The sequence below is a fragment of the Peromyscus eremicus genome, chromosome 3 (assembly GCF_949786415.1).
Source record: "Peromyscus eremicus chromosome 3, PerEre_H2_v1, whole genome shotgun sequence".
NCBI lineage: Eukaryota > Metazoa > Chordata > Mammalia > Rodentia > Cricetidae > Peromyscus > Peromyscus eremicus.
Window position 1 is genome coordinate 132,370,383 of NC_081418.1, and position 143,865 is coordinate 132,514,247.

At 50.4% G+C, this 143,865-nt stretch overlaps 1 protein-coding gene across 2 annotated transcripts; it reads right to left on the minus strand.

Moving 5' to 3' along the window:
• Window positions 1-3,430: 3,430 nt before the first annotated feature.
• Window positions 3,431-119,517, minus strand: Mical3 (microtubule associated monooxygenase, calponin and LIM domain containing 3). Of its 2 annotated transcripts, XM_059258518.1 has the most exons (31): window positions 119,184-119,517; window positions 116,434-116,641; window positions 114,530-114,646; window positions 114,052-114,153; window positions 113,505-113,660; window positions 112,506-112,606; window positions 109,890-110,147; window positions 109,573-109,688; window positions 106,019-106,145; window positions 104,188-104,284; window positions 101,057-101,204; window positions 98,753-98,949; window positions 96,532-96,644; window positions 96,375-96,437; window positions 95,488-95,661; window positions 83,221-83,407; window positions 76,377-76,465; window positions 75,389-75,476; window positions 51,958-52,153; window positions 44,381-44,631; window positions 40,847-40,984; window positions 36,151-36,261; window positions 34,949-35,095; window positions 34,337-34,419; window positions 31,537-33,328; window positions 31,044-31,138; window positions 25,402-25,512; window positions 24,296-24,389; window positions 7,108-7,207; window positions 6,902-6,975; window positions 3,431-6,817 (listed from the first exon to the last, which is right to left on the minus strand). In XM_059258518.1, exons 1-31 carry the CDS (start codon window positions 119,445-119,447, stop codon window positions 6,633-6,635), a joined length of 5,982 nt encoding a protein of 1,993 aa, XP_059114501.1. In that variant the 5' UTR covers window positions 119,448-119,517; the 3' UTR covers window positions 3,431-6,632. The 2 variants fall into 2 exon arrangements, with proteins under 2 accessions (XP_059114501.1, XP_059114502.1); XM_059258519.1 differs by lacking the exons at window positions 3,431-6,817; window positions 6,902-6,975; window positions 7,108-7,207; ... (8 more) ...; window positions 44,381-44,631; window positions 51,958-52,153 and adding exons at window positions 83,971-84,078; window positions 86,321-86,428; window positions 88,983-89,039; window positions 90,821-90,919 and having other exon boundaries at window positions 71,238-75,476.
• Between the last annotated feature and the right edge of the window lie 24,348 nt (window positions 119,518-143,865).

Genomic DNA, 143,865 nt, shown 5'->3' on the forward strand with positions numbered 1-143,865 from the left:
GAATTTCTACATATGTAAAGACTTGTGGAACTTGGGGCCGGGGAGATGGTTCTGTGGTTAAGAACACACACTGCCCTTACACAGGACCCAAATGAAGTTCCCGGCACCCAGGTCAGGCAGCTCACAATTGCCTGTAACTCCAACTCCAGACAGCTCTGACGCCTCTGGCCGCTGCTGGCACCTGTACTCACATTCACATACCCACACACAGACACACACAGACACAAAACTAGAAAGAAAATAAACCATAAAGAACTGTGGAATCTATACTTTGGGTCAACAGCTTTTCTCTCTTCCCTGTATCTGTGTTCCCCTCATTTCTCGACCTCTGTAGGCCATTAGATAGCTGGATTGGGTGGTAAGGTGTCCACACCAGGGGCTGTCTCATTACTGGGAGGTGCTTGGCTACTTACCAATGATTAGGAAACAGTCTTTCTCTATAATATAGCCACAATGCAGTCTGGGAGACCAGAGGTGGCCTGAAAATAGATCTTTGAATCATGACTAATACCTCGTAGTTAAATCTGTTTCCCTAAGAGGGAGAAGAATGGAATGGAATTCCCTCTGAGTATTTCTGAGCCTTCTGTCGGGAGGCCTCCATAGGGAAACACCTGTCTGGAGTTTGTCTTCCAAAGGACGGTGACTTGCTCTTCCTTCCCCTGGATCAGGAGGGAGGTGGCCCCCACGGCTCTCAGGCTTCTGCGGCTGCCAGAAGAGATGCCTCCAATACATGCTCTCCAGCCCCCTTGCCTGAAGGCTTCTCTGGAGCCTCTACACCTAACACCTTCCCCTGAACCTTGCCTCTCCAGCAAGGTATAAGTGGAGAGGGGAGCGCAGTTTGCATGGATGTACATTTTACCACCTCTGACTTGTTCAGCTGGAAGGCACATACCCAAGGTCTGCGGCAGACCCAGGTGGATGCTATCCTTACCGCTTACCTTCTTAGGAAGGAACAGCTTTTGTAATCAAATGTTTTTTCAGTTACAAATATCAAAGAGACCATAATCCAGATTCTCTGTGTGGTAGCCATCTTTACGTGGCTTATTTTGTATATTACCTTGAGCCTATTGCTTTAAACTGCAGCCTTTTAAGCCTGCTGGCTCCGCCCACTTCAGCTTCCAAACATGGCGGTGGTACGTTTTCCGCCAGCTCTGGGAGCCATCAATTCTCAGAAATAGTGGGTCTATGCTTCTATCAAAGCAGCGTGTAGCCCAGAAACCTCTTTTTTTGTTTTGTAATAGCAAAGGCTAAATCCACCATGCAGCTTAATGTGCCACTTGCAGAGGCCTCATTCCCACCATACTGCAGGTCGAGGGCGCACACCAGGAACTCGCCCTAGTAGCTCAAACATGCAGGCTGCCACTAGCTTGAAAGAGACAACTAGGAACTGTTTTTAGCTCCATTTTAGAATCTTTTTACTCAGGTTTTAGGTGGAAACTCTTGCCAACACGTTGGGCGCCATTTGTAGCTAGAGTTTTCCTGCCTGGCCCACAGTCAGGACAAATCTCTGTCACTCGCCAGTCCCACAGCCACTCAGACCCAACCAAGTAAACACAGAGACTTATATTGCTTACAAACTGTATGGCCATGGCAGGGCTTCTTGCTAACTGTTCTTATAGTTTAAATTAATCCATTTCCATAAATCTATAGCTTGCCATGTGACTCGTGGCTTACCGGCATCTTCACATGCTGTTTGTCATGGTGGCGGCTGGCAGTGACTCCCTCCGCCTTCCTGTTTTCTCTGTTCTCCTCTCTGTTAGTCATGCCTATACTTCCTGCCTGGCCATTGGCCAATCAGTGTTTTATTTATTGACCAATCAGAACAATTTGACATACAGCCCATCCCACAGCAGAGATCTGCTCTCCTCTCCCCTCTTCTGACAGGAGTCAGTTGTGCTGGCGGAATGGCGGTTTCTTGAGAGGAACATCTTTCTGGCTGGCTGCCTGCCTAAAACTACCATTTCCTGCCACCTGGGGTTGTTGTAAAGTGTGGCCATGTCCCACCTGTTTCTCAATCTTATTATGTAAAAGCCTCTGGGGTAAAAAAGATGGCTGGACCCAGGTGCCCACGAAGCTCTGGTTCTCCTTTCAACAGAGAAAAAGCCATGCTCTCCCTTTCCTTGGGAGTATGTCCCTCCTGAGCTGGAGTCTGGGGTCACAGTATGTCCTTCCTGAGCTGGAGTCTGGGGTGGCAATATGTCCCTCCTGAGCTGGAGTCTGGGGTGGCAGTATGTCCCTCCTGAGCTGGAGTCTGGGGTGGCAGTATGTCTCTCCTGAGCTGGAGTCTGGGGTGGCAGTATGTCCCTCCTGAGCTGGAGTCTGGGGTGGCAGTATGTCCCTCCTGAGCTGGAGTCTGGGGTGGCAGTATGTCCCTCCTGAGCTGGAGTCTGGGGTGGCAGTATGTCCCTCTTGAGTTGGAGTCTGGGGTATGTCCCTCCTGAGCTGGCTGTCCTTATTCCTCTTCTTTTCACCTCCCATTATACACAGGCCCTGGGCAGCAGCCTTCTCTCTGAAATAACTGGTAACCCAGCCATTGTGACTGTCCTCTGGTAACTGCCATCTTGCAGAGTTCAGTCTCACCCCCTTGCAAAAGCTCCTCCCAGCTAGGTTTGTTGATGGGTCATGCCCTCTTGGACGGTTAGGAAGAGTCACATGACCCTCACCTGGGTACCTAGTTCTTGCTTACTAGACCTTTGTACACAACTGTCTTACCTGCATGTAGCCCGGGGGAGGGACTAGCTACACAGGTGGGGGGGTCTAGGGAAGGGGAACTCCATCTAGGTGGCTACAAGGAAGTCCTCCCCTCTGCTGGGTGGAGGCTTTCCAGGTGCAGTGTTTTGGGTTTTTTTGGGAGGGGGCATCCCCCCCCATAAGTAACCTAAGTTCTGTAATGAAGCTCAATGAACACATTGCTTTCCCACAGTAACTTTGGTAGAATCCTGCCTTAGGTTGACATTGGAACCTTAAGAATTTTAGCAACACTAGTCTTTTTTTTTTTTTTTTTTAAGACTCTCTCTGAGTAGTCCTCGAACTTGCTCTGTAGCCCAGGCTCACAGAGCTCCACCTACCTCTGCCTCCGAGTGCTGGGATAAAGGCCTGTGCCACCGTGCCCTGCTGTAACAGCAGTCCTAAGGGGCTGGCTCCGGCTTCCTTGGCATTACTCAGCGCTTCTTATTTATTTTTTTTTAAAGATGTATTTATTTATTATGTATACAGTGTTCCGTCTGCATGTATGCCTGCAGGCCAGAAGAGGGCACCAGATCTCATTATAGATGGTTGTGAGCCATCATGTGGTTGCTGGGAATTGAACTCAGGACCTTTGGAAGAGCAACCAGCAGCCAGTGCTCTTAACCTCTGAGCCACCTCTCCAGCCCCTCAGCGCTTCTTATTAAGCAGGGTGCTGCAGAGAATTTCTTAAGTGCTAGCTGCTGGTGGCTGAGTCAGAATAACACAGAGGGCTCAGAATCACAAACCAAATGAAAAGCCATATTCTTTGAGCAACCCTGTCTGTATACACTCACCTATAAGCTGGCCAAATGATTGGCGTAGAGTTAAGGAACTGTGTCTTGGCTCAATGCCGAGAAGAAAAAAGGGCTTCAGAAATAGTCTTTATTTCTTTTTTAAAAAACTTTATTGCGCATAAAACAGACCATTTCCTCTGTGGGTCATGTTACCATCTCTCAAAAAAAGCTTTTTTTTTTTTTTTTTAATGTGGTACTGGGGATTGAACCGTGGGCCTTATGCATGCTAAGCACACATTCTACCACTGGGCTATATTCCAGGCCCTGATACTTGTTGCTCCTGGTTCAACTCGTTTCCTCTCCTGTCCCAGTGAAAAATGTCTTAGCTTTTAAAGTCTACAGTTGCTGGTCAAAATTATCTTAAGGATGGCTGCTGGGGGGAAATGCCCAAAGATATCAACTGAGCTGGGTTAGAACCTGGGGTTCTGGCCCGGCTCTTATTGGGGAGCAGGGGGCTACCTTCTGCTTGCCCTTCAGGGGCAGAGCCTGGTGCCTCAATGCACTGACTGTACTTAGCTTACTCAAATGCGCTCTAGCATCTTATGCATGTATGAAGTGTGTATATATCCCTCTCTTCCCTGCCTTCACGTGAAGACATAGTCCCTGGGAAGAACATCTGACTAGACCTGCATGCATTTCCAGAGGTGGAGAACACATGTCCCCGGACCACTGAAATCAACTGCAAACTAGTGGTTAAAAACTGGGAGCCAGAAAAAAAGTGCTCTACGAAAACCCCACGTCCTCATGCTGTCACGGCTGGAGAGCTGGGGGATGTCTCCCAGGCTGGTGGATTTCTGCCCCCCTTCTGGTGACTGCAGGAAGCAGCGTGTGCTTTGGAAAGATCAACAAGGTCCTGGCTGACCAGGACAGAGGTGGGAGGGAACACCTGGTGCTCTGTGAGGCCACTGGAGGCGCAGTGTGCCCCTGGGTCCTTCTTGAAGTCACTCTGGAAATGGTTTCCTTCTTCTGGGTTAGCAGGAATGACAGGGCTGGCCTTCCCGGGATTGCCGCTGGCACCGGGGAGGCGGACAGGGTTAAGGAGAAGGCCACACAGGCCATAAAGGTCCTGTTCAAAGTCCAGTCTGATTGGCAGATTGTGGTTGAACACTGGAATCCAGAACATCCTCCTCTCCCCGTTTCAGACAGAGAATAAAGATAGCAGTACTGCCGTGGCAGAGACCAGGAGGTGATGACATCAGCGCTGTGGTGGTTGCTAGCAGCACATCTGTATTTCCACAGGAGGGATGGCAGCTTCTGCACAGGTGAAGAGTGAGCTAGCGGCTTGCTCCTCTGGAGTTAGATGGATGTTCAAGTTGAGGCACACTGTGGTTCCCACAGGAAGTCCAGGGTGAGTGTGGGCCCTTGGCTGTGTCGTCCTTAGGAGCCTTGAAGGCTGCCAGAGAGGACTCGTTTTCTGCACCAGCCCCTCCCACCAGGCCCAGCTGGCAGGCCCTTTTCCAGACTGGTGTGGCATCACTGCACTGGTCCATGTGCTGCTGTTTTGAAGGAGAAGCACCCTGGCCCCCATCACCGGTCTCTGGGTGAACCACGAGAAATGAACGGCTTGGCTTATGGAGCTGGTTACATGGTGCTTATTGGCTCTTGCCAGGCCAAGAAGATCCTAGTACAGGCAGGGAGACTGGAGTGGCCAGTGTGTTGAGGGGAGACCAGCACACACACTGCAGTCTAGCTGGACCAGGGCACTGTCATCTGCCAGTCCGAGGACAAGGTCACACTCGACTTGGTCCCAGCAAGAGTGAGGAGGGGCTACCCTCAACCGTTAACGTATGTACAGGAGGTAAAACCTGGGCAGCAAAACTGGACAAAGTGGGTTCCACAGTGCCACGATCCGAATAATAGAGCCCACAGCAGCCTGTCTGTCTTCAGGCCTGGCCACCTGGTGCCGAAATGCATCCTCATAGAAAGGCAGTTCTCTTGTAGAAGTCCAGTGCCAGCAGGGATAGGGTGCTGGGTGGAGGAGGGGACAGAAAAGCTGTGAGCAAGGGCCCACAGGGCTTTGAGCTGCTCCCTGGTGCCGACCAGGTCAGTAACACTATTAAGAAGGCTAATAAATAGATGCATGTAACAAGAATCAGGTCAGCTTTGCATCAGGCTGCATGGGATATACAAAGACCTCCCAGTCACTCCTACACACAGGTGACAGGCAATCAGTGTCTTTAGTAAAGGTATAAAAATGAAGTTGCTTACTTTCAAGTATTATAAAAATAAGTTAATTGACAAAAAGGGTCCGAAGTGGCCGAGTGTCTGGCCAGGTTGTCAGTCTTGTCTCAATGTGCAAACACAGGAAAATGCCAGGGGGGGCCATCCCCTGTACTGATGTGGGTGCTGACCAGGGATGGCGCCTGCCTGTCAGTGGGGGGAGGGGAGGTTGGCATGTAGGGCTTCCCTCAGCTCTCTCCCAAAGTCAATACTTTCCAGTGTCAAAATGGTTGTGAACTAAAAGCAAAACACAGCAATCCATGGGCCTCAGGCCACAGCCCATGCGAGAGGCCTGGGGCACTTGGCCACTGGGAATCCAGTGTGTGGTGGGGCTGGGGACAGACCCCTCCTGCGCCCTCCTAACTTGCATAATGAACCTGCCTACTGTCTGGCTTCCCCTGCAATGGCAGGGTAGGCATCACCCCCATGGGTGTCACTCCCTGCTGATCTCCATCCACAGCCCTTTCCGTAGATGCTGCTGGACTTTCTTTGGTGGTGCTTCGGGGAGCATGAGGACAATGGCTGCTCTGCTCTGCAGGTGCTCTGTGGTGGCTGTGGTTCTGAAGAGGAGCCACTTCCTTCTCTTACCAGCAGAAGGAAGGGAGAGGGGCCAGGCAGCAAGCCCTCAGGGACCCGCAGGAGTTTTCCCGCGGGGCACACCTCAAACACACCCATCTCCTCCCTCCTGAATGGGAAGTCCGGGCGTGGCCTTTCCCAGGTGATGGAGTCACCTCGGATGATAACCCTCACCTGGGGTTTCCCCCCCACACAGCACAGGTGTCTGTGTGCGGCCTTCCAGGGATGCCAGGCCTCTTCTGAACCTGGATCCGGTGGTTTGGGAGAACGCAGCCGGGTCAGGTGAGTGCCAATCAACGAACACGGTAGCCAGGCTCAGGACCAGTCCAGGCTGAAGCCCTTGCACAGCATGGCGGCCTCCAGGTCCTTGTCCTCCTCTTTCTCCCGTAACCGCTGCTCTTCCAGCAGGACCACCAGCGAGTCTCTCTGCTCCACCACCTCCAGCATCTCGTTCAGGATCTTCTTCTCCTCGGACAGCTCCTCCTCGGTCTTCAGGTGATCTGCCGAGTGGCTGAAGGCATCAGGCGTGTGGCCTGGGAGAGTGGCCCATTTCACCTTCCCACTCGCGTGCCCTCCACACTTACCTTCCACGGCCATACGCTCCCGTAACTCCTGCTGCAGCCGGCTCTGGCGGTCTTCCAGCTCCAGCTCCCGGGCACTGAGACGGAGACAGCAACAGTGACTTGGGGACCTACTGTCTCACCCTGCCAAGCCAGGTCAGCTGTGCCTGCTGGGATGCACCAAATGCTGGCACCCCCTGTAGCTGGTTCTTAAAGCTCAGTTTACTCACAAAATCATCAGCTCCGACTCGTAGCGCACCATGGCGTTTTTCTCCTGCACCAGCTTGAACCACTCCTGCATCAGCTTGGGGTCATCCTTTTTGCCCATGCCTGTGTGAGAGACCGAGGGTCAGACAAGGGGACGGTCTCTGTTTGCCCAGCCCAGAAGGATTGTCACACTGGGGCAAATGTGCAAAGAGCCAAGCAAGATGCTGCTGGAACAGTCCCAAGCCAGGTCCAAAGTTTGCCTACAGCCCTGACGGGGAGAAGGGGACAGAACGACAGGCCACTGCATCGTGTCCACCCCAGGGCCTGACAGACCTAGACTTTCCATCAGTCCTGCTCAGGCTTTGTTCTAGGTGCTATTCCTTCCGACAAGCTTAACACTCCTCTGTTCAGTGACACAGGTGTGCGTGCATGCGTATGAAATGACTTGCTCTCTCCTCCCTACGAGGTCTCTTTGGAGGAAAAGTCTAATAAACAGGAGAAGTAGAATATTTACAAACTACACCTGGCCTTTAAGATAGGTTTCATATAACCCAAGCTGGTCTCGAACTCCTGATCATCCTGTCTCCATCCTCGCACATTCTGAGATTGCAGGGACGTGCGCCAACCATGCCTCGTTCTACACCTTGCTCTTCAGTTACTTTCTTTTAATGCTGTTTCTTCCTAGGCAGCTGGCTCTTTCAGGGGCCCGGGACACTTCACCTCTGCTTCCTAATCTGACTGGGAAGATACCACTTCTTTGTTTCGTTGTGCATTCACCTAGACACACCGGGCGAGTGCTCTACCACTGTGCTACATCCCCTGCCCTCACATAGCCCTTCTTAGCATGCTGCCCAACAAACACTGCAGCAAAATCTGCGCGGTAGACTCGAAGCACAAGGGTGGCTGTCACCAGCAGACCCCAGAGCTGAGGAGGGCAGCTGTTCCTACTCTGGCCACCTGCTGACTTGAGCTGTCCTGAATCAACATCTGACTGACACTGAGTCTCCTTCAGGAGTAGTCACCCCCCCAAGGCTTAAATGCAGCAGGAGCATGGAGGAAGGACTCCCTAAGGAATCAAACCACCCAGGAAATAACAAAGTCCTCTGTTTAGTGTACAGAGCTGCTCATGTGACCTTGCCTTGGAAACACACTGTATCAGTGGCTCTTTGCCCACGTGGACATAAACCTTTAGTATTAATTGTTGAGTGCTGGGGATGGAACACAGAACCTCATATGTGCTAGGCCATACCCCACCACTGAGCTACACTCCCATCCCAACATCCAGTAATTTTATACAGAATTCAGGGTGTTCCAAGGGCTTCCCGAAGTTCATTCACAGACCTCAAGTTAAGAGGTGTCAGACTGGAACCCTCTAAGTGCCTCCACTAACTTGGTTGGATGGTCCAGCCCTGAGCAGTGCCCTAGCACAAGAATATGGATAGCATCCTCAGGTAGGTGCTGATCTTGTGTCATAGCCGGCTTCTTCCCGACTCTTTCACGCTAGTCAAAGGCCAAGCTCTTTCACTCCATGCTGGACACATGTCAGGCCTAAGTCTAAGCCTTTAGCCAGTGACCACACTTCAGAGACAGAACTGACGCACGCAAGGGTTAGTATCAGACCGTGCCAAGCACACATGCACCCTTGCTCCTGATGTGGGGGGTCCTGGCCCTGAGCTCTACTCTCAAAGATAGACACCTCCATCCCGGCCTGTCGAGCCTGTCTGCAGGTCTGGGGGCCCAAGCTCTCCTTCCCCGCTCCAATAGACTTGGGTCTTTGGCTTTAAAGCAGCCTAGAGCCCAGTTCCATGCATTCCTTCCGGAGCGTCTCTGCACAGTGTGCCCATGTGGCCATGGAGATGAAGCCCTGAGGCATGCAAGCTGTCCAGAGTGGCAAGTCCGTCCCTCCTTCCCACCTCCCAGTATGTAAAGACCCCAAATTCCACAGGGGGGGGCGGGCGGGGAGACACTGGGACATTACTCATGAGCCATGTTGGAGCTCAGTCATAGCCAATGAGCAAGGGGATGTGGTGGGGTAGGTGGTCAGATGTGAGAACCATGGAGAGCAGAGAAGAGGTTAGCAGGGGTTAGTCATGGCCACACTCCCCTTCCCCTGCCCACATGCCTTGCCAATGACAATCTTATCACCACAACAGACTTCAAATCAGACAAACTTAAAACAAAACAAGACACACTCAGCACGACACAAGGTAGAGAAGTTTGTTTTTAGTGGTTGCTCTGGAGGAAAACAACAAAACTCGGGGGGGGGGGGGGGGGCTTTTGTGTAGACCAGTCTTTGTAAGGACAGTATTCCTTGACTCTGCCAATACAAACTGCTGCCACAGGGGGTTCCCGCCCCGTTCCTGGCCCTCTGGATGCTGGCCTTGAGCTTACCGGCCCCACGGCCCCACGGCCCCACGACCCCAAGCACCAATGGTAGGCAGAGCCACAGGAGAACTGCAGCCTGCAGACGCTGGAACCCGCAGGCTCTATGGCTTCCCTTGGTCCCCATCCTCCCTTAGATAGTCAAAGGGATACTGTGCCTTGTAAGAAACTGCCACATACTCATGACATTCTGAAGTCAGAGAGAGGAGCAACTGCTGGGCTTGGCTCCCTGTTGGACTACGGTGGCTGCGGCCCCTCAGAGGCAGTGGGGATGAGTGGGCGAGGTTACGTTACCTTCCTGGACACAGCAAGGGCAGAAGGAGAGAGGTCTACGCCGTGGAGTCCCGCCACTGGGCTCAACTTCAAAAGGACCAAACAAGGAAGAGGAGACAGAGAGAGACAAAAAGAGGAAGAGGGAGGGAGAGGAGGAGTTTGGAGGTGGAGAGGGACCGGGAGAGGGTGAAATAAAAACAAGCAGAGGACAAAAACAGAAAAGGTGAGAAAGGAACAACAGGAAGAAAAGGAAAAAAAATCCACAAGAATGGAGAAGCAGAAACAGGGAAACAAAGTCTACGAATGAATTAAGTCCTTTGTTCAAGCACAGAAATCGAACAAGAGCGGGCCCGGGCTGCAGGCAGCAGTGGCTGGTGAGGGCGTGTAGGGACATCGGAACATTGTCATGGTGGCCCTGGGCTCCTTCCTAAGGAGCACCCACAAGCCTTGGGTAGACCTGCCTCCCTCCATTCAACAGACTGTAAATATGCAGCCAACGCTGCTTCTGGGTGTGCAGGAGGTGACTGAGGTGACCAACAAAATCTACATAAAACGGATTCAGATGTCACCACGGGCACGTGTGCTTGAAGAGGTTCAGCTAGCTTTTCCATAACTCTAAGGGGCACCACAGAAAGGAACTGAGTCTGCACAATCGACATCTTACCCTAGTCATGGTCCTGCAGGGCTGGAGATACACTGCTTTGCATTCTGAACCAGCGGAGTTAGGGTGGAACTATGAACACCCAGAAATGACCTCTAATTGCCTGGAGCATCCCTCCCATGGGCTAGGGAAAACCAACCACCACCTTTTCTTTTGGTTCTCCCACAGCTGAGGGACGGTGTCACACTGTGGATTGTGAGACCGAAAGGGGGTGAGCTGACAGGGCAGTCCACGACTCAGCAACGCTACTGTTAGAATGGTGATGGGCAACCGAGAGGAGACGGTGTGCAGAGGCGTCTACAGACCCTGGGGAGACCTGAGCACCAAAGAAGAGGGAGAGGAGCTGATCAAGGGACCATCACAGAACCACAGGAGCACACAAGGACACAGGAAGCCCCAGGAAGGTAAGGCCTTCAGGCCCCGGGAGAACTGGGAGGGAGGTGGCCACGATGATAACAGGGCTCAGGCTGAAACATCAAGCTCCCGCTGGACTGGCCATTCTATACTGCAGTGGGATAAATGTAGGGACCACAATTGCTTTTTCCTTTCAAGCCTTGTCCTACTATGCACTTTGTGCACAGTAAACCTGGTACTTGGGTACAACCTCCACACCAAAGGCACAGACAGAGTGTGTGAAGTGCTTTTACCCCATTTCAACAGGTGCGGCCATGAGGAGCTAATGCCCATGTCTTTTCCAAGCACGTGCTCTGACATAGCTAACCTACTCAAGCCTGCTTGGCTGCGAAGCATAAAGTCTGTGCAGCTCAGATACCTGGATGAATCCCGTGAGTATCCCATCAACTCTCTCTGCTGCTTCCTGGGACTCTAATGACACCAGTAGGTAGCGATGTTGCTAGAATGGTGTAGTGGCATCCATGCTCCTTAGCAAGGGACAGTGACACACTATGTAAGCAATGCACATCCCAAATCAGGCAGGTGCCTGCACACACACACACACACACACACACACACACACACACACACGCTGTGGAATAATCCTTCTGTACACTGTGAAAATGTGTTGCACTCATTGATAAAAAAAAGTGACTGGCTGATAGCTAGGCAGGATTTTCAGGACAGAGAGAATGCTGGGAAGAAGAAGGGCAGAGTCTGAGGAGTCTCAAGCTGAAGAAACAACATGGGGAGTTCATAGATGAAGTATATGAGCCTTGGGGCAGCACACAGATGAATAGAAATAGGTTAATTTAAGTTGTAAGAGCTGGCTGGAGAAAAGCCAAAGCTATAGGCCGAGCATTTATAATTAATAATAATTCTCTCTGTGTGTGGTTATTTGGGACTGACTGCCAAGACACAGAAAATCTACACACACACACACACACACACACACACACACACACACACACACACACCAAAAAAAAAAAATACATACACAGACCTAAATATAAACACTAGTTTCTGGACATCACACAATAGATCCTAGGTTCTTTTATCTTGATCACATTCCTCGTATAATGAGATAACAATATTGAGAACAGAAGTTAAAAAATAAAATTAGAAAGCATCGGGTGAAGCAGGTATTTAAAACAAAGGAGAAAAAGTGATTGCCATAACAACAGGCGAACGGAAGGATGTGTTCAGATGGGTCTGATCCACATGACTTGGTTTGTAGCCTCCAACATGTCCATGATGAATACCTATCACTCATAATTAGAAAAAATAAAACAAAGCAAAAAAACCACCTACTAGGTTCTATTTTAAAAAGAAGAAATGGAACAGAAGAACTAATCAATGGGGAATTCCATACCAAATCAGACTCTGAACGGAGCGTGCGGGCAAAGCACAGGGGCAATGGTTTTGATAGCTTTTTTTTTTTTGGCTGTTTATGGACATGTGAGAAACAGATGTCTTGGTTTGCTGGATCTTTTCTCTCCTCCCCGCCTTTTTCTGTGGTGCTGGGGATGAGCCTAGGGCCTCAAGCATGCTAGGCAAGTGCTCCACCACTGAGCTGCCAACCTGCAAGACACTGAGCTTAGGCGCTCAATGACACTTAGATGAAATACACTTTAGTCCTTTTACTGCTCAAAATACTGAGAGCTCTCAGTGCAAGGCTGAGACAGAGAACGGGCTAGTGTTGCCTTTACATGAAAGGAAGTGCTCATCATGGAGAAGCTCAGACAGAGATCTGGTCTACTCATAGCTGGGACCCCTCAGGGGCAGCACGGGCTGTCAGGGGAGATGGCGTAAGGCTCCCCATCTCCAATCCAGCCACTCAGTCCTGCCTGGCTACATTTAACTAACTCCCCTTCTACAACGCTGCTAATACCAGAAGGAACTAGACATACCTAAAAGGACCATGGGCTTATTTTAAGGGCAAGAATGACTGAGAATGATTCACAGGAGAAATGACCATCTGGACATGGCGGCACACAGTAACTCAACACCTGGAGGTACAGGCAGGAGGATCAAAAGTTAAGGGCATCCTTGACTACACAGTGAGCATGAGGCCAGCCTGGGCTACATGACAACTTCTCTCAAAACAAATGAAACAAAACTCCAAAGAAATATCTATGAAGTACCTCTCCTGTGCCTAGCACTGTGCTGGTTACTATTTACCCTATTTTCTTTAAAATCCAAAGCAGGAAAGCATTTTTCTTTCTTTTCTCCCGCCCCCCCCCTCTCTCTCTGTCTGTCTCTCTGTCTCTCTCTCTTTTTGTGACAGGGTTTCTCTGTGTAGCCCTGGCTGTCCTGGAACTCACTCGGGTAGACCAGGCTGGCCTCGAACTCAAGAGATCCACCTGTCTCTGCCTCCTGAGTGCTGGGATTATAGATGTGCCTCCCCTCCCTTCCTTGGCAGGAAAGCATTCCTGATTGGACAAAAAGAAAGGGATCATCAGGAAGCTGGTTTGGAGCTGAGAGAAAATCTGGGGGGCAGGCCTCACCTCTCTATCCATCTTGGACATCCCCTAGGCTCCTGTGCCCGAGACAAAGGAGCACTACCATAGGCTTAAAACTGGAGAGCCCTTGACAGTCAGACCCCAAAGTCCCAGCCTGTCACATTTCAGACACACCAGCTCCATACTGTCCAGAGATACTGTGAGGAAAAGGGGCTTTTTATGAGCCAAGCACTGTCCAAGTGAGAGTGTGCAGTCTAAATAAGCAGCCTGCCGATGTCAATCACGGTCCTTCTGTAGGGTAGGCGTGGCTCCACACCTTCCCTTCCAGATGTACTGCAGCAACTTTCATCCACAAAGTCAAAGATGCCCAGGGATAGAGTACTCCTTTCCAGCTAAGCTTCCAGGGAGCCCTCTCTGTACCACGAGACACTTCTGGTGGCCTCTGAAGGTGTCAGAGACAGCGAGAAGTATGCTTCTTTCTCAGCTGCGCTTCGTCACCAGGACTCCAGCCTGCTCTGTGCAGCTGCTGCCTATTCTGGCTACTCACTTGTTTCAAAGCAATGTGATATATTTACCGCCAAGCGACCCAGCATGGACTCAATGCCTACTTAATTGATTATCCAAGGAGAGTCTCATGTGGAGCTTACTATGCAGCCAAGAACGATCCTGAACTTTTGATCTTTCCGCTTCCACCTCCCAAGTGCTGAGATTGTGGGCGCACTGCGTCACCACAATCTATTCATGCAGAGCTGGGGACCAAACCCAGAGTTCTGTGCATGCCAGGCAAGCATCCTAACAACTGACTTACATCTCCAGCCTCCTTTTCTCTCTCCCCTCTTTCAAGACAGGGTCTTATGTAGCCCAGGTTGGCCTTAAACTCCAAAGCTCTGGCATTACAGGCATGTGCCTGGCCTCTTTTTATTCTTGTTGCTGGGGATAGAACTCAGGGCCTTGATGCCAGTGGTCTGCACTGAGTAACATCTTCCTAGGAGTGAAGAATTTCTTGGTGTACGAAGAATGGTTCTTGTTTATGTTCAATTCCGTCTTGTATAAAACTGGTAAAATCTTTGTTGACTGAGATTATGCTCAACTGTTCTTACTCCCCAACCTCAGGTCTATTTGGTCAGTACCAATGCCTTCCAGCACCATGCATAAGCAAGGCTTTGCAGGGCAAGCTGGGGTTCCTCCCCAACCACTGCAATTATGAGCCCCGAGGCCCTGGTCAGGGATCCAGGTGGCTGATGCCATGCTTCAGTGTGTAAGCATCAGCCAGGGTGAGGCTGCTGGCATGCAGGCACAGGTGACATGCACGTGACAGGCCGGGAGACGCCTTGTGCTAAAGAGCTCAGTGCAGAATGAACCTCTGGACTGGAGAACTGCTGGTGAGGTGCATAAACACACGTGAGAATTGAGATCCACGGGTGTGTGTGTGCACCCGAGTTCACACACACACACACACACACACACACACACACACACACACACACTTCAAAGTATCAAGTAAAAACTGAGCCAGGCTAAATGTTCAGCTTGACCAGAAAGGCAGGAACCTATCAATGTCCAATGAAAGGGAATACATGGGAGAAAGTCACTTAGGAGGGGACCAACAGGTCTTAGCAGATCTCTCTCCAACTCACTGGTGACCACAGGATCTTTCCAGATCTCATGACACATTTCTAAGTCTTTCATTTCCCCCTGAGACAGACTGACAAGTAAGAGTCTATAATATAAGAAGTTACACATGTGCTTTTGGTTTTGTTTTCCTGAGACAGGATTTCTCTAGGTAGCTCTGGCTGTCTTGGAACTCGCTCTGTAGACCAGACTAGCCTCGAACACACGGAGATCTGCCTGCATCTGCCTCCTGACAGCTGGGATTAAAGGCCTGCGCCAGCACACCTGGCTCACGTGTATTTTTAATCTATGCTTTTCAGAAGACTTGGTTGTCTCTAGATTTCCAGTCCCCTTGCTCTAGTGCAACAAGACCCGGTGGGCTGTGCTGCGCCTGTAACATGTCCAGGGGAAGACAGGAAGGGCTCTGCATGTGAGGACCCTTCCTCTCGGGCTCACATTAACGACTTCTTTTCAAATTACAAGGTCCAGCTAGTCAAGGAAGTCAATTGTTATACTTCTTTGGCTATAAGAGACCTTTTCTTTTTCATTTGGCATTGTGCATTGGACTCTGGGCCTCTGAGCCATATTCCCAACCCCAAAATTGGCTTAGAGAACAAACAAACAGCCGGGCGGCGGTGGTGCACGCCTTTAATCCCAGCACTCGGGAGGCAGAGCCAGGCGGATCTCTGTGAGTTCGAGGCCAGCCTGGTCTACAGAGTGAGATCCAGGACAGGCACCAAAACTACACAGAGAAACCCTGTCTCAAAAAAAAAACAAAAAACAAAAAACAAAAAAACAAAAACAAAAACAAACAAACATAAAGAAACAAAAACCCAAAGTCTCTTTTTAGTTCAGGTGGGGCTTTAATTTGCAATTGCCCCGCTTCTGCCTTTTGAGTGCTGGGATAACCTGTGTGCCTGGCAAAGAGCCTTTATGTGGCAGGCTAAGAGCTACGATGGACTCCAGTGAGGTACTGTGGTGAGCAGGTCCAGCACAGGGCAGGAATCCGGGTCTGGAAGTCTCAGGTGAGGAACGGAGTTCCCAACACTCCAAATGCTGCTCAAAGCTGTTTCCAGTAAGCCTGATGCTGTGGTCCCCAAATGACATTTCTGTGTGGCCTTTTAGGGAAGCAGAGGTAAAGGGCCAGCCAGCTTCTCTATCTACTTCAAGACCCAGACTTCAAAAGGTCAATTACTTCTCAAATAATGAATATTAAAGCATGTGCCTGAAGAGAAAACCCCAGCAGACTCTGAATAGGGTCAATTGTGGCACCTATGTCTTCCTCTCTGGAGAGGGCCTGGTGACCCTTGCTCTTTGCTGGAGCACACAAGTGCCTCTCTCCAGAGAGGAGTGCATCGTCCTTCATTGGGCAGTAGTGTCTGCCTACATGTGAGCAGAAGCCACGAGGGGCCGGTGCCGTGGGCAAATCAGAATGGTTGACGAGAAGCAATGAGGGTCTGGAATGGGGAGCACAGGCAGACGGTGTCTGACTCGGTGAGAGGGGTTTAAAGAGTCTTTTTTCTGCTCATTCCGTTTCACCCCAGAATCCCCTGGCACACTAAATCCAGGGTTAGAGCTCGGGGTCTGGGGCCACAGACAACGGTCCACTGCATTTCCTTACCTGAGCAGTAGTGGGTTAAGGACAACATTCAAGACATAACACAGACAGTCTCTGCTGCAAAAGCCAGTCTCTCAAGCAGGAGGGGTGGGTTATGTGGCGGGAAGTGGGTCTGGACCACTCCCTCCACAATGTCCTGAACGTAAGTTATGTTTTCACATGTGGAGATGACCTCAGAACCGACACGGACATTCCTTAGGGAACTGTTAGGAGTAGGCGAGGAAGGGAGACGGGTATTAGACAAGACGGGGTCTGTTAACTGGGGTGCAAGCGTCAGCCCTTTTTCAGCATCAATGACCATGGGTGGGAGCCCCCCAAAACCCCAGAAGCTGGAGACACTGAAAGGGGCCTGTGGCCAAGTAGACTCCTGGACGTATAAGACTAGGGACAAAGCGAGCAGAGGCCGACTCCTGCCCCCTACACAGGAGCCCAGGGTCCTACCTTCTGGGCACGTGCTGAACAAGTACCCTACCTGGCTCTGGGTTCACTTTACTCACGTTTGTGTACATGTTGCATATGTGTACACATGTACACCCCCAGGCCTGGCTTTTATTTTACTCACTTGTGTGTGTGTGGTATACGTGTAGGTGACTGTGGGAGTGTGGAGGAAAGAGGTCGGCAGGAGCTGTTTTCCTCAGTCACTGACCACATTATTTAAATGATGTTTTTATTATTACATTTATTTTTCTTTTTAAAATTTTATTTACTTTTATTTATGTGTACGTGTGCCTGTCTGTGCATACGTGTACAGGTGCCCACGGAGGCCAGAAGAGAGTGTCAGATCCCCTACAGCTGGAGCCACAGGTGGTTGTGAGATGCCTTTCATGGATGCTGGAATTGAACCCGGGTCCTCTGGATGAGCAGCAAGCGCTCTAATCCAGTGTGCCATCTCTGCAGCCTGTTGTTATTATATTAATTAATTTACTGTGTGAGGTGGTATGAACATGCCACGGCAAAAGTGGACAACTTGCAGGAGTTGGTTCTTTCTATCACGTGGGTTCGGACACTTAACCCACAGCATCAGGCTCAGCAGCAAGTACCTTCAACCAAGGACCGGCCCACCACCTGAGTTTCTGAGACAGGGTCTTTTACTGAACCTGGAGCTCAGACTAGCTGGACAGCCAGCTACAGGAACCCTTCTGTCTCTGCTTCTCGAGCACTGGGATTACGAGTGTACATCAATCACCATGCCTGTATGCCTGGCTTTTTTTTTTTTTTTTTTTTTTTAAATGTGGGTACTGGGGAATGGAAGTCAAGTTCTCATGCTCACATGACAGGCATTGACTGAGATGACTGATTCATCTCCCAGCTCTGGTTTTTATTTCTATATATTTTTGTTTTGGGGATTTTTTTTTTTTTTTGAGACAGTCTCATATTAGTTTAGGCTAATTTCAAACTCCTGTCAATCCTCCTGCCTTAGGCTTCCCACTGCTAAGACTGCAGGCATGACCTACTGCACACAGGGTCTCACTATGTAGCTATGGCAGCCTGGAACTCATCATGTAGACCAGGCTGGCTTTTAACTCATAGAGCTCTACCTGCCTCTGCCTCTTGAGTTCTGGGATTAAAGGTGTGCGCCACTAAACTTAGCTTGGCCTGACTTTTAAAAACAATGCATTTATTTTGTTTGTGTGTGTTGTTGAAGGACATGTATGTCATGGCAAGGGTGTGGATGCCAGAGGACAACTTGTCAGAGCTGGTTCTTTTGCACCATGGGTCTTGGGAATTGAACCCAGGTTGTCCGGCTTGGAAACAGACACCTATGCCCGAGAAGCCATGTTGATGGCTTGACTATGGCTTTTAAATGAGTAGGCCAGAAAGTGTCTCTCTCATGGGGAAGGGGGGGAAAATTTATCTTCCCCTGCAGTTCTGTTTTCAGGAGGCACGGAGGCCCCGGGGGCAGGTGAAGAGATCAGAACACCTGACCAGGAAGAGGAGAGCCGCCACTGCCCTGCTACACCAGACAACTCGGGGCTGGACACTCGCTCTTCTGGAAACACAGCAGCTCAGAGTCTAGAAGCATGATTCCAGACCGGCCATTTCTCTGCTGAGCTTTGTTCAGGAGGACAGCAAATACTCAGCCCCACGTGGCCAGGGCTCCCCTGCTTTAGAGGCATCAGAATCAGCTGGGAAGTCTGTAAGACTAGGCACGCAGGCCTCCTCTGTGGAGTTTCTGACTCAGAAGGTGTGGGCTGCTGTCTGAGAATCCGCATGTCTAGTAAGTCCCAAGTGATCAGTGGATCAATGCAAAGTGAGCCTCAGGGCATGGGGAGGAAGGGACATTATGGACGGAACTAAGTGCTAAGTCTTGTGACTCTGGGCAGAGACGGCGTACTCCAGCCTTTCTCGTGCTCTAGGGACTGACTACGTGACACTCCCAAGCGAAAAGGATGGAAGCTGAGTTCATTATTTTACAATTTTTAAAACATATTTCATCTCTAGCTGCTGCGGACGGACTCCTAGGCGTGCTAGGCAAGCGCTCTCTCGCTGACTCCTGCTCCCACGCTTGCACTGTAAGTGCCGCGGGCGGTGAGCATCCCAGAGGATGTGAAACCTGCACACGGTAAGGGCTGAGATTCAGGATGGAAGTCTGGACTTGCGTGTGAACGAGCCGCTGCCCAGCAGCAGCAGAACACGAAGGGGACTGGGGTGCAGATGCAGGGCGGGTGGAGCAGGGGGCGTAGGTTTTGTTTGTTTTAGATAAAAATTTAGAAAAACATCAAGCAGCAGGAGCCATCCTAAATCTCCCTCCGTGGCACACACGGAAGAAAGGACCTGACAGCCGCTGCTGCTTTTCGGTTGTGCCGAGGTTGGAGCCCAGGGCTTCTGGCGCACTCTAGGCAAGTGTTCTGACACTGAGCCTGGAAAAGGGTTTGTGCTTTGCCATTTGGTTATCAGGCTGTTTTTTTTCTCACTGTTGTGAGCAAGGACTGGGATGGAGAACAAGAGGGAAGGGCGTCTCGGGGTTAGTGCCAGCAGTGGATGACGCTATACATACCACCCAGGTGCAAGTCGATGAGGCCACTGTAATTAGACTCTCCCCAATAGTCTACAACAAGGAAGTGGTGAAGACAGAGTTATTGGATAAGATGACCCTGCTGCCACCCCGACCCAAAAGCTATCAAACGCATGACACATAGAAAACATGAGAGCCCAGTGGAGCAGCTGGCAAAGCGTGCATGTCTGGAAAGCATGGCATGCACACACACAGGCCATCTCTGCATCTCGTGGTACTGTGTGTGTGTGTGTGTGTGTGTGTGTGTGTGTGTGAACCAATCACCACTATGAATGGAGTTGCTGGCCAACATCAGGGAGATTCCTGTTCGCACCTCGACTCAGCAAGGATGGGGCTTGGCTTTACTGTGACCGCCAACCGTGCTGGAAGGCAACGTTACCCGTGATTTAAGAAAGTTTTAAGGGCAGACCAGGGGCTGTTCTTACTTAGTTTCTGAATATTAAAGGCTCCAAGCTAAGGCTTTCAAGATGTGGATGTTAAGGGAGAAAAAAGAAAGCTCTGGAAACCAAGGAACTTGCAAGTGACTCCATTAGTGGTGAGCATGCTTTCCTTCGCTGAATGGGCTTGAGATGAAGGCCCCCATCTTTGGAGAGCCTTTTATTTCAAGGTAAGAAATGAGCTGGGACATTGGCAGAACTTCCACCCTAGATGCCGAGGCTGCTGGCCACAGGCCTTTCTGGCTTTCCAGCTCCTGGAGCTGTCCAGCAGTGTCTTGTCTTAATGTGCCTATGGTGCGAAGAGGGGACTGGCGGCAGGTGGGTCCCGAGCTGGCAGTTTCTAGGGCCCAGAATCATAAAGGGGCCCGGAGCACACCAAAATGTCTGTCTTTCTCTAACTTCACAATCTGGATGCTGATCCCAGCAACCACAACCTTCTCTTTTAAGGATGAATATGTCTGAAAGCTGAGTTCCCTCCAGCGGCTTTCCAGCTCGTGTTCAAGCTAGTCCAGTGGTTCTAAGCTTGAGTCAGAGTTCTAGAAACAGAGACGCTCCCCTCAGATTCCAGGACAAGAAGCCCACAAGTCTCAGCCTTGCCCTGGTCTCCAGGGCTCTGGAGCCAATCCGTGCAGCCTGTATATACAGAAGTCTTTGACAAATACAGGTTACCTGATGGCAACTCCAGACCAGATCTCTTCTATGAAGGGCATCCTGGCTAACAAAGAGGGACCCCTTTGACAGCAATGGAGGCTTGAGACCACCACATGACACAGGACGGCAGGTTCTGGCCAGCTTGCTAGAGCTCAGGGAGGGAGTTGAGTTGTGCTGCTAGAAGCCGTAAGTGAGAAGGCCAAGTGGAATGGGATGAGAAACAAGAGAAAGGTGCTGGTACCATGTACGTTCAGCCTCCAAGGCGCTCTCTGCCAGGAAGGGACAAGGCCACTGGGAACTGACACTAGACCAGCCCTGGGCATGGAGTGTTAAGTGTCAGAAAAGGAAAAGAATGTATTTGGAAATACAAATGCATCACAGGCGGATGTGTACGTTCGGAGGCAGTTTCACCTTCTGGTCCAGGGGGTTGTGCAAAGATCTGCTTATAGTCAGGAGCTGGACTAGAACACGTCTGTTGAGCCCTAGGGCTCTTCAAGAGAGGTTCCAGGGGTCCACAGTGACTCTGAACTTTTGAAGACCAGTGCACACCATGCTCAAGTACTTCACATGACCACTTTTGACACACTCGAGACCTCCAGTAAGGCTGCTTTTGTGGGCTCTCAGGTCTAAGATTCTTTTGCTTCGTGTCCAAGAATTTTGCACTTCTCATAAATATATTAGTAAGAAGGTAATTCAAGTCCCGCTGGCAATGACAGAGATCATGTACTGATGTACAGGGATCTGAGAGAAGGCTTAGAAGATGATGACTTCAGAGCACACTGCTGGTACAGTCCTTCAGACGGCTGACATATCACGCCAGCATATAGTAGCACATTTGGGGTTTCTCTTTATGTTTGGGAGCTTCTTGTTTATAATCTTTTTAAAGACTTATTTTGATTTTATGTGTATGGGTGTTTTGCCTGCATGTACTTGTACCACATGCATGCCTGGTGTCTGCGGAGGGTGTTGGATCCCCTGGGACTGAAGTTACAGATGGCTGTGAGCCGTCATGGGTGCTGGGAACAAAACTCAGGTCCCCTGCAAGGCCACCACGCACTCTGAAGTGCTGAGCCATCTCTCCAGCCCCTGTGCTTGGTTTTGTTGTATAAAGAATATGAATTGTTGTCAGTGAGCCAACTGCTCTGTCTGTGAGCATCCATCATATCTGCAGACACCGTGGGTTTCCTGGTGAGCCGCTAAAAAGAAAAGGCTCTATTTAGAGCAACCACATGTTCCTGCGGGGGTGCCCTCAGCACCGCTTGAGGAGAAACTGAGGCTTCCGGATGTCTGCAGTTCTCACTGGGACATGGGCTTTCCAGTTTGTGTGTGCGTGGTTTTCCAATTTTTAAAAGACACTGAAAATAATTTTTTTGGGTTTTAGGCCTCAACTATCCATTGTGTACAATGGGCTCTCCTGCCAAAGCAGGTTGAAAACAACTAAGTTAGAAGAAATTTGGGGTGTGTGTGTGTGTGTGTGTGTGTGTGTGTGTGTGTGTGTGTAAATGTGAATACCTATGTCTGTGGAGTCCAGAGGAGAGAGACAGCTCCCCTGGAGCTGGAGTTACAGACTGTTGTGAGCTGACTGGTGGGTGGGTGCTGGGAACCGAACTCTGGTCCTCTGTAAGAGCAGTATGTGATCTCACATGCTGAGCCATGTCTCTGGCCTCTCCGTCCATCTATAATGGCATCATTTTCCGGCCTCTCCGTCCATTTATAATGGTATCATTTTCCGGCCTCTCCGTCCATCTATAATGGTATCGTTTTCCGGCCTCTCCGTCCATTTATAATGGTATCGTTTTCCGGCCTCTCCGTCCATTTATAATGGTATCGTTTTCTGGCCTCTCCGTCCATTTATAATGGTATCGTTTTCTGGCCTCTCCATCCATTTATAATGGTATCGTTTTCTGGCCTCTCCGTCCATTTATAATGGTATCGTTTTCTGGCCCACTGGTGGCAACAGGAATGACAGTTTTTACAGAAGTGGTGAGGAAGAGGAACAGACTCCAGCTGACTGGAACCTTAAGCACTTTCCAGAAACCTTCAACCGAACCGGCTATCTCCCTGAGCCTCTGAACCCTGTGAGTGGGGAGAACCAGCGCGCTTTTGGGAAACTATGAACATGAGCTCATGCACCTAGACAGGATTGCCAGCTACTGTTGAGGGACATGGCTGCCCCTCAGTTGAAGTAATGTGGAGAAAGGTGAGAGGCACGCTGCAGGTCCCCTTCGGGACTTTTGTGCATGGAGAGAGTAGTGGAGAGGACAGGGCTTTACAGCTCTGTAGCCAGGGATCTCCAGAGGGAGGGCTAACCCACGCCAGTGCTCAGGCCGCACTGAGGAGATCAGTCAGAGGAAGTGCGGCAGGGGAAGCCTGCAGGCTGGCGGAGACACAGGCTCATTGGGAAGCCAAGAAAATGTGTGGGTGAATCTCTTCTTCACTGCTTGACGTGGGAACCAGTCTTCTTAACTTGCTGGATACAACGTGACTTAAGCTTTTGGACTCCCTTTAGTAGCATGGGCTTCAAGCGTTAGGTCCAGCATCCGGTGAGGCACAAACCCCAAAACAGCCCCATCCTCCTCCTTCTCTCTCAGGACACATCTTCACCTGAGGGTCATCACTGAGCTGACACACGTCTTCACCTGAGGGTCATCTGAAGGAAGGTTTGCTTCTGTGCCAGCCCTGACTCCTCAATTGGGAACTCCAGTTACAAATTGGATGGCTGACACCAGGCCCACACCCGAGGCTAGACCACGTGGTCTATGAGGCAATGGCTGGCCCTGCCTGACCTCCTGCTGGTTCTTTAGCTTGCCTGCCCAGGAGGTGTACCAGCTTGCTTTCCTGTGTCTAGAAGGAAAAAACAAGAGGCCCTGCCCTTCCTTCTACGTCGCCTCACAGAATGAATGCTGAACCCGTAGGCCAGATAAGAGGGTCCCCATCCAGGGACTGGATCTTGGGGAAGCAGAGGTCAGTCATTCCATGCCTGAGGCTGGGCTGACCTTGGACCCAGGGACAGCTCAGATACCTCATCTTCTCTGTACCCACCTGTGCCAAGCCAGGCAGGCTCCAACCACATAGCCCTTGTAACAGCTTCCCATGCCTATGCCACAAGAGCTTATCACAGGCCCAAATCTCTGCGACACCGCTCTTAGTGACCGGCCTTTGGTGGACACAAGCCTGGGCTCACCCAGGGAAACTGGAGTGCAAGGGCAGCCAGAAACCCCACACAGGCGAGGATGCAGGCTCTGTGGCTGTGCAGCTTAGGCTGGAGGGAGCCCAGGGAATCAAGGACAGGAGGAGGACTTGGGATAGCAGGCTGAGGCCTGTTCAGTGCAGTTCTGTGATGGTTCCTTGAGGGACAATCTCTCTCATTCCCTGATAGTTTCTTTTAGAGAAAATGGTAGGGAGAAGGAGGAAGAGGAGGGAGAGGAAGAGGAAAGCCAGGGCTTGCCACCAACAGGTGACAGGGCCTGGGATTTTGTTCTGCAGGGCAACAGCAAGCTGAGAAATGGGCTGGGGAGCAGGCCTGGGTGTCTGGGCTGCCCGAACATAGGTAAGCACTGGACCTTGATGATGTCAAGAACTCAGAAAACCCTGATAGAGAAGGAGCTGAATTCCAGAAGACGTGACGCCCAACTGGCTCAGCCCCGGAAGGAAGGTAGGCTCTCTCCTTGAGAACAAGCCTCCTCACAGAGGAGGCGAGACAGTACCTGCTTCTCCTCGCAGAGCCTTCTCCACGGCGACACCCCTCTCCTCCAGCTGCCTCTGCTTCTCCTCCACCTGCTCCAGTTGCCGCTGGATGATCTACCGAGAGACAGAGCGTAAGCTCCCAGCCTTTCCTCACCTCCCGTTCCCAGGAGGAGAACCAAGCCGCAGACCCACGGCGGGAGAAAGAGAAGCATTGTTAAGACACTGAAAGGGGCATTACAGTCAGTGCGGTGTGCCAGTGCATGCAGCTGGGTCCTGGGGCTTGCTACCTTTCCCCGGAATAGTTCAAAAGCATTTCAAAATGGTTTCATTAAACCTTTACAGTAAGAAGACTTAAAACACTGGATGGAGTGATTAGAAGTCCCGTTTCGATAAGTTAGAAGAGTCTAGAACAGTCTAGGACAGTGGTTCTGAACCTTCCTAATGCTGCGACCCTTTAAGACAGCGCCTCATGTGGTGACTCCCAACCATAACATTATTTCACTGTTACGTCATAACTGTAATTTCTCTACTGTTATGAATCATACTGTAAATATCTGTTTTCCGATGGTCTTAGGCTACCCTTATGAAGAGGTCATGACCCCAAGGTTGAGAGCCACTGGTTTAGGCTGTGAAGCCTGAGGATGGAAACTGACAACCAGAGGTCCTTTTGAGCTTTCCCTGTAAAGTCGCAGACTGACCCCTGACACTTCGGTTACAAGTGAACTTGCCAATTCTACATCCACTCTAGACTAAGGCTTCCAGGAAACTCAGAGACGGGGCCTCTGTAGAGCATGAAGCTGGAGTACTTGGAGGTTGTCGTCTTGGAAGCCATGAATGCCGTCTCTGCTTCTGCCCTGGTGTCTACACCTTCCTTGATGTAGATGAGGCCCTGTGGGGGGCACCGGATGATGCCACTTCACTTCCACCCCATGTGGTGCCCCCCGGCCGGTGTGTACCTGGGTTGTAGATGGGGCCCCGTGGGGGCACGGGATGATGCCGCCTCACTTCTGCCCCATGTGGTGCCCCCCAGCCGGTGTGTACCTGGGTTGTAGATGGGGCCCCGTGGGGGCACGGGATGATGCCGCCTCACTTCTGCCCCATGTGGTGCCCCCCAGCCGGTGTGTACCTGGGCTCTGTGCAATCGCTTCAGCTCCTCCTGCTTGGCCTGCCTCCGGGCTGCCTTCTGCACACGCCGGGTCAGCTTGGCACTCAGCTCCTCCTCTGTGTAGGTTCTGGGCTAGAGAGGGCGAGAGAGAGCTCCTGAGCCGGCGGCATGCAGGTGGAGGCTGGTTTGGGCGGCAAGCTGGCAAGGGTATGGGGACTGTCCCCTATGTGGGAGCTGCTCCCTGACGGCCAGCGGGGCATGGCAGGTGCAGACGCCCTCTCCTGAGGCGAGGCTAGAGACCTCAACGTGAGACACTTCGCCTCTGTGACAGGGACAAGAGGCTTAATGTGGAATGAGTGTTAGCAGATTAAACCTCAGACAGACACACCCCTTTGGCACTGAGGTCGTCATTGCCATATAAGCGTGTGTGTGGTTTGTGTTTATTTGTTTGTTTTTGTTTTTGTTTTTTTTAAAGACAGGGTTTCTCTGTGTAGTTTTGGTTCCTGTCCTGGAACTCACTCTGTAGACCAGGCTGGCCTCGAACTCACAGAGGACCGCTGCCTCTGTCTCCTGAGTGCTGGGATCAAAGGCGTGAGACACCACTACTTGGTGTGTCTGGTTGTTTTAAGGCACTGTGATAATAAAAACAAAAACACCACAGTAAAATGTTCCCCTAGGCCTCCTATTTCTGAGGCAGACAGGAACAAGACAAGGTCTGGAAAGTGGGTGCTCTTTCTCCCCCTTGTTTGGGGTTACTTTCTCCAGGTGAGAGGGCTCACAGGGTCTAAGTAGCTAACATCTGCAGGGGAGAGGACATGGATGCCTCCATCTGACATCTCAGTGAATCCAGACTAACACAGTTGTAAAAGGAACAGTGGCAGTGAATTCTTGGGTGTGCAGAGGCAGCGGTTGTCATGGAGACTAAGGATGGAAATGACCGGGCAGGGTAGCTGGGGTGGAGCCTGTGAACTTGGAGGAGGCCCCTGGACAAGTCCCATGTAGACAGTGACGGATGTCCCAGGAACCTGTACACATGGTCCACCACACTCCCAAGCATTCAGTGACAGGACACACTGGGCAGCCACTGAGAAGCGTGAGTGGGGGATTGTCGTCTTTTGTGAGACCCTCCTTATTTCCTCTAAAATACCAAGAGACCTTCTTGTCTGTGAGGGAGACGTCTACATTCAACCTGGGTCCAGACTTATCATCTCTCCTCAATGATAGTAGTAGGTCAAGTGAGCAGGCGGAAGGTGGTCTGTAAGGAGCATCCCAGCATCCCAGTGCCCTGATGGTTCAGAGTGGAGGTGATGACCACCCCTTGCTGGGCTACCCAGACCCGCAGGGGCAGCTCTGCCCTGACCCACGATGACATGCACTCCGGCCAAGGGAAGAGTGACTGTCTCCTCCTCTTTCTGTGACACAACGGAAGAAGGTTTGACGGTGACAGCTGCATGCACGTGTGACAGTTAGTGAGGACGTGGCTGCAGGGCCCAGCAGGGCGGTCCAAGTGGTTAATCACAGACAGGCATGCAACGAGGACCAGCCAGTGGGAACGAGACACTACCTTTGACGAGTAGGCTCTCCTGAATGCCAAGGCGTGTGGTACATAAATCGACTTTTAAGGGGATGGCAACGGAAAACAAAACAGAACAGCAATGATAATGATGATTAAAATATGAAAACAGAATACAGAAATGGAACAAAATCAGTTAGAGGTTTAAAACAAACACAAGCCTCAATCACATGATCATTTCTCACAATGTCACACAAGACTGCACAAGAAGGAACCTGGGTGTACAGACCCTATCGGCTGAGTCTCGCTGAACCCCACTGTTAAATAAAGCTGGGGTTCACTTTTCTATTCACAGAACAGCGTGCCCTGCCTCCTTTGTGTCTGTCTCTTGTTGAGCCCCACTTTGTTGAAATGTGTGCTGACTGGCCCTCTTCACCCACAGCAGCCCTCCCTTCCTTCCCTTTCCTGCCACTGAACACTTAGCAAGAACGGAAGCTGGAGGCGGGAAGTGGGCGCTGACCCTGCACACTCTTTTGACAGGTTCTCCAGCCTGGCAGTGTTCTCCAGCCTGGCAGTGTTCTCCAGCAGGGCCCTATAGGTCACAGTGTGATATCCAGCCATCCTGGGACTAGTCAAATTGGCTCTTTCAGAATTAGACTCTGTGAAGAGAACCAACGTGTCAAACCACCGTGATGCAGAGAAAGTACCAGTGTTCAGGCGGCCGTGGAAACCTTTTCACTTCACACACTGACCAGAACAGCTCTAGGCCTTGCCCAGTAGCCTTTGCTTCTGTGGTCTTCTCATGGGTCGGGGATGAAGTGCCTAAAGGGTCCCTGTGGGTCCAGGCATGGAGGCAATTGGAATTTGGTGGTGTGCAAGACAGAGGGATGCTGAGGGGGGCCCGGTGGGGGGACCCACACAGGATTCCACGAGCATGCTGGCTGGGGAACGGATTTGCTGCTTTTAGCTCCGAGCACAGGCATCCTCTCCTGTGATGTGAGTGAAGTCCTCATGCAGAACAGCGCAGTTTAAAAAGGAAGAGTACAGGCGAGGCCCCGGGGGCCTACACAGACACACTTCGAGAGCGGCGCCGCCACCTGCATCCATCTGTGGCTGCTGCCCACGCAAGGAGCCACAGCAGCCTCCTTTATTAACTTACCCACTGCTGGCACTGGTACCAACTGGGCAGTGGCAGTGACGTGGAGGTGAATCACGACACACTTGGGTAAACTGGGGAGAGGGGGCTGAGGGCATGGCTAGCTGGCTGGGGCGGGGGTACAGAGCAGGATGAGGGGCTGGTCGAGTGCCGGCCAGGCCCTGGTGTCCTCGGTGACAAAGAAGCAGCTGGTCAGGCTGCACTTAAGAGTCGCAGGGAAGCAGGGAAGGGGCCATCAAGAGTTAGCTCTTGTTGGCGGGGCTTTAGGTGGCTAGAAAAACCTGGATTGGCTGGGGAGATACATCTGTTAGTAACGTACTTGTTTTGTAGGGTTTGAGCTATAAACCCTGCATAAAAAGCCTGGCTTGGTGGGGGTGTGCTTGTAACCTCAGAGCCGGGAGGTGGAGGCAGGTGGATCCTGTCCCTCGGGATCTGCCGTCCAGCCAGTCCAGCCTACACGGTAAACTCTGCCACACATGCACACACTAGAAAGTAGACAAGACACCAGAGGAGTGATGCTCAAGGTTGTTCTCTAGCTTTTCACACGCCTGTTACATACATGTGCTTGCACACGTACGAATAGAAACACACAAACCCTGAACGATTTATTTTTGGATAACAGACATTTAGGGAAAACAAGGTTTTGGTTTTATGTGCTTGTGCATCACCACGGCAACCAAACCTGACTCAGGGTTTGGGTCTGCGCGACAGGAAGGACTGGCTTCCACCTACACTGCCCTGTGGCTGGAGGCTTCCTTTTCCGGGCGAGCAAAAGCCCATTTTCAATCTCGGTCCCCTTGATCCTGACACTTGTGAAAAGAATCTCAAACCCAGAAACACAGAAGGAGGAAGTCAACGATGCTGGAACACCCTTCACCCCGACTCCCAGATGGTAGCACGGCCCCATGCTTCAGGGTGTGGGGTTTACACAGCCTGTTTTTAGACATCAGAGACCCAGTCCCTAAAAGCTTCGGGATGTACTTCTTCCTCAGAAGAGACACATCTGCCCAACAATGCCCATAATGCCACCTGCTAGGATCCTGACATCAACTTGATGATGGATGGCATTTTTTAAAGTTACACATTACATTTGCCGTTCACCATCAATGCCACAACAGTTTCGAGGTGTCCTTTGTACTCTTAGGGTTGTTTTGCTCCAGTTTGTCCTCCACTGTAGGTTCCGTATGTGTGTGTCCCCCCCCCACACCTTTGGTGATAAGACAGGATCTTGCTATGTATCTCTGGGTGCCCCAGAGGATTTGTGCAATCCTGCCTCAGCCTCCTGAGCGTTAGGGTTGCATGGAATCGCCATGCCCAGTGGGTTCCATATTTTAAGAACTACTGTGCCCTGCCCTCACTCGGTGAGATGCAATGTCATCCTAAGAGCCATGTTTGCTACTGCCTGGGCCCTGCTTGTCCTCATCATTCCCTGTGTGACCATCAGAGAATGACCTTGTCCCTGTGGAGTCCACCCGGTACACAAGGTGTCCAAGGCCCTGCTGTTCTAGGAATCTGTGAATGGCGGCTGTCAGTTGTTCACATAACTACGGAAATGAGTTCCTGGGCTCTTCATAGTTGTGGTCACTGGGTGGCTATACCAAGATGATGGATTTGGCACAGCCAGTGGGGGAACCTGGTGCTCCCCACTGTGGCAAGATGTTTCATTAACTCGAGGAGAAGCGGTATGACCTTGACCACAGTGGCGGCCAGAGATGGAAGATCTGACCAATGTGACAGACACCAAGTGTCTCAACATGAGCACACTCACCATGGAGGCCAAGGGGACTTTGGGCCACATTCTCTTCTGCTCAGGCTCCTTCAGGACTCCTAGGACAGCACCTGCCCCCAGTGCTGGGATGAAACACACCCCCATCCCCACCCCCCATACTACATTCAGACTCATGGTGTGCAAGAAATGAGGCCTGGCTACAGGACACAGAGACGGAAGAGGTCTGTGCTTCTTGGTGACTAGGACAGTAGAGAAAGAGCCACCTTCACGCCCAGGGAGAGAATACAGAATGAGATGAAAATGCATATGAATGCAGAAGGAGGTTAAGAATAAACTGACTTTTTCCAGTCTGCTGAATTATTCAAAGAGGAACTGAGACAGGCTGGAGGATGGACCTGCGACGGGGGATACCAGCTCCATGAACAGACACATGTGGGGTGCAGAGCGACCCCAGCCTGCCCTGGCTGGCCTACAGCTCAAGGCCGTTGACAGAGGGGGCAACTTAAGTCCAAGCCTTGAGACGCCACATCAGAAAGGTACGAGGGGTGGCCACTGGTGGGTGCCCATGCCCCAGTGGGTGACTCGGCACCAACACTTTCAATCAGTGCTGCTTCAGGGTCAATTCTCAAAACAGAAAAAGTCCTCTACCTAACAAATGCACCAGGCAGTTAGCTTGGCCAGGCCTATTCCTGAGAGATTCCTGAGGGAGCCACCCGGTCTACCTCCTTTCCAGGCCTGGTGCCCAGTCCAGGCTTGTGTGACTCCAAGCAGTATCTCAGCTCTTCTCCCATCGTCTGGCCCTGGCAGACACTGCTCACAGTGTAATGGCAGGCCGCTCACCGACAGAGTACCCTGGTCTCTTCAGACTGAGGCAATATCCTCAGCTGCGTACTTCAAAGGCCTGAGAGACCACTCTGTGGTGTTTGCTGTTGGCTGGTACAGCACTCCAATGTCTATCTGCTAGGAGACCAGAGCAGGCATTGGCTCTGCACCGCAGCTTTGGACTGGCTTTCACGGTCTGCTTCTCTACCAGAGACTAAATTGATACGTTGGGGGCTGGAGAGATGGCTCAGGAGTTAGGAGCACTGGCTGCTCTTCCAGAGGACCTGGGTTCAATTCCCAGCAACCACCTGGCAGCTCACAACTGTCTATAACTCCCGTGCCAGGAGATCTGACACCTTCACACAAACGCACATAAAGTAAAATTAAATAAATTGATGTGTTCATCAGCTCTCTGAAGCGCTTCAGGGACTGGGCGTACCCACCTCTCGCTTGGACTTCTGGGAAGACCTTTCAAGGATGTCATCACTGGACAGGTCTGAGTCCTCTGAGAAACTCAGCTGGCGCCGGAGCTGAAGCTCTGTAGGGTGAGAAGAGGTCAAGTGAAGAAATCATGCTGCAGGAAGTCAGATTCCCCTTCTACACAAGGAGACACGGGCTTGTCCCCAAAGGCGATGGGCCAACACCAAACAGATGTCACTCTAGACACCTGTTCAAGACCCCTTGGCAAGACTCGGCTCCACACAAAATCAGGCCCATGTTTGGAAGGAAGGGTACCAACAGCAATCTACCCTATCTAGTTTTCACACTGGCATTAACATTATTCCGTGCAGTGGATCAGGCTGAGGTGCGAACGGCTTGTTCTCCTTCTTAAGAACCCTTGCAGGAGCAGCACAGGAAAGCGGATCTTTTGTAAACTGAATGACTGGGGAGGTACTCCCCCTGCCTGTCCTGTGTGCATCCCTTGGCCATGCATACCTGTCCTCACGATCGGAGACGCCCTGCGCTGGCCGGAGTCCACTGTGGCACCGCTGGACGGGGTACTGGAGCAGGACTTATCTTCACCCTTCTTCTTCTTGTCCTTCTTGTATCCAGAAAAGACTGACTTCCAGAGGGACTTGGGCTTAGCAGCCCCTTCCTCCGGGAGGCCCGGGCTGGGTTTCTCTGGGGGTCGGCCTTCTCCTTTGGATTTCTTCTCTTTCTTGTTCCTGCGTGGGGAGAAGAGGGATGACCTCTTTTTGCTCTTCCCGCTGGAGCCCTCAGACGAGGTGACAGAGCCATCAGGGCCTCCAGAGTCTGACGGAGGGGAGAGGATCTCCTCACTAGTAGCTTCGTGCTTCAGCGTGGGCTCCTGGGAGGTTCGGAGGCCTGAGCGCTTGGTGGCCTCTAGTTCCCTGCCCTGGGATGGCGCTGTGCGGGACCTGGAGGCTGCCATCTCCATGGCCTGCATCCTGCTCAGCTGTTTGGCCATGGCATCTCGAAGTGCTTGGCTCTTCACAGACTTCTCCCGGGCTCGCATGCGCTCCTCAGCCAGCTCCTTGGCTTCTGCGGAGACCAGAGGCAGCCCCCTTTTCTGTGGCTGCACATCGCGATCCAGGGGAGGGAGCCGCCCATTCTCCTTGGCCAGGAGCTTCTCTGACCGGGACCAGCAGGAAGGGGGCGTGAAGAACTTCTCCTGCAGACTCGAGTCCTCAGTCTTATCATCGTAGGTGTCCTCCACATCGTCAGCAAAGGGGATCTCATCCACGCTCTCCACAAAGGACTTCCGAACCTCCTCTCTGGGGGGCTGCGTTGGCTCCCTTGGGGGCCGCATGAATGGGGCAGGAGGGGGAGGGGGGATAATCGAGGCCTCCCTGTGCTCAAAAGTCTGATGGGGTTTCCTTCGAAGGGTGGCAGGCTCCTCGTTGGGAGGTGGGGGTGGGGGTGGGCTAGAAGGCGGAGTGAGCATGGTGGAGTCCGAGGTGTTGAAGCTCTGGCTGCCCAAGGTCTTCATGTTGGAGGAGCTGCCATGGAGGCCCAGGCCTGAGCTGCTGGACAGGTCCCTGCGCTCCTCCTGGTTGCTCCTCAGCTCCCTGTCAGAGGGCGACTTTGGGGTCAGCAGTGGGGGCTGGTCACCAGCTGACTTTGGCAGGCCCAACCTTTTCGGAACAGGTGGAGGTTTCAGAAGGCAGAGACCCTCTTCCTGAGGGGACTTGTCAACTGAGTAGGACTTTAGGGATATTGGCTTAAAGGCAGGGGCGGGGAGGCTGGGCTCTGACCCCTTGCTCCGGTCCACAGGGGTGAGGCCCAGGCTGCGGCGGATCTCGGCGCTCTTCATCCAGAACTCCTCCACCAGATCACTCCGCTTCAGGGCCTCCTCCACAGCCAGAGGGCCACTCAGTCTGTCTTTGGGGTCTCCTTGGCTCTTCACAGGGAGTGGGGTCAGGGGTGTGGAGGTTTTGGCTGGCACCGGCTGGAAGCGTATGGGGGACTCGGTGGGCGATGGTATGGAGGCATCTGAGGAAGGCTGAGGTTGGGAACAGATGGGGAGCTGGGCGGAGGGAGGCGTGGGAGGGGCCAGCAGAGACTCTGGCTGTAAGCTGGTGGGTGAGGTAGGCGTCCTGGCTTCCGGCAGGGCCACAGGCTGTGATCGGATGGGCGAGTGTGCGGTTTTCTGATCTGTGGGGGCTTCAGCTTTGGGCTTTTCTCTGGGGAGCAGAGGCGCAGGGAGGAGGGGCTCCTCGGGGGACTTTGTCTTGGTGGCGACAGAGACAAGAGGGGCCTGGGCCCCCTACACAGAAAGAAGAGAACAGCGGTCAGCACCTGCCCTCAGGGAGCCTCTCTCAAGGGGCCTACACTGACTGAGGTAAAATCCGCCCCATCCTTTCGGCTAGTGTTCAAAGAACTGCAGGAGGAGCTTCCTCATTTTCTGTGCCACTTGTTAACATTTCCAAACCTCTCCACTTAGCTTGGACAACCTGAGCTTTCAGGGTTGGCTCATCTCACACATAACCTTGGTTCTTGGTCCACTCACACGAACACTGGCCAAGGACACTAATGAATTTGGCTTTCATCACAACCCACAATAACCAGAGCTTGGAGTCCCCGAGGGATAACACGGGGCTAATGTATGAGAGGACTTAAGTCACTCTCTCCAGCCACACTGTCCCTCTGAGGAACTGTGGAGATGCACACGGACTCTCTCCAGCCACACTGTCCCCCCAGGGGAACCGTGGAGATGCACACAGACCCTTACAATACCCAAACCAGTGCTTCTCATTTCTCAGGTCCATTACTGGACTGCGCCATGTTGCCTGGAGCCCCAGAGATCAAGGCCTGGGCTTTGATTCCTTCCTGGTCTGCCCTGCACACGGTACTTCCCAGACTAAGAACCTCAGACATTAGCATGACACATTCATGCGTCATTCTCTAAAGTGGTTCTGACGATCTAGAGGCATGTTTTTCATTTAAACAATTACACATTTATTTTAACATAAAGAAAAAACATACCCGTTATAAACCTCTATCGATGCATAAATATCATTGCATCAACTTAAAAAATAAACTTGCCAAATATTAAAAAAAACAAAACACCTGCCCATCTACAAGGTCTGAGGTAGCACCTGAAGTCTGTACCTCGTCAACAGCCCTACCTAGCAATTACATATTTAGAAGTTCACAAAACGAGGTGGCTACAGGGCTGCTTTACCTCTCTTTGTGGGGCTCACACCTAGGACGGAGCCATGTCTCCTCAAGGTCTCAAGGTCTCACTGGCCGCCCTGTCCCCAGCGCTACTTACCTCTGCCCCAGGGCTGTGGGCTGGGGAGAACAGAACATCTTGTTTCTGAGGTGACTGGCTGGGGCTGGAGACTTGGGAAGGACCTGGAAAGGAGGGACATGGGTGTTTATAATAGGAATGAAGTCCCTTCCACTCCACATATACGAGGAGTAGGGAGCAGCCAGATCCATGGAGGGTCTCACACTACAGCCAGCCCCTTGCTGAGGCAGGAGAGCAGGGACTCAGACAGGCTAACACACACTGTGTTCCTGGGTCTGCCCTCAGGTTATTCCAAAAGAAAACAAAAAAATCAAGGGAAGGGACTCAAGGAAGGCGCTGCCTGTCCCCTGCATGCTCCATTATAGCTGGCACTCTGGTCATTATGTGAGGTGGCTACGAGCTGTAATGTCTTTATTCTTCCCATGCTCCCAAACAACCCAAGGAAAGGGACCACTGGCTGTGGCTGTCTGTAGAGATCTGTGGTCTCAGACAGGCAAGGACCAGAACAGGGATGGGGGGCTCCTGGCCACCACAGGGCTAGGCACAACCGGCTCTACTCTGAAGGCCTCAGGTGGGATTACCAGCATGCCCCTGCGGTCTCTGGCATCCTGGGAGTCGTTCCTCCCGCCCTACCTCTCTCCTCTGGCTTTGGTGTAGCAGGCGGCTTCTCCTCCTCGGTCTCGGACACTCTCAGCTCCAGCTCGGCTTTCACCTTGGCCTGACGCTGTAAGCGGAGTTCTGTTTCGGCGTCGGAAGGGATGTCGTCGGACCAGTGCTGATCTGGGGGAGGTAGGTGAGATACAAACTGTTACACATTTTGAGCCCTGGCCCTGCTCCTTTTCTGTGTCCTGATTTCCTTAGAGAACTGCTCCACGGGGTGTTCCACTGTGGCATGAGGTCTAAAACCAGACGCGGCAGCCCCTGAAAACGGAGCCTCTTACCTGAGACAAATCTGACGCAAAGCATCCATCCTGCCTTCTGAGTGTGGGGTTTGTGGAAACCTGTGGTGCTTTTGTTGTGTATGGGGTGTGTGTGTGCGCGTGTGTGTGTGTGTGTGTGTGTGTGTATGGGGTGTGTGTGTGTGCGTGTGTGTGTGTGTGTATGGTGTGTGTGTGTGTGTGCGCCTGTCCTCACCCGTGTGAAGGCCAGGGGTTGACACTGGGTGGCTCCCATTGCTCTTCACCTCATCTTTTTGAGACAAGGCTGCATTAAACCTGGAGCTTGCCTTTCAGCTTAACTGACGGGCCAGTGAGCCCCTGAAGTCGGCCTTCTCTGTCTCCACCCTCCTCCCTGCCGGGGCGTGTGTTTACCATGGTGTTAGGGAGCTGAACCAGGCCGTCCTGTCTGTGCGGCAGGCAGCCTGTGGAGCCATCTCCCCAATCCATCTGTCTACTTGTAAAACACAGTGACCCGGACACCAGAGGCTGCGACAGAAGGCAAACAACAACCACCGAAACCCTTCTGGGGGTTCCCCGGGGGCTCATTTCCCCTTTTCCTTTTTCCAAAATTTATTTATTATGTATACAGTGTTCTGTCTGCATGTATGCCTGCAGGCCAGAAGAGGGCACCAGATTTCATTACAGATGGTTGAGAGCCACCATGTGGTGGCTGGGAATTGAACTCAGGACCTCTGGAGGAGCAGCCAGTGCTCTTAACCTCTGAGCCATCTCTCCAGCCCCCATTTCCCCTTTTCTTTCTCCAGAGTTGCCCCCCAACCCAGCTGCCCCCCTAAACTTTTGCTGTGAAGTATCTTCTGTGAGCGCCACCCAGCTGGTCCTGTTCCCCATGTGTAACGGGGTCACACAGTGGTACAGAAGGGAGGCTGGGCCCCGTACCATCCAGTTCAGCACCAGTGTCTCCAGGGTCTCCATCCTCTGCAGCCTCCCCTTCCGTCTCGGCGGGCTCAGAGTCCGCGTCCTCTTCTAGGTCATTCTCATCCGGAGGGGCTGGAAAGCAGAGACATTCACGGACAGGAAGAAAAGGGCGGACAGACAAATAACTGTGCAGGGCGCAGGACGGCAGTGATGCGCAGGCCACGTGGAGAAGGGAGGCCCCTGGACAGATATGGAGTGTGCTCTATAAGCAGCGTGGGTACCATGGCCACTTCTCCACTCTAGTAGGGCCAAGTGGAAGCAGAAGGCAGCTGCTGGCCTGGAGGCATCACCTTTTCCTCCAAGGTTGCTGCTACGAGACCCTCAAGTCAGTCGTAATCAAGGGATGCTATGGGGCCCCAGGCAGCTTTTAATAGTACTTCTAGAACAGGCCCAGTGCTGGCCACTTCATGTGTCATGAGGTAGTGACTCCTCATTTTGGGGGCAGCCAGAGGGTCCTGTTCCTCATGGCCACCTCTGAGTGACAAAGCTTAGGTCTGAGTGTCAAGTGACGCACAGCGGGCACTGCCCTTCAGTTCCACTGGCACAGGTACAGGTGGATGCTTTTCCTGAGCTAACTTAGAAGAGTTTGTTAAAGCAAGACGGTGGACCTAAGGGGATATGTAAAGCTCCCTTTCTGGACTCAAGAATGGCTCTGCAGGGCTGCAAAACTAAGTAAGGCTCTCCTCCACTTCCTCTACCGAGGCAGAGAGCCTCTGAGCTTTACAGCACCTAGCCTGTGCCCGCAGAGGATCTGCAGCCGGCGCAGGCGAGAGTGGGCAGAGGACAGAGGCTCCGCCTGGGGATGCTGTCAGCCTGAGGGCAATGCTTTTGACTGACACAGAGCAAGGCATCAGAGCACATCTGGATCTTCTCAAAGCTGAGCTGACTGGGGAGAGGTCAGGCCAACCCACCGGCTCTGTCCCAAGTCAGCACGGGCCACTGAGCTCAGGTGACAAAACTTGAGAAAGGGGCTCCCTTAGGGGGTGACACTGGGGGACCGTGGTTAGGAAGCAGCACCTTGAGGATTCTGGAAACGCTGTATTTCCTGACGTAGGAGGAGGCAGTTTGAGTTTTGATTTAATTCCCTACATTGTATACTTTTTTTTGTACACTTACTTTTAACATGTAATTCATAAGATGATCATAGTTCAAATCTATGAAGAACTTTTTATGTTTGTTCGTTTTGTTTTAAAAACAGGGTCTCACTATGTAGTTCTGGCCGGCTTGGAACTTGCTATGTTGACCAGGCTGGCCTTGAACTCAGAGATCCGCCTACTTCTGCCTCCTGAGTGCTGGGACTAAAGGTGTGTGCCACCACCATGCCCAGATGAACTTTTTCAAACTTCAAACTGGAGAACTATGGCCAACAAGTCTGGAGAAGGGTGACAGGCCTGGGTTTAGGAAGCAATGGCTGCTGAACAGTTAACTTCACCTCCTGCTCTTCCTGAGACACCGGAGCCATCCAGGAGTGGATGAGCCACCAACGCCAAGGCACTCTCGTATGGTGACAGCATTTGCTGAGATCAACACTGGAGAAAACCTGCTCAAGGATTCCCTCAGGTCTAAAACCTTCAAGTGGTCATGTTGCTTTGGGCCACTCATGAAGATGTTCACCAGAGAATGTGGGAACGTGATTTCGGAGACACAAACACCCACTGAACAACACTGGGCCCCGCCTTGTACTCGGATGGCGTCACTGCACTCTGCCACGTCGGGGAATAAGAGGCCTCTGGAAACCGAATCTGGGCCCATTCCAGAGGGCCTTTGTGCACAACGTGCTTGCTTGAGTGCCTGGCACTGAGGTGGTAACCACATTCTCTCCGGCAAGAAAGCTGGACGCGGCACAAAGGAAACCTGGTTCCCCAGGCTGGCCCAGCCTGCACCCAGCCTGCCCTGGTCCTGGTCTCGTGGTCCTTCCCAGTTTTCCTACTAAGAAACATCTGCTGCAGAGTCGGAAGGGTGGGGATCCTACACTCCTCGGAATACCTTGAAAGAAATGATGATCACACACCCCAAAAGCAAACACTCAGAGGGCTATTGAGCAGCAGCAGCGGCAGCGGATGTGTGAGGAGACACAGCTGGAGCGATGGAACTGGAGGATGGAATTCTGGTTAAGATGGAGCGCTGTGCTGGAAGCGGCCACACGAGTGAGGAGCCACACACTACGGAAGCTGCTGCGAGTTTATTTCAGCTGCCTGCTAGGACATCCTTTCTGCTCAGTCTCGTCGTTCCTCCTTCCTCTAGCTCAAAGGGTGATAACTCAGGGTCAGCCACACTAGACTCCGAGTCCTCTCTCACCTGTGGACCCTCCCACCACAGATGCCTACTTTCAGCTGCTTGGGAAGACAATGGTGACAGGTCCACAAGCATCGTCCCTACTGGTCCTAGAAGTGACTGCCAGGACACTGGTTCTCAACCTGGGGGGGTGCTATCTCCTTTTGGGGGGCTCCTGCGGTTAGGCAGAGAGTCCTCATCACTGACAGCAGAAGACCATGTGATACCCCGCAGTGGGAAGGACTGTCCTACCCCAAAAGCCAGGCACCCCTCTCCTTGAGAAACAGGTTTCTAGTGAAATAAAGGACAACTGAGGCCTCTCAGGTCACCTTTGGCCTGCGTACTGAGACGCTGTAGTTTAGTCTGGGAACCCAGCTCAGGGACCACCTGGCAGTATCTCACACAGCTCAGCAGTGCCCACCAGTCCTCGTCTCTCCTCTTAGGCAACCGTTCCGTGAATTCCTGTTTTGGCTGCTCCTCTGACACACTGGTTTCACTCCCACCATCCACTGCTACCCAAGATCATTTCTACAGGTTTAAAACTTCAACATAAAAACCTTCCTTTCACAAAAAAACAAAAACAAAAACAAAAACAAAACAAAACAAAAAGCCAGTCGGTGACAGCGCATGCCTCAATCCCAGCACTCGGGAGGCAGAGGCAGCGGATCTCTGAGTTCGAGGCCAGCCTGGTCTACAGAGGAAGTTCCAGGACAGCCAGAACTACACATAGAAACCCTGTTTCGAAAAACCAAAAACCAACCAAACAAAAAAAAGCTTCCTTTCACCTTGGCTTTCCTATCTAACTGCTAATGGTAATTTTTAAAAGGTGTGACTCCATCCTGTCTCCACTGTGGGTCTCCAGTCTGCCTGGGGATGGGGGACGCACTTCCGGTCCATGCATATGGGCTGTCTGACTAAGCATGCACGAGCCCCGCCCACTGGCTCTGCCCTCGCATGCACCAGCGACAGGAGCTGAGTCCTAGAGTTAAGATGCCAGCGGAGCTGCCTAGAGAAAGAGGTTACAATGAACGGGGTGGGGGTGTCACATATCACCAGACTACCTCCGGAGACCGTCTCCAGCCAGGCCTGTACTGCTGCACGGCGTACGGAGGGAAGGCCGGTCACTGAATTTAAAACAGATGATAAATACAGAGTTAAATACTGGTAGGTTCTCAGCAGGGAGAGCTGAAGTCGGTCCTAAAACTCAAAACAGAGGATGAGAAACCAAGACATCGCACGGCAGAGGGCCATCCGGAACTGACACAGGGTGTGTATGTGTGTGGTCTGATGGTAGCCCATGTGACGGGTATTTGGGACAAAGAGAGAAGACAGAACTCCAGAGAGGTCTGGCTAGGACAGCTGAGTTGTCCTTGTCCCCATCTTGCGGTTCATCTTGATGTCCTAGAGGATTGAAACATCACATGAAGGCCCAAGTTTTCCCATGGACCATAGTGATCTTCTATAGACTCAGAGCCTTACAGGACAGGTAGCCCTGGGTGGCACCACCTGAGCCAGAAATGGTGATGCCACCAAGGGTCCCTACATGGAAGAAAGATGGCCAAAGAGAATGACATACAGCCACCACACCTCTAAGTGGGCTTTGCTTTCTTTTTATTGCTACTCCCTAGAAGAAGCCAGAGGCCAGACATGGTGGTGCCAGCCATTCTGGAGGCTGAGGCAGGAGGATCTTGAGTTCAAGGCCAGCCTGGATAGCTTGGTGAGACTGTCCAAAAAAATAAGAAAGGAAGAAAGAAAAGACAGAAAGAAAAGGGGGGTGGGGAGGGCCAGGCACAGCAGTTCACATCTTTAATCCTAGTACTTAGAAGGCAGAAAAGGGTATGTCTCTGTGAATCTGAGGCCAGCCTGGTCTACACAGCACGTTCCAGGCTAGCCAGGGATACATAGTAAGATCCTGTTTCAAACAAACAAACAAACAAACAAACAAACAAGAAAGAAGCCAGAATAAAACACATTTTCACCTTAGTGGAAAACACAGACCCCTTCACCTAGAACTTGGAGTTGACAGTGGCACAGAGACCTCAGAGGTCCTCCCAGATGCACCTCTCCTTACTTTCACTTCTAAATAATCCCCTTCTCTGGTCCTACCATGCATCCATGAGACAACCACTCTGGAGAGGGCTAAAGAATGTCCTGCTGAGAAACACAGGACAGCAAGGTCTAGGGTCTTCTGAGTCAGGTTCACTTTTCTATTTCAAATCAGTAGAGAGAGCCGGCAACCTCATAACTCACAGAGAACTTTACGTATCTTTGAATGAGAGCCAAGGACAGTGGTCCCCCAGCAGACAGGGCCTCTGCAGCCGTGGGAGGGTCTAGGAATGGGTGCTCAGGATGCACCCCGGACTCTGGGGCTCAAAGCAGTTACCTCTAGAAGTGGAGGACTCAGAGGTTGGGAGCGTCCTCTCCTCCGCCTCTCTCTCACGGATGTGTGTCCAGTGCACATCAGCCTGGATCGCCAAGGGATCCGCTGCGGTTATGATCTGCTGCAGCCTGTTGTTCCCGGCTAGGATGCCAGGTCCCCAGGAAGGAGAGGACAGGGAGGACAGAGGGAAAGTGGACAGTGAAGGGAAGGAGGGGATGAGACACCACAGGAAAGGAAAGAAAGAATTACAGTGTTTGCCAGGACCAGTTTGAATCAGAAAGAGTTTTACACACACACACACACACACACACACACACACACACACACACACACACAAGTTCTATTAATTTGGTTTGATTTAGTCATTTTGGGCTTTACATACACTTCTTAGTTCAGTGAGATCCACACACTCCACCTCCAAATGCAGAAGGAATTTTCCCCTTCCATCATGAAATGAATCTGAGGCCCACACTGCCCAGGGTGGAACAGGGCAAATGACCCTCACCTTTGAAGACCACCACTGCAGGGGCTCAAGGACTCAGCTGTTAGCTAGCACAGCGTGAGCTCAAGAGCACCCTTCCCTGGCTATCACAGGTGGGTGAGGACGGTGCCACTCTGCCTGGAGCCAGCCAACTAACCAAGGGCAGATATGTGCTTTGCCGGGACTTTAGTTTTTACCCTCTGCGGTAAAGCCGATGCTGGAGAGAAAATGTCCTTTGGCCAGAGACCACATGCTGCATGCTGGCGCTGTGGCATTGACATGGGGCAGGTGGTCAGCATTGGAGGGTGGGGATGGCCGCTAGGAGAGGAAGCAGAGATCTGTCCTGCGAAGTCCTGAACTCCAGCATTCCGGCAGGAGTGAGGCCAATGCCCCTGCCCTACTGTGGGGAAAGCCTCCTTTCCCACAAACCCCACCTGAAGCCCTTCCAAGCCCTCTGGGCATGAGATTTGCCTCTCAGCTAAATCAGCACTTACCAGGGCTCTCGCTGGCAGAGCCTGGGCAATTCACATGCAGCCCTTACCCTGCAGGACCCTTCATTAGTGCTTGGATCATGCCACACAGGAGGGTTAAGATAAAGGGACAGCCAGTAACTAAGGAGCATGGGGGTGGGTACTGAGGCAGGGAATCCAAGCTATTCAGGCAGTAAGAGCAGGTGCCACCGATGTGAAGGACGCTGGGGCTTCTGCCAGAAGCCAGCTTCCATCTGGGAGTATATGCTCCCTGTCCCTGACACCCTTAATTGGATACCGCCCCTACCAGGACACCTCTGTAACAAAGGAATGAGGATGTGACTTGGCACACGGCACAAGCGGAGTCTCCGATGGGGACAGTAAATTGTACAGTGATGTAGAGTTGGCCCCCGGACTCTTACTGGTCTCCAGAGACTCACAGCCCATCCCCAATGACCGTCTGCCCAGACGGTGCTGGCGGGGGCTGCTTCACGGCAAACTCACCGACCGCTTAGGTGTGTCAGGACCAGGGAGGGCGAGACAGAGAAAAAGGCCGGTCCTCCGGTCCTTTCTTTGGCTTCTAAGCAACAGAGGGAAGAGTGGAGCCTTTTCTCTGAGTACATGCAGCCTTTGTGTGTGTGTGTGTGTGTGCTGGGGAGGCATCAGCAGCATGGAGACCCTGGGGTGAGACTGGAGAGCTGTGGCCGGGCAGTGAGGTGTAACTGGATGAAGGGAACTCAGAGCAAAAGCTGCAGGGACAGAGGTGGGGCCCCATTCCACAGACCCCGTTCCTGGCCCTCTGGGAATCTGATGACTTGTGTGCTATTCTGTGCTCTGTTTGTGGAGGCCGTCGGGGCCAGGTGACCAGCTAGGCATGCCCAAAGCCTTTGAGCGCAGCTTTCCGAAAAAGACCTTTCCACGTGGGACCTGCTCTTGGAGGTGCATTTTAGATGGCTGCTTGGGAGCCGGGGTGGAGATGGGCAAGGGCAAAGCGGGTACCTTCACTTGTACCCGTTTCTTCTTCTTTTGAGAGGTGCTGGAGCCACTGGCCTTGCAGGAGTTCTCTGTCCCAGGGGCAATACTCCCCTTCTACAGCAGGGGGAGCCAGACACCCATGGACAGCACCAAGAGTCCCACGGGGGACAAGAGGAGAAGGGGATGGAGGGAGGAAAGAGAACAGAGAGCAGAGTTATCCCAGGGGCACGCAAGAGTGTCCTGCCACTGTCCACACAGGCATCCAGGTGTGCTGCCCCAAAAAGGCAAGGCAGGCTGGGGACAAAGGAACACCTAGGGCTTGGCCGAATGAACTGTGAACTTCCCATCCCGGGAAGTCAAGTTTTCACCAAGGGAAGGAGTGCCAACTCTCCCAGAGTTGTGTTGGGACTAAAAGCTGCTAAGATAATGAGATAAGCTGCTGAGATAATGGCATCTCAAATGATTCGAACAGAGTACCCTTCCCTGTGGGAGCTGTGAAGGGGATGGACTCACTCTGATGAGTGTGAGCACACGGAAACTCGCCAGCATGGTGAGGCAGACATGACGGAACAGAAAAACCATGCTCTGGCTAGTCCAGTTTCTTTCCAGCACATTCTTTCTTCATGTCTCATGAAGCTGAGTGCATCTGCCTAGAACCCACTTTGGCCTTCAGAGGAGTCAGCGCAGGAGGATGAGAGATGACGCTCTCTAGGGAAGATGCCTAAACATCACCAAGTGTCCTACTGACCCCGAGCACACCGGGACGGTCCTGGGCAGCGAGCACACAGAATCCAAGGACAAGCAGAGCTGACTGGGAGGCAATGTTGCCACCGAGAGCTAATTCTCTGTGTCCACGCTGTCAGGAATTTAACCCCTCACTCCGACGCAGGGCTGGAAGAACAAGTGCTTGTCCCTCCCTTTGGCCCTGGTCCCCGGGGAAGTGAGCACGGCTCTCCTTGGGGAGTCAGATCTCCACAGTCCTGGCTCCTTCCTTACCATCCACAGGCCCTCTGCAGCCAGGGAAAGAGGGACACTCTCTACCCAGTCAAGTTCCTTATGTCTCTAGGCCACAGCCAGACAGGGGGCAGAAGAGAAAAATCTTGAGCTCAATGCAAGAGGAGTTTTAGAAGCAACTAGAATGGCTGGAAACTCAAAAACTGAACACATTCTTCAGGCCCCGACAGTTACTGACTATGTGGCTGGAGCCAGTCTAGTGTGCGCCTAAGATCCCAGCGGCCTGCTCTCCAGCACCATAGGTGACGTCTCCAAGGGGCTAACTTTGTCTTACAAAGTTCTCTGCATCCAACTGAAGGGGATAAACGAGATAAAGGATAAAATGAAAAACAGAAGCCACCTGATTTGGACACAGTCCTCAGGTGAGCCCTGCCTCCCACCTCCAGTTAAAAATACGAATGTAGACAGGGGACATTTTTCTCAGTCTGCCAGACACTGCATCCTACCTGAGGTCTGGAAGAAGTGAGGGCCAGAAAACCTCAGGTCCTGAGGGAAGCATCCAGACTCTAACGTCCACGATACCTCTTACACTCATACCAGAAACACAGCCAAGGGGATAGGAGGGGGGATGAGGTCAGGACTAGAGACGCTTCTGACCTTCACTGGACTCCTCTTCCTCTTCGTCATATTCTTCCTCCTCCTCTTCCTCTTCATATTCCTCCTCTTCTTCCTCCTCTTCCTCAGGCTCGAAGTTCTTGGAGGCCTCTAGCTCTTCTTCACTTCTTCCCTTCAGAAGGGCATGAATCCTTACTGCCTCCTTCCAGGGAACCCCGCCCAGATCAGAGGTGGGGAGCTGATCGTCCTCATCCTCCTCCTCTTCCTCCTCCTCCATCTCCGACTCGGAACTGCTGAGGAGAAACCACAGAGCCTGAGTGAAGGGATAGCAGCACGTGGAGAGAAAGGTTCAAAGCCACTGTCATAAGTAACAGTTCCCAATAAAGCAAGGAAGAGGAAGCAGGCCAGGCTGGTACCCTTCTCCGGCCAGGGAAGAAACAGGAAGGAACGCACTAATGGAGCAGGATGACAGACCCACCCGAGGAGCAACCTGCCTCATGGGGCACTGTGGCTACTCATGGCACACCAAAACTGGAGAGAAGGTCTTTGCTTGCCATTGTTTGGCTGGAGAACTCAATTAGACTCTATGCACATGGGCTAGAAGATTCCAGTGAGAACCATGGGTGGGTAGAGCTGGGGAAGAAGCCCCAAGAGGCTGAACTGGCAGGCATTAGTCAGTGTGTGTGTGTGTGTGTGTGTGTGTGTGTGTGTGTGTGTGTGCGTGTGCGTGCGCAGGACTGAGGACAAGGCAGCAGATCCAATTCTCTGTGTTCAATGAGACCCCTCTATGGAGCACGCCACACAGGTGAAGGGCAGCGAAGGCCCCACACCCAGCACAGGTATAGCAGGTACTGTACCAAAGGCCCCAGCTCCTGAGGTCACCCTCATTCTCATCTGTCCCCGTCACAGCACGAGGCCAGCTCAGCTTGGGCTGAAAGCGGTATACACTCAACAACTTCTGTAAAGACGAAATTTGCTCCCCAGAGCCCCTTTGTACACGGGAACCCAAGCCACGCTGGAATGCAGGCAATGGTGCTCACTTCCAGAACTCTGTCTGATGGGGGTGTCTAGGGTGACATCTGGTCACACTCAGTCTGAATATAGGGACCGGTCACACTAGGAAAAAAGCCAAAAGACTTTTTTTTCCTCCCAGGGGAAAGAGGGGCTTTAGGTTGACCTGAAGACTAGACTGACCCCATGGACTATCAAAAATTACTATGTACATAATGGAGCCCCAATAAAAACTCCAAAGTTCCAGGTCTGAGTGAATGGGACATCACATGTAGAAACAGGACAGGAATGCTGTCCCTACTCCATAGGAGCAGGACAAAAGCAGCTCCAACTCTGAGAGCCTCCTGGACTCTCCATGAGAAAGTCTTTCCCCACACTGTAAATAGGCCGTCGCCATGAGCATGACAGCTTCCAAAAAGTTCTGAGTCCCTCTCAAGCAGCTGAGCCTCATGGTGCTTCTGGCAAACTCCTGTGCTTGTGAGGAGAACGCATCCCCTCTTGTCTGCGGGCTGACGTCTCACAGGGACACGCTGACATCTCTCCTGCAGGCTGCGTACACCCCCTTCCCCTCTGCCTCTGTTCCACCGAGCTGGTCACTAATGACCCTTCCTCCCACTGTAACAGACCCTAGCCATGAGCACGACAGCTTCTAGAAAGTTCTGAGTCCTTCTCAAGTGGCTGAGCTTCATGGTGCTGTGGTCCTCAGCAGGTAGGCCACGTGATGCCTGCCTAACAGGTATGTGGTGAAAGCTAGGGGTATCCGACTGTCACTATTCTTACACTGTTTATTCACTTCCACAATCACTCACCCATTCATTCATGAATTCTTTTTTTTTCCTTGAGACAGAGTCCCATTATATAGTCCAGGACTATATAATATAATCCTCAGTCCTCTTGAGTGATGGGGGTTATAGGTGTGTACGGCCCATGTATCACTTAAAGAATATTCTGAGACCTACTATACAGCTCAGCCAATGGACACATTCACTCAGCTGAAGTAGACTGAGTCTTCGTGCACCATACTCACTGACTAGTGGGAATGGCAAAGGTGACCCAGGAAAGCCCACACATACCATAAGGTATGTGTTGGGGGGTAGTGTGGAAGAGACCCAGGAGGAGGTGGTTTAAAGTGTAAACATCTGGCCAGGTGTGGTGGTGCATGCCTGTAATGCTGGAACTTGGGAAGCAGAGGTGAGGGTCACTGCATGTTGGAGGCTAGCCCGGTTTACACAAGTTCCAGGCCAGCCAGGGCTACAGAGCGAGGCCACGACCAAACAAACAAACAAACAAACAAACAAACACCGATCACAAGAAAAGAGGGGAAATAAAAGGACAAGAAGGAAAGCGTGGCACCTGACTTCTGAACATGTCCCACCATTGTTTTTACTGCTCATGTTTCTCCGCTTACGTGTTTTCACTAGTTCACTTTCTCGTTAATGACGTGGGCTGTGGCGCCACTCACCGCTGCTCACATCTGGAGTAAGGACGTGGAGACTTCTGCACTCATCCTCGATTTCCTGTCCCTCCACCAGGGCTCAGTGTGCCCAGTGGCTTGTCTAGACAGGCTGGGAGGGGCCCGAGTTATTAGGATGGCTGTACCGGGTGTAACTCGGGTGATGAGTACATCTCGCTGTGATGATGACAATGAAGCCCGTGATGGCTATTAGTGCCACTCCAGACAGTTTTATGACAGCGCAGGGGTTGTGAGAGCATGACAGCAGGAAAGGTCAGTCCTCACTTTCCTCTGCCAGCTGTGAGCATAAGCATTTGCAAGAGGCATGTCTATTTGCTCCTGCAAAGCAGCCTCCCTAACTGCAGAGAGGACAGAGAGAAACCCGCTGGAGCCAGTAGGAACATCTTTCTAGCTACGTCTATTGGAGGACCTTAGGGCCACTTTGAGGGCTGCCCAGCTCTTACATCACACAAGACTCAAGGTGTAAATCCGGGACCTCGTGCATGCCTGGTAAGTACTGCACATTGAGCTACACCCTCAGCCTCAAGGCTCGCTTCAGATCCCCCTGTTGACCCAGGTACCTCAGGTCTTGGCCTGCTGAAGCTGGAGTACCCACAGCTGAGCATGCCTAACGAAGACAGAAGGGAGTCAGGACTTCAGCAGTGTGCCCAGGCTCTTCAGTCCTTCCCCCAGAACCCAATAGTGTGATTCAGTGCCAGCAGCTGCTGGGGTGCTATTCCCCACGAATCTGGTCCAGTCCCACGGCTCTGAAATGGATCTTACGGAGTTCTAGGTCAAGCTCCCTAGGGTCCCCTCTCTTCCTCCTTCTCTTTCCTCCTTCTGGACCTCATGTAGTGCAGGCTGACCTCAAATTTGCTATGTAGCAAGGATGACCTCGAACTTCCCATCTTTCCGCCTCCACCTCCCAAATACCAGGATTACAGGTGCACAAAACCACATGCTCCTGTGCTGGGGATTCAATCCAGGGCTCCGTGTATGTTAGGCGAGCACTCCACGGACTGAACTACATCCTCAGCTCCTTCCCATGGTGACTGGAGGGAAACAGGAAACAAGTGGCTTTGGCTCAGGTTAAGCTGCTAGTCAGCGATTCCAGTCTGCTCTGCCGCACCCCTGGGTCTCAGTGACCCTGACAACACTCTGCTGCCAGGCAGGGGGCTAGAGAAGGCACACATTGTTCTCTACATTCACCCCCTGGAAATCGCGCATGCAGATCAGCCAGGGCTGGCATTCCTCACTGCCTCTGCTGGAAAAGGGGCTGAAGCTGGAAGAAAGAGGCAGACAGGGACTCCTGTTCATTCACAGTCTGCTTGGAGAGTGGCTTCTCCTCTTGCTGCTCTGCGGGTGACATCAACCTTGGGGAGTCCCCTGAAACTCTGACTGTCCCATCTGCAAAAGGCACTTGTTTGTTCCAGGGGCTCACTAACTTCATTTTTTAGATTTATCAATTTCTTATGTTTATGAATGTTTTGCATGTCTGTGCACCACATGCATGCCTGGTGCCTTCAGAGATCAGAAGAGGGTGTCAGATCCCGTGGAACTGGAGTTACAGAAGGCTGTGAGCTACCATGTGGGTGCTGGGAATTGAACTTGGGTCCTCTGCAAGAGCAACAAGTGCTCTTAACCAATGAGTCCTCTCTCCAGCCTCTGAGTATTCTTCAGAGGTAATGGAGAGCAGGCAGTGAGGGACACAATAGCTGGGCTGTACACAGGCCACCTTCCTAAACATGGGGTCAGTTCTCCCTGACCCACCCTCCCCAAAACACACACACACACACACACACACACACACACACACACACACACACACACACACGAAAGTGCCTCCCGGAGACTTCCAGAAGTCTGCAAGGAGAACTTAGAAAGCTGATGAGGCCTTGTCACAGGTCTGTGACACGGTTTAGGACCACAGGCACCATGTGAACTAAACCATAGAGGTGATTATCAGAATCTCCCAGGATGTCTGCTGACCCTGCAGACCTCGGACACCCTGGACACCAGTTTCCAAAGCTTGTCTCCTGATACCAGCCTTACTGTTAAAAGGACGGTTCTCAGGCAGGGAGATCAATAGTTCGAGGCCAACTTGGGTTACATGAGAAGGAAGAATGAATGAATGAATGAGTGAACTTCCCAGAACAGTAGAATGGCCCCTCAGCCCAGTACCTGCTACACAGGTAGCTATGATACAGAGATGCGGATGAGCAGTGCCCAGGGCAGGGTAAGCTTGAGCCAATCAGGTTCTGGCTCTTTACCCACCTGGAAACCACCCACATCCCTGGCATACTCCACTAGAGAGGGTTGCTGCGCTGTAATGGGATGTGTGAGTAGTGACTGCTGACACCAACCTGGTGACACTGGGTGCCTGGCATTCGTTCATGTAATTGTTCATGATAAACTCAGGACACACAACGGCCTTTTCAGATGGGGAAACTGAGGCACACGGCATAAGTGATTTGCCAGCAGTCAGTGGGTGGTAGAGCTGGACTTGAAGTATAGGTCTGATTCCAAAGCCATGGAAATCTCTCTGAATTGGGGGAGAACAAGCTCCTGGGCTGAACCAGAAAATTCACTCACGCATGCACTTACGCATTCATTCATCCATTCATTCTTCCTTCTCATGTAACCCAAGTTGGCCTTGAACTCTTGATCTCCTTGCCTCTGGGATTACAGGCATATACCACTATGCCCAGCTTGGACAAGGTGATTTTTTTTTTTTTCCGAGACAGGGTTTCCCTGTGTAGCTTTGCGCCTTTCCTGGAACTCACTCTGTATCCCAGGCTGGCCTCGAACTCACAGAGATCTGCCTGCCTCTGCCTCCTGAGTGCTGGGATTAAAGGCGTGCGCCACCACCACCCCACTGACAAGGTGATTCTTAAAAGATGTCAGTTCTCATGTTCAGGGCTAACCCTCACTAAGGAGGCTGAAAGCTGCAAATGCAGCTGACTGAACCTGAACTTGGTGCCATAGGGAAGATGGATAGAACACATCTGTTTCAGGTACCTTACCACTTCCTAGGGAAGTGAGGCAAAATCCGTAACTCCTGCTCTGAGGCCCCTCACTTTATGAAGCATTTGATATGGGTTTATTATGATTTTTTTTCCATTTTTATAAAAGATCTTTCATTTATGTTCACACTGTCAAAGATAGAACCCACATTTTGAACATGCAAGGTAAAGGCGCTCCCACCATACCTAAGCTCCTGTGTGCTCCCCCTCCTTAATAGAATTTAAACAGGCATTTTTGTATTAGACAGATGCTGATTTCATATCTGACCCCCGCGCATCCCAAAGGTTAAGCCACGGCTCTGCTCAAGGGTTTGTCAATGTGCTTGGCTGAGCCGTGGGGCTGGCAGTGAGAACAGACGGCTCTACTTCACCCGAGGGCAGGGGTGGAGGGTGTGTCCCACGGGCACTCTGGATGCACTGCAGTTATATGACTGTGGCCAGAGGTCGGTGAAGGCTCTGGAACTGTGCCAACAAGGGGCTGTCTCTTGAGTGTGCAGGGGAGCTGTTTGTGGGGCCAGCCCAAGGGGCAGTTCATCATAGTGCTCGCCCCAGATCTTCCTGCTAGGACGCAGCTGAAAGCAACTCTGCTCAGAAATGCACTCTGGGAGAGTCTCGGGCTGTTCAAGAAAGGCTGCCTTATCTATCACCACACATCTGCTCATCACCTCTGACTCAACGTTCTGGGTCTGGAGTCTCAGCTCTGGCACAGGAGTCCTGTGAAAGAGTTTGGCTCATATGGACTCTGCCCTTCCTCGTCATCCTGTTCTCTCCCCGTCTACTGACACAAGACTCAGGTGTAGTGGGTAGCCATTCCAGCTTTGATCTGGAAGTCCCAACCCCATTGAGGCTTCGGTAACTGTCACGCCTACAAGGCGGGGCCAAGAGAGGACCTTGACCCTGAAGACCCGAGATCCGGATGCGCCGGCTCTCTTAGTTCCTGGACCCAGGACGCTGAAGCTGAAGGTAGACGGAGGAGAGTTCTCCAGAGAACACCGCCGGACTGCGCTACACCTTTCCCAGACCCTGTAACCAATCCCTTCACTTGTAAGATACCCCACAAAAAAACCTCCCTTTTAACTATGTGGAGTGGCCTTAATATTTTAACCAATACTCTGGGCCATGAAAGCATCATATACAGGTTCAACTGCTGGGGTGAGAGGATGCATGCTTGGTCCTGAAGACACTGGTCAGCTAAACAGAAGTGACACTGACTGGAGAAGCCAGACACCTCCTGCGTGTGGCCCCTGGCATGCAAGGTTCCTGCCCCTCTCTTTAACCACAGAGAGGTGAGGTGGTTTCCCAAAGGCTGCAGAGTAACCAGTGGCCGAGACACCTCTCCTCGGAGCCCGGAATCTTCTGCGGAAACACCCGCTCCGAGGAGGCTCTCTCTTTTCAGCTTGCTTTCCTTCCTGTGGCGGTCCTGTCCCTCCCACGGACTTGGAAGCAACAGCTGGCGGATGGCAAGCGTGACTTACCGTTCCTGTTACCTTCCCAAAGAGTCACCAAGTGCTAGGGAAGCGGGCTGCACTCAGGACATCTTACAGATCGTGGCCCTTTCCAACCCTGCTCCACCGAGTGAAGGCTACCTATACTGCTCTAGACTTACAGGGTCACACAGCAACCGTGTCTGACCTCGATGCTGTAGGGAGAACATAGCGCAGGGTGGCAGGGAAAACAGGAACGACTCAGGGCCTGGACCTAGGAAGTCTGAGCTGGAATTTCGGGTCCTGTCCTAGTTACATCAGTTTGCTCCCCTACAAGGGGACAACACACATGGCCCACATCTATCCCTAGGACTCTCAGGAACACATGCATGGTCAGCACCATACAGAGAAAACTCCAAATGCTTAGACATGCTAAGGACTGCTTTAAACACAGGGTTCCTATCTGCTCCTTAACCTTCACACTGATTCTGAGGAAGACACTAGCGGTGTTACATCACAGATGAAGAAACAGAGGGACTTGCCTATTTCACAGCTGAGAAGCAAAAAAACCAAGACTCCAACCCAATCAAACTGGTTCAAATCCCCTTGCTCATCAAGCTCTGTTGCTGCCAGCTGAATCCAGGGACCCAGGAAGACCTCTGCCCCAGGGACCCCCGGTAGCCAGGCAAACCACGGGCATGGGCTGACCTGCTGACTGCATCCTCTTCGGTGCCCTTGTCTAGTACGCTGCTCAGGTTATGCTCGGCCTGTGTCTCCTCGGGCACCTCCTCCAGCTCCTCTACCTGCCTCACAGACGGGCGGTAGTTCTCCAGCTCGATCCTCTCAGGGGTGCCTCTCAGCCTCTTGGCGATGCTGGGCTCCTCCAGGCCATTCATGCTGGAACCTGTGGGAAAAGCAAACAGGCAAATTCTGAGGATGAAGCGCAGAGGTGGAACTCCAGCAGTGGATGACGGGAGCTGGTGAGGGATGAAAGGGAACGTTGACCATTGGGACAGCCATAACCCATTTCTCAGAAGAGATACATGGTCCTCCGGGAAGTCAGAACATGGGCAACTGAAAGCTGAAGGGCTGAGGACTGGCCTGAGGGCGGGAAATGAGGCTGGGAGGTGGGGCAACACTTCCCTAAGTAGGAGACACAGAGACCACACATCCTCATCTACTTCCCGTCAAGTCAGGATGGAAAGATGCCAGCTAACAGGTGACGGTGACTGGTTTGGGGGGAAGGGTCTGTGTAGGGCCTTCAGATGGGTCTCTCATCACCAGTGAATTAGGAGATTCACAGAGAGGGTGTCGTACTTCTAGTGGCCCACTCCAGGATGGACTGAAGTCTGGCAGCACTCTGCTAAGGTGTCCTGCTGACCTGCAGGTTACGTAGCACCTGCCTGTGTCCTGCCGCCACGCGTGTGGTAAAGATTCTGTAGAACAAAGCACGCCACAAAGGTGGTGTCGAGCTCTCCTCACGGCTGTTCAGTGGAGAACGGAGTCAGGCTTGGCAGTGTGGGGCCGGTGTGCCTACCACCTTAGCAGCACACAAGTACACTTTCGCTGTAGACATTCAGCTCTGAGGTGAGACTTAGCAATCACACGGTGCTCTGGCCCCATCACTCTTTCACTCAGGGACTTGAGCTTCTGTCAGTGATCTCTGCTTGTCGGTTAGAATGACTGGGGTCACCGGCAGGTCCTTTTTGGAATTCTGTTATTCTTCTGGCATCTCTTGCTTTTAAGTATTTTTGAGTAACACCATATACTCAACAGTGTTTCGAACTTAAAACACTACATACAAAGCCTCCCTGTCTCTTAAGTTTCCTTCAGTCTACAGAAGGTGCTCTGTCTCATTTCTTACCCCACGGTTCCCCTTGGACATTCTTTACCCCCCCCCCCCAGTCCTGGTCAGAGGCCCCTCGTTTATTCCACAGAGTGCCCGCTGTGCCATGACACCACACAGGTACACTCAGATAAACCCAGGTCTGACCCTGACTCCACCAGGGACTGGCAGTGTCAGAACATGGTCCAAAAATGGAGTCGTGTGAGAATAATTCTGAATGCTTGTGAGAAAATGCCAAGAAAACAAGACGAGAGTCTTGTGACCTTAGTTTCTTCAAAACAAGGAATTGTTCTTAGAATGTGTCTTTGTGCTCCTCTCAAGTGTAACAGATAGAAGTGAGGTTACTTCCGATTACTCCTCACAACTGGCTACTGTTATTTGTTTATATGCTTCTATGGAAAAACATGCTTTTCCTGTGTGCAACTTGTCCTTGTGATGGTATATAGTTTGAACTCATGAGAACTTATGTGATTTTTTTTAACCCTCAGAGTATAAATTGTCTGGTGCTCTGAATAAAGTTGGATACTGTGTGAGACTTTAGTCGGCCTCATTTTTAGGCTCTATTCTCCCAGGTCCCACTGTCTCTATAGCGGTGAATATGGCAGAAAGATCTCAAAAAAACTACAATCTTCTCAAAGTCATACTCTGGCCTGTGGACAGGATGATGCCTGCCTCCTACGGCTGGTATGGATGTGAGGGTGCCAACTCTGGACCCCCAGCATATCAGCTACCACCTTCTTCTCCCACAAGGCAGCATTCAGCAAATACGGGTGAAGACACATACCCGATGCCCAGTAACATTCGTGCATCCCTGTGGTGCGTAGTCACACCCAGGAGTTGATAGCCATTTACTCTGGACCATAAACTCAGTCACCCAATAGAGACAGAAGGCAGAGGTGGCAGCCCTGGGCTAAATGCACACACACTTGTACTTTAAGATACAAAAGAAAAGGTAGGAGCAGCTAGCAAAGCAGGTAAAGCACTCTTCACAGCATCCTGATGACGTGAGTTCAACCCAGAATACATGCAGAGGTGGAAGGAGAGGACCAATTCCATGAAGCTGTCCTTTGACCTCTATAGATGCGTTGTGGCACACCCTCCACACCGCACATACATACAACAATAACAAATGAAGTTGGTGTTTTGTTTTGTTTTCAAACAGCAAAGACAGAGCCCAGGTGAGAGAGGGTCAGGAATGACCACAGGTTCCCACCAGCAGGTCCCTGGCTGATGGCGCATTCTAAGCACCAACAGGTAACACCGGAGGTTTTGCATGCAGTCCCACACCAACACAATTCGGGATGACAGGTCTCTTCTCAGGCAGACCTGAAATAGTTGAGCAACTCTGGTATCCTGACTAGTTGTACAGGAAATGCTTTGAGGGCTGGCACTTCCGTTGTGTACAGTTTTTTGCTGTTGAGACAGGGTCTCTAGCCCAGGCTGGCCTCAAATTCACTATAGCCAAGGATGATCCTCCTGTCTCCCAAGTGTGGGGGTTAGAGGCATGTGCCACCCTACCCGGTTCAATTGATACTGGGGATTGAATGCAGGGCCTCATGAATGATGGGCAAGAACTGACCCACAGCCCCAGCCTGTGTTTTCAACTCTTTTGCCTCGGCATGGGAGGGTTTTTCTACAAACAGAGGCAGGTACAGGGTTTGGTCATCACATCTGCTGCACTCCCCAGGTTCTTCTACAGCAGCAGCAGCAGCATCCAAGGTGACCAGAGAATCTTTACTGAAAAAGCAAGTTGTTCTGACGCTAAGTTTGCTAATCCAGGCAAGAGTGTTCTGATGGGATCTGACCACACATCCTGTGTTTACCTCTTTAGTCTGCTCACCCTTGGAGAGAGAGAGCATCACTTTAAATACCCTGCTCCATTTTCAACACTAGGTCCACAGCCTCGACAGTATAAGCTACACACACATGACTGGAAGAGGGTGTTGGGGAGCTAACTGCACAGACTACAGGAGATGGGCTGGCAGCTAAGCAAGGAGAGCCCACTCATTCTGCAGAGCAAAGCTGGCTGCCCAGGCCTCAGGAGGGCACAGGCTCCCCGGCGCTGCTTCATCCCATCTTTCTTTCCTCATCAACGCCCACCGGCTCCACATGATAAACACGGGCAAGCAAGCCGAGGACTGACTCTCTGACCACACACACTGGGACTCTTTCTCAGCATGAGCCTGACCAACTGCTCTGGCACGGAATAAGCCTCCCCTCCCAGGAACTAATATGGAACAATACCAGTATTTCTTCTGGAGGGGAAGAGAAACTACCCCTTTGGGGCAAACAACTAACGTTCATCAGCTCTAACCCCAGCAAGTTCAAGGTGGAGTGAGCAGACGTCCATGTGGCGACACCGGAGAAGCAAAGTCACATCTGTGGTGTGCTGGGAACTCTTAGAACCTCAGGAAAGACGGCGGCGGATGAAAACTCTTTCCATTCTTCCATAGACTTGTGGACAGCATGTCAGACTAAGTTATGAAGTAGTACGACAGGCGCATGCTTGTGCGGCCATGAGAGTATCTAAGGGAGCAGCATCGTGTCCTGGGTATTCAGGTCTGCTGAAAGACTATGTAGTCAACTGACTTCAGAAAACACTCTGCAAGCCGGGCGGTGGTGGCGCACGCCTTTAATCCCTGCACTCGGGAGGCAGAGGCAGGCAGATCTCTGTGAGTTCAAGGCCAGCCTGGTCTACAGAGCGAGATCCGGGACAGGCACCAAAGCTACACAGAGAAACCCTGTCTCGAGGGAAAAAAAAAAAAAAAAAAAAAAAAAAACACTCTGCAAGGCTGGCACTACACTTTGTAAACCGGGTAACTGAAGTCTGCAGACACCTAGGTGCCTGAGGTCACACAGCTTGTGGCGGTGGGACTAAGGCTTGAACTTTAGGAGGACAGCAGTAATTCAAGTGACTGCCATGCCGTCCCTGGACTTGTAGAGTCCCAGTCATCCCTCCCTTTGAGGCTTCACCATGCTGTCCCCCTCTGGTTCTTTACATGAGACAATGTCTTGAAACAGAGAAGCCAGAGTCTGGTATGGCAGGCATTCTGTCCTCTGCCCGGTGTTATTTCTCTCGAGAGTATCCAAACTGCAGACGAATGGATCATCAAGCATCAGAACTTGGCACTCCAAGCCCAGAGCCCGAGGCTCTAGGGAGGAGAAGTGCTACAAACAACAAAAAGAAGCAGGCCAGAGTCGGAACTGTTCAGACCACTCACACCTCGGGCGCTAGATGAAGAATGCTCTGCTAACTTCAAGTATCTTACTGGAGATTTTGTAAAAATAAGGTCGAAGGTCTGACATTGTGGCTTGCAATTATAATCCCAGCACTCAGGAGGCCGAGGCAGGAGCACCAGGATGAGCTCGGGCTACACAGCAAGACCCTGTCTCAAACGCAAAACCATCAAACAAAAACAAAGGGGAAGCTGGGTGTTACTGTGCACGCCTTTAATCCTAGCACTTGGAAAGCAGAGGCAGGCAGAACTCTGTGAGTTCAAGGCCAGCCAGGCTACATCGTGAGACCCTGCCTCAAAAACAACAACAACAACAACAACAACAAAACCAAAACAAAACAGAAAAAAACCAAGTAGGGTGAAATAAAGAGCTGGGAATGCAGCTCCGTTTGAAGACTGCTTGCTGAGCATTCATGAGGCCCCAGGGTTCAGTCCAAACAGTACAGAAACCAGGTGTGGTAGCAGACCAGAAATTCAAGGTAATTCTTGCCTTTATAGGGAGTGCCGGCTGGCCTGGGCCAGAGACCCTGCCTCAAAATCAACCAACCAACTCATCCACCCAGAAACAATAAGATCAAGGGAGGTGTGCTGTCTCTGCCCAGTGCCACTCACAGAGTTCTAGCTCACCCAAGACAAGGGACTACTTAGGCAGAAAATCGCAAGTATTAGGTTTCACGGAGGCTCAGTTTTCCCGAAGGCAAGATGACATTCAGAGTGTACTTGGTAGGTACCCAACACTCTCAGAATGCCCAAGTGGGCTGCACATTTCCAGCTCACAGCCTTCGAGTGCCTTAGCAAGCACAATGTAATGAATCAGGGAGATGAACATCCTTGATTCTCTGTCCTGACTCACTGACCCAGGAGCTATCAGACAGACAGATGCGAGGAACACAGAAGTGTTGGAGGCCTTTGTAGTGGTGGCGACATCATCTCAAGACTAGAACATTCCCTCCCATCAACACATACAAGCCCCTGGGAGAAGGAACTGCAGGAGACAAGGAATGAATATCACCAGGAGGCAACACTGGCATTTAAAATGCTTCACAGCTTGCCAGCCAGTTAGGCTGAGGCAGTAGGATTGCTTGGGCCAGGAGTGCCTGAGTCACATACTGAGACTGGATCTCTAAACAAGCAGACAACCAAGCTGATTGGCAGGGGCTGATCTGAGAAGGTAAGGCAGAACCATCCTTGTCAGGAGAGCCGGCCACCTGCCCTCCACATCATACGCTTCCTAAGAGTAGCCACCACACAGGAACTTCCCAGCGAGAAGTGTAATGAAAGGCCTGGAATCAGTTCCAAGGCTGATTCCTCTCGAAGTCGGGACAAGCTGATCTCAGGTCACAAGGAGGCCAATTACAGCCTCATGCATACCAAAAGAAAGAGCTCCCAGGATCTGGTTGCATCCTAAATAGGAAAAAGGCCCTGGGCCTGACCTGAGGCTCTGTTTTGGAACAGTCACTGCCCACAGGAGCACCATCCATCATCCCCAAAGCAGCCTTGCTTACAGGACAACCTGCTCTCAGCTGATGTGCAAGAGCTGCCAGAATCTTTTAATTGTGGCTGTCTGATTGACACAGCATGCGAGGGACGCAGCCAGGCTTCAGCGTGGCGTTCCCAGGGCCGCAGGGGCACCTGCGCTCCCTGCCCCTCCCTGGCCTTCCTGCTTTGCTGACAGAGCTTCGGGGCTGGTGCGGTTTTTAGGACCTGTGGGTACCACACAAGCCATCTGGAGGCTTTCTCTTCCTCCGTCTCGAATTCATTTCTGGCTCAGTTTCCCAATTCCTTTTCCTTCTAGTTAAACTTTACCAATACACCATTAACAACGGCACCTATTTATGGGGTACAGTATGATCTCTCCATACTATAAACAATGAGTAATTTCCACCATCTCAAACACTTAGCCTGTGTGCTGGGACCTTTTGGACCCTTCTCTTCCAGTTATTTTCCAATGAGATAATGTGGTGTAAAAAGTGGTGACATCCTGGCTGTAGAACACTTGGCCAATCCCTCTGGCCTCATGGGTGCTGGTGACCTAGTCTCTCTACCTTACCTCTCTCCCCTTCTGTGCTTTGGGAACTGTTCTATTTTATGTTTGGATGAGGTCAACTTTTTCTGCTGGGGAAACCTGAGTAAAAGCTGAGTTTGATGAGAGGTAGGGACAAGGTACAGGGAACCAAGACAGGTGGTCTTCCTTGCTGTCATCCTGCCCCACCTAAAGTAATGTGGCTGCCAGGATCCATTCATCCATCCATTCAGCAACTCTATCCATCTTCACGGATGCCGCCCCACCCCCCAGCAACCAGTGTCACAGCCAGCAAACTGGGTCTCTGCACCAGAGGAGCATGCTTTCTGATGGAATACGGTGTCACACAGCTTCTAGAGGGACTGGTGACTCAGGATGTCAGCTGGAACCATGTTAAGAAGTGGCCCTGTGCCTTGAAAAGATTGGTCCGCCTGCGATACACTGGCCTGAAATGATTGGTCTGTCTGTGATACACTGGCCTGAAATGATTGGTCCGTCTGTGATACACTGGCCTGAAAAGATTGGTCCATCTGTGATACACTGGCCTGAAATGATTGGTCTGTCTGTGATACACTGGCCTGAAATGATTGGTCCTTCTGTGATACACTGGCCTGAAAAGATTGGTCCATCTGTGATACACTGGCCTGAAATGATTGGTCTGTCTGTGATACACTGGCCTGAAATGATTGGTCCATCTGTGATACACTGGCCTGCTATTTTGCCATTCAGAAATCCATCTGTAAGCCTTGTTTCTCTTTTCCTTTTTTTTGGTGCTAAAGATTGAACTCAGAGTCTGGTCAATAGAAAGCATTCCCCTGCCACCAAGACCCACCTTCAACACCCTCTGTTCCTTCTTATCAAAACTTGCTGGAGATATGGGCTGAGACTTTTCTTTCAAAACCATGAGCTAGCTGCTCCAAGGCTCTCTGAATGTATCCACATGGTCTGAACTAACAGGTGTCTGGAGAGATGTTAAGGGCGGGAACTAACAGGTGTCTGGAGAGATGTTAAGGGCGGGAACTCCTGCAGAAAAAGCTACCTGGCTAACAGCATAGTCTAGACTCTATCCAGAGTGACGCTGGCACCAGAGAAACTGGACGCCTGTCCTCACCACACCTCCGTCATTGCAAGGCCTCGATGGGACCTACACCTCAGTTTCGCTTCCTCCCTGTTCTGTCAGAAGGGACTCCATTTCCATTCTCTCCCAGCTCCAGTAGGAAATGTACGGCATTCTCTCATGCTCCCTCATACACTGGGATTTACAGATCAAGCCACCTGAAGTGTGATCCTTCTAGAAGAGAACCACGGTATGATCTTAGAATGCAGCCTGGCTCCTGGGCTCTGTCTCCTCTGGAATATAAACCTGCAGATAGAGCCGTGTGTGCTACCATGGGCTTCCGGGCCCAGCTGCTTGGGAGGCTGGGCAGGAGGATTACCTTGAGACCAGGCATTGGGAGACAGTCGGGTAAAAGCAAAACAAAATCTAAACCCATCAGCAATAAGCTGCAGCCAGGCTCCAGTGACCTGAGCTGGGCTGGACACATATAGTAAAGAATCAACTTGGACATCAGTTCACCCCCTTTCTTGTTTTGAGCTAAAGCTGTCTACACAGGAGTCCTGCTTAGCTATGTGAATAACAGAACCAACCCAGCCCACACAGGGAAGCATCTTGGCCTACAGTCCTGAAATAAGAGGGTCACTCACTGCCTCGGGACTTCTTCACCACGCAGGTGGCCAGTGTCCCTCTGTGTTCATGGGAGGAAGAGAGGGCTGAGAGGCCTTCCATTGTTAACTGTGGTGTGGACCGGCTCCCTTTGCTCCTGTTTCGTCTGCGCTTATCTGCCACACTTATCTGCTGCCTGATGAGTTCACATTTGGAGGCTGGGGTTCGAGACAGGGTTTCTCTGTGTAGTTTTGGTGCCTGTCCTGGAACTCACTCTGTAGACCAGGCTGGCCTTGAACTCACAGAGATCCGCCTGGCTCTGCCTCCCAAGTGCTGGGATTAAAGGTGTGTGCCACCACCAACCCGCGAGCTCACACGTTTTTTACCTTTCACAGCTACTTTCTGATCCCAAGAGTGCAAGCATCGAAGCTGTATGTGGAAGAGAAACTTCCCAGGCACTGGCCCAGCAAAGTGACTTCTGCGCACAGCTCCCCTCCAACAGCAAGTGGTGTTTCTGAGAGGCAGGTGAAGGGACAAGTGTTTACTGAGTTACCCCCCACGTCAGGCAGGACAAGATGCCACCTACCACAGCGGCTGAACTGTTACCTCGTAAGCAACAATGGGCTGAATGTCGCTTATATAAAATATTAAGACCAGAAATGTCCCAGATTTAGGGTTCTTTGTCTGTCTGGTTTGGTTTACATATAATTAAATATCTTGGGGGATGATAACAAAATGCATTTATGATTTATATTTACTTCATATGCATTGCTTAAGGACACTTTGATAGCTTCTGTAACTTTGTGTGTGACAGTTTCTTGGTACATGATTTTCCACTTATTAAGTTTATGCTTATAAGGTTCTAGAATTCAGATCAATGTATGACATTAAGGGTTTTGGGTCTCAGTGATGTTAAGACTAACTGTCCAGCAAGTGTTTTAAAGCTAGCACCTTTCCACTCACCCAGTACAGTATGGGATGTTTTGGGGGAAGGTGATACTGGGGGGGAATCCAGGGCCTTGGTAGGCAAGCACTCCATCACATACCTACATTCTCATTCAAGGGTGGGTTTTTTATTATTTTAAAGCCCTGGCTGCCTTGAACTAGCTATATAGACCAGGCTAGCCTCCAACTCAGAGATCTGCCTACCTCTGCCTCCTGAGTGATGTTATTAATGGTGTGTGCCATCACATTTGGCAAGGAAGGCTGTTTTAACTACCCTTTACCCACAAAATATTCTTCACTTGGGGTAACTGCATTCTGTTTGCTTTGATTTTGTGAGATAAAATCTTGCTACATATAGCCCAGGCTGACCTCAAACTCTCTGTCTCCCTGCTTCAGCCTCCTGAGGGCCGGGACTACAGGCATGGGCCACTGCATCTGACGGAAAGACTGTGGTTTTATTTTTATTTATTTATCTTTTTGTTGAGATAATGTCTTACTCTGTAGGCCTGGGTGTCCTGGAACTTGCTTTGTAGAACAAGCTAACCTCGAAGTCACACAGAAATCTGCCTGCCTCCCTACTGCTGGGATTAAAGATGTTTATCACCAGGATTGGCATAAAACAAAACAAAAAACAGACTCATGTATTCCAGGCTGGCTTTAAAATATGCAGCTGAGGATGACCTTAGACCTCTGGTCCTATCACTACCTCCCGAGTGCTAGGATTACAACAGGTGTGCACCACCATGCCCAGTTTTAATGTGGTGCTGGGGCGGACCCAGGTGTCTTATATGTTAGGCAAACACTACCAGCTGGCCTACATCCCAGCCCCTGTATCCGATGGGAAAACTGTTGTTATATGGGGCACTGAGAGAAGTAGATCTTCTGGATCCACGGGGAAAATCAGATGTTTTGGAGATATGTGAGTATCAAAGGAGTTGGAAAATTCTGAGTTAACTACTAATGATGGAGAGGCCGAGTGAGGAACCCCAAAGGGAATAAATCAGCAGCGTATCCAGAAAAGCCACAGGGATGCCGCAGGCTGGAATGTGCCATCCCGAGAATGTTGAGGGCACCTCAGTTCCTACTTCTCCCCATCACTGGCTGCTGCTAGGGGGCTGAGGAACTCTCTGTCTGCATGGTCTCATGGGACTTACGCTTGAGAAACGATGAGTAGTCTTTTCAATTATTATTACAGTGTCTGGCCAGTGGGAAATGCTGGCACACATCACTATATCTGAGGTAGGCAAAGAGGCATCCTTTAAAGTTTAGAATCTACTTTCCTTAATCAGTAACACTCCGCTTGTGTATCATGAAGCTCTCTTGAAAGGATCCTTCTCACGTGTTGTGGTAGTTCCCAGATAAATCTCAACTCTATCCATTAGCTAGGTCAGACTACAAAAGGGCCACACGTTTGGAGTTGGTGTATGGGGGTGGTCGAAACACCAGGAATTAGAAGTGTTTCCTCTCAAATCTGATGAGAACTGCATCTTACCCTAAGCTCTTTCCCTTCCTTAGCTGGTACCCACCTTCACAAAACTCAGGTAGGAACTTAAAACAACGGTAACTCAAGTAGAGGGCTCTGCTGTTGTCTCTGCCTCCCAAACCAGTTAAACACGAGAGACCCACTGAGATCTGCACAGCCCCAGGAGGGAAGGCCTGCTCAACATGCAGGCTAAGGCCAGCCCTTCCCTCCTGCTTCCCAGCTCTGTTCGAGCCTAGTCTATGAGCGTCTCTAACTCACTCTGTCAGAGGCTCTCATCTCCGTTATTCTCCCACTCACAGATGGGGTGGGCCCCAAACCACAGGCCCTGCTAGAGAAGAGGTTAGGGGGTAGTCTGGCCACTTCTGTTGCTCCTGGTGCCTAGGAGGACATGAGGTCAGATACTGATATGTTCACGCCATGACCAGGGCATTTTTGACACCCCCAGTCCACGTCAAAGGCTGGTTCTGCCATAGTGCACATGTTGCTAGCTATATAGGCCCAGAGTAGATTTGGTTTTGAGTCATGAAACTGATTTCTAACATCTTGGGAATAAGGGATAAATTCTAATTCTAGGACTGAGCAAAAGAGCGCTTCACAATCAATTAGACTATGGGCTCAGTTTCCCCACCCCACAGGAACTTAAGAAGGCAAAGTGGCTCCCACAGTGGTGCACAGGCACCAGTAACCAATGCAAACACCATGCTCTGGAGAAGGGCAAAGCCATTAGATAGTACAGAGGGCACTGGGGGAAAAGTGGGTCCCAGGGAAAGAGGAGGTCTGACACATTTGCTAGCGGATCAGGGGACACTCGGCGTGAAGGCCCTTTAATGAACACATTTTAGAACTGCTTCGTCTGTCACGGTGAGTTAGTTCCAGAGAGCAGTTTGCATACTAGAAAGCTGCTGGACCAATGGTGACAGCAGGAGGCGGTGGAAGGGCAGGCCCACGACCAGGGAAAAAGCAAGTCTGTGCTGATGGGCTTTTCCCAAGATGCCAGGCTCATTTACTTGGTCATGCTTTCTGCGGTGCCCATTAGGCAAGTCTTCCACCCTGAGTGACACCATAACCAGGGTACTTTTGACCCCCCCAGTCCACGTCAAAGGCTGGTTCTGCCATAGTGCACATGTTGACAGCTATATAGGCCCAGAGCAGATTTGGTTTTGAGTCATGAAACTGATTTCTAACATCTTGGGGTTAATGGATAGGTCAATGAAAGACTCTGAAATAGGTTCCAACGCCTCTCTTTTCCTTTTTGTTCCCCTTTAAAGACACAACATTTCATACTCAGCTCTCTCGAGCTGAGTTTCTATTTGGAAAGGAATTAAAACCTTTTCCAGCAACACCCACGACTTCCACCTGATACGCACGCGTTATCGGTTATGTTTCTGTTTTCAGTGATTAGAAGGTCACCGGGGTCGGCCTGGGAAAGAACTGTTAGTGTCTAGGTTTCAGACAAGCAAACAGACTCTAAAAACTTAGGCCAAGGGACCAACAGCGCAGTGACCCAGGCTGTGGAGGACCCTGTCCTGTGAACGCTACACAGAAGGAGAGGAGTGGGCACTACAGCCGTAACTCACTCACGTACTGACTCTAAAGAGGAACCCCCAACTCTGGCAAATGGGCCAGGAGGTGACCCCAGGCTTTGGGGCATGAGAGTTGTGTATAGAGCGAGGACAGACTCACAGAGGTCTCAGAAGAGTGAATCATCCTAGCCCTGCTAGAATGGCGGGCACCGTACCAGGCTCCCCCTAGGTCAAACATAGATAGATCTAGTTTAATGTAAACCCTATTAGGAATTGTTTACACTCTTGGCAACGTGGAATCGCTGGTGACTTCACATTCTATCCATGCAGGCTGAAGGAGAGGCAAGGCCAGAGTTAGTCAAACACTTGCCCAAATTTAACTATCTCCAAAAGAGCTGGCATCTGATGCAGCTCAATACCCCTGGCTCACTGTGTTGCAGACTACAGTCCTGTACTGACATGTCTCTGTCTTCTGGCGAGGAGTACACCCCACCGGGCAATCCTGCCTAACCCCACAGGGTGCCTAGACCCCAGAGGGAACACATTAGCGAGCCAGTAGAACCAATCGTAATCTAGACTCCCACGCAGCTTTTCTGCCACTTTCTGGAATCTTTACCGATGATAATCATACCTGATACCCTGAGATACTTCTAGACAACCAAGACTCATTTTATTTAGCTCCTTGCTTTTTCACAAGAGACTTATAAGATAGAGAGAGGAGCAGGAAGCTTCCCTCCTCCCTTTCCCCACTGATGGGAAACGGTGCAGGAAGGTCACAGCTGAAGGTGGAGTGGGACAGTAGGTGGCAGTGAGAGTAGCTCAAAGGCACCGTCTTCAGACCTACACTTGTTCTCCCTGGAGAACTGTAGCCCTCTGAGGCTGTGGTCACCACAGGGGATGAACACATTCTGTGGGTGCAGGGACAACCCACTGGGGTTCAGGAAAAGTGCAGCAGTGGTTCTGTTTTGGTTTCTAACTAAAGTGTGCTGTCTGTATCCTTTAGTACACAGTATCAGTACAGGGGCTCTGTGTGTGAGCGAGCATGCATACACTGGAAAATACGCTCATGCTTTACACAGAAGTGGGCAGTAAAATCCAGAGGTCCTGCTGTGGATGGCTCCACTCTATGTCTACCTTCCTTATTCCCACCTCCTCTTGTCCTTGCCCTTCTCCAAGGTGTGCTATCATTGATGTCTTGTCCTCATAGGTAGCTCACAACCTGACTTCTTCCTCAGGGCTCAACTGGTAACTATCTACAGACACTGGTCATTCCAACTTAGGCAGGAGGACGCTACTGGCCTCTAATGGGAGAAGCCAGAGATACTGCAGTGTACAAGACGGGCCTCCAAAGAACTAACCAGTCCAAATGTCCACAGTGCTGAGCTTGAGGAACCCCGGCTTAGCAGCACTACCAAATGACCTCTAACCTCGTAAACACAGGCCCACCAAGCCATCTAGTTTGGAGCGTGCAGCAAGAACAAGATCACGCTCAGGGATCCTCCCCTACGGTGCTGACCCACGTCATCCAACTAACGGAAAGGCAAGAAATGAGGAGCAGTCAACTGAGGCCAGCCACGCTTAAGAAAGAGCCTTTGGCTTGTGTCCAGAGAGAGGCACCCGGAGACGCCAGAGACCAAGGCACACAGCAGTCCAATGCAGCACACCAAGACCGTGACCCAAGCACCTACAAAAGATGTCTGGACCTCTCACCACCTGCAGCCCCACCCCACCTCACCTCCAAAGGTGACTGCCCATCTCCCATAGGGCCACTCAAACACTCCTACGCTTTGTCTAGGTCTGGCTTGTGTGGGAAGCCAAAAGAGGAATTCCAGGGCCTGGAAGATGGATCTAGTCAACTGGTCTCCTTTATCTACTGTCTCTCAGGGTGCCACGAGCCTGGTGATGAATGTAAGAGCCCCCATATTTATAACAGGCCCTCTCACCACACCCAGGAGGGACTGGCGTGGATAAACACATCTTTCTCTAGGCATTCTCAGCTGTTCCTCCATTTTCTATGTTCATTCTGCCTAGGAGCTCTGAAGTTCTCTGTTGTGGCACGTCTTTCCAAGGTGAGGGCAAGGCCATGTCTGTACATGTTCAGGAGACTTCCTGAAAACATCCTGTGCCTGGCCAAATTTCATCCAACAGGATAAAACCAAAGCTGCTCACTGGGATAACACGGACACCCAGCCCAACATTCAGCAGATGATCACATTAAGTACTATGAAACCAAACTGGTTCAAACCTAAAGAGACTCATTCCCAGAGGCTGGGGTGTGATTCTATGCAGAGTGTGTCCTTAGCAAGCAGGAGACACAAAGGGCAATGCCCAGTGTAAGTAAATTTGTTGTAACTCTGTGGGTTTGGCCCCGGATTTCGGCACCAACACGTGAGTTTTGCAGCTCTGGGGAGAGGTGTCCTGACCGCTTGGGAGTCAGGCCACAGCTGGAGCTGCCATGAGACAGCAGCCCTGGAGGGCGAGGTACTACACCCACCACCTGAAGAAAAAGGATCCTGTTTTTCTCTTTTATAGGTGATTTTTCTCAAACTGTCAGTACGAAAACATGTCCCTCCTTCCTGTACTCCAACAGCACACAGACCAGGGAGAGTAATTTTTCATGAGGACTGAATGGCAGTTGTAAACCACCAGTGGAACTTTTTAAACAGGGATAACTGAAAGCTGGCTCAAGGGTACATGGGTACCTCTTGCCCAGTATGGGTAAAGTGTTAGGTTCCATCCCCAGCCCTGGAAAAGTAAAATGAGAGGCAGAGAACCAGAAGTGAAGCCAACAGGTCATAAGCCTGCTGGCGGGACGGGCTTCCCCTGGGGTGCACACTGTTCCAGTTACTGTAAATTCTACAGCCTTGGGCTTGAGTATTTGACGTGACTCCACCTCACACTCACAGGTAACAAACAGTTCTAATTGTTCCCTTCCTCGGTTTTACACATCAGTAAACCTTTGTTCTTTTGTCTTCTGAGTTCCCAGTGCTGGGAATCACTGCTAAAAAAAAAAAGAAAGAAAAAAAAAGTGGGACCCGTGTAGTTCCTGTAATAAAGAGATACATCCTTGCTGACTTACGGCATAGGGGTGGAGGCGGCATCCACGCCTTCCCAGAAATCCCAGTGCAAAGCTCTTGATGTCTAGTAGAGGTCTTCCCTCATGAGCCTTGAGCGTGAGATGACAGGCTGGGGACAAAGGGAAGCTGTGTACGCAGTGGGCACACAGGCACATCCTCATCATGGTTCCTTGGCTACACGGCCCTGCTTCTGTGCCTGGTTCTAACACAGACTAGTGTAGGGCTGAGTGAGCATATATAAAATATCCAGACAGTGCACTGTCCACGGCTACTGCTGCTGTCATTACCTTTATGTGCATTCCTGTTCCTCGACTTCATTTTACTTTCACTTTTTGATAGAATTTCGCTATATAGTTGGTGTAGTGCCTGTTATGTAGCCCAGGCTGGCCTCAAAATCATCGCAATCTTCTTACCTCAGCCTCCTGAAGGCTAGATTACAGACATATGCCACCACGTCTGGTTTAGTGATCATTTTCTTTCTTCCTTTTCTTTTCTTTTCTTTTTTTTTTTTTTTTTTTTTTTTTTGGTTTTTCGAGACAGGGTTTCTCTGTGTAGCTTTGGAGCCTGTCCTGGATCTCACTCTGTAGACCAGGCTGGCCTCGAACTCGCAGAGATCCGCCTGGCTCTGCCTCCTGAGTGCTGGGATTAAAGGTGTGTGCCACCACTGCCCGGCTTCATTTTCTTTTCTATTTTTTTTAATCTTCTTTTAATTTTTGATGGTATTGGGGACAGGATCTAGGGCCTCCACCACTAAACAATGACTCTATCACCCAGCTGCGTCTCTAGCCTCCACTTTGTTTTCTGTGACCCAGTGTGACAGGTACACTGAACAGCGCTAATCGTGGAGGAAGACAACAGAGGCCAGCACACCTCCAATTTTCTACAGGGCTTCTGAGGGTCACCTTTCAGCAGGAAAGGCTGAAAATACAGGCAGCCCTTCGCCAGGGGTTGCAGAACCCGAACCCAAAGACTGCTCCAGGCTCCTGGCAATGTACAAACAGGAAGACTGTGGCTTTGGCCTTGTGCACCCTGTTAGTCAGTCCCCTTACCCCACAGGGGTACAGCTGATTCTCGGAGAGTCCACAGACTCATGCCAGGACTGCCTGGAACCACCTTCCTTCCTTCCTGTGTCGCAGTGTCAACTCCCCAAGAAGACGAACCTCCGGAAGGAAGCTGGCAGCTCATTCCTTCCCATCAGAATGAACTCTGGGGGAGTTCTAAACAGACCTGCCAGCCTGGTCCCCGGGTGGTGGAAGGTGGAAGAACCCACACAGCTGGTCTCTCCAGCCTGTTTTTCTAGATTTTGGCAGTTCTAGAAAAGGGGGAATCAAGCACACACAGGCTGCCATAATCTCCTTCCAAGGGACGCCGATCGATGTTGCTTCTTAGAGATGCGTTCCCTTTTCCAAGTTAGTACAAATCTCAAGTTCCAGTCGGAGCAGATACTGAATGCTAAGGGGATTCTCCTTCTAGAACTTTCTATGAATACCTGTCATGTGTTTGTTGAAGAAAAGCAAGGCCCACTGAGTCCCAGCACTGTAATTATTTTTATATGGAGGAGCACCTGTCACCAAGGTTACCTTTCTCAAAGAACGAGCCTCTGAAGAGGTATGCTAACAAGCGTTCAACCTAGCAGCCAGCCGGCCTTAGAAGGCATATGACACTGGGTACAAGGACGGTGGGTTCTGATAACAGGGACAACTGAACGTAAAGTAACTAAGGACGGACAATCACAGGTGACAACAGACGAGGAACCAGGCTACATTTCCTATGCAGTATTTGTGATGAAGAGGGACTACTCCTGGTGTCCCAGTCACAAAAGGAGGAAGGCAGTCACTCACAGGTCACCGTGGGCAATTTAACACAATAAACGTACAATCAAAAAGAACTAAGGACAGAAAAGAGGTAAAGCAGAGAACCAGAAGAGGCCAATAGAAATCCTGACTCCATCTCTACAGACCCCACCGGCAATTATCCCAGCATGCCCCAGAGTCCGGAGCAGGTTGGACCCGCAGCCCTGCATTCCTTTAAGTTTCCCTAAACCTACCCTACTACCAACGGAGAAGGGAGTAGACATTCACGGCTGGAGAATATTCTGCCCGTATTTTGAGCAACCACATTGGGGGGAGAAAAACCAAAGGCGAGGTGGAGTTTAGTCATCGTGACTTAAGGCTTCAATGTTGACAGCAACTGAACTGCTTGCCAACCCTCCTCAAAGACTCATTAAAGCACCTCAGGCACTTTCAAAGAATGTTTACAAACCACTTGAGCAAAGCTGAGAAAAAGGTGGCCCAGAGGAAGTGAAAGGGAGATGGTGAACACGTGGCTGGTGACACCGGAAGTAATTGAAGGTTGCTCCCTATGCCTAGAGGCCCGCCTGCCTTCCTCAGGTGCACAGCGGTGCTTTGCACAATCATCCCTACACCCTCTGGAACTATGTCACAGGAGACAATGAGGAGGCCTGTCGACATTTGGTAAACACCCTGGGTGGGGACAGGAGCACCCGGCAAGCATGATGTAGCCTGGGTCTGAATGTCAGCAGGGGCCCTACCCCCACTCTTTATGACTTATCTACTTGTTGGCACTTGCTAGATGCTTGGCTGCATGCGAGCTGTGAGGCAAGGCCATGCTTGGCATCTTGGGTTCTGGAGTTTTCTGGAAAGAGCTGGAATCCAGTCGTCCTAAAACTCCCTGCTTTGAAGTGAGGTCCCTACTGACTGGATTCTTCTTATTCACACTCTAGAGGGCCGCATGTGGGGTTCAGATCCTGCATGGCCCCATCCTGCCCTCCATTTCATCACGAAAACAGAGAGTGGCCAACTTGTACAATCTGTTCTCTGTCCCTGCCTGCGCCCAGCCTCTGTGCCAGGGGGTGTCTTAATTGAAAAACTGTTAGGGAATGTATAAGGAAAAAAAGAACAATTTCAAGACGTTTCAGAAGTCAACTGAGTTCCCTTGGAGATTTTCCAGGATCTTTACAAGGGCTGGCACAGAGTCACATCAACTATCGGGCAAATCAGCACATGGCCCTACTGGCAATGGCCTTCATCCCCTTCTGACTAGGTCTGGGATGGTGAGGGTGGCTAAGGGTTAGAGTTTGAAGACCATACACATGTATACTGCCTCTCTTTATCACTGGCTCCTGGCCAGTCCTGTACCTGCCATCTCTCTCTTCCTTTCAAAAGCACAGGAACACTATTTCAGGGAGACAGGAGCATGTGAGTGTGCCAGGGAGGGCCCTGGCCCAATGCTCCACTCCACAAAGACGCCTACTGTTCCTCAACTTCCCAGAGGTCTGCTGCTGGGCGGACAGATGTCAGCAAGGAACAACACCCAGACTTCCCAACGGGTAAACTCAGTACAGAGTACTTCACCACCAAGGCGCACATTTTTGGTCCCATTGGCCTGTGTTCCCATGGCTGGCACGCTGATGGGCAGAAGTGTCACTATTGCTCGGTTAGCAGCGCTGTGTGAGGAGGACAGGTGGGCCTCGCCAGGCTTGAGGACGGCCCAACGACACTGGGCAACAGAACTCAGGAGCCAGGTCCCTCCTCAGACAGCTGAGGAGAGACTCCAGCTGGGGAGCAAAGAACAAGGAACCCAGTGTGACTTGGTGTGACTTGTCAAGGATCCCAGTCACCACCTGAGCGAGCGCATCTACAGAGAGGGAAGACATCTAACTGGTCCTAGTTCCGAGGACAGCACCTGGCGCTATCTATGTCCCCTCGGCAGACTTGGGCTCTGTGTGGAAATGTATCCTTCATCCGTCTGCCTAGCCTGAGGTCCCTCACGATGGCTCACTAAACAGGGGACACATGCGTGAGAGGGCTCTTACTGCTCTTTATGTACAGTTCCTGCAGAGCCAAACACCCTGTATCGTGCCACACCCCGCACAAGGTCCTTCATTAACAGGACTCTACACTCTGTGAACAACCTGGTCCCCACAGCCATCCACGCTTTCCCTATCCTCGGCATGAGTGAGGGAGGGCCCTGAGGAACAGTGGCTTCCACAGCGCATGCCCCACACCTGCCTGGGCTTCCCCTTTCCCACGCTCCAATCAGGAAAAAGAGAAAGAAAAGAAAAACTCAGAAACCTGAAGATTGTTTGGAATTTATTCTCTTAAATAAGAATGTAACATTTGTTAAAAAAACAAACAAACAAAAAAAACCAGAAACCAAAAAAACCTTAGAGCACAACACCTTGGTTTCACAGTAACGGCAAACACAAAGTTACACAATTAAATTAAAAACTCACAAAGCAACACACCCACAAACTCACAATAGCACAGATTAAAAACATGGGCAAATTAAAAGCTTTAGCTTGGAAGGTCAGAGAGGACAGGCAAAGTGTTCCTTGGCACAGCTAACCCTCCCCACTCTGGCTTCTATGTACCTTAGCTTTGGGCATTGTCTGCTGCCCCCCCCCCCCCGCCTCACCCCAAGAGAAAGGTAGCGTGGTTAAAAGTGAACCCCTTACTTCCCTGGCCCGTTCCCAGTGGCACAGAGGGCCTAGGACGATCCCACTGTGCTGCAGGAAGCAGCCAGGCACAGTGAACGCTAAGACTGGGTAGCGACCCCCCTCCAGTGGAGCCGGCAGCACCCACACATTGACTTGAGGGAAGTTAGGAGTCTGACTCTCTGGTCCCCCTACCAGCAAGACTACTGCCTGGCTGACGAGGAAAACTGATTACCTGAGTTTAGGGGTCCGTACCACCCATCTTCTGAGAGACCCAGCCCCATGGCTACGCCTCGCTGATGAGCTCCCTTGGAATGCTGACTAGGCTGGGGTCAAGCCGGGGCAAGCTTCCAGAAAAAGCTCCTATGGCTTTCAGATCAACAAGTGACTTTAAAAACAGTCTCACTGTTATCATTTAGGGCATAGTATATATAAACAGTATCTACCTATACACTGAACTTAAAGCCATACACATACAGATACACGGGTATACATACATAGAGAGGTTGGCATACACGAATGTTCACTCAGTGCCACTGCTTAGCTTTGGCTCTACTGGGCGGGTTGGGGAGGCAGACAGGATGGCAGCTGTTCCAGAGTGGGCTTTACAGCAGGCTTAGAAGGGACGAGGCCCTAGGAAGCCATGAGAGGATCCCTGGCCTCCCCATCAGGCAGAGTGGCATTCTTTGTAGCATGTGGCTATTCTGGCTAGTGTGGACAATGCCTGCGTTTCCTAATAGCCTACCGAGATTCAAGCATGGAAGCCAATGGGCACCATGTACCATGTGAAGAGTGTCTGGGGCCAGGGGACAGGCCAGTGCCACTTGTAACTACTGCTTCTCCAGGAAAGACACTCTTCCTCACAAGGTGACTGGGGAGCATGCTCCTCCACCTGCTCTCTGTTCTCTGCACCGCAAATGTTCTAGACACTGCGCACTGGGAGAAGAAGGGCTCGTTTTCCCTTCCCACCCACGTGCCCTGCGCCTCACTTTTGCTTCTGCATAATGGGATTCCTCTACCCAAAAAAGGAACCACTTGCAACCAAGGGCTCGCATCCAAGAGAACAGCCATCCCATCCCGGTTTTTCTTTGCCTGTTGTCCAGACGCTTCCTAAACTCCAGGCAGGTACCGTGAGGCCAGGGTAAGGAAATCTGTGCCAGGCCCACTGATCTGTAGCAGTGACAAGAGGCAGCTTGGAAACAAAGCAGTTACAGGTTCGAGAAGAGAAGGAGGAGTTCTATATTAAAAGCACATTACAAACAGAAATCCTGTCAACAGCGTCTCAAACAGCGGGTCAAGCAGCAGCGGGAGACAAGGTTACCGGAGGAAGACAACGCGTTAAGTCGGGCCTATGCGAGGTTTCGGGGGGTTATGTTGTTATTTGGGGGTATTTTTCTGGCTGTTCCTTTGTTTTTGCAACAGCACTAATTCTTGCCTAAGGGGAAGAAGGGAGAGGCGTGCAGGACCAGGTGTGCAGGGGCCGCTGGCCACAGCCTGGCACTTCCTGTTCCTCCTCCACGGTGGGTCCCGGGGAGCACGGGCAGCTTCATGTGACAGAACAGGGACCAGGTTAAGAACCCTTCTGTGACACATTCTGGGAGCCTGAGGCACTGGGCTTTGTCTGAACCTTTCGGGAGGATATTTAGTCAAGCACTCAAAGCTAGTGTGGGACTCAAAGGAGGCATTTCTACCACAGAAGAAACAGAAACCTACTGCATGGCAACTCTAAAATGTCCCTCAGAATCCTGTCCCCCTTCCCAGTCCTTTTCAAGGGCAAGTGCTATGGATTTGAGCATGTTCAGGACTCAGGGCTGTGATTTCCAGACCGTGAGCTGGGCTTCCCATTGCAGGGAGTCCTGACGCTGGGGTAGGGTACAGAGCCAGCCTCGCGCCCTTTGGACATTCAGCCTGGGATACTTTGGACACCGACTCTTCACCCTCTCCTGCTGTTCTGAAAGCCTGTTCTACCTCAGGCCATTTCTCTGTTGTTCTGATTCCTTCACCACACTAGCAAATCCCATTTTCTCAGTGTTTTATAAAGCATTCTTCTCCTTATCTACGGATCCCTTAATTCTTTAGAGTGCCCTAAAAACCTGAAACCCATTATGCTTTCCTTGGACAGGACAGAGGCCAAATGAACAAGTCAAGAGAGTTAGCAAAACCACTGATACTTCTTTTTAAAAGAATGCTCTTGCGCCCTTCACCCGTGGGGAAAGCGCAACTCTGAGTAGCCGGGCTCCTTGGCAAGCTGACTAGGCGGGGCTGTCACCCGATCACATGCACATTCCAGTGTAAAGCCAAAGTTGTGTCTGGGGCCAGCGTACTTTTCTCTGCCAGTGTGTGCTCTGGAGTGTCAACTCCTGAGAAATACTACCAAGGGCTGACCGACTTCACAGGGCTCAAACTCACGCCTGGCTTAAGTCTGGTTATAAACTGTGAGTCCCACCACAAGAGCACCTAAAAGCTTCCACCTCCTCAGAGCGTGAGAAGGGAACACAGAAAAGCGGCAGTCAAGTTCACTAGACCTGGCTGGGGTTTCTGTGCCTTGGAGGCTTAACATACCCTGCACCCCCACAGTGCGCCTGCCAAGCCGCAGGCACATTCTCCCTCCTCTGGTACCAGTGCCCAAAGGCTGTGTCCACTCCTGACTTCATCAACAGAAGCAGCTCTACTTCAAAGCTAAGAAAATACTCCTCCATCATGGAAAGTATACATAAGCTCCTTAGTGGGTTCTGGCTTTGGCCGGTAATCTTTCATTTTTATTTGAGTTTGTACCTGGCTGTGTAAGATATATTTGCTGCTGGGCATAGTGGCATACACCTGTAATCCCAGCACTTGGGAAGCAGAGGCAGGTGGATCTCCGTGAGTTTGAGGCCAGCCTGGTCTATACATCCAGTTTTAGCCCTGGCTACATAATGAGAATCTATTTCAAATACCCCCCACAAAAAATAAAATATAAAGTAAGATAAAAATATATACTTGTTGTAAACAAGAGAAAATGTGTGACATACATAAATATAGCGCTAGAAACTTCACACATAAAGAGCAACCCATGAGAGACATCTGGGGCCACCACAGGGGACTCAGGACCTCTCAGTAGTATACAGAACTGTGGCTAGTTTTACAAGGGCAGACAGGGGGAAATTATAAGGAAAAAAAAACCAAACAAGACAGTTCTCTACAGGCCTCATGTTCCTGACACTCCCCATTCTACCTTGCAATGGACAGAGATGGCATGTTTTCTGAGGTCTGAGGTAGGATGGTACCGCTGAGCTCTTGACACAGGAAGTGGTTAAGAGAGTGGGACAAGGGGTCTTGACCCTCACTGGAAACTCAGATGCCTAAAGTGATTAGGAGAGGGTGGTCCTTGTCACATGGACGATCTGGACACAGACTGGGGAACGGGATGGAAAAACTTCAAGTTACAGTGAACACATTCAAACTGTGGGCCACAGTTTTCTCTGAGACGTGAAGAAACAGGCCCTACACAGGAGTCTAACAGCAGAAGCCTACGGCTCTGGGATTTCCCTGGGTCAATGACATAGCAGCCTCTTGTGGGTTTCCGTTGACCTACGGGGTCCGCACCAAGTACCTCGGTGTGCCTTGGGAGTGTGGGGTAAGCCCACTTACCAGACTGCACCATCACTGGCTCACAGTCTGCCAGTGGAACTCCCCTCCAATCTGCACCAGAACCTCCGACAGGCCGTAGAGAAAGGGGACCCCGAAGGCCAGCAGCTGACACATGAAAAAGGAGTCCAGGGGGTTCTGGGCCACTTGATGCCCAATTGAAGAAATGTTGCTTTGGAGGTGCTGACTCATCCCCTTGGCCTTGTCACAGAGGCCGAGGGAGTGATGCACCACCCAGCCAAACAGGGAAGTGAGGGTACCTGGAGTTCTCTCAGCTGCGCTGGCGGCCACGCTGGCCAGTCCATTTGCATCTGCAGCGGGGGCATCCTGCAGGGGTCCTTTGGCGTCCTAGAAGAGTCCACAGGAAAAAAGAACAGTGACTCCAACTGCAACCCTCGGACTCAGAAGGCAGTGACCCCGAGACTGGCTACTCTGTCTGTCTACTGTATTCCTCAGAGAGGAGGCCTTCCTCAGAAAGAAGTCTTTGATCCTCTTAGATATCAAAATCTGTGACGCACTGACATATAACATATATACATCCTCTTGCCAACTTTAAATGCTCTCTGGATGACTTACGTAACAATGTAACTACTATCAGAGTAAAGGGTTATTATACTGTATTGCTTAGAGGACAGAAGAGTTTGCACAGATCCAGTACAGAAGTATTTTTCCTCCATGCATGGGACCTAGGATGGACTCCATGGATGCAAAAGGCCACTGTACACCTCTTCCCACCATCCCTCTGCTGTATGCTGCCCAAGTGCTGTCCATGAAGTGAAGGGATTACTCAGGCCACCTTGACAAAACAAGAACAGACCACTCCCATTGAAGCAAAAAAAAAAAAAAAAAAAAAAAAAAAAAAAAGTCAAGGGCTCAGATACTAACTCATGGAAGCAGAGGTCAAGGGGCATCAGGTAGAGCAGCCATGGCAGTCTGGTCTCCTCAGGATGGAGAGCAGGGGTTGGCCCTCAGATGCCTGGGCTGTGGGCCTGAGGAAAGGGAGGGACTCCTGGGGCTGCCTATTCTCCAGCTACAAGGAAGAGAGCTCTGACCTCTGGGAAGGAACGGTTAGTTACGGTGAGCAGCAGGGCGCCTTTCTGCTCAGAATAAGCCCGGAGCATAGTCTCTGAGAGTGGCACCACTAGAAGCTTGTAAACCTGGCTTGTCTGCATCCAGCCAACTGCAGTTCCTCTCAAGCCCGCTCATGGGACAGGCGGCACTCTGACAGTCCCACTCACAGGAAGTTACCTTTCCAGACAGAGGAGCCACTGCTGGCCTCTTCCTTTGCGCGTAGCCAGATAGCCGGTAACAGTAGTGCGGCTTACAGTAGAATTTGCCTGCGGACAGAAAGCAGCCGGGAAAAGAGGAGTGAGCAATACGCCACCATGGCGAACTTGGCTTGCTGGCCACAGAATGCCATTGCATAACTCCTACCCCCTCTCCCCAACAGCTCCCGGCTCCCCCCACAATCCAGAAAGGCCGGCCCCGGCCTTCTTTCCCTGTGTCGGATGCAGAGGTCTTTCCCTTTGGGTGTGTGAAGGTTGTTGAGACACCACCAATCAGTGCCCAGAGCAAAGACAGAGCCAGCAAACAAAGTAGTAGTGTGTGAGGACAAAGACGTGGTCACATGAGAACCGCAGCGGCATTTCTGGGGAGGGCAAGAATGAATACAAGTGCAGGGTGGAGGCAGGAAGGCTTCCAGGGCTAGGGCGGTGCCAGTTACTAACTGACAGAACTGTCTCTGCTCCCCTCCGCTACCGTCGACTCCCACCCTCCCTGTCACTAGCCTCGGCCAGTCCAAAGCAGGCTGCAACCCTACAGTGTGCTAAAATAATACAAGGGGCAAGAGATGGCTTCGAGGTGAAGGAGCTGGCTGTGCGCAAGCGGGACAACCTGACTTCGATCCCTGGGACCCATGCACAAAGCAGGACGTGGTGGTGGGAATCTGCAGTCCCAGCATTCCTATGGACAGACAGGAGGCGGAGACAGGAGAATCGGCCAGGAGCTCGAGGGTCAGCTACCCCGGGGTATGCAGTGCGGCAGCAGAAACAGGAAGGGAGACCGTGCCTCAACAAGGTGGATGGAGACAACTGACTCCCCAAAGTTGTTCTCTGATTTCTACACACGGGTGTGGTATGCATGCTTATGCACGCGCACGTGCGCGCGCGCGCGCACACACACACACACACACACACACACACACACACACACACACACACACGCACACACCCCGTGGGTGGATCATAAACAGACCAAATAAACAGAATGAAACTCAGGCGTGTGCTTCAATATAACCAAGGCTAACCATGATTTCCTAGACTTTTGGCCCTGTCTACATGTGTTTACTGGGTCTTACCTAAAGTGATGTTATCCCCTGAGGTGAGCAAGGCCAAAAAAACGTTTGAAAGACCCATTTCCCTTTTCAACACAAGTGTGCTAGAATGAACCAAGAGTCAAATAAACCGAATCTCTCCTCTAACTTGAGGTGTGAAAGCTCTTCAGCATCAGGCCCGTCCTGAGAATGTCTGCCTCAGGAGCCGCCTGCCTTCCCTTACCATTTGCCAAGAACAACGTCAACCAAGGTAAACCCTGGGACAGACGGTCAAAGGAAACAAGGCAAGCGACTGCTCTTCCCTCTCCCCTTCCCTGGTGACCCGGTGTATCTTCTTGCTGTGTGTGCACGTGCACGAGCGGAAACCAGGGTGTACGCCCCTCTAAAACTTCCTGTTTTACTGCCTTGAGATGGGTCTCTCTCTGAATTGGAAGCTTGCCATTTCAGCTACCTTCCAGGGAGCTCCCAGGGTCTGCCTGTCTTTGCTTCCTCAGGCTGGGGGTTTACAGGGATGTGCAACCATGCCAGGCATTTTTATGTGGGTACTGGGCACTCAAACTCAGATCCTTATTGTTATTCGAATCTTAGATGGTCTTATTAATAGAACACCCAGAGCCAGATATCGGGGTGAAAGCTGAAAGATCAGAGAAGCAGAACAGCCAGCCACTAGTTCTCACCTCTGTGAAATCCTAATCGAATCTTAGAGAGTCTTTTAATACCTTATGTCTGCAGAGCAAGTGGTCTTACCCACTGAGTCATCTGCAACCCCTATATATTTTCTTCGTTTTTTAAAGTGGTTGACTTTTCCTTTATCTGCTTTTCTTACTGTGTTAAGTCAGCATGTCAAAATACCCAGGAACACAACTTGAAGGAAGAAATACTTATTTGGCTCATGATTTTAGAGGTCTCGGTCCAAGGTTTCTAGGTCCCATTGCTCTGGGCTTTGCTGACCTGCAGGGCATCATGGTGGCGAGCAGGTGGAGGGGGAGGAGACGCTCCCTTCAAGTTGGCAAGGAGCGGAGAAAGCATGGGGAAAGGGGAAGAGACTGGACAAGTTATATCTTCCCAGGGTTCATCCTTGTGACCACAGTTTTCAACCAGGTTCCACCTCCCAAAGTTTCCATCATAACCCAACAATGCCATGCACTTATCTATCCATCTGTGAATTAACCCACTGATGAGCCAGCTGCCTTCCAAATACCTACCAGCTAACAACCAAGCCTTTAATAAAAACTGTAACTGGATAGTTTAGATTTAAAGCCAACGGTGAAAAAAAATCGCAGTGAATTTTACGGGCTTCAGACACTAGTCGCATTTCCCTGAACAGATTTCTCACCAGCTGCTCGCACTCGGCCAGGACTTAGAGACCCGGCACTGTGGGGCCACGTGATGGGCAAAGGCTGTCATTTCACTGTCTGCTTCTCTACAGGTGAGCGGAGTTTATTCATGTGACTTTTTCTTTTGTTTGTTTTGTTTTTAGCTTATCCACGACTCCTTTCAGATAATCTGTAATAATCCACTCCGTTCTTTTGGGAAGCTCCCCCATTACATAGAAGATAAAATGTATCAGGACCTGGATCATCCTCCATGTTTCGTATTTCACTCTTTAAGAAATACCCATCCTCTTTCACTGGACAGTGATGGGGCTATCACGGAAGATACCGGACCAGACTGGTCAACCTCAGCTACCTCAGGACCCATTCCCCAGGGCTGGCATGTGACTGAGGTCAGGTTGATCAGGGCCATTAAGGAGGACAGCTGTGACCTTGAAGAAAGCACTTCTCTGAGCCTATTTAAATTTTTTTTTTCTTTTTTTTTTTTTTGGGTTTTTCGAGACAGGGTTTCTCTGTGTAGCTTTGCGCCTTTCCTGGAGCTCACTTGGTAGCCCAGGCTGGCCTTGAACTCACAGAGATCCGCCTGGCTCTGCCTCCCGAGTGCTGGGATTAAAGGCGTGCACCACCACCGCCCAGCTTTTTTTTTTTTTTTTTTTTGTATTTTGTTTTCTTATGTATGTCTTTCCTGCAAGTATGTCTGTGCCCACAGAGACAGAAGAGAGCATTGGAACTGGATGTTCAGTTACAGAGAGCTGTGAGCCAGCCACCATGTGGGTGCTGGGAATTGGGACCTCTGGAAGGGCAGCCAGTGCTCTTCACCACTGAGCCATCTCTCCAGCTCCATCTCTTAGAGTATTTAGAAGGAAGACATAACTCTAAAGTTTACACTTTAGTGACTTGACTTTTATCATGAAGCTTGTATACTGTCAGAATTTAAGAACGTTTTACATTTTTTATTTATTTCTTGTGTGTGTCTGTGGAGGCAGGCAAGGGAGGGCACATGTGATCAGCGAACGACTTGCAGTCATTGGTTCTCTGCTTCCACCACATCGGTCTCCAGGACTCAAACTGAGGAGATCAGCGTGGTCCCAGGCACCGTGCTGGGCCACCCCACGGCCCGAGGCTCACTACAAGAACACTAGTCATTGACCATCATTTCATCGGACTTTTCCTTCTAAGTTAGAAACGCAGATCACAAACTCTCCTCCCAGCTCCGGCTCCTGCTCCATATTAAAACTAAATACAAGGGTTTATGTTTCAGAAACCAGGCTCAGATCCTAGCCCTAAGGGAACTTCCAGGAACATTCCAGAAAACTGTTTTCTCTTGGAAGGTAGTTCACGATGCAAAGGGGCAGCTGAAGAGAGCTCTCAGGAAAAGCCAACCTCTCGGCAGCCATTCGGACTCTAGCTTCTTAGGGCTCACTTCCGCCCGCAGCAAAGGAACAGAACTCCTACCTTGGAGAGTGAAACAGTTCACCATCACAGGCATGCGTTATGTGTGCTCCATTAAACATTAATGCTTCTCTCTGTTTTTGGAGGACTCATGTAGCCCACCTGACCCTGAACCCCTGATCTTCCTTGTTTCCACCTCTCAAGTGCTGAGGTTACAGGTATGTGCCACTATACCTAGTTTTAATGTAGTTTCTTATTTCCTTCCCCCAACTCAATTTAATTACTTTTGCTGTTTAAATGAATTAAAAAAAATACATACACACTAATTTTTACCTAACATTTACTATGTTCCAGACATGATTCTAACTGCTTTACATCTATCCATTCATTCAGTGCTCACACAACCCAGTGAGGCACGTAGGGACTGTTACTATCCTTCCATGGGTGAGGCACAGGCAGGCCAAGCTGCCTGCCAAAATGCCCCACAAAGAGCATCTCAGGCAGGAGGCTGGCTCCAGAGCCCACACCGCCTGCCACTGCACTATGGCTCCTGTCTCACGAAAGTCAGCTAGGTTAACATTGTGAATTAATCACGAGTTATAGAGGATCCAATAAAATGACAGACCGGGGAGTGTCTAGATTAAGCCATCTTGACAATCCAACTGAGTGATGGAAAGGGGGACACAGGTATCCGTCAGGCTGGCCCAGGGTGAACCGGCATTTACTCCACTGTCTGTGTCATTTAACGACTCGGGTACCATGGACACTGGGTCTCCAGTCAAGGGAGACGAGCACTTTAGTTGGACGGAGCAGAAGACACGTGGTTCGGGAGGAGAAAGCAGTAAACACCGTGGGAATAACCATAGCTAATGGTGCAACCAGAACTCAGTGGCCACGTCATGGTCTGGGGAGACCCCGGAGGAGAGGACGTGTGGGGACAGGAAGGCCAGTTAGGCCATTACAACATGACTAGGAAAGTGTATTCTAGGGAGGGGACAGCTCAAGCACGATCCTGTGGCACCAACTGTGAACTTAGGGAACGAAGACGTGATCAGTGTGCTTTGCCTCGTGTGAACTGTGTGTATCGTTCCCACTGAATGTGCCAGCCCGTGTGTTAAATGAAGGCTGGGTCTTCAGCTACTGGGAGAAGTTAGGTCGCTGGGGGTGTGCCTCGAAAGGACTGTGGAATCTGGTCCCTTCTTCTCTCTTTGGCTTCCTGGTAATGAGGTGAGCACGTCTGCTGTACACCCCTGCCACGTGCTACCGAGTCACAGCCAGAGAGCAGCGGACCAGAGGCCACAGACCAAAACCTTCACATCGGAGCCAAAATGATTCTTTTCTATATACGTTGGTTATCTCAGGCATTTCGTCACGTCGACAGAAGTTGATGAACACAACCTGGTAAGTTCCTAGAGGTACAGTCACACTTCATTTATACCCTCAGGAGAATGAGGGATCTTCTTTCCGGGCACATCCAAGGTAAAAGACTAAAATAACCTAAGTATCAAGGGCAGTGCTGAGGTGGGGCCCACCTGCCAATCCCTCTCCCTGGAGTCAAAGGTGCTGTCCCCAGAGAAACGACGCGTGAGAGTGGAAGGGAAAGCGCGACACCAACAGGTTGCCTTCCTCACCGAGGTGACTCTTTCAGCTCTTCCCTGAGCAGTGTCTCTGCCAGTGCAGGAAGGTCATGTTGAGTTCGCCACTTACTCCTGCCCTCTCGGTGACAGCCATGACTGTCTGTGTTTCGCTATTAGAAGGATCTGTATGACAGGGGTGACTTAATATGGGCTCCCTCTGCCATCACCTTCTGGTCCCTTTACAGTCAACAGACCACCTATTGACACACAGGTTTGCTATCATCCCTGTGAGGACTGAGTTTACTTCCCTATTCACCTAGGTTTATTACTCTTTTTTTTGGTTTTAGAGACAGGGTTTCTCTGTGTAGTTTTGGTGCCTTTCCTGGATCTCGCTCTGTAGACCAGGCTGGTCTTGAACTCACAAAGATCTGCCTGGCTCTGCCTTCCGAGTGCTGGGATTATGGGCGTGTGCCAACACCGCCCGGCGGTTTATTACTCTTAAATTAAACCATGTCCCATGAATCCCTCAGCATCCTGTAGGGATGGCGGCAGGAGTCATAAATGCCTTTGGCCACCCATTTCCATTCCCTTAAGAATCTTCGGGGGTGGGGGTGGGGGGCTGGAGAGATAGCTCAGCAGTTAAGAGCACTGACTGTTCTTCCAGAGGACCCTGGTTCGATTCCCAGCACCCACATGGCAGCTCACAACTGTCTGTAACTCCAGTTCTAGGGGACCTGATACCCCCTCACACAGACATACAGGCAGGCAAAACACCAATGCACATAAAATAAATTATTAAAAAAAAAGAATCTTCGGATGACAAGTTGGTTGTTATTTGTTGGCACATTTCTCCACCTTAAAACTAAGGTCTTTCCACAGTTAACCAGCAGAACTGGGCCCCAGGCCAGGAGATGCTGACACCAGAGGGAGGTCACAAAGCCTGGCATTACAATCTGCTCCGTAAGGCAGAAGCCTGGATCTACTTTGGTTGCTGTTATCAACCTTAGGCAAGAAACGTGAGTTCTAGGAACCCTTACTATGCCCCTTTAGACTCCACAGTCTCATGTGAGGTAAGAAAGTGAGTGTGTGAAACAGCATCACCTCCTTGGCTGAGCTATAACAGTCTGGGGACCGGAAAAGTATTTTTAAAGTGTCTCAGAATTAGTTTGCTGGGCGGTGGTGGCTCACACCCTTAATCCCAGCACTTGGGAGGCAGAGACAGGCAGATCTCGGAGTTCGAGGCCAGCCTGGTCTACAGAACCAGCTCCAGGACAGCCAGGGCTACACAGAGGAATCGAACAACCCTCAGGCCCCCACCCCCAGTCTGAGACTTTTTTTTAAAAAAAGGGAAAGAGATAGGTTAGTATAGAGAGGAACGCAGCAAGGGCCCCAAGGTCTCTGGCTCAGGAGGAGAAAGAGGCGTCCCACTCAGTTGCTGACTTGACTGACGTACTCACCGTCCTCTATGTCATAGGCGTACGCAGAGAGGCGCAGCGTGGTGGCGCAGTACTCGCATTTGAAGCAGCTTCGATGGAAGAACTTGCCCTCGGCGCTCAGCCTCTCCATCACGTAGACCCGCTTTTGGCAGAAGTAGCACGTGTCGCTGCCCCCCAAGTTCTGTGGGAACTCTTTCTTGATGGAGCCCTGTGGGGTGGGTGAGGAGGAGCCTGTCAGGCTGTGTGGCCCTCTGTGGTGGTGACGGCGCACGTCACATGGACACAGACCGTGGGTATTAAATGACTACAAATGCTCCATTGGTGGCTTTCTCGGGGTACCCCACAGGCCCCTCCCGAGGACCCTCAGTACAAGCCAGGGTCTAATCCTGTGATGATCAAGAACTAAGCGATGCCTGTGATGAAGAGTCCAAGGCTTCAGAATCTCTTAACAATCAAACCAACTGTTTGTCATAGTTTTGCTTGGGAGATAGAATAAATATACACACACTCGGTGTTCATGTGTGCACACACATGTGCGCATCCCCTGAATCCCGGAGGGACTCTCTTTAAAGAGAAAAGTGCTTTTCCGCAGAATGTTCTCAATATTTATCACATTTCTAGAAATTTAGTCATCAAAAATCAAGACCACCTCAAGAACACTGCCACGTAGTAATCCACGTGGCTACAGAAATCAGCAAGGCCCTCAGAGCAGGCGAGGGCTGCTCACCACCGTGCCGTGGCTAGAGACAGTGCCCCTGGAATATCTCTTACCAGTTCCTTCTTGTCTAGAAGGGTTTTGGGTTGCTCTTTCCTTTGAAGCTGATTGGCTATCTGCTCAGCCAATGAGCTCACTCCGCCCGTGTACATCTTTATATACTTCTATTGGTTGAAGATTACAGAATGATCAAAATGAAGGGAAATGAGAAGGAATAAAAATTAAAAAATCTTTGAGAGGTGTAAAATGAGTACACAGTGCAGCAGCAAACCATGCCAACACAGTGCCCACAAGCAGAAACTGGGCAGTGAGCAAATCGCCGGTGCCAGCGTCCACACGGTGGTCAGCACACGCACGAGCAGCAGTCGTGGAGACAGTGTTCCACAGGAAGAACTCGGTCCTTCGTGTTTCTCCAAGAGTCCAGTTCCGGGGACAGGGAGGAGAAAGAGGGCAAAACGGAAGTGAACACGGAGGAGAAAGAGGGCCTGCACCTGGACTCACGGAGTGTGAGGGGTCAACACCAGGAAGGTGGCTACAGTGACCAGAGCCAGGAGCAGGCCCAAGGGGCTCTGCGAATGAGGTGACTACCCCAGGCTGAGAAAGAAACCAGGCAGACTCTGGCAGAGGTTAATGTCCCACGTGAGCAACAGGTGTGCAGAGTTCTGGCATTGCTGGTGACCCCCTGCCTCATAGCCAGACCCACAGTGTCTGCTCCATACAGCTGACCACTCTGGAAAGAAGCCTCCTCTGGTCGCTTCCCCACTGATATTTGGGAGCAGAAAAACAGTGCTCATCCACCCATACGTGGAGGCTAGAGTTCTCCCAGATCAGGTGGGAGGCTGAGGCGGGAGGACTGCCATGGATTCGGGGCTGGCCTGGACTACATAAACAGCGAGACAGTCTAACCTCTTCCCCCAACACACACAAATCAAACTAATGCGGTCCCCTTTTGACAATGCTGAAGAACGGAACAGGAAAAACACCCACGTCTGCATGGTGAGCCACCCTGCTCACAGAGGCCCGACACCCTGGGGCCCAGCCTGGATCCTGGCCTGGGACTATAGTTTTGTGGGTAGTCTTTTAGAGACCTGGGAGCCAGGACTCTGGATGGAGACAGAGGGTGCCACACCTCTCACGGCAGGAAATAAAGGACGCTCCCCGCCAAGTGGGAGAGTTTGTCACCAACTCTGATCCAGACGCAGTTGTCCCAAAGATGGCCAAATCCCCCGTAAGTGGCCTCAAGGGACAGACCTGCAGAGCCACATGTAAGAGGGCTGCCGGCCCAAGCAGCAGCATGTCCAGGTTCTCAGGGCCAACTCTCTAAGTCTGGGAACAGACACACTTGAGCAAACACTTCTCACTAGGCTCAGCTAAAGCCTGGCTGGAACTGAGCAATCCATTTCATTCTCCAATTCAACTAAAGAGATTTCCTAGGATTTGTTTTTCCTGCCAGTTCCACAGTCTCTTAGATTAGGGACCTGGAGAAGGACAGGCCCGAGACAGGCGGACACCTGGCAGAGGACAGCAGAAATTCGAGAAGAGATCTCATCTTAGAGCGGCCCTCAAAAGAAAGTCGCATCGCCCTCATCCTGTAGAGCAGATGGCAAAGTGCCAGCACACTGCAGTCCAAGCCCCACTGTGTGCACTCAGGACCAGCGACCATCACCTCGACAGCCACGGCCGGGGCTGAGCATGCAGAGGCATTTGTCAGTTCTTGGTGAGGTAGCAACTCTGACAAGCGTCCCCCAGAGAGGTGAAGACTCAAGTTCTGTTTGTTTCCGGCATGGAGAGCAGATGGTTTTCTTCTTCCCACTCTCAGACGGGAGTCAAAGTGTAGCAACCGTTAGGCTTAGCCCACTGCACACCACGCACATGCACAGGCTTCCGCGCACGTGCGTGCGCGCACACACACACTGCTAACAAACTCCTCGGAACCGGATGGGAGTCACCGGGGAAAAGCAGGCTTCATGCCACACATGAAGAAGCACCAAGAATGCTGTGTGCTCACTATTTTACTCAGAAAAGTTAGTGACGAAAAGGTTCAGATTCTGTAGCACGTGACTACGAAAAAACACAGTCTTCAGCCAAAGGTTGAAAAATGCTATCAACATCGGACGTGGTGTAACAGTGGGTTCACTCGGACAGGCTGTGATGTGTGAAAACACTCAAAGAAAGCAAGTGGCCTCTTTAATACAGGCGTCTGTGGCAACACACACCCACGCGCGCCTGCACACGCGCACACACACACGCACACCCACGTGCACACACGCGCGTGTACACACAGCTTCTGAGGAGCCAGGCAAAGGCGGAGACCTCCCAGCCTCCCTCAGGTGGGTGACACCTGTGGAAACAGAGTGAGCAGAGGCTGCAGGAGAACATGGTTTTGCCAAGTCCAGGCCGTGCTACCTGTCGGAGGGAGTCAGAGGAGGGAGAGGCAGGGCGGGTGGAGGAGCGGAGACTACGGGAGAGCTCCCACTGGTCAACAAAAAATCGACGCGAAGGCTCGGGCTCTGGCTATAAAAATAAAGGTGGAGAAAAAGAGCACAGTAAACATTAAAAGTCACACCTCAAACACAGGAAATTAGGGTTTCAGACGGTCTGGCTCTTTAGCTGTGTATGTATATGGTAGAGAGAGCAGGCCTTGCAGTTCCCAGCAGCAAACGCACTTCACCTACGGCTCCCATCTGCTTCCCACTTGCTCCTCCCCCACACTGTCTCTGGAGCCTGTGTCTGTACTGTGAGCACCTAGGAAAGCCTCAGGCACCTTGGCTCGGTACCCCTACCAGGTTACCCCCTCTGCAGCTATCATTCCTGTTGACAGGTGACACCGGCTTCTCCCAGAGCCCTCGCTGACCTGCAGGGATTGCTCCTTGGTGGAGACATCTCACCCCCATTCCGGTTCTCTCCTGACAGTGCCAAGAGCAGGACTGGGAACCTCACCATCCTCTGCTAGGGCAGGGGATGCTCTTGTCCTGTGGAGAGTGCCCAAGGCCTTCTCCATGCCTCGCTATGGCCAGAACTCAGGTACGCTCCTTCTAAGATCAGTGCTCAGGGCAGTTCTGCTTGCTCAGGAGCCAAACTGCAAACAGTGATCCGGGGACTAGATCTAAATCCTCTGTCTTTCTGAGACTGGCTTCAGCTGCTTCAGCAAGTGTCCAGGGTCTTCCTCAACGTGGAGCCCACGCAATTAGCAGAGAGAAGGCCACTGACAGCCTTGACAATTGTTTCTTCATTTCCCACCACACTCAGGATAAAACCCTTACAGGACAGGAAGGACAGAGGTACCGCCCAGGCCCCAAGGAGACCCGGGGCACCCCCATTTCAGTTGGTTCTTCAGTGTCACGGCAGTGACAGGCAGAGCGGCAGGTGTCTGGGAATTCCCTACCCTCTGCTCCAGATATCCAGCCAGTTTCCTGGCCCTGAGTTCAGCACTTGGATGGGGTCAGTCATCTGAACCCAGTACAAGGAGCAACAACTCTGTGGACTGCTAACATTCACAAAAAGGAATGAGGTGAGTAACCACCCTGCTGCAATGTGGGACAGTCAAAGTGGGGAGCTGAGTGAAGGTGAGCTACAGTGTGAGGCCGTGCATGAACAGCGGTATGGAGTGGGGAGAAGACCGGGAGAGAAGTAAGCAGTACCCCCAGTATCTAGCCTGAGCCCCACACTAAGAAATCGACAGACACCAACTCCCTGCATGCTGTATTGTCACTTGGGCTATGACTCTGGGCACCACAGTTCTGGACCTCACATGGTTTCCTGCCAAGCTCCTTTATACCCAACATACTTCCCCGATTCCTTTTCAGACGTTGTTTATTAAAAACCACCAAAACCTCATTAAGTGTTCGTTCTCCACGATGTAGGGCACTACCCTGCTCCCTTGCTTTATAGACAGGACTATGGTAGGGTCTGGGAAGAAGGAAGAGGCAATGAATGCCATGTCTACACCAGCTCCCCTACCAAGCAGCAGTAAAGCAGGGCTGGTGACGAGGAGGGCAGGGAGGTCGGCCACCTCCACTGCAATCCCACTTCTCTCTAATCCCGTCCTGCCAAGGGCAGAGAAGATGGTGCTAACATCTGTTTGCTAATGACGCAAGACGTGACATGACTTGCTGCTTGGTCCTCAGCGCAGTTCTCAGAGAGCAAAGGCAGGGAGAGGGCGTCTATGGAATGACCAAACCAGCTCACTGGAGATCTTTAAGGATAGGATCAATGCCAAAATTCTCATGAATAAGTAGGCGAGGGGCTTCATCATCACGTTCATTGAAAAACAAATGGCACAATGGCCCATTCTGCCCCGTGATGACACCTCTGGAGTTTTTCAGAAGAAACCAACTACAGCTTCTTTTTTTTTTTTTTAATAATTTCTTTTTAATTTTTTTTTTTAAGATTTATTTATTTATTATGTATACAGTGTTCTGCCTGCATGTATCCCTGCAGGCCAGAAGAAGGAGCCAGATCTCCTTACAGATGGTTGTGAGCCGCCATGTGGTTGCTGGGAATTGAACTCAGGACCTCTGGAAGAACAGTCAGTGTTCTTAACCTCTGAGCCATCTCTCCAGCCCTAACTACAGCTTCTCACTAAGCACCCCTGACTCGTCACTGCCTTCTTCCCCAAACTCTGGCAAGAGCCTCACTTCCTCTTAGTATTTCTATTTCAAGAGCCAAGACTGTCCAATCCACTGTCTGTCCGTCCCGAGGCTTCCCTCTCCCACTTCTCTCCGATTTTCAAAGCCTTTCGGCCACTCACGCCTACTGTGGGGGTAGAAGCGATAAGGTCTTGGAATGGGATTGGAGAACAAACTGGAAAGCCACTAAGGCCCGGTGTCACAATGAGAGCACCAGGATGAGCAACCAGTCTGAAGGCTTTACAGACGGACACTCCGCCATTAATGCTCCTGTGTGGGTCAACGCTGTTAGCGGAGAGTTCTGGCTCTTGGCTGGGTGACAAGTGAGCAAAAAGCGGGGAGAATGACTGGTCTCCATGCTCCCTTCCCTCTGCCCCACCACACAGCGTGCCCAACTGTCGGCTCTCAGCCTCCCATGCCACAGGCTCATGCTTTTTTACCCTCTCATGGTGGGGATTCTGCTTGCCACGGCTGCCAGCATGAAGATCCCTGTACATCTGTTGGCAACAAAGTAGAAACTTAAGCTCCATCCCAACTCTATTTGGACCTACCAGGTAACGGTGGGAAATTTAGGCAAGAACATCCCCACCCCCAGGTTTCCCCAACCAACTATCCACAATCCCTCCTGTATCAAATTCCACGGTCGGGGACATGGAATGTTCTGTATGGCCTTCCGCCTGCCTCCAATGAGGCCCCTCCACAGACAAAGAACCACGGTTAGTACGAAGGTGGAACAAACGTGTCTTTCACACAGTGGCGTAAGATTGGAGGCATGCAGTGGAAGGCAGGTTGGCAGGGAAGCGTTCCACAGCAAGACCTCAGAAAGGAAGGTGGGGAGATGGAAACTGGATGAACAAAGGACCGTGACAGAGCTCAGAGGAAACTCCGGGGTGGGGAGGAGGCCCTAAATAGGAACCTGGGAGCCAGGCACAGTTTACTGCTGGGAGAAGAGTGTGGAGACTGAAAGCACTCTCAGTTAAGAGACAAGTGTGAGGTCGTGGAAAACCCTAGGATAGGCACTGGGCTGCTTCAGTGAACGGAGGAAAGAACTAAGATGGTAATTATGGGGACAGGAAGACCATGATGCCCACTAAGGATAACTGGCGACGTTCATCCTTGGGAAACGGAAGCCAACGTCCCCAGTGGCTGCCCTCATCCAGTACCCTGGACATGTTGCCACAGGCAGCAGGAGCCCAGAGCCTGCCTCCAGACTTCTCACGGCTCCCTTCAGGTCGGGCCCGTTGCCCACCTGTGGTCTTGCACAACTCCTTGGCCTCTCCACCCTATCCCTCAGACTGTGAGTGGAGACGATGGTGGACCCTGCCCCACAGTTACTGTGAGACCTGGCTGAAATACTGTGTGGGGCAGAACAAATGCTCAAAACTTCGAGCTCTTATTTAGAAGACCCTGGGCGGTCACAACAGCCACCACATCTCAGTTCTTAGGCCCGGGGGCGTGAGGAAGGCCTACAACACCAGATGCATCGTTAGTGGTCATCTTTTAGGTACGTTATCTTCATTAAGAGAATACCCTTTCACCAATCTTGCCCTGTTATTTTTATAGAGCTTCAGCTCAAAGGTCAGCAAGCCCTTCTCTGTGCACACTATACAGGTGTGTCCACCATAAACACATGTTTGTGTGGGACAACAGCCACGTGGCCGGCGGCGGAGGCTCTCAATGCAGCTCTTCGGTGATCTGCCTGGAGTGGGAGAGGGTGGCTGGGTTGGTTAGAAGGAGCTCTATGAGCCAGAGAACAGGCTCTCAGCGTCACAAGGAACCAAACCCATGCAGGGAGGCCATACTGTTGCTGGAGAATTTCTCTCCAGCTCCCGCCACCAAGTCCCGCGGGCTCTGGGACTGGCGGGACTTGGTGGTGGGAGCTGGAGAGAAATTCTCCAGCTACAGCCATACGAAGCTTTCTTGTGCACATCTTAACCGTACTGCGTAGGACAGCAAAGAAACACGGCCACTTTGAGTGAGGTCCTACAGAAATGTGTACTTCTTGGGGGTAAGATGAGTATAGCTTATGCTCTGGTTTCTGGCTGTCCTCCCATGATAGGGACTAGACCGGACTAGACCAGAACATGCCGGATTTGAATGCACAGGGCCCGGTCCTGAGGTCCCAACAGGAAGAGTTCCGTTGTAGTAATGAAGGCTGCTTTTGCTACATGTGATCTTTTAAAAACTTAGCCTCGAAAAGAAGGGTTACTGAGGCGGTTCCCTACATGCACAGCGTAGGTAGGAGTACAGGCAGGACAGAGAGCATGCAGAGGATCACCTGCTGAACGCTTCGGGCCCGGCAGGAAGGTGGAGGAGGGGGAGGAGAGAGAGTGATCACTTTTTTGGGGCAGGTCCGAGCTCGCTCCTTTTCCTGTCGCTTTTACACCAACAGACACAAACAAGAAAGAACACCGTTGAAACGGGGCCTCGTGGAGATTGCTCCTGGGAGGGGTGAGGAGTATTTGCACATTGGCAAAGCATCCCAAGAGGCCCCTTCCTTGACCATCCACCCTCCACAGCACCTCACTCTGCGTTCAGGGGTGGCCCATCACAATCTTTTGTCTTTCATGTGGGACCGGAGACTTAAACCTCACAGCTGGTGAGAACTTTGCAGTGATGCTCTCCAATGCCAAGGGTCAAGGGCTTTATCAGAGAAGTTGGGGCACAGAAATGGATCTGATTGTAAGCAGAGAGAAAAGGCAGATGGGCCCACTTGGGATAGCACATGACCTCCGCACACCAGGTCACACCAGGGCAAAGCATGTTTCCCCCAAGCCATCTGTGGCCACGTCCCATCAATGGCTCCCTTTCTTAAGCCCCTCACTCACATGCAAGAGTTCTGAAAACTACAGAGAAATGCCAGGAAACAGGCTCTACAAATTAAGCCCTAACTGAATGCTCATCCCTTGTCCTGCCTGTACCACATGTATCCTTCTCTGTGGGTAGGTTCAAGAAAGATGCTTCTCGGTATCTGAGAAACAGCCATGCGTTACCCTGGACCTCTCTGGTACCTTCCAGAAGATCCCCAGCTTCCTTTACCCAGCCTGCTGTACCGGGAAGAGGGTGGGGGTGGGGAGGCCTGGGGCAGCTCTAAGGTCAGAGAAACATCTCCGCTGTGTGTTCCCACCTCCCATGACAATCGGCTTCCAAACCCAGGCTGGCTCATGTGCAGTTTATCTGCAGGACGTACTTTTGAGATCAAAAGGAAAAAGGGAGGGCAAAGGACAAGCTGCAGTGTTTACACTGGAAAGGACAGCACGAAACCACTGGCAGGCAGGGCTGTCAGCCATTTTCCTCCCTCTACGCGATGACCTAAGTCGGAACAGGACCTCGTGCCAACTCTGCCATGGATGCCACACCTGCCACGCCTCCCGTCTCAGTAGGAGCCACTTTAAGAGACACACACAGTGAGTCACAGTGAGGTGCTGTCTGCCGGAGGTGAGCGGCCAGCCAGCAGCAGCCCAGGCACCGGGGCTCTGAGTTCCCGTTCTTGGGAGCGTCTAAACACATCTCTGGCTTCCAGGAGATACATCTAGAGGGCCAAACCCATGAGGTAGAGTTGAAAAATGATGGATATGTGAGCATCCGACATTCCACCGGAACGAAACATGGGGTATAGTGTGCCAGTGCCGCCTTACAGGCCCTGAAGTCTGTCATTCCCAACTCGAGGAAGCCTAAAGCACTTACTGATCTAAAGCATTTCCACTGCTCAAGGCTGCCAAGGCTCACACCATCTTCCACGCCACCTGCTACAGCTACCGGTATCTTACTTCACCCAAGGTGACAAGCTCAACAGGCAGGAGAAAACCCAGTGTCCACACGGGTCTCGGCATAACGCTATGAGCTACCGGGCTTCACGAGCAGCCTGGGTATAACCAGGTTCCAGGTGGCCTTTCAAGCTGCCGGACTGATCTTCACCAGGACAGAGGCCAACACCCAGCAGGCTCTCTGAGCCACACACACTGCCCTCTCCTTCCCAGAAGCCCAACAAAGCTGCACCAGCACAGGCCGCACACAAAGCCACCCATGTCCCCTCCTGCAGGTGACGCCCGACCTTCCTGCTGTTCTGTTCTATCTCAGGCCTTCTCTGGGAAGAAGGAGACTTTACACTTCCGAACTTCAAACCAGCTCACCCATTCCCTTACATCCAGACTTCGAGCAAAGGATAAACACAAATAAACAAACAAATGCTTGATGGCATTTTTCAGAAGGCCTCCCTCTATGAAGTGACTCCTACTGAGGCAGGAAGTTTGGCTCCTGTTGTGAGTCTGGACGTTGCTCCAACATTCTCTCTCCCTTCCTGGGCCCCGCCTCCCACGTGTATATTATTACACGGTTAGAAAGGAACATTTTCTTCAAAATGCAATTGCTGTAACACCCACCTCATCATTACCCAGCACTTCTGGGCACCAGAGCTGGTGAGGCGGGCTGTCGGAGAAGCTAAGAGAACCCAGGATCAGCTACCCTACCCAAGCAAAGTGACACATGCTCATCCAGGACCCTGTCCCAGCAATGAACTGCTCAACTGCAACAGTAGGGACGCACGGGAAGCCGTGTCCCACCCACTGACCAGTCTCCTCTGCCTGAGGCGTGGGTCCCTCCTGCTCTGACTGACAGAGAAGCAGTTTTCCAGGAGTCCTGAAAAGGTTTGGTGGAAATGCCCAGAAGTTTTTTTGTGTGTTGTTTTGGGGTGGCACTAAGGATGGAGCCCCGGGCCTCATGAAGCTAGGCAAATGTTCTCCCACTGAGCTACTGCCCCAGCTCCAAGCCCCCCACTGAAAGATGTGGACAAAATTCCAAGGAGAAAAACGGCCAAAAATCAAAAAACTCAACCCATAAACATAAATTTTTGTATAGGTCTGAAAGAGACAAGTCCATAGCTCCTGACTACTTTCACAGGTATATTTTCTTCCTCACACGAAAGGCACAAACCCATTCTCAGGCATGACACAGGTCACACAGAAACAGGCCACTAAAAGGCCAATCTGGCAGGAACGTCACGAAAGACCCAAGGGCTCATATGGCCTTCCCACGTGACGCCAGCTGCCTTCAATACCGAGTTAACAGCCTTCCTAAGAGGCGCCTCGAACCCCAGGGAGTAGTGCAACCACAGAATCAGACCAGCACTGTCTGTCAAATGCTTCCCAAAGACGACTCTGCCTTGGCGAGCTAGCTTTTCAGCAGGGTGGAAAGCCAGGGGTGGCCGTGCTAAACCCTAGCAATTCTTTTACCTGTTTCCACTGGGGGGTGGGAGCAGGGCGACCCTGCGCAGGCAGGCTGCGGGACGGCTGGCTGAGGCCACGCTTTTGTGTCGGCTGTGACACACACAGGCCACGCGTGAGTGGGGACAGGACATGGAGACAAAATAAAATAAAATACATTAAGGTAGGAGAAGACAGAAAAGGGTACCTGTGGAGGACAGACATCAGTCTGTAAACTGTGAGGGGGTGGGCAGGCTAAGTTAACCCTTAGAAAGTTACATTAATAAAGGAAAAATAGTAGCCTTCCCCAACCCAAAACCAAGTGCAAATACAGGGATGGATAAAAGGAGAGGGTGAGGAGAGGAAACCAAGCTGTGATTTTTCTTGTTTTGTTTTCGAGACAGAGTTTCTCTGTGTAGCTTTGGTGCCTGTTCTAGATCTCGCTCTGTAGTCCAGGCTGGCCTCGAACTCAGACATCCGCCTGGCTCTGCCTCCTGAGTGCTGGGATTAAAGGTGTGCGCCACCACCCGGCCCCCCAGCTGTGATTCTTGTTACCCTTTTACCAAACTGAATTCTCTGGGGTCTAGAGATTATCTGATTTGGAAAACTAGTCCCCTCACGGAGAGGAAGGCAAACTTCCTGCAGAGGTGACCTTCCACTGGAGGGCGCTCTGGCCTCCTGACATGGGGCTGGCAGAGCGCAGCAACCTCCACTGCTCCAGGGAATGCGACCGTCCCTGCTTCAGGTAGACAGGAGCATAGACACTAGCCCAAAGCCCGGCGTGAGGAGCAAACTCATGGCTGCTTCCGGACCCACAGGAGCCATGGTCTGGGAGTACAGAGAAGATGAAGACAGAGACTGTGCCCTGTCCTGGTGCTCCTTCGCTATCAGGGAGCGCTGTAACCCACTTCAGAGAGAAGTCAAAACGCAAGCCCCTTCTCTTTAAAGAGGCTTAGTGACATCTGCAGAGCAAGGGAGAGACAAGACGTGACATGGACATTCCAGGCCAGGTGCTGCTGGACTCTGACACGTGACTTATGTCTCCATAAGTCTCCACCTGAATGGCTCACATTCCCGGAACAGAATCGTAGCTCACAGAAGCAAGGATGGATACCTTCATATCTTATCACAGGAGAAGCAACTAAAACACCCATCACAGTTGGAGACAGTGACTAGCACAGTGTACACACACTCTGCAGATGCCTGTGAGCTGAGAAGACACAGGAGTAGACCGTGAGCAAAAACAAAAGGCAGAATCTAAGGAAGTGTGCCCTTGGAATGGTCTCCACCATGAAAACAAGAATGTCCTGAGAAAAAGCCCAGAAAGAAATGTGGCAAAATGAATAGAATTGTAGGTGCCTTAATCACCTCTATTATACTTTTCAGAGTTCCTTCAGTAAGTCATATTCTTCTTTTTCTTTTCTTGAGATAGTATACCATCATGTAGCTCAAGTTAGCCTTGAACTCACAATCTTCTTGCTGCAGTTTCCCAAGCCTTGCTTTTACACCACCATGCCAGCTACAAGCTTCCTTTGTAACTCAGTAGGTATGTGTGTGAACACATCCATGTGTTTACAGTCATCCAAACAAGTAATTTTTAGATCCCTCTACTGATTCTGGTCATAGACTCCTGAGACGGGAGGGGACGCCAGTGCAGCCCTGAATGTGTAAGACTCAGACAAGAGCAAGCCTGGCCCCCGAGTGCCAGGGTCTGTGGCATGGCCCGTCCAGAAGCTGAGCTCACCTGTCTCCTTACACCGGTGGACTGTGCAGGTGCATTCTCTTCGAACTTCGCCAGCAGCTGGGTTGCCATATACTTTACTTTGTTCTGGTTCCCAATGGCAGCATCCATTCGCCTGTCCGTCAGGGTGCTCACCAGGGTGGGCCTCTCTCCTCGGTAGCTCCGGGGAGGCTCCTCCTGCCCAACAGAAAGCACCCAAGAATCAGGACGGGTCACAGAGATGCCGATGCTTTTCTCTCAGCGTGTGGGCAGGAACTGAATGGCAGCTTCAGGTTGCTTAAGAGCACTCTGCAACGTTCTGATGTGCAGTTAGCAAGGTGCCAGGATGCAGGGCACCACAGGGCACACAGACTTGTGCTGGCATCACCAGATCTCAGCAAAGCCACTGTGCTTTGCCAAATGTGTGATTCCACGGAGAGAAAGCCTGAGCACACGTGTGTGCTCATTCCCTGCTAGTTTCTGGAAAGTAAAACAGAGGCAAAAGCACAGAGAAACCCTCATAACAGATGATGACGTAAAGGTCTAGCAATACCCATTTGAGAATTAATAACTTAAACCAGGTGGCCAGATGGCTCGGTGGTTAAGATCGCTTACTGTTCTTGCAGAGGACCCAGGTTCTATTCCCAGAACCCACAGGAGACAGCTCACAACCACCTGCCACACTCTAGTTCCAGGGAGCCCCATGCCCTCTGGTCTCCACAGGTACCTGCACATACATGGTGCACATAAACTCACACAGGTACATGAATGTGTACACACACACACACACACACACACACACACACACACACACACACACACACCAAAAAAAACAAAAACAAACCCCAAACCCTTAAACCGAAAAGGATAATTCAGAGCAATCAGTTCTGACAAACCGAGGTGAATCTTACCTCCTCTGACTGACTGGTTTTTCTCCTCTTCCCAGCCCCATCTGAATCCTTTTCCTTTTTATCCTGCACCACAAGAAGACACAGACAGCATTAGCCTGGTCACCTTCCTTTGCCATTAACTCCACAGCCACATTAACGTGACTCTGTGTGCACATACCTTGGGAGAACGCTTCCGAGAGATGGTCTGTCCAAGCTTGCTCAGGAAGGAGATGGGGGATTTGGTGCTGGCTATCAGGACGGCTTTCTCCTCTGCATTCAGGTCCAAGGTGTCTGTGGACAGGAGTGAGCAATGTTTACCTAGGACAGCGCCACAAAGTCCTGACTGGAACCACGCTCCCTTATAGGGAACTAGTGGAAGGAAGCTCACAGACTCTGAGGGGCTACCAACTAAGACAGGGCATGCATAGCCACAGAAAACATCATGCTTCGGCCTAAACACTTTCTTTTCCATCCACATGCACAAAACCAACCCCATTCCTTACACTTCAGTTGCAGCGACCCACACTTCCACTCTGGAAAGGGTGGACTCTGCCTGTGACTACCACAGCAGACTGGTAAAGTTAAATTTTGATAAAGAAAACTTCAGGTTGAGGTGGAGGGTTGAGAGGGATGAGACACGGGTTGTCAGTTTGGGGGGCTGCAGAGGCCCTGTTCTTAGCTGTGTCTGAAGAGGGGTTCTCAATGAACAGAGCTCCTCAGGGTTCAGGGTTTGTGTTGTAAGAAATGCATATCCAGCTAGAGAAAGACACAGGTCCTGATAAGGGCACATGGGCTTGAAGACGCTGTGAGGAGGAGGGCACCATTAACTGTAGATTTATTATTGTTATTATCTGGGGGAGGGCACACATGCCCCAAGCATGTGCTGGGGTCCGAGGGCAGCTTTGTGGAGTCAGTTTTCTCCTCCTGCCTCTCTGTGGGCTCCGGGGACTGAACTCAGGTTCAGGCTCTTACTATCTGGTGGTAAGAACCTTGACCCACTGAGCCATCTAACATTATACTAACAGCAATAGCAATTTTGAGAATCGCTAACATTTATTCAATGCTCACTTGCCATTCTTAGTACAAAACAGCATTATGATAACCATCACTCTCTTTTTACATACAGGGAGACTGAAGTGTAAGGAAACTTAGCAATCTGTCCAAGGTTGGAAAGTGGAAATGGTGAAACAAAACCCAGGTCAGACACTGGCCAACACTCTGAAGCACAGTGCTTCAGTGACCATAAGCAGTCTCCTAGGTAGCTTCAATTGTCAACTTGACGTCACCTAGTGTCGTCTGAGAGGAAACGTGACTGAATAATTGCCTAGATCAAATGGGCCTGGGGGATTGTCCTGATTATCCACTGATACAGGAGGACCCGGCCCCACCGTTGGGGGGAATTATCCCTGGGCAGGTGGCCCTGGGCTGTAGAGCTGGCTAACCATAAGCCTGTGAGCAAATGGACCAGAGTAAATCAGCAAACAGCATCCCTCCACGGTTCCTGCCTTCAGGTTCCTGCTTGAGTTCCCACCCCGACCTCCCTCAATGATGGACTGTGACCTGGAAGTGAAAGCCAAGTAAACCTCCTCCCCCTCCCCCCTCACTTGTGGCCAGAGTTTTCATCACAGCAACAGAAAAGGAAACTAGAACAAGTTTCACAGGAAGACGTTTTGTAGCCCCATTGAGTGCTGGCTGAGGCAGCAGGCTGAGGACCACGGAAACATCTGGGAATCTCTAAGAGGGAGATGATGCAAGGGAAGCCAGAGAGAGGGCGAGTTACTGGGGATCCAGTAAAACACAGCATCACAGACACTGTGACCGTGAGAGAGCACCAAGAGACATCACTGCGGAGTGCTGACTGGAGAAATACCAAGTCTGAAAGATGAGAAACAGGCCTAGGCATGTAGCTCCGGTATAAGGAGCTTGTCTGATGTTCATGAGACCCTAGGAGCAACCACACATGTATGTGCACATGCATACACATGCACACACACACACATGCACACACACACACACACACACACACACAAACTAAAAAATGAAAAAATAAATAAAGAGGTGAGAAACAAGAAAAGAACTTGGATTGGGGAGATTCTTTGCAAGGGCACAGGGCTGTCTGGGCAGAGTTCTACAAAGAGAAGCAGTATTACAATGAACTTCCAAGTTCATCAGGAGCCACTTTGCAGAAGGGATGGGTCTGAGAGAGGCTGGGGGCAGGTGGCAGAGTCAAGGAAAAAAGCTTTGGACAGATCAGTTTTGCATACTTATGGGATTTTGAAAACAGCACAGGGTTAAGAACACAGTGCTGAGAAGGAATGGGTGAAGTGAGGTTCTAGAGACCTCCCTGCTGACCAGGCAGCAGGAGGCCAGGATCCCAGCCCTGAGCCTCGGGTCCTTACCGCTGGAGGAGAGTGAGTCCTTGAACATCTCGTAGAACTGCGTGAGGTACATCACCATGGACAGCTTGTCGGGCTCCGCCACTGACGCCATCTCCTTGCCTGTCATGATGGGAGAGATGCCCAGCTCCTTCTCAGCAACGTCAAAGGCCAGCTGGTTATTCTTCTCCACATTCTGCTCATCCAAAGAATCAAAGTCTCTGAGAAGCATGACAAGGAGAGGTGGATCAAGCTGGGCTCACTGCCCTCCATCCAGACACAGTACCGGGTACCACTGCCCTTTCTCAGTCCCCAGGCTAAGGTCCAGGGAGTCTGGTGTCATCCCTGGATCAGAGAGCAGATGGGCTTTTCTCGACCCCCATTCTTCCCTCCTGACTAGGGAAATGCACAACACCTTCAGGGCGGAAATGACTAGAGATCTACCCATCTAGATGAATGGGGAGGGGGTAGGAGGAGGTGTGGGGGAAGGGAGAAACAACTTGCATCTTCCAGGGACACCAACTCCTTACTGTAACATCAGCTCGGGATGGGAGCTATCTTAGTATGTGCCTGGCCACAAATACATAAAAAAAACTAATGTCCAACAGTGACATAACCCTGTCTGGATCGAGTTCCCGATGTCCTGGGGCTGTCGCTTGCCCTAACAGTTCTGGTAACTTCTATTAAACTTTCTCCTGAGGGGAAACTCTAAAACCTTCTTCAAAGGTTTCTCCACTGCTGAATGTCTGAGCTTTCCCAGCCATCTCCATTAATAAACACCCCCCACCCCCGCCCACCCCACCGTCCCAGGTTTTGCTCTCACTACTCAGAGGATGGCTTTCTCATTGCCTTCACCATCCTGGCATCCCATCCCTTACTTTGTGTTAACCTACTGACCTCATGAATTTTTTTTCCCATTAAAAACAAATTACTTTTCTCTTAAATTAAGCCCATTAAACCACGAACACTCATCCTGAATAGAGTCCCAGCAGTGCTGAATCGCGCACTCCCTGCTCCCTGACCACCCTCAGGCCTTCTGCAGGCCACCTTAGGGTGTTCTAACAGGACCCTCTACCCACACTCCATCCCAGCCCCAGCTGCCTCCTCCCTACCTCCTTCTCCTCCTTGCTGTCCCTTTGAGATGGAACTGACCCCCCGCCCCCACCCCAGCTTCAGAAACCCTGTCATGCCACATGGCTGTCCTCGCTCCTCACCCCTCTTCTCTGGTGCAAATGATGAAACACTACATTCATTTAGCTTTTTTTTAACCAACTTTTGGACGAGCATCAGAGGTCACTTATTTTACATCAGAAATTTACCCCTTCTTTTCATTTTTGCCTGGGAATCAAACTAAAGCCTGGTGGGTGTCTGCTGGGCAAAGGCTATGCTCCCACCTCTCCGCATTTATTTATTCACTTTAGGAGACAGTTTCGATCTGAAACTCAACTCTCCTGCGTAAGCCGCCCAAGGCTGAGATCGCAGGCAAGCCTGGCCACAGTTGTTTTGTTTTGTGGTACTGGGGATCAAACCCAGAGCCTTACACATGGTCCTCGCTGTTAATCTACACCATGCGAGGCTGGTTTTATTACCTCTTGCACCATTCCTTGCTAACATCACAGAACAGGGACTATACCTTTTAGGATTTCCTTAGCCAAGCATTAAAACAACGGGCAAAACCTGAACCCTTGAGTGGACCTAACAATAAAAAAGAAGGCAGCTTCTGCTGCTGCCTCTCACTCTGTTTGGCTTCCATAGTAACAAGAGCCTGGGGGTGGCGGGTGTCCTGAGTGCTTTGTTCATGTGGCTGACCCAAGGCCACTCTGTACTGATTCTGTAGACAGGAGTAAAAGATGGCTGTCAGAGGGACAGTAGGTAAGATGACGTCTCCTGAAGCACACTTGCAAAAGCACACTCTTTAACAGAGAAAACACCCAAGACCGTCATAAATCAGGTACATATCTATTGTTCTCTGTTGGGTTGAGCTAGCCAAGAGTTCTCGCCAGGTTTCCCTTGTGATCAATAGCATCTGAGAGAGAGCTAGCCAAAATGAAGGGTTCAACCCGGGGCCAATAAACAGAGTTTTCCTTTGTGCAAAGTTAACAGGCCCAGGTGGGTGTTAAAACCAGTTTTTGACCTTCGGCATGCTATGACTTTTAAAGCTAACTTTTTTGGGGATTGAGTTTTAAATATAAGTAAGTCAAAATCCTGGCCTTCTAGAGAAAGCATTTTACCATGCAACCCATACCAGGAAAAAGCATACAGTTTACATAATGGGCTCTGGGATCCCTGGTGAAGACAAAATGGAACACAAAACTGGTCATGACTTACATCAGATCAGGGCGGTATCTGTGGATGATTGCACACAGGGCCAGGCCGCTTTTCCAAGACGTGGTGAGATCTGTCACATTTACCCCTGCATAGCCATCTGTCTGCCTTTGGCACCACCCCAGCAGTTTGCTTGAACGAGCCACAGACTCTAAAACAATGAAAATAATTATTGCAGTATGCTCACCTAGTAACGCTGACATAGCATCCTCTTTGAAGTACACATACATCCAGTTTGAAAAGTTACTGAGGGTGGGGACAAAATGTCAGTGCTATTTTTGGAAGAAAGCAGTGAGGCATGAGTTTATGTCACTAGTATCATGATAGCACAATTTTAGGCACCAACCTATCCGATTCCAGGGTCAATGCCCCAGAGAGATACCTCTGCGCAGGTGACAAGGACCTGCCACACGGAAGCCATGTTCCGGCAGCACTCCTGGAGACAAGTGGATGGCAAAGTGCCACCTCCTAAGCTGATACCTCATTGGCAACAGAGTCAAGATGTCCCTGGAGAGTCACCTGGCAACAGGCTGAGGAAGCCTTTCCTCCACAGCAACACCGGGAGATTAGATTAGAAAAGGTTTCCTCTGTGGTACCTTAAACCAAAAGCAAACAAAGCCTCAGTCTCACTTCCTAGGGTCCTGACTGAGGGCCAAGTGAAGAGACTCTGTAGTCTAAAAATGACAAGGCCAAATACTCCAGACCAGGACAGGTCCCCTGACTCAGGTTAGCAACCTGTGTTATAAAGGATCACATGTGGAGCCAACGACAAGGCATGTGACTCGCTGACATGTCTTCATCGCGAGGAGTTCTGTGAGCATTGATCTGAGTTTGAGCAGTCTGTTCCTATCCCCGAGGCAGCTAGGATTTAGCTTTGCACGAAGTCACTTGGTGATTTGTGAACAGATAATTTAAAAATGCCTATGACCAGAGTCTTGCTAAGTCCTTCACAGTGCCAGCATGGTCTGAGATAACAAACGGAGCACTTCTGGGCATTGCTATCGACCTACTCGAATGCTTCCCATGTCTGCACATCCACCCGCCCCATGTCTATCGGGCAACTGCAGAAGCGTAGGTGATCACGGCTATGGTGAGAGAGAGAGAGATACAGTCTCTGCTCTCAAGGGCTGACACCTCAGGGGAGAAGAAAAGGATGTCACAAACTACCCTGACATCTCATGACCATGTTATTAAACTGTCCAAGATAGAACTCAAACCGTTCCAGCCTCCTCACCTCCTTGTTTGGACGGATGCAGCAAAACCACAACTATCTACCTGGTACCTCTCAGGACCACTAACCGTCCATGCCTATCCACCGTGGTGCCTTCCGATTTTCCCTATTAACAATAACGACAGAGCGGTTGCTGTTTCCACCCACAGCATGCAGAGCACTGTGGCCAATGCTACGCCAGAGACCTCCTGACTGCAACCCACGAGCAGTGTCGTTCCTCCAAGGTCAAAGACACGGACACCGAGGTTCCCAGGTCCTAACAAATCTGCCCAAAGCCACAAGCACGGCAGAAGGCACAGCTTGACTGAGAGCTGCTCGTATCTGGCCCCGAAGTCCAGGTTCTACTGTGACTCACTGCCTCAGCCCCAGATCCTGGCCTTTATCATGGAGACTGACTACTGAGCTATTTCCTAAACAGCTTCCCGGCACCATGCGTATTTCCCTGCTCAGTCCGCTCTAATGCGCCTGACCAGTTGTGCTCAATGCCACTCTCCAAAGAAAATCTCCAGCAGCCCTTCAATATGCACAAAACACAGAATGACCTTTGTGGAGGGCCCCAAAACAGCATGACCACACAGCAGCCACGACAGGCTTAGGGGCCTAGACACAGCTTATGTGAAAGGCTTACTGGCAGGCAACACCCAGATCCAGGAAAAGCCTTAAGCTGATACCACCCAGGGATCCATCCAGGGGTGAGGAAGTACCTGACATCCCAAACATTCCAACCATTACATAAGGTGGCCAGATATCCTTGAGTCTAGCACACACTATTTTTTTGTTTTACAGATACCCTAGACAACTGTCAGCCAATCAGGGTCCTGGACCCTGGAAATCCCCTCACCTGAACCTCAGCTATGATAAAAACTCTGCCCCACCTGAGCTCAGGGCTCTCTGCTCTCACCACTGTGTTGGACAGACAGAGAGACCAAGCTCAGAGCTTGAAATAAAGGCTCTTTGCTTTTACATGCGGGATTTGGTCTCCGTGGTAGTCTTTTGGGGGTCCCTGTGATCTGGGCATAACAACCTTTGTGTCTGCCACAGCATGATGGTGCTGTCTCAGGACCCAGAGGAAGGCCACCATGTGTTCTCTCCCAGAACTTGAGTGTGTGTACGGGTACCCAGGAGCTTGTGTGCACATTCTTTCTCACCCTCCCCAGGATCTGTAACTGACTGCTGTGGGACACTGTCCTCCATGTGTAAGAGCATTACCATCTTCAACAGAGTGGCTGGGATTAGTGGCAAGGGACCCTTAAGGTCAGGGCTGTTGCTGTCCCCTCACAGGAGGGAAACACCTCAGCTTTACATGATGCTGTTCTGGCTGCACACAGCCTCAGGAGGTGCTGGAGCATGGAGAAAGCAGAGAGCTAACTGAAGGGAAGCCTCCATCCACACAGCTATGGAGAAGTCCTCATCTACACAGGAGTGAGACTTCAGTGATGTGGACATCTGGGGGTCACCCACGTTCCTACAGGTATGCTTATGAACTCCCTGGTTCATAGGGCTACCCTTGAGTGGACTGACTACTTTTGTCTATTACTTTTGTTGGTTCCCCATCTGGGGCAATCAGACATTTGTTTATATCTCCCTAGGAAAAGTTCATAAAACAATAATTTACCTCTATACTATTGTACTACCTTAGACCACAAGACCTTTCTGTGTGTGTGAGGGTCGTTTTGTGCATCCCAAAAAGTGTAAGCAACATCCCTGAGTTCTATCCACTAGGTGCCACTAGTAAACCTACCTCAGTCATGACATAAAAATACACCCTGGCAACAACCTAATATCCCCAGCGGGTAAAACCACTGGCTACAGCCCAGGGCCTTTGATAGCACCGTGGTCACGGAACCGCCTGATGGATGAGTACAGACTGCTTTGGACAGGTTAGACCATTGTCGGAACTCACCATTCCGAGTCAGCTTGGGAGTGGTTCGGGAATTCACCAGGTTCTCCATTTCCAGATGAATATCTTTTGTTTCTCCACTATCATATAAATGGCGCACCTGGCAGAAAGTTCAAAGGTTGAAAAGGAAAATGAAACCCGGAATAACAAGTCCCCACTTAAAAGAAGCAAGCTGGTAAGGTCTGGATTTTTGTTTTTACTTTCTGGTAGTGCCAGGGGGTGGAGGGGGGTGTGGGGGTGGGGTGGGGAGGTGAGGTTATGGTCTTGCACGGCTAAGCAGAGCTATATGCTCCATGGTAAGCGTAGACAGATTCTCCATGATGCCTTGGAGCTTTAGTGGAATAATGTAAGCAGCTGGCTGACAGTAAGCCAGTTGGCCACAGCAGTCCCTCTGATCTGACGTTGCCCACTCTCTGAGTATTCATAAATACTGTTCAAACACATTCACGAAGCCTGCAGACATCGGGCAGAAGGCAAAAAGAGACTCCTCTACGATACAGACACACGTGCGGAGGAGGCTACTTCCTATGTGTCCTGCTCCTCAGGACTGTTGTGCTCTGTTACACGTCACAGCAAAGGGGCTTTACAGATTCTGGAGAGGCAGTACAAAATCTAGGCTAACACTAACAACAATGCCTTCTACTTGTAGAGAGCGTCCTGACCTTTCAGAGCCCTTTTGAGAGAACAATTGCATTTGCCCGACATTGATGCTGTGAGTAGGCAGAGGTTACCAAGGACACTTCTCAGGTGAAAAACCGAGGTTCAGAGAAAGCCATACAACCTGCTGAGTCTCAGGTGACGGCTGGTGTGGCTGTCAGTGACGTCATGCTTCCCGACTACTGAACCAGTCGGTGCCCTTTGCCCTACTCTGTGTGGCCTGGATTGGGAGGTGGAGGGTGACGTTCTAGGTCTTTTGTTTTTGTCATTTCTGATTTACAAGTCACTAAAAAACTCTACTTAGCCAGACACAAAGGTTCACGACTGTACCTCCAGCATCTGGGAAGCTGACCCAAGAGGATTATCACAAGTTCAAAGCCAGCCTGGGCTATGCAGTAAGTCTCCCCAACCCCCATCCCAAACTCAAAACAACTGACCAACCAATAAACAAAAAGAAGGAAAGACTGGCCCTCTGTGCCCTAGCTGCTGAATATGGTAATGGGAAATAATATCTACTTTCAACAACAGAGATACCAACTTGGATTAGTGTGTGTATGCTAACAAACATAGCTATACACATTCCTGTTGGAATATATACTATATAATAACAAGCATATATACTGTATAATATATACTGTATAATAACAAACATAGCTACTATACACATTCCTGTTGGAATATATATTGTATAATAACAAGCATATATACTGTATAATAACAAACATAGCTACACACATTCCTGTTGGAATATATACTGTATAATAACAAGCATATATACTGTGTAATATATACTGTATAATAACAAACATAGCTACATGCATTCCTGTTGGAATATATACTGTATAATAACAAGCATATATACTGTATAATATATACTGTATAATAACAAACATAGCTACACACATTCCTGTTGGAATATATACTGTATAATAAATACTATGTAATAACAAACATAGCTACACACATTCCTGTTGGAATATATACTGTATAATAACAAGCATATATACTGTATAATATATACTGCATAATAACAAACATAGCTACATGCATTCCTGTTGGAATATATATTGTATAATAACAAACATAGTTATACACATTCCTGTCTGGTCTATTGACCAGAGCTATGAGCATCCAGATCATGGACCTAGGAGTACGTAACTGATGGGAATGCTCTTACCTGGCTTGGCCGGAGGAAGTTGATGTTAATATTGGGATACCTAGTGACAGGGTCGATGCTATATTGGCTGAAGTTTTTGCTCACGTTCTCAGGGGTGGTCTGAGGCAACAACCTATAAATGCTTTCCCTGCAACGACATAGATACAACAGTGTGCTCACATGCAGTGAGATACAACAGTGTGCTCGCAGCAGTGACAAGCACCAAATTACCCGACAAGTGAGCCAACAGTCATCCCTGATGAATCTCTAACCAAATCAATCTCAGCTCTTCCCTCCAGACCAGAACTCAGTGACCCCATGGACCTGGACCAGGGAAAGGACGGAAAGGAAGAGCAGAGGCAATGCTGGGGGATGGGGGTGGCAAATGATGCTAACTTAGAAGGCTGTCATGTAGTGTGCCGATATCTACTATGACATCTAAGAAATTCAAAAGGAACATGGGGCCAGCTTGTGTGGGTTACTGGAATGCACAGTCTGTCTTGTCCCGAGTTCTATCCCCATGGAGTCATCTTTGCTGAACCTTCTCCTCAATAGTAGAATATTTAATCTAAAGGATGAAGGACACTTCCAAAACATCCTCTCTGTTAGCATCAAGGTCTATTTACTCCTCACTGAGTCTGTCAGTGCTGTGCTTACTTCCCCAAAGGTCACATGCTGGAAATCTGGACCCCAGCATGGTGGTAGTGAGGTGGTAGATGTGGTAGCTCACACCCATAATTCTAGCACATGGGACACTCAGGTAGGAGAATGCTTTGAGTTCCAGGCCAGCTAGGACTACATACTGAGTACTAAGCCAGCCTAGGGTACAGAGGGAGACTCTTATTTCAAAACACAAAACAAAGAAAAAAAAAATAAGCTTTGCCATTATATCCAGATACATGCCTTACATTAAAGATTTAAAATGATAGAATGTGCTGGCTGGTTTTTATGTCAACTTGACACAAGCTAAAGTCATCTAAGAGCAGTGAATCTCAATTAAGAAAATGCTTCTAATTAGATCAGGCTGAAGGCAAGCCTGGAGGACATTTCTTAGGTAGGGATTGATGGGGAGGGCCCACCCCATAGTGGGTGGTGCCACCCTGAGCTGGTGGTTCTGTAAGAAAGCAGGCTGAGCGGACAGAAGAGCAAGCCAGTAGGCACCCCTCCTTGGCCCTGCATCCGCTCCTGCATCCAGGTTCCTGCTCTGCTTGAGTTCCTGTCCTGACTTTGAGGATGATCAGTGATGTGGAATGTAAGCCAAATAAACCCTTTCCTCCCCAAGATGCACACTGGTCATAGTGTTTCATCACAACAGTAGTAACCCTAAGACAGAAGTTAGGACCAGGAGTGGGTATTGTTGTGACCTGCCTGACTATGCTAATTTTGGGGGAAGTATGGAAGACTTTGGGACTCTAGACTAGGAAAGCAGCTGAACACTGTAAGTACAGCTTAAGAGGCCATCCTAGTAAGAGCTCAGAGGACAACAGTGCATAGAGCAATATGAACTAACTATGGAGGCCCAGCTCAAGGTTTCAGAGGGAATAACAGTAGCAACTGGGCTAAAAGCCATTCCTGTGATAATTTGTCAAAAAAAAAAAAAAAAAAAAAAGTGGCTGCTTTTGGCCTAGTCCTAAGAATCTGCCTGAGGCTAAATTGAAGTGTTTTGAACTAATTTTACTGGCAAAAAAAAAATTTCAAGATAGCCTCGTATTAACTCCGTCACATGGTTGTTAGTGACCGTTCTTACGCAGGTCTACAGCAAAAGAGAGCAACAGGGCGAAAGAAATACGAGACGTACAGTTGAGAACACAAGAAAATTTAAGGTTGGCACCAAGGCTGGTGCTGAAACGGATGGAGAGAGGCCTGGTGTGAAGGGGTAGAAAGGGAGTGGTGCCCTCGGGGCAAGGTCCCACCCAGCTAGCCCTGCAGCTAGCAAAAAAAAAAAGGCCTGAGGAATTTTCTGTTCCTACAAAGTAACAAGTCAAAGCTTATGCAAATATAATCCAAGGAGGGCCAGGCTCCATCCCAGCTGAGCGGCCAAACTTGGAAATACCCTCAAGTTTAGAGTCAGGAGGACACAGGAGTAAAGGTGTTGTGGAATCTTCCTCTTAGGTTAAGAACAGCTGCTGAGGCCAGGCTAAGGTAGGGAGTTCCTGCATGGAGGCCCTGAGAGGCCACTGTGTGAAGCTGTCTAGGTGAAGCCTGCTGTGCTGGAGATCCCAGGAGGTTGGAAGTGACAGAACCTTGGAATGTCTGCCAGGGAGAGTGGCACAGGGAGAGGAACCAGCCCAAGAGAGAAGTGTGTTGCAGACGAGGACACAGCCTTCTAAACCCTCTGACATCAGATGTGGGGCTACAGGATTTGGAGTTTGCCCTGTGGGGTTCAGTCTTGTTGGGGCCCAGTATTTCCTCATTCGATCCCCATTCTACCAGTTTTGAATGGTAATGTATATTCTATACCACTGTATGTTGGAAGTATGTAATTTGCTTTTTGGTTTTATAGAGGCTTACAATTAAGAGACTGCCTTGAATCTCAGAAGAGACTGTGGACTTTTAAAGTGTTAAGACTGTGAGATACTATGGGGATTTCTGAAGTTGGACTAAATGCATTTTGTATTACAATATGGCCACAAGACTATGAGGACTAGGGGCTGAAATGTGGTGGTTTAAATGAGAATGGCCCCCAAAGACTCTTATGCCTGAACACTTGGTCCCCAGTTGGAACTGTTCGGGAAGGACTAGGAGGTGTGGCCTTGTTGGAGGAGGTGTGTTACTGTGAGTGGGCTGATTTCAGAAGCCCACACCATTCACACTTAGCTCTCTCTCTGTTTCAGGCCTATGGATTGGATGTAAGCTCTCATCTACTGCTCCAGCACCATGCCTGCCTGCCTGGTGCCATGCTCCCCACCCTGGTCATCATGATGGCCCTCTGAAACTGTAAGCCCCCAAATAAACTTTTTCTTCTATAAGCTGTCTTGGTCATGATGTTTTGTCACAACAAAAGAAAATAATATCAATTATCAGAGAATAATATTTTCATCCAGGAAATCTCACATTTCTGTTTCTCCTGATCAGGGTAGACAGCGGGTAAATCCTAATATCCCCGCCTCATTTACAATCATCAGCTTCAAAACATCTGACCCCCAGGGGTTCAAGAAATGTTTGCAAGCATGTAGGGGTTTTCTTTTCAGCTAGCCACTTCTGATGACCACAGCTAGCATGCTCCCACTGCCACACTGGCTTACGGAACATGGATGCCAACGTGCTACTCCTGTGCATTTGCACGTGTAATTAATGGGAAGGAGTCAGGACCAGTCACTGGTGCACAAAGACGCAGACACCACATGCCAACAGGAGATGCTGTCTGAGGAGGGGTATGAGAAGAGCAGCTTGGTCAGATCACCTTGAAGTGTCTGTGACTTTATAAGACAGAAACCTGCCCTTCTCTACTCGATGAACACATCTTTTAAGAAGAACAAGCAAGCAAGAGGGAGGAAGAAGTCACACTTGGCTGAGGAGTAAAGCAGGCCCGCTCCCCAGTCCTGTAGGAGGCGCCCAGGACTTCTTCCCCTTACCTCTCTGCCAGGACTTCCAAGGGGCTAGTGCCCAGAGACCAGCTTCGTACCATCCAGGCAGAGTCCATAGCAGCCAGAAAGCCCCGGGCTATTCCTGTTCCCATTGGCCAGAAAGGCTGAAAAAGAGATATACACACAGTTAAAGTAACTCAGCTACTAAAAGAGGGAAATAAACCAGTGACCTGGGGCCCATCATCACCTTTCTCCTCTATGGGGCAATTCTTGTAAGGAGTCTTTGAACACCTAGACTCGCTCATCACTATCTCCTAGTTACCAGGGCCTCTGCCCCTTAGTTCTCTGCCCCTTTCAGTACTCACCTCCAGGAGGCTGTCCCCAACCAGAGCTACTAGTAACTGGTGTCCATTTTGTTCCCGTACCAAGGCTGCATTTTCAGAGGCGTACATACAGGTAAAGTCAAACATGGCCACATCAGGCTGCCCGTAGTGATTGATGGCAAAATCCAGAGAAGGCAGTTGCTGCTGGGTAGAGAAGTCTGCAGCCTCCCGGGCATAGTTCAGCAGGGCCTCCTGGTCCACATTCTCCCGGGAAAGCAACAGCTCCGTGTCTGTGTAGTCCTGTCCAGGGAGAGCACAGGCCGAGATGGAGAAGCCCAAGTGGGGATGTGCAGTGTAGTTGCCCAGTTGGCCAGCTACAATCCCACAATGAACATCAAACATGACCTTGTCTCTTGGCGTTTTTCTCCCTAAGACGTTTTTACATACCTAAACCAAATCTTTTATATCAATTAAAAAGAACAGAGATGGGGGTGGCGTTGGTTAAGAGTGAATCAGCTTTGCTATCTAAATGGACCTGGCTTTCCCACTCACTAGCAGCAAAGGTCATCTATCTCAGAGCCGTTACAATTATCAAGTAAAACAGCCACATAACAGCACCTGTAAACCGAAAAGGCATTTTAAAGTCTGTGGTATTTCCTACAATCGCTTTAATCTGGGTGTCTGATGGCTTTTGGCAGCAAGAAATTCAGATTTATTACACCTAAAGGAAATCTGAAAACTTTAGTGCAAAGAGAAGTGTGGTGTGGAGCAAGAGCAGGTCGCTCCTGGACGACGAGAGGGAACACACTGAGAGAGCTAGAGATTTCTAAATCACACAGAGGATTCTGCAAGGCTCTGTGAAAGCCCACCGACAAACAAAAAGGACCGTAGCATCGAAAGGGCTTTCTATGCAGAGAGCGAGACACTCTTCCTCTGCTTTGGAGGTTCCTGTGCTCTGAGTCAAGTGTGCTCCCCTAAAGTGGGGCCTGTGGGTTCCAAGTGCCCCCAATGGTACTCAGTTATAGCCGTAAGGTGTCAGAAGCCAAAACACAAACACTCAAGTCAGTCCTGGGAATTCTGTTTGCTCAGTGTTAAGTGGGCACGACGGCTTTAGTGTTTAGCAGCATAAACCCCTTACACTACAAAAATATAGAGGCAAAGTAAATCAGACCTCAGCATTCCAGACTGTTCTTACTCAACTCTAACTAATAACCCAGATCTGCATGGCTGGCTGGTGTGAGTCTTAACTCTGTCCTCAGGCATCCCGACTGCAGGACTAACAGCAACAGAAGAGCCCCAGATAATGAACCAGCCAGCTTTATAAAGCATCCAGCCGAACACGCCTTGCTTTTGTTTGGCAGGGAACTCTGTACCAAGAGCTTTGTCTTGCTGTTCCCTACGCACACAGGGCTGCCATGCTGGGATGCAGACACGAGGTTCACGGTGGAAAGGAGACTTTGTGTCGCAAGCACGTGCTTGTCAGCTCACTCCCCAGTCTGCTATAGATAAAGCGATAGTGTGACTCATTCCAAGGGGCCTGATGTGTTAGCACCCTGCAGACACAAAGAGCTCCCTAAGAGTCAGCTCTGGGACTGGTGGGAACTGCACGGGCTCAGTCAGCACATCTGAGGCTTCTTCTATCCATTCATTGCATGGAGAAAGTGATTCTCACATCCAGATCTACGGGACCAAGTGAGATGACAGCCACGCTCCTTAAGGGACCGTCTAGCCTGTGATTTAGATTTCAGGTCCTCAGCTCAGGGTTTATCACACAATTAGTCATCCAGAAAAAGGGCTGAGCTGGAACTGGCTAAGGATAGACAACAGGCCTTTGCTGTTAGTTAGAAAAGAGCCTTAAAAATACCCTGATCTGGTCAGGTCAGTGTTCCCTGGACCTCTCGTAACCACATTTGCAGTAAAACCTGAGTCACTGTCAGGCTGTAAACACCAAGTGCTTGCTTCTTGGTTCAACGCTTGCCATTCTGCCCCCCAAAAGAGGACCCACTAATGTGGGCCCTGGTGGTGCAGGCATATAATCTCAGCTACTCAGAGGATGGCTACACTTTCAAGGCTTGCCTGGGGCTATGGTGTTATTTCAAGGCCAGCCCGAGCTACACTGTTAAGAGCCTGTCTCGAAGGAAATAGTTCTTTGAAACAAAGTCTAGGGACTTAGCTCAGTGGCAGAGTTCTTGCCTAGCATGCACAAGGCCCTCGGTTCAGTCCCCGTAGGTGTGGGAGGGTGTATGATCAATGACTGTCATGTATAGAATTCAATATAACTGTAAATCAGGCTAACTAAAGTTAAACTGGCTAGTTATGCAGGACGTGACATCCGACAATTGCTCTAAAACGGGTGAAGAGCAGGAGAGGGGAGAGAGGACGGAGTTGGGCTTATGGAAACAATCTGGCCTGTTGGTGACTGTTAAAGCTAATCATAATCATGGCCACACAGGCCCATTCTGCCCACCTCCTGTTTATAGCTTCAATCCTCCATAATACAAATATTTTTAAGTTAAACTAATAAATAGCATGGGTTTCCAGATGTGTTCAGTGTCATTTTCAGTCCCTTACAGGAAAAACCCATCAGACTAAACTTCTTCTTAGGGATCCTATCAAGCAGTTCAACAGAGATGCTGACGAAAGAAATCCATTGCTCACATGCAGTATCACCCCTTTGTCCAGCAAACTCTGCTTTTTGGCCGTCATGACAAAGTAGTGTGTGTCATCTTTGTAGTAGACGATGTTCTCTAAGTCAATACCTGCAACCAGAAGACAGACGGGTGAGAATTCAGGAAGATGGGACACTATGGAATCCACGAGGCTGGACCTGGGTCTCACAGAAAGCGCTGAAGAGCACCAGGCAGGAAAGCTGTCTAGGCTCAGATCCTCATTCCTGCACAGTGCATGGAAATCGCGAGGCTGGCTTTCTTTTGTGCAGCCCTATAACCCACTCAGTATCCTAGGTTACCCTAAAAACAATAACCAACAGTAAACAGAACACGAAAATGGGAGAAGTAAAGCAGAGGCTGGCCAATCTACAAGAGGGGATGGGTTATGTACCAGGTAAAACCTCTCTGATAATCACCAAGGAAGCTGGAGGCTCTGCCTAGATTTCTAACAGGACAGACACCTAAATGTAGAGAGAGAAATACTGAATTTTTTATTCAGTTAACCTGAAAGACACATGGAATAGAAAGAAATCAAGCTCTAGAAATCAGAATGAAAATACTTTTCTGTTTCACTGCAGCAGCATATCTAACTCAATCCATCAGAAAACAGTCACACACAATCCCATTCCTGTCCAGCAATGGTTGCTGGTGAGCTCAGATGACCTCAGAGAAGGCCACCGTGATAGCAAAGGTCACGATGTCAACAAAACCAGCCAGTGGGAAGCCTGCTCACCCAGCAGAGAGCCTGGCTTGTAGGGTGGGGGAAGGAGCTGGGATGAGATGGCAGAAGGCAGAACCAACAAAAACACATCCCAGAGCAGCCTGGTCATTGTGCTGAGGACTGACCCATGAAAGCCACAGTGTGGAAACATGCTAAGGACACAGGATGGGAGGGAGGGGCAGAGGAACAGAAGACGAAGGACACAGAAGTGACATCCGTGGCCACCCACACCAACAACCTCTGGGCTCTGCAGGCCCTGACACCAACCTGTGGCTTCTCTCAGCTCCTGGAAAAATTTTTGGTTGAATATAAAAGCCACACCACTGATCTCCTCTACTTTGGCCTCTGCGGTTGTGTTTCGGTTAATGAAATTTGCCGTAATGGCAATGGCTAGCTTGCCACGAAATTCTTTCCGACGAAATCCTAGAGCGAAAGAGAGCAGGGATAAGGACTTCAAATGAGAGAATGTTGGGGGGCCAGAATCAGGGAAAGTGGGTAGCTCACCTAACGGGGATGGAACTCAAGAGGAACTCAAGAAGGAAGTCCCCTCCCACATCACGGACAAAGTGAAATCCATCTGACTAGATTACCTGCTCAGTACTAAAGGTTACCCTTAAAATGGAGGGGTGCTGTGTGCCTGGCATATTCGTGCCTAGACTAAAAGCTGTGGTACCAATACTTCTAAGCACAGCTTGTCTCTTAGTGATCTGTGGGAAATACCCCTTGTAGGCACTGACTGGGGAGCACACATGCAAATTCTTAGGGCTGTGGTCTCTGGGGACAGGTCAGCCTCCAATCTGTGATAAGCCAGTACCTTCCAGGGTGTTCCTCCGCCCATCCCCACCAATGATCACTTCAAATTCATATTTGGATACAGGATGAGTTTTGGGGTGCACCAATGCTCTCCATCCTATCCCTGTGGACCAAAAGCAAAATGAAGGTCACAACCTAGAGGAAGTCACACCCAGACACACAGATCACACGGCGTCCCAATTCAAAGCACTACATGTAATAGAATAAGGGGCCAGCCTTGCACGGAAAGTTTTGACAAGAGCTCACAAAGACGCTTTCTTTACCTTTGCATTTCCTATAATACAAATGCCTGCCACGCCTAATACCATGTCAAAGGCCTCTTGGGCAAGCCAAAAGTCCTCAAAAGCCCAGGCTGCATGAACAAAGCCCCTTCAGTCAGCGCTGAAAACCACCTGCAAGGCCTTCTGGTTCCTCCTATGATCTCATCTGTTCTCACCCACTCAGGGCCCTCACGCCTTCCTCTGTCCAGTCCGACTCACGTTCATTCTCTTGGTCCTCGGGAGGCTGAACAAGTCCTTGGAATTCCACATTCACATGGATTTCAATGCCTAAGATCAAAGCTACTTTCAAGAGGATTAGCTGGAGCTGACGGATACCTAGAAGAACACAAAGATTTTGATGGCAAGGGGACAGGAAGGGGACAGCCTTGTGGTGCCTACCCTCAGGCTCCCATCCATCCATGTCTGCTTAGGTTCCCAAAGGCTGTCTCAGCAGAGACATGTCTCAGAAGTTCTCTTTCTTTCTCCATGTTGTAAAGGTAACACTAAACAGTGGAAGAAACATTCTGGATATACTAGGCCACCCCACTTCTGGAGCCAGGTATTCCAAATAACCTAACATGATGACAGAGGGTCCAATGAGGGCCACTGTTTCAGCAGCATCCACAGTCTTCAGAGGCACCCACTACTGCCAGCACAGGAGAGGCGAACCCACAGGTAAGATGCCACAGCATGTCTTCCAATCTAAGCCCCTGCTGGCCTCACATGCTCCTACCAGATACACCAAAGAAACCACAACCCCACCCTATCTTATCGCTTCCCACCACCAGTGACGTACAGTTGTGGAAACTGAGGTCCAAAAGGACTGAAGCCTGCTCATCATCATGGTAATAAACATATTTGATGAATCCTACTAGATCTGGCATCGATGAGAGGTTACAATGAGGCAGAAATCCTGTCCCTGGTCAAGATGCCTCTGCCCTAAAATAAGTCTGGCCACAGATAAGGACCACAAATCCAGTCAGTCAACAACCCTTGGTCCTCTCTTAAGGTCAAATTTACCTGCAGCCTGTGACTAATGAGCTATGAGCATGCGCAAATCCCCTGGTAAGTCCTCCTGGTTACTCTCCTCAGCTGACCATATCCTCGCCCTTCTGAGTCACACTCCCGAAGACTCACTGAGTGAGGCCTGTGCTAGCACACACTCTATTTCTGCAGACAACTGTGGGTTCCAAGATGCTTTACAAATTACAGCCTGGCAGATGGGCTGAGCACCTCCTCTTGCCAGTGGAATGTGGCAGCCGCCAGCTAGTGTTGGATAAATTGGTATAACCACTTCAAACAGTGAAAGCTCTAATGGCTGAATATTTTCAGGTCACAGATGGAGGAGCTCAGAACAAATGCTCCTTACTAACATCTCCCTAGACTAATTAATGACAGTAAAAAGACTTCTCCAGCTTATGATGCCGACACTGTTCCGAACTGGTTTCAGATAAGCCACTTCGTGAAAACAAGACCATCTTGAGACAAATACAAGGCTCTGACTTCATTTATCACCAGAACACAGACTCTCACTGCAGACTTGGCATTTGTGTCCAAGCTATGACTCTTACTTCTTTGTGTGTGGTTTCCCACGTCTGTGCCCCATGGCACTGTTCTCCTGCGTTAGTAGAGGGTATACAAGATCACAACACAGAACCTAAGCCAGTGTACTCTTTCACTGAACTAAGATTGACCAGAAGGTTGAAATCCAAACTGTCCACCTATTTCCAATGCCTACCCTTCCTCCTCCACTGCACAGACCATGGGTACTTAGCAAGAGTCCCAAGACCCAACAAAGAGTCTGTGTGTGTGTTGTGTGTGTGTATTCGGAGTTTCTCTGTGTGTATCTCTGGCTGTCCCAGAACTCGCTCAGTAGACAAGGTTATCCTCAGACTCAGAGATCTGTCTGCCTCTGCCTCCTGAGTGCACCACCACGCCTGGTCCCGAACTAAGAATCTTTAAGCCAAACTCTCTTTTTTGCACAAGAGACCCACTTGAGGTTAGAAGCCTAGATTCTAGAACACTGGTGGCAGGTGCACATCCTGGCTGAGGAGGAAGTCCTCAGGTCACCTACCTGTCTCTGTCCCCTGAACAAGGGAGCAGGAAGAGTTGGTGGTACTCACTGATATGGTCGATGGCTCCAGCACAGAACTTGCCGTAGAATTTCTTGGCACCCAGCCCTCGAAGATCGTGTATGGTGAAGGGCCAGAGATGCAAGACATTGTTCCGGGAGAAGGCATCTCGCTTCTCAATAACAACTACCTTGGCTCCCAACAAGGACAAGTCGATGGCTGTGCGGAGACCACAGGGGCCAGCTCCAATGATGAGACACTGGAAAACATAGGTGTTCTCAGGGCAGAAGCCACACCTCTCAAAACACACTTCCTATAACTGTCCCCCCTAGAGCCATACTCCAGGACCAAGACACCTGAAGCCTGCCTAGAACAGCAGAGCCCTTGCAATGGCCTAGAGAAAAAGCTCATGATGGCCGTGCACAGAGAAAAAGGAAACCCTACCATGTCTACCCGGAGCATCCTGGAGGACTCAAGATCAGCAAGACTTAAGTGGGTCATCACCTCAACAAACAGTATGAAAATCGCATCTCATCTTTCATCAAAACAGGACCCTTAGGAAGTTCTTAAGTCATAGGGAGACTGCTGTCCAAATGTAAGATGATTAGCTACATCCAGGCAATCAAGTCTGGTTCTACCATGCAAATGCCTCCCGGGAGGCAACTTTCAAGACCCAAAGGTTCATGTATGGAAGAATTTGCTTTTTCGTTTTTGAATATTTGTTTGTTTACTTTATGTGTGGATGTGTGAGCCTGAGTGCATGTATGTGAGCCTGAGTGCATGTATGTGAGCCTGAGTGCATGTATGTGAACCTGAGTGCATGTATGTGAACCTGAGTGCATGTATGTGAACCTGAATATATGTAAGCCTGAGTGTATGTATGTATTTGAGTCTGAGTGTGTGTATGTGAGCCTGAGATATGTGTATGTGTGTGAGCTTGAGCGTATGTGTGTACACCATCTGTTGAACTCCTTCAGCAGAGGTCAGAAGAGGCATTGGATGTCCTGGAACTGGAGTTTTGTTTTGTCTTGTTTTAAAATATATTTATTTTTGTCCGTCTGTATGTATATGCATTGCAGGTGCCCAAGGAGGCCAGAAGAAGGTGTCAGATCTCCTAGAGCTAGAGTTACGACTGTGAGGCACCCAGTATGGGTGCTGGGATCCCAACTCCAATCCTCTGCAAGAGCAGCCAGTGCTCTTAACTGCTGAGCCCTCTCTCCAGCCCCTGATGTGAGGTTTAAAGTCATTTCTAGACTGAAAGCTCAGGGAAATGCTCTTGCTAAGCTCCCTGGGGCAGGACAAACACTGACCTTAAGCAGCCTGTGCTTTATGCTCAGAAGGGAGATACACAATGCTTTGACTCTGTATACTTTTTCTTCATTTTTTGTGCTCTCTCTCTCTCACTCAGTGTGTGTGTGAGAGGGATTTTTTTTGCAGGGGTAGAAGAGGGGATGCTGAGTAGTCTACCTGTGAGCTCCCCTTAGGCCTCTCCTTTTATTTTAAATTAAAGTCTAGTAGTCACTCATGAGAATCGTGCCTTCAAATCTTCAAACTTCTCCATGGGACGGGTCTCTAGGTGTCCCACAGGATAAATTAAAAGTCACAAAAAGCTGAAATAACAGCCCTGAAGCTGCTGGACATTTGTCTACTAATTTTTCCTAGACATCTCAGGAGTTCTTCAAAGAGGAAGGCAGAGACTGCCTCCGTCCCTTTCACTTCCTCACACTTATCCCGACTCAAATGAGTGCACACTTCTCACTCTTGCTCCCACTCAGGTGAGTGCACACTTCTCACTTACTCCCACTCAGGTGAGTGCACACTTCTCACTCTTGCTCCCACTCAGGTGAGTGCACACTTCTCACTCTTGCTCCCACTCAGGTGAGTGCACACTTCTCACTTACTCCCACTCAGGTGAGTGCACACTTCTCACTCTTGCTCCCCACTCTTGCTCCCACTCAGGTGAGTGCACACTTCTCACTTACTCCCACTCAGGTGAGTGCACACTTCTCACTCTTGCTCCCACTCAGGTGAGTGCACACTTCTCACTCTTGCTCCCACTCAGGTGAGTGCACACTTCTCACTCTTGCTCCCACTCAGGTGAGTGCACACTTCTCACTCTTACTCCCACTCAGGTGAGTGCACACTTCTCACTCTTGCTCCCACTCAGGTGAGTGCACACTTCTCACTCTTACTCCCACTCAGGTGAGTGCACACTTCTCACTCTTGCTCCCACTCAGGTGAGTGCAGATCTCAGGTTTCAATCCAAGCCGATTTTGCGGAAACTCTATTTTTCCACACCGTGAAGACACCAATAGAAATACTTCCATTCACAAGGTCCTTGTTTGTGAACTACAGTCAACCTTCAGACTACGGATGGGAAGAGGCCTGACACTTGTGACAAATCCTTACCAGGTGCTGAACATGGAAAGATGACTCTGGAAAAGACACCAGGCCAATACCCATGAAGTCCCATTCAGAGAGTATACTCACACGGGCCTGGCTATGTAGACCTGCATCTGCATCCTCCTAACAGTGTGGGGGGGGCGGCCTTCAGAAAAACAGAAACTTTCTATCCACCTGCTCTCAAGCTTTGAATGTTCAATAAGAGAATACATGAAATAGCTCAGGGTCTGGTGAGGGGAGCGTCAAATGAACACAGGAAACAAAGTTTTGACCAAGTTTAACCCCTTCAGCTGGGCTGAGGCCTTGCTCTTCCCCTGCCCTCCGCTCCTCAAGTCCTCCTGGAAGCCAGCTGAAGTCCCTGTGTTGGGACTTCATGTCCTAGGAACAGCCAGGTTTACCTTTGTGTTGGTGCACGCTTTTCCCTTTTTGTAGTCTTTGTGACTGCCCCGCTTGTCCAGTTTGGCCCAGAGGGCTTTGGCCTTCCAGTAGTTGAGCTTGGACTTGAGCTTGGGGTAGAAGGAGCGGTAATCTTTGGGCTTCAGTTCCAGGTGGTCACAGAGTTCCTGGAAGGCCCTGAGGGTTCCCTTGCAGGTCGTGGCCTGGACAAACCGGTCAAAGAGGGCATGAGCTTGGTTCGTTGTCTCCTGCTTCCTCTCCTCCATGCTCCCCTGCTCTTGGCACAACCCCCGAGGGGCAGTGGAATGGCTGCTGATCCACCCGGCACTGTCACCTTAATCTAACGGGAAACAAGGAAGAGAAAGAAAACGGTTAGCATCTCTGTGTTTATGAGATCTCCCCGGAGACATGCTCCTTCCCAAAGATGGACACCACCACTCACGTCCTTGACAGACGTGCACTCACGTCCTTGACAGACGTGCACTCACGTCCTTGACAGACGTGCCCTGAAAACACTCCAGGCACCACACAGGGTACTGGGGAGCTGACAGTCTGGTAGGCAACATGAGCACAGAGACATATTACAATGGCCTATTCAGGGACTGCTGAGGCTTTCAGCTAGGCAAGGAGGGCAGGCAGGACTGGGTAGGGAGGTCACTCCAGCTGTCCTGTGAGGGTCAAGAGTGAGTCCCAGTTTTCTGATGGAGGCCACTAGGAATCTGGGAAACTACAGCAAGCCAAAAGATTAAAACCATAAGCACTCCTTTGTGTGGCTGGCTGATGAGCTCACTGTCTTGAGCCCACTAAATGGAAGTACTAATATGACTAACTTTGACGTTTACTGAGTGGCTGAGGAGAGAGACCAGGTTTAGGAGCCACTGGCATATGGAAGGAATGGAAATATTTAAGCAGAGAGCACGCAATGGGACAGCCTATGAGCAAGAAGGACCCAGGACTCTGCACAAGACCTGAGCTATGCTGGTCTGACAGAGGCCAGCAGGAAGACGCCCTCTTCAAAGACGACTGCAAGAATTAGTACAGACAAGGCTGAAGAAAGCCAAAGGATTGTGTCAGAGGTGGCTAAGAAGCAGAGGACAGACACATCAGAGTCCCTTGACACATCAGAATCACAAAGCTTTCCACTGCACACGGTACACGCGGGGTGGGTTTACAGCCACCACATTTCCAAATTCATATTTTAGAATAACGATGTTATCCATACCAGAATATCAGAAATGGCCACCACCATCAGTCTCCCCGTACATGTGCAGACAAACCTTTGACCAGGTGGGAAACAGCAACCTTACATACGTCTGCACACACTCCTGCCCCAATGGCTTTTCTGCCATGTTTTATTGGAACTACTATCCAGAGACAAAGAACAAAGAGTCCAGGGAGTCCCCGCACCCCAGCCCAGAGCCTGCAGTGGCTGCTGCGTGACCCCCGGGAAGTCAGTCTTTCTCCCGTGGCTATGAGCTCCCATTTCGGAAAGGGAGGAGGAAGGACTGATGACCTGCCACCTCTTGGAGCCGTGAAGTCCTCTGAGACTAATGCTACGACAACTCAGGCCACAGCACTCTTGGAGTGCTCCAGTTAGAACATCTCACTCATCATCAGCTGCCTCTGGGATAAAGGAGACTGGGTGGAGCTTTGCTACGAAGAGGCTTTACTCTGGGATGAGGTGGCGGGAGGAACTGTGGAGATGCACTGCATTTACTACTGAGGGGCAAGGAGCAGCCCTTTATCCAATGAATGGACTCACGCTGGTGGGAGCCCCCAGGCATGCTGGTGGGAACCCCCACGCTGTTGGTGCTGATGGAACCGATTCTCAGAGACAGACCCCGGATTCTGTGACAGGGATGACCCTGAGACTGAGTGAAACTGTTTCTCTGGACAAATCACCAGGCAACAGGATGCTCAGGGAAGCGGGGGACATTCCGCTTTTCTACACATCCTGCTAAAGCTTCGTGGGATTAAATCAAAACCCCCCGTGACGCATCTTGGGTTCCGTAGGAGGGGGTGGGAAGTACAGGGACTGGCGTTTCCCCTCCTGCTTCCCAGGAGAGAGGACAAGCCCAAGACTGTAAGATGGTGATTCTTACCACACACACTGGCTTGGCTTCTTACCACAAAACTGTGACATACTCAGCAGCCCTCCTGGCTCTGGATACTACAAGCCACATTGCTAATGAGCATGGCCTGTGTCGATATCCATGAGGCCAAGAGTATGGGATTAAAAAAAAAAGAAGAATGCATTATCTAGGGGTGTGGCTCAGGGCAGAGCAGTAACATGTCAAAGGCTCTGGGCTCCATCCTTAGCACCACAAATGAAGAAGAAACACAAAAACAAATAAAAGAAATGCTGGAATTAATCTGAACCATCCTCCGGTCTCCCCTAAATAACGGTTTATTTTAGGTCATGGCAGTAAAAAAACATTTTGAAGGTCATAAAAAGAGTCTATTCTTTTCTTACAAGCCCAGACTTAGAAATGGTAGTCAGTCAAAAAAACAACTTGTAAGAGCGGAAAAATCCAGACATCTGTATGACGAGGCGGAAGGAAGGGTGGCAAGGAGCAGCAACTGACCGTAACCAGGCTTCAGAGGGCGGGCAGTGCCCTGCGCCTTCCAAGCCCAACCCCCACACCCTACCTGTGTTCACAAACACCTGACACTACTGGAGTTACAGGGCGACATTCCCCAAGTTTGGAGCACACCTGCCCGGATGACCCGTGCCAAGAAGGAACATGGTTTTTCTGTTCCTAACTGGCAGCCACTGATTACCTCTTGCCAGGATGCAATGCACTCAGAACCGTATAGTTCTTGCTGAATCCAGCATATTCAAGATTCCACACTACATATTTCTTCTTTTTATTTTATTTTATTTTATTTTGAGGCAGGATCTCACTGTGTATCTCTGGCTGTCCTGGAACTCACTGTGTAGACCAGGCTGGCCTCGAACTCACAGAGATCCGACTGCCTCTGCCTCCCGAGTGCTGGGATTAAAGGTGTGGACTCCCACACCCGGCTCACATCACACTTTTCAAGCCTTTCCCGGCTGTAGCGCTGCCCTGTGCCCATACTTTCCCTCGACGATCATCTTGGATATTACTCTCCAAAGAACAGCTCTAGCCACCCGAGCTGACATCCCCTTGCTTGGGTGCTGCCTACTCTGAAGTAAACTCTCCCTTCCCCAGAGCTGCTGAGCACCACGGGGCATTCCCACATCAAATTCCATCATGGCTGACCACTTTCATTAACAACATCCCAGTGCCTATTTGAGTGTAAATGCTAACCTAATGCACAGTCCCAGCCTAGCTCCCCAGCGGGCGCAGTGTCTGCTCTGCAGGCAAGCATTAGGTGCCCTGGCTAAGGGATCATGACCTGCCGGGCACTAATGACACCGTCTAAACAGAAGTAGGCTGGTTCTCAGAACAATGCAACAGACACCCGGGGTAAGACTACCCGAGACAGAGTCCCTTGGGCTGCCTCCCCTTTCGACTCTGTGAGCCAGGCGAGCAGAGTAGGAAGACGGTCCAGGGCGGCTAGCACTGTCCAGCCCATCTCTACACCTATGCTGTGCTGCACCGGGACTGTTCAGCCCATCTCTACACCTATGCTGTGCTGCACCGGGACTGTTCAGCCCATCTCTACACCTATGCTGTGCTGCACCGGGACTGTTCAGCCCATCTCTACACCTATGCTGTGCTGCACCGGGACTGTTCAGCCCATCTCTACACCTATGCTGTGCTGCACTAGGACTGATCAGCACATCTGTACACCTATGCTGTGCTGCACCGGGACTGTTCAGACCATCTCTACACCTATGCTGTGCTGCACGGAACTGCCTCACTCCCCAGGGCACTTGCCCAGCACTGTGACTCACACTGAGAATGGCCAGGAAGAATGGCAGAAGGGCCCATCCTGTTAGGCGTCACTTCCCCCGTCCTGAAGGTCAAAGCTGCATCATAGTCTTCCTGGCTTCTCCTCACCCAGTGTGCCACCCTTCCAAGCATTCTGGGAAAATCAACACTCATAATCACAGGAACCTAGAGACCAGGAAACCTGGCCAGAAAGTGCCGGCGCTCCTGGGGATGGAAAGGCCAAGGTAAGGCAGACAGCAGCAAGGGAAGTGAGGGGCCTGAGGAAGAGGAAGCAGCCAGGCCAGGTTTTCAGGTTTCCAGAGCATCTGTGTGGGTCTGCCAGCCAACAACACTCTGTTTTTGTCTCACGGCAGCTGACTGCTGACTCAGCCCTTTACACATTCCTGGGCTGTGGAGGAGAGCACTGGGGAGACAGGCCTGGAAGAGCACAGGGAACAGCCTTGTGCCTTTCATTCATGACAGGAACGGCTGCCCTGACTCCCAGCTCTTCGAACAGATGGTAGGGAGGGGAATGATTTATAAAAATAAGAAAAGGAAGAAACCAGAAGTATAAGAAAACAGAGGCCCACCTCATACACCTATACCAGCAGGTATACAATTCTTGAACCCAAAGGCCATCTAGGAAGCGCTCCTTGCCCTGGCCCACTCTGTGGGCACTAACACATCCCAAAAGATCTTGGGAGTAGGCGAACAGGGATGCTTGCTTTGGAACACTGTTAGGAGGAAACGCAGATGAAATACATTTCTGATTATTGAGCATCTCTATGATTTGCCCCTGAAACAGCACCCAAATCACCAGGGTGGCTGCATTCTCAAATGGCCCTTCCTGCAGCTGAGTGGCTGGGCTGCTAGCGTACAGATAGACACCAAAGCTCTGGCCTCACGGGCAGCCAGAGGCCTGACCCAAAGACCTCTGGGTTGTGTCCCTGTCTCCTGTAACTGTTCTCAGCTACTCAGTCACAGCTCTTCGGTAAAGCTTCGGTTCTAAGGAAGCAAACCAAAATTCAATAGTATGGAGGTTCTTCAAAGAATCAGAAACAGAACTATTTTATGATGCAACGACCTCAACTCTAGATGTATATCTGAAAGAGAGAGAGAGAGAGAGAGAGAGAGAGAGAGAGAGAGAGAGAGAGAGAGAGAGAGAAGCAAGATCCTCAAGATTTGTATACTCTTACTTTCGGCTGTATCATTCACAATGGATAAAACATGGGGGTAAACCAAATATCCATCAACAGGTGACTAGATAAATTGTATGTACGTGTATATATACAATACACATGTACACATACGTGTACGTACACACACACACACACACACACACACACACTATTCAATTAAATCCCAGCACTTGGGAGATAGAGGCAGAAGGGTTAGGAGTTCAAAGTGAAGCTCAGCTATATAAGGAGTTCAAGGCCAGCCTGGTCTGGGCTACAGTGAGACCCTTCTTGTAACCATGACACGATCAAAGGCAAATCCTCCATGATTCCACTTAAGTTAGCTATTTAGGATAGTGAAAATCAGAGACAGGGAATAGAATAGTGGCTACGAGGCCTAGAGGGCAGGGAAACAGGGAGTTACAGAGACGGATGGTATGGGAGTTGTGTGGATTTGGCTAGACTGGCTGGCCAGAGAACTCCAGTGCTGGGGATGCAGCTGCAAACCACTGTGGCCTGCTTTGACATGGTGGGCTCTGAGGATCGGAACCCAGGTCCCCGTGCCTGCAAGGCAAACACGTCACTGCTTGCTTATTTTCAGATAGTGTCTGGTTTAGCTCAGGCTGATCTCAAACTCACTATGTACCCGAGGCTGGTCTTTAACTCCTGATCATCCGGCCTCCGTCTTCCGGTATTGGGATTACAAGTGTGTGTCACCAGGTCTGGCCTGTAGCTCTGTAATAATTCCTGAAATCAGGAAATATGAGTCCCCAAGGGTTTTCTTCTTTCAAATATTGTTTTAAGATATTCAGGGCCCCTAGAAGTTTGGTAAGAATTTTAGTTTTTTGCTTGTATTTAGATAATGCTGACATCTTAAATTTTTCAACACAAGAATGTGGAATGTATTCTTGCTTATGTTTACTCTCTTTCAGTAATATTTTGGGGGTTTTGTTGTATACGGCATTCATTTTCTTGATTAATTCTCAAGTTATTTCATTCTTTTTTTAAGATTTATTTATTTATTATGTATACAGTGTTCTGTCTGCACAACACCAGATCTCATTACAGATGGTTGTGAGCCACCATGTGGTTGCTGGGAATTGAACTCAGGACCTCTGGAGGAACAGCCTGTGCTCTTAACCTCTGAGCCATCTCTCCAGCCCCAAATATTTCATTCTTCTTGAAACTACTGTAAATAGAACTGTTTTGTAATTTCCTCAGATCATTCCCTGTGGGGCACAGAGATGCAGTTAACCAGTGCAGGCTGACTTTCCTGAGTCCTTCATTAATTAGTTCTCATGGGATTTGTGGATGGAATCTCTGAGGTTTCCGAAGCGGAAGATCCTATTACCTACCAACAGCGATGATGTCACCTTTTCGGTGTGGGCACCTTTTCTTGCCAAACTGATCTGGCTAACTTCTAACATTCCACTAAACAGAAGCAGTGGAGGTGGCAGCTGAGCCTGGATCCTGACGTTAGCAGCAAAAGCTTTCAGTCTTCACTACCGAGCACTGTGTGTACTGTGTCCTCACTAGTGAACACTGTGTGTACTGTGTCCTCACTAGTGAGCATGGTGTGTACTGTGTTCTCACTAGTGAGCACGGTGTGTACTCTGTCTTCTCTAATGAGTACGGTGTTTACTATATCTTCTCTAGTGAACGCGGTGTGTACTGTGTCCTCACTAGTGAGCATAGTGTACTGTGTCCTCACTAGTGAGCATGGTGTGTACTGTGTCCTCACTAGTGAGCATGGTGTGTACTGTGTCTTCTCTAGTGAGTATGGTGTTTACTATATCTTCTCTAGTGAGCGTGGTGTGTACTATGTCCTCACTAGTGAGCATGGTGTGTACTGTGTCCTCACTAGTGAGCATGGTGTGTACTGTGTCCTCACTAGTGAGCATGGTATGTACTGTGTCCTCACTAGTGAGCATGGTGAGCAATTGTTTCCTGTGTCTTCTCTATTGAGCATGGTATGCAATGTGAGTTTTTCCACATATGTCTTCTTTGAAGTTGAGGTAGGTTTTGTTCCTAGTTAGTTGTTTCCATAGAGATGCCAATTCCACACCTATTTGTTTCTGCATGTGTTCTACGATCTTCTCTGTCTTTCCATGTTGCTTAGCATCAAACTCACATCCGACAGAACTGTGAAGAAACATGGACTCAGTCTTGCCCCCCATGGTGCCACTCCCCTTTCTGTGCATCCTGTTCACACTGTGGTAGCCTTCAAATGCCCTGCCATTCTGCAAACACATCATTAAATACCTCTCTTAACTAACTGCAAGCTTCTCAAGGCTGTGACCAGGTCTTTGCAGTGATCAGGTCTGTGACCTGATCTATAATGGGAACATGCTGTTTCTGTGGAGTTGGTGGGTGTAGGACAGGAGCCAAGCAACCCCGTTCTTGAAGGAATGACCCTATGGTAATGCACCTACCCGAGCCTTCATGGCTGAGAAGATGGTGAAGAAGAACTGGGACACTACGGGGAACACCCTGGGGGCTGTGGACTGTCCCTAGAGGTATTCCACAAAAGCTGAGATCATATGACCTCTGGGTTCCCTTAAAGTCTCTAATTCTGCAAGAATGGCCTTCATCTCGGTTATAACTTTTCTAACTTTTTTTATTGCTTCTCTGCCAACAACCTATTTTACTGTGAAAACAAAGAATACTTAAGCAACGGAGAAATGAAGTAAGCCAAAAACAAACTGATTTCTGCCAGGAGTTCTGCAGTCCAAACACACACGAGAGGCATCCAGAACTGAAGCAAACACCCCAAAAAACCACAACCACTCCCAACACTGTCAATGGTGCCCAAAGCAACCTTCAAATATAAGTAATCAAGAAGAAATGTTTGTCTGGCGTTTGTGGCGCACGCCTTTAATCCCAGCACTCGGGAGGCAGAGCCAGGCAGATCTCTGTGAGTTCGAGGCCAGCCTGGGCTACCAAGTGAGTTCCAGGAAAGGCGCAAAGCTACACAGAGAAACCCTGTCTCGAAAAACCAAAAAAAAAAAAAAAAAAAAAAGAAGAAGAAGAAGAAGAAGAAATGTTTACAGATTGTGTGCCTTGCAGTTTTCTTATCCGTAAAATGAAAAGAATCCTAGTTTTGAAGAAATTAAGGTAATGCATATAAAACATTTAATGTACCAGGCACACAGCGAGGCACAACCAGCCACGGCACTGTTATCATCTAGCAGTTCAAAGTGTACTGACTGCCTCTCTCAGGGCTGCGACCAGATGCCTGACCAGAAGCGGCCTGTGAAGGGAAGGTTTATTGAGGTTCATGGTGCAAAGGACAGTCTGTCAGGGTGGGAAAGACAGTGGCAGGCTGTGCCTCAGCTGGGGCAGTCGAGCTGTCTCTCATCTGGGAAGGTCAGGAGATGAACGCTGGAGACCCGCAGCCTCATTCCCTCTGGACTCAGATACCAGGCAGTGCGATGGTCCTGCCTACATCCAGGGTCTCCTTGCCCCAGTTAAACCTCTCTGGAAATACCACGTATGGAGGTTTGTCTCCTTAGCGAGTCTAATTTGAGTCAGGCTGACGATGAAGCTTAATCATCACAGTTAAGTCTCAGTAGCAAAGAGGTCTGCACCAATGGCTACCCTACACAAAAGTTCTATGCAGTCTGCATGAATGGTACCCTATATAAAAGGTCTATGCAGTCTGCATGAATGGTACCCTATATAAAAGGTCTATGCAGTGTGCACGAATGGTACCCTATATAAAAGTTCTATGCAGTCTGCATGAATGGCTCCCCTATATAAAAATTCTATGCAGTGTGCATGAATGGCTCCCCTATATAACTGAAATAGTGTGGACATGTTGGGGTGCGAAGGGAAGAGAAGCACTTCAAATTGTCCTTGTTCTGTCATACTCTGCCTCTCTGCTGGTTCCGGACGGTGCAGTGATGGCAGTCGGGGGAAGAGGCTGAAGGAATGACAACTGCCTGAGTTGGGCCACTCTTTCACTGGGCAGATCCAAGGTCACCTCGGTAATGGTAACGCTGAATGGCTACGTGACGTCACAGAGGCCCAAGGCTGATACAGAAAACCTTCCATCGCTCTTCCACCTTACTCTGTGAGACAGGGTCTCTCAGTCCAACTCCCCAACGAGGCTAGTCCCGACAGGCAGCTCCTCCAGGGATCTCTTCCATCCCTGTCTTCTGACGCTGAGTTACAGGCAAGCCACCACACCCACCCAGCCCTTGTGTGAGTTCTGTGCGATCTGAACTCTGGTGCACCTTCCTTTGTGGCAAGCGGGCCATCTCCCCAGCCCTATCACCTTCATTTTGTTCTTGGCAAATTGTAGCTTCAAGAAGTTTGGGGCTAGAGCGAGCGGTTGGTGGTTCAGAGCGGCCCAGGCTGAGCTCCAAGGCATCACATAGGAGCTGACTGACAATCACCTGTAACTCCAGTTCCAGATTTAACCCCCTCTGTTCTCCTCCTGCACCAGGCACACACATGGTACATATGGAATAAAAATAAGTAAAGATTCCAAGGGGCAGTGTACAGCCTTCGCCATTCTGAAAACCACTCAAAAATGCAGCTTTAGAAGTGCAAGCTCAGCACACTGTGTGCTCAGGGTCCTCGGGGGACAGGCAGCTGCAGCTGCTAGAAGACAAACACTTGGCTATCAGGAGAAGTGCAGTGTCAAGTACACCGAGCAAGGGTATGCAATCCAGGGTTCTTCCTATCAGTTTATCACAGCATCCGGCTCTTTAGAAATGGCGCCTTCGTAAATGGCAGCAAGAGAAACCTGGTTTCCTAGGAACGCTTCCTCTTGGCTGTTGAAAGGCCAAGCAGTTAAGACAGTGTTAACCTGGCTGCATTTTCCCAGCAGGCTCTAGCATATGCCCCAACCCCCTTCACTGTAGGAACTCAAGGCAGGCAGGACAGATGAACTTCAGCCCCCTTCTACCAACTGCACAGGGCTGAATCACAACTCGACACAAAGGCCAGCATCTTCTGGGCCTACTAACTCGAGGAGTTAGTAGGGAGAAAATGTCATTGAGCGGGGAGGGAACGCAGGCAATAGAGAATCCCAAGTCCTTCCTTCGCCACATGGCCAGCTCCTATCCGCTCTGTACTATGCCCCTTGTTCCAGGCACACAGTAGGTACTTCATTAAGTGCTGTGGAATGATGAGCTGTCAGTGGCAAAGGACATAGAGGTGACAGCTGAGGGGAGACTTCAAGGGCCACAGCTGCCATGCTCCAGCCGTCCAGAGACACAAATACCTCCTAAAGGCCACCATGGAGCTCCCAGAAAAAATGTTGTGAAGTGGACAAGGGACTGCCTTAAAATCACCTCTCTCTCCTGCAGCCAAGGGTTTAGAATATATTCCAGTACCCCACTGGGATCTAGAGGTTGGCAGTGATCTAGTCTACCTGCTAAGATCACTATGGAATCTTTTTTTTTTTTTTTTTTTTTTTTTTGGTTTTTCGAGACAGGGTTTCTCTGTGTAGCTTTGCGCCTTTTCCTGGAACTCACTTAGTAGCCCAGGCTGGCCTCGAACTCACAGAGATCCGCCTAGCTCTGCCTCCCGAGTGCTGGGATTAAAGGCATGCGCCACCACCTCCCAGCCACTATGGAATCTTAAAATATACCACAGTCAAGGCCGGGAAGCATCTGAGAAACGTTTAGCCTAGTAGCTATCCCATGCTCATTCTAACCATCCCAGACATAACAGCCACAAGTGACAAGCAACTCAACCTTGTGAAGCAGCCCGCCACCACTGCGCCCTCTGAAATGTCAACTTCTCAAGGATGCCGTTGCTATGTAGAAAAACCATAGAATCTTCAACCCACGGTCTGAAATTTACCATTGAAGGCGTCCAGATCAAAATCAGTTAGTGTCACACGACAGCAGTCTGCACATTTTCCCCAGCTCTTTCAACCATTTTTCTGGACATGAATGTTTTTTTCTATGAGCTTATGCCATTAATCAGTGATTATGTCTGTCTCCTCTGCCTTCCCGTGATAATGAAGGAGCAATCATGTATGTGCGTATCTGAGGCCATGCTCCACCTGAGCACCTGAGCATCTCATACTGCGCCAGGGGGACCACTCCCATCCATGTAAGCCCTCTGATCTTAAAAACTCAGCTTTGCCCCCATCCCTTGTAATTCACTCACCCTAGTCCTGTTACAGCAAAGCTCCCTTCAAGCTGTCTGTGCTTACAGTCACAGCTTTCCTCTTCTCTCACTCTCTTCTGAACCTACATCCCTGTTACCCCACAAGAAGAGCAGGGGTCCTGAACAACTTTCATACTATCAAATCCAACAGCCAGGGCTCAAGCCTAGTTTTTCTCAAGCCATCATGCTGATCAATATTTGCTATTCATGAACCTGCAACTGGGAAGCCAATATTTTAGAGCGGCAATCTATTATATATATGGAATACGATTATTTTCTAGAACAGAAAAGTAACGTTGACATTTCTGCAGATCTCCTCACGTGGTTCTAAGAGGACAGCTGGGTTCTTGATCTGACGCTGCGTTTCATCTGTTGCAACATCACACACCACTAGGCAGCCTCTAGAACACTCCACTGTGTGCTCACCAGCAAGCAGAGCGGACAAAGCAGGAGCCCCATCTTAGCATTACCGCACAGACCCTCAGGAAAGTCTCAAGGAGCCCACCCAGGTCCTCACCCCTTCCTGCTGAGCCCCAGATCTCCCTGCCCCCTCACAGGCCTTCATGCTACTCCACACACAGAAGTCTCTGCATTTTGCTGCTCTTTTGTCTGGAGATGATCTTCCCAGATCCACTCACTTTTTCGTGTGTGTGTGTGTGTGTGTGTGTGTGTGTGTGTGTGTATACTGAATATGCAGATATGTGAATGTATATAAATACATATAAACATTATATATAACAATATCACCTGTTAGCAGCCCAGTACTTCTCTAGGCTCTGGAAATACTACAACAGTGAACAGAGATATGACCCTCGGCCTCTTCCTGAGAGTTCACATCCTTGTGAACTTCTTACACAGTGGACACACTACCCAAACAGCCTTCTCTCAGTACTGACATCCCCCACCACACTGGAGATGTCGCTCAGTGGAAGAGCCAACGGCTAGCATGGGATCATTGCCGCCAGGGGCACCACCACAACCAGACACCAAACATTTTGTGCCATTTTCCTGGCTTTCTCCAAAGTACGCACCCTGATTTGACATGCTATCAACGTTCCTTGTGTGCTGTTCTGCAGCTCCCAGGCCCCCATGCAGGCCACGTCATTACTCCTGGAACAGCTGCGGGCCTAAGCAGCACCCAGCGACCAGGACGCGATAGCTTCTCCAGCCTGCTGCCAAGTGCCGGGGTCTAGAAACCTACGAGGTCACGGGGCAGGTGCTATGGTAAATGGAAGTGGGTGACGTGTCTGCAGGCCCATACCACCAGATTGGGAGGCAAACACAGGGAACCGGGAATTACATGAGGGGAAAGAAGGGTTCCGCCAGGCAGGCCTCCTTACCAGGCTCAGACCCTGTTCCTGCCTGGAATTTAGGGAGGATGGCTGGAGGGGAGGCAGGGATGAGAGCAGGACAGGAGCAGGAGCTAAGGGCAGCTGTTTAACAGCCAGTCATCTCAGAACAATTGCCCCTCTGGAAAGAACCTATTTCCAAAGACGAAGAGTGTTGTAAAACATCAGCCGGCTTCCCACGTGGTAAGTGAAGGACCCTGTGGTGGTCTGAACAGGATGGCCTCCACAGACTCATGAGTTGGAATGCTTGGCCCACAGGAGTGGCACTATCAGAGGTGTGACTGGTTGGAGTAGGTGTGGCTGGTTGGAGGAAGTGTGTCACTGTGCAGGCGGGCTTTGAGGTCTCAGATGTTCAAGCTATGCCCAGCGTGGCACTCTCCTGCTGCCTTTGGATCAAAATGTAGAACTCTCAGCTCCTTCTCCAGCACCATGTCTGCCTGCACGACACCATACTTCCTGCCATGATGACAATGGACTAAACCTCTGAAACTGTAAGCCAGCCCCAGTTAAATATTTTCCTTTGTAAGTGTTGCTGTGGTCACGGTGTCTCTTCACAGCAATAGAAACTGACTAAGACAGACCCATAATAGCTCTAATTCCAAATGGTGTGTTTAAAAATCTGTCAGCAAACCACCACACTGCCATCAGCCAGGGGTGTGTGAATGGCATTGTTTCTCCATGAAGACAGAAGGCCACAAGGGTTACTGCTGTGCATCTCACAATTCAGCTTCTGATAATACCTGGACCACCGGTTTCTGCAGGGGAATGGACACAGACAAACAATAACCAGTGCCACAAACTCCCAGCAGTGCTGAGGAAAGGGGTCTCAGGTACACAATCTCTGACCCCAGGTGGGGGGATCTCTATGCAACCCACGGTCCTTCCCTACCTCCCTACACCCGCCCACCTGTTTCTTCTGACCTGGCACCTGGCTCTAGGTCTCACGTGGCCTGCTCCTTCCTCACCTCCACCCCACTCTCCAGTGACCTCACCTCTTACACACAAGTATTGTGGGCTTTCCCCTTTCTCTCTGGGGAAATGGACTCAGGGCTCCCTGCTCTCCAGCCCGAACGCGTACCTCAGAGAAGACAGTAAAAAATGTACAGTTCATCCCCTCCAGTCTCCTGGGAATGTGATGCCATCTCTACCATGTTTTCCCCCAATTTCTGTAAGAACACTGAAATAACATGCAACCATCACCTCACCCATCTGCTACACAGTCTAAACCTCTTCCCATGCCGGCGTCCCTCTCAGCTAACATGCCGGGGTTCCCTTCTTTGGGCCACTGGCCTCTCCTTTTGCACTGCTGGGCCTCCTGAGAGATCAGGCTCCCAAATCTGCTCCTGTCACCGCTTCCTAACACCAGGCCCCCAGACAACCCTTCTGTCTTCATCCCGTCACTCCCGCGGCAATCTGGCTTCTGTCTCCACCACTCCACTGAGGCTGACAGTGGCCTTCTGAGAAAGGCTCAGTCATTAGCTCCCTCGTGCCCTCTCTACGGCTTTTCCTGGAAACTCCCGCCCCTGCTGTGAGCTCAGGGCCTCCGGCTTCTCTCCCTACAGCTCCCATTACCCAGAGCCTCAGATAGCCCGAATTCTTTCATCTGCTGTTCTTCATAAAACAGATGACCCTGAGTTGCATCCTTTTGACTATGCTCCTGAAAACCAAATGCTTTAAAGTACATCTATGTACTCACAGGCACCACACAGAGAAGCCCCAAAGCAAACACCTCTCAGTCATAGGCATCTTCCTCCTCATAGAGCCAAATGCCACCTACACCCACCCACCAGCTAGAAACAGTCACCTCAGTCCCTGCTCTTCACTCCATCAACCCAACCTGCTACCGCTCTCTGGGACCTGCACTTCATAAAGTCTCTACCCTTTTGTTGGTGAAGCCCTCAAGACTGCTAGTGTGAACTGTCATTGGCGAAGCCCTCAAGACTGCTAGTGTGAACTGTCATTGGCGAAGCCCTCAAGACTGCTAGTGTGAACTGTCATTGGCGAAGTCCTCAAGACTGCTAGTGTGAACTGTCATTGGTGAAGCCCTGAAGACTGCTAGTGTGAACTGTCATTGGCGAAGCCCTCAAGACTGCTAGTGTGAACTGTCATTGGCGAAGCCCTCAAGACTGCTAGTGTGAACTGTCATTGGTGAAGCCCTGAAGACTGCTAGTGTGAACTGTCAATGGTGAAGCCCTCAAGACTGCTAGTGTGAACTGTCATTGGTGAAGTCCTCAAGACTGCTAGTGTGAGCTGTCATTGGTGAAGCCCTCAAGACTGCTAGTGTGAACTGTCAATGGTGAAGCCCTCAAGACTGCTAGTGTGAACTGTCAATGGCGAAGCCCTCAAGACTGCTAGTGTGAACTGTCATTGGTGAAGCCCTGAAGACTGCTAGTGTGAACTGTCAATGGTGAAGCCCTCAAGACTGCTAGTGTGAACTGTCATTGGCGAAGCCCTCAAGACTGCTAGCGTGAACTGTCGGAACAGCACCTTAACGCCCCTCCCACCAGCACCACACAATGCCGGAGTGTTCACTCGTTCCCCATCTCTGTCCTCCACTGACTTCAGGGAACAAGTTGGGTTCTTACAAAGTTAAAGACCCACCAAGCCCCAGCACTAGCCAATGTCCTATGCTTCCAAGCGTACAGTTTTCTTTGGTCACGTTCTCTGAGGTATACCTCACACCTGTGCTGGCTATCCTCAGCCAAATGTGCCCTCCTCCTTGCTCCCCAGAGACCCCTGCTCAGGATTCAAGGCCACCCACCAACCACCTGCCAGGCAGGCTCATCCAGTGTTTCCTCTCCCAGTGGCGGAGGCCACATTCTCAACACCCACCAAAGCTCTGGGGTCACATCTCTGTGTCTGCCGGTGAACATGGCTCTGGTTAGCAGGAAGAGTTTGTGTTTACACTTGTTCTTAATACGGATTCTGTAGAAAAGTTGGTGCCAGAAAGGAGGGGAAAAAAAAGCAAAGGTTTTCTGGGAGACAGTGTCAGATGTCACAGAACTATTAGAGGAGGAAACGCATTTGCATGATAATTAATTTGCTATTAACTTGATTTAGGGAACAAGAGGGCAGGGAAGTAGCTAAATCTGAGTTCCTCGAGGCATCTCTGGATGTTCCCTAATCATGAAGAGGACTACTGTTTTCAACTGACAGTTCAGGACAATATCTACGCTTTTCAGACACTAGAGACACAGGCGGGCCTATACAGATGTTCTATGGGCTTCTTGGAGATGCAGAGGATGAAGCAAGAAAAAGCCAACACAAGCAAACATCTGGGAAGGAAGGGCCAGGGGAGAATGAAGCTGGCAGGGCGGGCAGCTCACAAGGGGCAGGCCTCTGTTCCTCAGCAAAGTCACATGCGTTCTCTGTGACACCCACGGCTTCCAAACTGAATTAACCTCAGTTCTAGCTACAACAAAGGTCAGGTTCCCAGCCTTCTGCCATCAAACACCCCCCCCCCACTCACTCACTCACACACGCACACCCTCTCATACACACGCGCGCGCACACACACACACATATATATATATACATATATACAAATACATACATACATTTTTGCCAATCGTTTTCATAAAGAAAATCTCAGTTGTTCTTTCCAAAGCACAAGTGGAGCAGGAGAGCTAACCCAAACCCTGGTCTCCCTTCCAATTAGAAGAAAAGTATGAGATTTAGACACAATTTCGCCAATGAAGCAAAAGCTTCCTCTGCACCAAGTGCTTGTCAGGGCCAACGCTCTCCCACTCTTCCCATTCCTACGGGGCTGTCGTACTGCTGAACTCACGCCCACTGTGACACCCCTGGCTTGCTGCGGCCAGGTCTGCCAAATGCACAGCCCACAGCATTTCCCTTTCTGCCCCGGGACCCTACTAGAAGATGATACCCACCACACCCTCTCCAGGACCACATTGAAGGATAACCCAAACTTCATTTCTTTTCTCTTAAAATCAAGTTGCCAGAAGTCAGCCACCATGAACTCTTTGAGCTCTAAAATTCCAACCGTTCTGGGCTCAAAGCCAGATACCTCCCAAGTTCTTATAGGGGACTCACTTCACTACCACCGAGATTAGCTGGCACAGATCCTGAAGAGCCAACAGGTTACATTCCGTGTCTGCCCTGTCCTAAAATGCCAACACAGATGGCCAGAGGCCTAATTTGGGGTGACCCACCACCTGGTTTTCCAAATCTCTAACTTACTGTAGCAGGACTATTGCCGACTCTCGTCCATGGAGGGCAAACACTCAGGCTTGCCTCAGGACTAAAATCTAAAGTCTAGGAGCGTACATGTGTTCTCGGAGGACATTAGGGTCACTTGCTGCTGTGAGACACACCCCTGCCCCACCCCACCCCCAGCTATTGTGGCCCGTGCAAGCCTCACTCCCAAGAAGACACCCTCACCACCTGCCCTCCACGAGCCCCTGGACAACATCAACACTTGCACCAAGGACCCAGCTAGAAAACTGTTCCAGGAAAGGGCAAGCTGACCTGAGTGCACCTAACCCAGTTCAGGCACAGATTTAACAGATCCCTTCAGAAATACTACTCATTTGGGGAAAAGAGGGTGCATTCTGTTCAACTCAGTATTTGACCCCCACATGAAAGCTACTGGCACAGGGTATTATTGTCGAAGGTCTTAAATAAGTGGCCCTGTGTTTCTGAAGACACCTCAAGAAGCTCCAGAGGATCCAGTAGTGTGGGACCAGAGTCCAGGAGTCATCAGCACAGGCTGACAGACGAGAAAGGACATCCCTTCTGACTCCGCCTGCATGCCCTCGATCTAGTTTCCACCCCGACATCCCACCCTGCAAGTGGCAAGAGCGTGCGGGCAACAATGAAATTCTGCCATCGAGGGAGCTGCTCAGAGAATCGGTGGCAAGCAGTCACTGATGCACAGTTGTTATCCTCACCCCTGCAAGCCACGGAGGCATCGGTGTGACGGCAGGACAAAGATGTCACTCCGTTTCAGTCATCTGGATAAACAGTGGAAGAGGGACCAGATGCTGGGAACATATAAACTGCGTACCCACAGGATGCAACATCCCCTCAGACTCGGAGAAAAGCCTACCTGTGAGAACTCAGTTTAACCAAATATCCTGCACACCCTGCCTCCTGGTATCCACAGAGCAGCAGCTTTGAACAGAGACAATGGTGAAGAGTCACGGACCGAACACAGCAAACCAGGTAATCAGCCCCCCGGGCCTACAGCACCTGAGTGCCTTGCTTTTAGGCCAAGGGGAAGATCAGAGGACAACTTGCTGGAGTCAGTTCTTTCCCGTGTGCATCTCGAGGACTGAACTTGGGTCATCGGGCTTGGCAGCCAGTCTGATGCAATTTTCTAAAAAGTTAACTACTGGTTTAAAAAAAAATAGTGCTTCTCAGATAAAAAGAAAGCATTCCCTAGGATGGGCCAAGTGCCATGTACCTGGAACCCTAGCACTGGGAAGGCTGAGGCAGAACTATTACGATACAAGGACAGGCTGGGCTATGCAGGGAGAACTTCTCTCAAACTCAAAAAGAAACAGAACCCTGTACCATCTGCTTCGGCCTTCCTGCACCCTCCTCAACAATCTGAGTGTTGCACAAATCTCTCCACCAAGGTACCAAACTCATGGCAGTCAGTTAAGGCCTGAAATGGGCAATGTCCCTTCCTCCCAACAACAGCTGGACGTTTTCTCAGGCACAAGGAAGAGCAATAGGCTGTGAACCCCCAACCCCGTAATTTGCTAAATAACTGATCAAAGAAACACAATGAACTTTATGGGAAAAATGCTTTGAACTTCAGCATGAGGCGTAGGCATCTTAACTGATGTATCCCACGGCTGCAGGGTCTTACAGATGTCTTCTATCCTGAAACTGACTCTGGCCCAAGCCCTCAGTTTGATTGCATGTTCGAGTGTAGGCAAAAGCAACAGAGAAGGGGTGGGGACATCAAAAGCCCTGAGCTGGCCGACAGACCCAATGTACAGCCAACGGCTCAGACGTGAGGACAGAGTCACAATGCCTCGTCCATCTGCCCTTCCCCCTGGAGGAGGCCTGTGCTCTTTCCCGTGTGCACATGAAAAAGTGCTCCCCAGAGGGCTGATGTGACTCCAGTAAGGTCAACCATGAGACCACAGTGAGGACCAGAAAGATGGTTCAGTGGTTAAGAGCACTGGCTGCTCTTCCAGAGGACCAGGGATCAATTCCCAGTGCCCACATGGGCTCAGAGCCATCTGTAACTCCAGTTCTAGGGGATCTGAGGTCTTCTTCTGATTTCCATGGGCACCAGACACACGTGTGGTGCACAGGAGTACATTTGCAAAAACATCCATACACATAAAACAAATAAATAGATTTTAGAGCAGGGAGGAAGAACCGGAGGAGGAAAAGGAAGCATTTGCAGTAGCTGCTGCCACGGCCACCACAGATACCACAGTGGCAGGGGACAGAGGACTCTGCAGCGGAACTTCCCAACTGGGCTCTCTCCAGATCTGCCTTGGTCACACTTGGGGATGGTAATATCTCCCAGAGTCCAGCTACTTCTTGACCCCAGCAACACTGTGAGCTGCTGTGCACCTGCACTGAGCACTGTGAGGAGGCAGACACATTCCCACTCCCTCTTCCTCACTCCCTCCCTCTATCCTCGCTGCCTGTGCCATCTCCTGAACTCTGGCACAGGTTCCTGGATGCAGGCCCTTCCTGTGGGTGGCTGTCCAGCTTGTTTACCTTCTGTAGTAAGAAAGACATAACATGAAAGCTATCGTTTTAACCATTTTTAAATACACATCAGAGGCCATGTTGCAGGTGTGAATGTCACCTATTTCCAGAACTTTTCATCATCCCCAACAGAACCTATATGGTCCCAAGAAACAATGACTTCTATTCCCCTCACCTCTCCAGCACACGGAAATCTCTATTCTGCTTTCTGTTTCCATGAATTTGACATTCTAGATACTGCCTGCATGGGAAATCTTTATTATTTTTAATTATGAGTACTTGTATCTATGAGTGGCTACGTGTGTATGTGTGCAGGTGCCTGTGGAGGACAGAAGCATCAGATCCCCCTGGAGCTGGAGTTACGGGTGGTTGGGAGCCACCTGAACTGAGTGCAAGGAACCAAATCTGGGTCCTCCGCAAGCCCAGAGGGTTCTTAACTGATGCGCCATCTTCCCAGCCCCTCTACTTGCCCTTTTATGTCTGGATCCTTTGACTTGGCATGTTTTCTCCCATTCCTTCCCTTTTTGTGGCTGAATATTATTCCACCACGGCCAACACTGCATCCTGTTTATCCATTCTTCACTCACCAATGAGAACCTTTTGGTGGCTGAAGGATGCTATTCTGGTCATGTCCATACAAGTAGAAAACAGGCCAAAGGCATAAAAGTTAAACCATCAACACACATGAACAAATGGTACTCAACATCAGTCATCAGGAAATGTCAATCAGAACCATGAGACACTATTACAGATTTGTGAAAATGACAAAAAATTAGAGACTGACAATCCCCAGAGCAGGTAAGGAGAGAGGACAACCAGAATGCAGACACTGAGTGCTAGAACCACTTTGGGAAACTGCTGAGCGGTGGTTCATGACGCTAACCACACACCCACCTAAAACAGCAATTCCATTCTTGTTGATACAGGCAACAGAGATGAATGTGAGCCAGGCGTGGTGGTGCAGGCCTGTAATTCCAGCACCCAGGAGGCCAGCCTGAGGCTACACAGTGAGTACTGAGTACTGAGTACTGAGTACTGAGTACCAGGCCAGTGGTCACACAACAGAGGGTTGTCTCAAAGACAAAACAAAAAACAGAACAACAACAAAAGCAAATGAAGACAGAACAAATATTACGGCACGGGGCAGAGAGGGAGAGAAGAAAGGCGGGTCTATGCTGACCAAGAGGCTGGCACAGGAACGCTCATACTGCCTTGGCTTCTAGGACTTCAAAATTGCAAATAACCCAACAGCAATCCAAATGGTATGGTACAGTGCAACTATACCATATAACAAAGTATTATACAGGGAAAAAAAAGGTTAAATATAGGTGTCTTTTGGTATCCACAAAGGACCAAACCCATAATACCCAAGACCCTTTTGCCCCACGGCACAATATTTGCAGATAATCTCCGCAAGCATCCCAAATGTTTTATTTATTCATTTATCCATCCATCCATCGATCCATCCATCCATCCATCCATCCATCCATCAATCCATCCATCCATCCATCCATTTGCTCAATTTGAGACAGGGCCTAACACAGCCCACACTGGCCACAAACTGGCTGTGTAGATGAGATAACCCTGAACCTGTCATCCTCCTGCCTCCACCACCTAAGACACCACCAGTCAGCTTATGTGGTGGTGGAGTTGGAATCCAGGACTGCCTGCATGCTAGGCAAACAGTCTATCAATTGAGCTACATCCTCAGCTACACTCCATATTAAAACAACTCTAGACAACTTGTGGCACAAGATGATGTTTATATTACGCAAATAGTTGCTATGGTGTCTTGTCTAAGGAATGACTAAGTCTGCATATTCAGTACTGAGGCAGAACTCAAGGGTCCAGAGGGCCCACTGCACTTCAACACAGAGCAATGCAAATGATGTACACAGATTCATGTCCCAAGAGAGAACAGACACAAAAGGACCATACTACACGACTCCATTTATTTAAAGATTAAGAATAAACAAAACTTCAAAACTACAAACTGAGCCTGTCAGTGGTGGTGCACACCTTTAATCCCAGCACTTGGGAGGCAGAGGCAGGCGGATCTCTGTGAGTTTGAGGCCAGCCTGGTCTACAGAGTGAGTTCCAGGGCCGGCTCCAAAACTACACAGAGAAACCCTGTCTCAAAACAATGAAAAGAAAAAAAGAAAACCTACACACAGAAGTCTTGTTCGCTGACCCAGGCCGATGCCTCCCATAGACTAAGAACTCCTCTACCCTCCCAACCTCTCCATCTAGAGACCCAATTTCCCAACTCCTCCCATGGCTACAAAAGGACTGATTCCAGTAATAAGTTCTCCATCCCTAAGATTTCACAGGCGTGGCTCTCCTGACCTGTCCTGTTTGTAATGGAAAAGAGGGCTCAGTGGTTGAAAGCTTGAGTTCTATTCCAAGCACCCACATTGGTGCTCACTGTTGCCTGTAACTCCAGTTCCTGGGGACCCTATCCCTCTTCTGGTCTCCATGGGCACCTGCACACAACACACACACACACACACACACACACACACACACACACACAACTTAGAATATTGCTCAAAGTCAAGGATTTGCATGCTCTACAGAATACACATTACACCACTGCATAAAAGGCAGGCAGGCACCTTCTGTATCCCAAACACAACATCTAAGGACCGGCCAGCAGCATGCATGAACGGAATCCACACTAGACCTCACATACTAAGGAAGAACTGACCCAGCACTACTTGGCATACGATCTGGCAAGACATCTGGGAGCCCAGTGGGGTGTGGCTTCTGACCAGAGCCAGGGGTGTGTGCCTTATAAACAGCAAGCAGGATACATGCTTCCTGCCTAGCAAGCTCTCCACTCCCTGTGCCATGATCATCTATAGTTCAGAGGAGGGCTCCAGTAGGGAGCCAGAGTCACCAAATCCAGTGTGGTCCTGACAAGTTAGGGTTAGGGTCTCTACACGGGCAGAATGAGCCGTGAGTGGTGACTTCAGTCAGGCTAGAGACAAGAGTCTGACCTGAGCATCATATGAAGAACTCATCTGTCTCCTTCTGCAGGGTGACCCAACCATGTCTGAAGGAGCCAAACAAACACTTCTTTCCGTGCTCAAAACTGAAAGGTCTTTTCATCTGGGGGAAGAATTGGGGAAAGAAGGCGCCTATCTTTGCACTACACTAAAGCAATGGCGGTCTTCTGTAGCAAACAGGCCTGTCTGCGACAGGCGGCCTACTGCAGGAGGATGCTCTACTCAAGCCCCAACTCAGTGACATATGCTGGCCCCCTGAGCCCCTCCCACACACGGGTCAGGCGTGTGTACTGAGGATCCTAGTGTCACGGGACCATAGCCACCTGTGCTGCGTGGCTCTTAGGTCAGATACGCCTGCGACCCTCGGCAATGGCCTCTGGACCTCGTAACTCCGGGAAGTGGAGTACTAAAGACTGATTCTCCCAAAGTGCCAATCGGCTTCCACTTTAGTGCCTGCTCTCCCTGGGCCAACTGAACAGGATCTCAAAAGCATGATTTCTAATGCATGGGAAAAAACCTGTGCAGTGTAACAAAGAGCGTTGATCCGCTGAGATGCCCTCCAAAGGAACAGGGAGAGACTAGCTCCATGAGCATAATGGCGAACGGAAGGAGGGTAAAGGAAGAAAGATCAGCTGTCGTAAAGAAAGACACAGTGATGACATAAACCTAAGGATGTACACAGGAAAACAAGGGCAGCCTGAGACGGGGTCAGAAGAGGAACCCAGACCGCAGGCTGGAGGAAATCAGGCAGTGCATTCGTCAACCGAAGAACATTTTTGGGATCTGGGCACACACTCCCTGCAGGAAAAGCTGGGAGTCCTGCATCGCAGGACAGACTGGGCACAAACGTCCCCTGAGAACTGTTTAATCAAAGTAGGTGAGCTATGCACTGTAAGGCTAAACCCCTGTCCACTCCTAAGGCAGCCGACCCTGCGATAGAACGACAGCCCACTGTTCCCATCCCTCCCCAGAGAGTCGGAGCCATCAAGATGAGCCCAAAGGGTAGGCGGGCAAAGCTGAGGACCCTATCACCCACTGGACCACAGAGCAGCAGGGGCTGGCTTGGTCAACACCAGGGGACCCCGTCCTTGTTTTCATCTTGTGTGCTTGCGGGGACAAAGGCTCACGGCTGTCCCATGGCACTTTTCTCTGGCCCGCATTCGCCTTGAGACTCCGAAGACTGTATACCCGAGAACCTCCACAATTAGACAGGGACAAGGCATTAACATCAGCAACAGTGAAAACCAGCTGCAAAGGTGTGGGGCTGGCCTGTCTATCAGCTGGTAACAGCCAGCAAGATGCCAAGTCAAGGTCTTCAGCACTTTCTCATCCCATTTTTCTGGAGAAATGGACCTGAGGCTTAGAGGGGGATCCAGCTGGTTAGAAAGGCCCTTCCTTAGGAGAGCCCTCAGCTGGGTTCTCCCCAGGGGGTGGGGCTCTCCAGCAAAGACAGAAATCGTAACGTGCTAGGATGAGCTTCCAATGTCATGTTAGACCCCAGGGGTCATCATTTAACACAGGAACAATTCTCAGGTTGCAAAAGAGTTACCGTGTTCTTGCACGCCTCCTTGTTTGATTTACGCTAGGGACAGAACCTAAGATCTCTCACATGGCCAGACAGTGCTCCTCCACTGAGCGACCGCTCCAAACCGCCACCTCGCTTTGAACACGCCACTGCTAGGGTACGTCCCGTGAGGGGTGAAAGAAGGTGAGTTATAGATGCTCAGGTACCTGGTCAGCTTTCACCGTGGGACGTGAAGTTTGCTAGAATCATCATAAACTGTAGACACACTCTAGAGACCAGACCCCAGCCAAACCTGAATCTCTGTGGTGACGTGGTCTACGCATCTCCTTCCACCCCAACTAGTTCTAACAGTTCCCAGGCTTAGACGATGGGAAGGGATACGGCACACGTTCAGCTGAGAGGCTCAGCTCACGCACCCTTGGGTGGCCTCCACCAGCATACACGTCACCACCCACTCAGCAGATCTCTACTTTCTCCAAGGAGAAAACAGCAACACAGGAGAACTGCCTAACCGACTGTGAGCCATATTCCAAGGAATTCAAGAAAATGACGTGTACAATTTGGGTTTGGGTGTTTTTGTTCAGGAAGAAGTGAACCAGTTGTTACCATCCTGTCTCTTTTGAGGTGAGGCTACACCACAACACATCCAAAGATAGCCCAGTGATTGTATGTTTACCAGGAAGTGCTACACCCATGTAACCCATGTGGGTGGGGGAAGACCATGCACCGAGGGATCATGGCCGCCAAGGCCAGCTCTGGATCTTCTTCTGCCAAGCAAATCAAAGTTGTGGGTACCCAAGGAAGGGAAATATAGCCTGGAGCCACCAAGGTCAGCCTGAGGGTTAGGAGGGACTCTGTCCAGCCCTCTGCCCGGCCAACAGGGCCGCCTGTCAGGTAGACTCCCGTCTTCTACTGGATCGGCATGGCTGGCTTTGCCAGTCA

Coding starts and splice junctions, on each gene's coding strand:
- Mical3 (XM_059258518.1), bottom strand. CDS start 119,447: ATGGAGGAGAGGAAGCAGGAGACAACGAACCAAGCTCATGCCCTCTTT. Junction 35,096..36,150: donor CACTGGTGCTGAACTGGATG/GTACGGGGCCCA, acceptor TACCTCCCCCAG/ATCAGCACTGGTCCGACGAC. Junction 6,976..7,107: donor GAGTCGGAGCTGATGATTTT/GTGAGTAAACTG, acceptor TCTCCGTCTCAG/TGCCCGGGAGCTGGAGCTGG.